This window comes from Sturnira hondurensis, unplaced genomic scaffold (genome assembly GCF_014824575.4).
Source record: "Sturnira hondurensis isolate 20B ecotype Veracruz unplaced genomic scaffold, ASM1482457v3 Scaffold0003874, whole genome shotgun sequence".
Taxonomy (NCBI): Eukaryota; Metazoa; Chordata; class Mammalia; order Chiroptera; family Phyllostomidae; genus Sturnira; species Sturnira hondurensis.
Window position 1 is genome coordinate 2,713,232 of NW_028076505.1, and position 139,139 is coordinate 2,852,370.

The 139,139-nt window shown below is 53.7% G+C and overlaps 5 protein-coding genes and 1 long non-coding RNA gene across 7 annotated transcripts; 1 reads left to right on the forward strand and 5 right to left on the reverse strand.

Moving 5' to 3' along the window:
- The first annotated feature begins 224 nt into the window (after nt 1-224).
- ABCG1 (ATP binding cassette subfamily G member 1) lies at nt 225-52,145 on the forward strand. Of its 2 annotated transcripts, none has more exons than XM_037043024.1 (15): nt 225-396; nt 6,556-6,799; nt 30,387-30,504; nt 31,512-31,644; nt 33,958-34,008; nt 37,808-37,953; nt 38,238-38,361; nt 39,115-39,229; nt 39,875-40,059; nt 40,197-40,298; nt 41,066-41,234; nt 42,043-42,143; nt 42,259-42,417; nt 43,190-43,308; nt 44,506-52,145. In XM_037043024.1, exons 1-15 carry the CDS (start codon nt 355-357, stop codon nt 44,732-44,734), a joined length of 2,037 nt encoding a protein of 678 aa, XP_036898919.1. In that variant the 5' UTR covers nt 225-354; the 3' UTR covers nt 44,735-52,145. The 2 variants fall into 2 exon arrangements, with proteins under 2 accessions (XP_036898919.1, XP_036898920.1); XM_037043025.1 differs by having other exon boundaries at nt 39,875-40,023.
- Nucleotides 52,146-58,757: 6,612 nt separating this feature from the next.
- Nucleotides 58,758-61,368, reverse strand: TFF3 (trefoil factor 3). Its single transcript, XM_037043113.1, has 3 exons — nt 61,269-61,368; nt 59,839-59,985; nt 58,758-58,950 (listed from the first exon to the last, which is right to left on the reverse strand). Exons 1-3 carry the CDS (start codon nt 61,348-61,350, stop codon nt 58,937-58,939), a joined length of 243 nt encoding a protein of 80 aa, XP_036899008.1. The 5' UTR covers nt 61,351-61,368; the 3' UTR covers nt 58,758-58,936.
- A 6,941-nt stretch (nt 61,369-68,309) lies between these two features.
- LOC118984903 (uncharacterized) lies at nt 68,310-69,953 on the reverse strand. Its single transcript, XR_005066010.1, has 3 exons — nt 69,820-69,953; nt 68,887-69,037; nt 68,310-68,735 (listed from the first exon to the last, which is right to left on the reverse strand). It is a non-coding gene; the product is annotated as an uncharacterized LOC118984903 (long non-coding RNA).
- Nucleotides 69,954-80,537: 10,584 nt separating this feature from the next.
- TFF2 (trefoil factor 2) lies at nt 80,538-83,677 on the reverse strand. Its single transcript, XM_037043114.1, has 4 exons — nt 83,439-83,677; nt 82,640-82,789; nt 81,600-81,746; nt 80,538-80,728 (listed from the first exon to the last, which is right to left on the reverse strand). Exons 1-4 carry the CDS (start codon nt 83,509-83,511, stop codon nt 80,715-80,717), a joined length of 384 nt encoding a protein of 127 aa, XP_036899009.1. The 5' UTR covers nt 83,512-83,677; the 3' UTR covers nt 80,538-80,714.
- Nucleotides 83,678-97,923: 14,246 nt separating this feature from the next.
- On the reverse strand, nt 97,924-113,276 carry TFF1 (trefoil factor 1). The gene is made up of 5 exons (XM_037043108.1): nt 113,204-113,276; nt 111,205-111,309; nt 100,662-100,871; nt 98,640-98,792; nt 97,924-98,200 (listed from the first exon to the last, which is right to left on the reverse strand). Exons 1-5 carry the CDS (start codon nt 113,274-113,276, stop codon nt 98,184-98,186), a joined length of 558 nt encoding a protein of 185 aa, XP_036899003.1. The 3' UTR covers nt 97,924-98,183.
- Nucleotides 113,277-115,691: 2,415 nt separating this feature from the next.
- TMPRSS3 (transmembrane serine protease 3) lies at nt 115,692-136,673 on the reverse strand. The gene is made up of 13 exons (XM_037043026.1): nt 136,554-136,673; nt 135,081-135,225; nt 129,605-129,715; nt 128,623-128,739; nt 128,171-128,294; nt 126,072-126,197; nt 124,884-124,927; nt 124,036-124,201; nt 123,228-123,397; nt 121,289-121,384; nt 120,125-120,267; nt 119,302-119,454; nt 115,692-116,382 (listed from the first exon to the last, which is right to left on the reverse strand). Exons 1-13 carry the CDS (start codon nt 136,572-136,574, stop codon nt 116,365-116,367), a joined length of 1,434 nt encoding a protein of 477 aa, XP_036898921.1. The 5' UTR covers nt 136,575-136,673; the 3' UTR covers nt 115,692-116,364.
- Between the last annotated feature and the right edge of the window lie 2,466 nt (nt 136,674-139,139).

The following is a 139,139-nucleotide window of genomic DNA, read 5'->3' on the forward strand; positions in this document are numbered from 1 at the left end:
TGAGAAGGGCTTACAGCGCCTGCTTGGTCAAGGGGCGCAGGCGGCTCTGGGAGTGGATTTGCCGGGGAGCTGGGTCCACTGCCCCCAGCAGGAGCAAAACAAGAGCACGCGCACCTGCCGGCCCCGCCTACCCCGCACAGTGGCCAATGGCAGGATGTGGGCGGGGCGTGGGCCGGGCTTACGCGGGCGGGGCGAGCCCGGGCACTGCCGGAGCTGGAGCCCGCGTCCGGCGCAGAGGCTCTATCTGGAGCGAGCGCAACCTCGTGCCCGCCGCCGGTCTCTTTCCTTGGTCGCTGCCGCCGCCGCCGCGGCCGCCTCGTCCCCGCCGCTGCTGACGCCCCCGCCCCCCGGGGCATGGCCTGTTTGATGGCCGCTTTCTCGGTTGGCACCGCCATGGTGAGTGAGCGCATCCTACACCCCCAGAGCTCGGTTCTGTTTTCCAGGAGAGCAAGAAACACACAAAGACCCGCACCCTCACCTTGACACCTGCCGCTAGATCCCAGTTTCCCATCGCTCAGGTCCTGGCAACCCGGCGCTGCGGGATGCTCCTTGCACCGGCGGAGGTCGCCGGGAAGGTGGAGGGGCCAGGAGTGGGCCAGGCCCCCGCAAGTGGACAGATGGCCATGACCTCGTCCGCTTCTGGCTGAGGGGCAAGGGGCCCGAGGACCTGGAGTGTGCGGTGGGGAGGGCCCCATCTCTTGCCGGCGCCGGCGCCCGCGGCCTGAGCTCCTGAAGCCGGCATTTCTCGCGCCACCCTCCGGAGCCCCGGGCGTGATCTGGGGGAACAAAAGAAGGAGCTGCTCCCTGAAGCCAGAGCCTTGCACTGCCCCTGAGCTCCCTGGGAACTGACTCTCTGGGACCTGCTTGGGAGGGGGCGGCGGAGTCTTGGGGAGACAGACAAGGGCGAGCCTGGATACCTGCAGGACACCTTTCTCCGGGGTGGAGATAGAGGCGCTCTTCTAACCTCTCAGGAGGGGCCAGCTCCGCAGGGGGACCACCCGGTGCCGGCGAATGCACTGCTAGATGCAGCAAGGGCTATTCCCAGGGGCGGTCAAAAGTCTCCTCTTGCTCATTTATTATAGCTCCATAAGCTCACAGTTGGACAAATCAAACAAATTAACCATCGGCCCACCCATGCTAGGGCCTTTTGTTTATTTCTATGCCTAGCAAGCCGGCATTGCAGTTAGGTACTTATGCACTAGATTTCAGGTCATCTAAAGTACAAATTGAGCATATTACGTATTCCAACCCATATTGCTCTCCCTATCCATCCCTCTTTCTACCTTCCGTCTATATATTTACTATCCTGCTAGTTTCTTCCCATAGGCTGTAAGCCCACAGAGCACAGCGGCACCAATTTGTCACCTCCACCCCTTGCCTTATTTCATTTTTAGCATCCTGTATTGAAGTCAGCAGGGCTCAGCAGTATTTGACCGACAGTTACCTCTTGCCTTAAGCTCAAGAGAAAAAAAAAAGTAACTGGGTTTCTGCGCATGCTCTGCTCTGCCAACTGCATCCTATGATTCCAAACAGGTTACTGTAGAACATACCGTGCCTCGCCAGCTCATTATATAATGATTTTGTGTAAACTGATAGAATGGGGCCACAGGCACGTTAAGGAGGTTGGTCGAGAAGGGGGGAGCCAGGGGACTTACAGGACAGATCTTATCTCTGGGCTGGCTCTGCCTTTATCACTTGGCTTCTTACAGATAAGAAGGCTGGAAAAAGAAAAAAAAAAAACAGGAAAGGCAATTCCCTCCTCCCCACGTTTGCTTTGATCCTGTTGGGTGTTTTAGTGACACTTGGCAATCCTACCTTTTACATTTGCCTACGTATTTGGGATTCCTAAATTATGCTGGTAATGGAAAATTAAGGAGATGATTATTGTTAGTTGTAAGTAAAGAAAGTTTCAAATCTTTAGGCTCTGGGTAATTCTTGAAGTCCTTTCCGAGCTGCAGAAGTGTCTTATACACGTTGGAAAATAATGGATCAGAATGTTTTGGGGCACAGAGGTTTTTATGTCGAGATGGTTTTCGTGTTATGTTATAGCTGACGCACAACCCCAGAACGCACGTGTGTTGTTCTCAAGGCAATGCTAGTGGCTGGGTTTTTTTTTTTCCAGGAAACTTTCTAAAAAATGTTTTTCCTCTCTGAAAACCGTGTACTTTTTTTTAATTAAAAGAATTCTACTCAAGTCATAAACAATGAGCCCTGGAGAGCACCCTAGGATCCTGAGGTTGGTCTTACCGTCTCCCCAACTCCGGGATTTGGTCCATGCTGACCGGGCCAGGTGTGAGTTTAAAGGGAGCCGTACCACCTGGGTAGTGGAGTCTCTGAGCTGGTGGACTGGGCAGGCATGGGTTGGTTCCCAATGGGATGGTGGTATCTGGGGCTGTGTGAAGCTGGGTTTTGCTTTTGGTGAAGTTGGCCTTCTGAGTGACCATCCAAGTTGCATCTGCCCTTTGCTTAGTCAAGGGAATGCGATTTGGGTTATTTTTCTGCAGGCAGTGGCCTTGAGAATTCTTGTCCGTACATTTTCCTCTAATGTGCCCAGGGTACCAGGGAAGGACTGCCTAGGTGGGAACCAAGGCTGGTGGTGATGAACCAAAAAGAGAAGTCACAGCGCGTGCCAACACCTGGTGCTTGCGAGTTCCTCTTCCTTTTCCTCCTTTCCCCATGATGCTGGTGTGTGTGTGTGCGTGCGTGCGTGCATGTGTTTCTATCTCTAACTTTGTTTCCCTGGGTCAGGAGAGTGAGCCAGCCTCACAGTGGCCTGGTGGGTGGCAGTTGCTGCCTGTTAGAGACCCTTCCAGCCAAACAGGAATCTCTCCATGTTTGCATTCAAACTGAACGCAGACCCAAAGGAAGTGCTCCCACCAAGAGCAGGCAGGATCGCTCCAAACAGCAGCTCCTGGGCATGCAACACCCACAAATGGACTTGCTGTTACTTACCATTTATCACGCAGCACACATTGTGTGTGTGTGTGGGGGGGGGTGAGGTCCAGACAACATTTTACCGGAGTCGGGGAACACACCAGGAAAGGAAACCAATGGGGAAGGAAGATGTATTTGTTTCATTATTAACCAGTTCAGGAAGCTAAGGACAGTGAGCTGTAACCTACATTGCAGGTCTCTCTCATCTAAGGATGTGTTTCCAGAGAATTGGTCTATTTTGGAGTGACAGCCACCGCCTCCCATCATACAGGCTTCCGTGATTTTATTAATTGGGCGAGGTCAGTGGACGCCCACGGAGGAAAGCGCCCATGGAGGAAAGGTGGATAACGGCGTGCATAGTTTTGGTGTTCGTTTATGTGGGGGTGGGGTTATATGGTTTCCCCAGGTTTTGTTTTGTTCTGTTTTAGGGTTTTTTTTGTGGCTTTCCCTATAATGGACAGGGCTGGAATGACCCAGAGTCTCCTACAACTTGTCTGTAAAAAGGTACACACTGTTAGGGGTGCCAACTGGGAGGACAGGGTGCAGATCTGCAAGCCACACAGAGTTGGGCCCCAGCTTGGCCACTCACCAAACGTGGGGTCTTGGGCAGGTCGGGCATCTCTCTGAGCCTTCGATCCCTCCTCTGAGATGGGTGAGGGGGAGATGACCATACCCTCTGCCAGATTTGGGGAAAGAGTCCTCTCTTCAGGCTGGAGTTTAAAGGGCACATTGTGCTGGATGAATGAATAGTTGTTGTGTACAGCCACTCACCTACTATGCAGGGTGTTATTGTTTAATTCTCTAAATAGTGAATACTGGCTCCTCTCTCTGCCTCTCTCACACCCAGCTCAGTTTAGTCACCCAGCTCTGCCTGTGCAGCATTGCATGTCCCTCCTGAGTCTCTGCGTGGTCTCATCATAGCTCTGGCCTCGCAGTATTGTAACTAATTGCCCCTATTTTTGCCTGGGGCCCAATCTTGAATGTGAGTTTCTGAGGCCATAGGCCATGTCTGCATGGCTGAGCACTCACCCCCAGGGCTGTGTTTGGTGCCCAGTTTGTTAACTGATTGAGTGAGAGAGAGAACAGATAAGCTTCGGGTCTAGAGGGAAAGTCAGGCCCTTGCAGGTCTGGCACCTACTATAGCCGGTGGTGAGTGAGTGGTTGGAATAATGGCTGTTCATCCGTGTGTTCATCAGAAAGGAAAGCTGTGGCCTATCCTGGGCCTCCTCAGGGACTGATGCCTGTGGTGGATTCTGGGGGAGAGCATGGATGGTCTGTGGCAGCCGGAACGCTGGCCACGGTGGAAGCTGAGGGGACCACCACTGCAGAGGAGTTGCTGGGTACTCCTGGCCCCCAACCAAACACATGGCGACTGGGAATTCCAGGTTGGAGCCAAGTCTGCCTGCAGGATGTGGACTCAGAATCAGATGGCCAGCCTTTTCCCGTGGGTGGGGTGGTGGGGTGAGAAGGAACCTTGGAGGCAGGCCTGGGGCTTGGTTTGCCCGTGGTTCTCTCCACAACCCCACAGCCAGGGTTTGGTGCTTCTGGGCAGTTATGGAGTCCAAGTGGGTTGTAAGCCTGGGACAGCAGCACGTGCCCCAAAGGACAAGAGAGGGGGGCAAAGGGATGGCATCCGTGCCTGCTCTGGGTGCCAGGGCTGAAGTCTCACATTTTCTCTCAATCACCCAAAGCTGGGAGTTTGTGGAGCTATGGTAGAGTCTGCTATTGCATCTCTAAGGGCGCCAACACAGAAGGCCCAGGGCCAGCAGAAGCTCAGAGGCAGAGACGGTGGGTCCTGTGACCGTCTCTTGGGAGTTAGAGAGACACCTGTCATGCCAAGGCTCTGAGGAGCCCTGATGTTGGGCTAACCCAGATCTTCTCTGACTTCCAGAATGTATGAACCTACTTATGTTTGCATTGGAAACATTTCATAGGCTCAGTGCCAATAGCAAGCCAAGCTTAAGTTTGGCAGTTTTATTTTGCACTTTAATTTTTATCCACAAGAGTGTTATAGTCAGTGAGCCGAGCTTCAATTTGGTTAAGCTTTCCAGAGGTAGGAGACGCCTGAGAGGCGCGTGTGTGCCTGTGTGCGCATAATGCCTTCTTCTTAAAGGTCAAAGCAACGTTTTCAAACATCACAAGAAGCAGAAACCCCTATGCCCACATGGGCCCATCCCTCTGTGCTGTGATGTTCAAAACCACCGCTCCCTCCAAGGTTTCTGAGCTCTTCAATACCGTGATGGAAAAAATGCCAGCTCTTCAAGGACACAGTTGGGCGCCCTCAAGAGGGCGTTCCAATGGGGAAAGGGCTTATTTTGGCCTCGTGAGTTGCTGGGTTGGTAGGAATATTTATGGATGACCCACTCACAGGTTTTGTTTTGGATTTTTGATTGGGAACAATAATGATCAAAAAGCTATCAGCTCAAAAGCAATGCCTAGCAAACCTTTGTGGAAGGACGACAGTGTGGCATTGTTGCTCTCGAGGACAAGCAGCTGGGTTCCCAGCCCTACCGCGGTCCCAGGGGTCCAAAGGACCCACGACAGCTATCCACGGCCTCTCCCAACCAGGCTGACTGCCCTCAGTGGTGTGAAGGAGCGTCGCCACGGGCCCACACTTTGGGCTCTATGGAATGTTCCCTCTTGATTCGAGAGACAGCTAGAGAAAGCACAGCATAGTATTTGTCCACCCCAGGGTTCTTCTGAGTTTTGCATATCGATTTGTTTGGGGTTGCCAAGCCATTAGAAAAAGATATTCCTTCCTTTGCATAGATACTTCCGGTTCCCTGCGCATCTGTAGCCGTGCAGTTGACTCCAACGGAAGCTGGAAAGCCACTGAGTTACAAAATGCTAGGTACTGGCCTGATGCAGCAGAAGGGGCCTGTAAGGGGGGTTTTTGTTGTTTTGTTTTTTATGACTCAGATTCTGGGATCACTTCTTCCCCTCCCTTAACTACAGAGCTTAGTGCAAGGTCAAGTTCTTTAAATTGTCTGTGCCTCAGTTACCTCATCTGCATCATAGAGAAAAAATATCAATCCTTCTAACTTTTTTCAGTGCTATTATTAAGTTATAACAAAAGAGAAGAACTGTAAGTGATTTGGAAAATTTACAAGGGAAACAAAGGCCACCTCCCACAAAGCCCAGAGGCTCACATATATCCTTGCTCTTGAGAAATGCTGATGAGGTTACATGAGACAGATGCCAGAAAAGCTCATTTTAAATAAAAACTTTCGATGGTAGATTTTTAGTAGCCTTATGTGCCTTTATTGGGATTTTTCATGAGTAGACTGTACACAGAGAATGTTTTATGGTGGCCAGTGTTTCATTCTTTGAAACAACAACTCATTTACTATGGTTTGTGATTAGATTTTTACGACTCCAAAGGAAGACTGGTTAGATGAGGTTCATATCTTACATTAAGCATTGTTTTAATAGGAGAAAAGGTGACAACTAGAGAAAACAGATTCCTCTAGGGAAGCTCTCATCTCTTGCAAAGTCATTCCATGATTTAAGAAGCGCTGTTATGAATATTCAATGGCCTTGAACCTAGTAGCCAGTCTCCTGTGCTCTTTTCCTTGATGTGGCTCATATCCTGTCCTGGGGCTTCCTCCTTGTGTTTTCTAGAATGCCAGCAGTTACACTGCAGCTATGACGGAGCCCAAGTCGGTGTGCGTCTCGGTGGACGAGGTGGTCTCTGGCAACCTGGAGACCACCGAGAAGGACCTGCTGAACGGGCACCTGAAAAAAGTGGACAACAACCTCACAGAGGCCCAGCGGTTGTCCTCCTTGCCTCGGAGGGCGGCTGTCAACATTGAATTCAAGGACCTTTCCTACTCCGTTCCAGAAGGACCCTGGTGGCGGAAAAAAGGTAGGGAGGGCAGCCGCTGTGGGTATTAGGAGGAGAGAGGGACCCGTGAAGGAAGCAACAGGTTGTTTGTGGAAAGCTGGGTCTGAAGTTGGGAGGCTGAGTTTCCCCACTCTGTCACTGCCCCCAGGGGGAATTTACGTGATTACTCCGTGCCTGAGTCTTCTCTCGCCTGTGCTAGGAACAGGCGGATAGATGATTCAAGACTCGCCGTGGCTCTTCTGATTGAGTACAAAGAATTTTACTAAGATTGGCCACATCTTTGTGGCTGGTTTCAGCAGTGCACTCATCGGTTCCTCCTTACTCACGGCTGTTTTGGTTAGTCTCTCAAGATGGGACAATTTTTTACTGTTTCAGAGCAACATGGAAGACAGGTGCTCCCTCCCAGGTCTGAAGTGGTAAAAGGTAGCTGGCAACTTAGCAAGCCCTCTCTCGAAACGAATCATTTACATTTTGAGGACTTTGAAAGGACTCGCATGGGTGGTATTGACAGGATATTAAAAAAATAAACTATTGGCCAATGAACCATAGAAATAAAAGTAGAAGAGACGGGGGATGGAAGTCGGGAGGTCTCTAGAAAGCCACAGTCCAGGAGTTTGCCGCCAGGTTTTTGCTCATGAGCTGAACTGACAACGGACGGTGTTTTGAGTTTTCTTAGCAACCTGGATGCTCCTTGGCCCGCTGTAGATTTGTGAAGTCTGTGGGGTCAGTGCCACCAGGGTGGCACTCACTCCTCACCGCCCTCTGCTTCATGCACCCATCATCCACCCGACTCTCAGGTGGGGGACACGTTAGGAGAGGACACGTTGAAACAGTGGTCCCTAGTTTCTAACGAATCACTTAAAATATCTTGAAAATCTGTGAGGAATTTGGAAGAATCTAAGAGACATGAATACCACTGAAACACTAATTTTTTTAGAACCCCTAACTTGAATCTGGATTTGACCCTTTTTAATTTTTGAAAAAGATCTACCAAGACTTACTTCTTTATTTTTTATTTTTTTCCTCCTCTCTCTTACCTCCCTTTTGTTCTCCTACTTTCTGGAAATCAAGCCATTGAGGCTGTGGGGCTGGGCACTCTGGACTTCCCCATAACCATAATTTTAGAACCTGGACTGACTGGTGCCTGGGACCTGCCAGCCACACTGGTTGTTGGAAGATTGTTGGATGATGGTTGTTGTTGTTACGTGTGTTTGCATGACCAGGGACAGATCCTAAACCTGGTTGTGTAGCGTTGTTACCTGACACATTTTCACAGCAGCCAGCCTGTTCTGTGACAGGCTCAGTGTTGGGCTCCTTCATTCGCACCTGTTGAAATGTCATCATGGGGTTTCAGCCTTTTCCTCCTGAACTTGAAAAAAAAAGATTTTACCAAAAAAAAGCACCGAGTGACCAGGAGGGCCCTGGTATGTTCGGCTTGTCTTGTCTACGTCGACAAACCCGTGAGCAGCCTAGATTGGTTTCTGTCCATCTGATACATGTGGCCTTAGGAATGTTGTCCTCATGGTTGGAAATGCTTGGATGGCTCTTGTTTAAAGTGAAGATAGCTTGCCACGCAGAAATGCAAACATTTGAAAACTGCGGCAGAATCTTGGTCTGAAATCCAGTGTAGCAGGCAGGGGCTTGGCCCATGTTTGTAAGTGAAGAATAGCATTTCCCAGTCAGGTGTGTGGCTTGTCTACCCTGTATTTTCTGAATGTTAGAATTAGTCACACTGATTGTCCAACTTGGCCAATGATGATGGCATCTTAACCAGCAAGGGAGGGGCCACCACTTGCAAGTTCAGCTCTGGTGGTTTCCAGATAGATGTTTGTCCTATAGTAACCCCTGCTGGCTCAGGATGGGAGGAGGGGGAGGGGAGGAGGAAGTGAGCCCAGAGGGACCTGCCCATGAGTCAGAGATGGTTAGGGCCAGAGGAAGCTAGGCACGATGGGGCTCTGTGTCCCGTTGGCTGGCTTGCGGACAGGCAAGGCCCAGTTTCTGGCTTCCTCCCAGGCCCCCTCCTCAGCAGCAGCTCCTGTATCTGTTTCGAGACTCCTGTCCTACCCCAGCCTTTGTTGGTGGTACCCTGCAATTCAGACTTTAGGCGGTTTTTCACTCCAGCATAAATTCCGGGTGTGACATTATTATCTACCTTCTCACTGAATAGAAAGGAACCCAAGTGGTTAAGGCTTGCCCATGCACGTGAGCTAGCCAGGCAGGCCTGGGACTGTGGGGGCTGATCCCCAATGCTCAGTCTGACTAGGTGCCTGGGCCCTGCCTGGCACGGGGCCTCAGGGTGTCAGGGCCCTGCAGTGCTCCTTCTCTAGGCTTGAGCCGGCTCTGCGGCTGCTTGCTGGACTGGTTGCCGTGGAGCTGGAGGCTGCACCAGGGAATTTTCTGAAAGAGGGGAATCAGCTGCCGAGGTTCATCTCCGTGCTCACTGAGTCCTCATCACCAGCGGGCTCTGAAGTGCTACCTCTCCAGTGAGCTAGTAACTTGGGGACCATATTTCCCCAACTGAGAGCTGCCTCCAGGATGAACAGTACAGGTCAGCATTTAGTCTGGACCTGGGCGTGGGGCTCATACCTGTGAATCCCACCTGCACATTTCCCACCGGTCCACTGCCCTCCTGTCAGCTGCCCAGCTGCTCCTCAGCTCTGGCTCCCTGCCCTCGATGTGGCCTTTCCCACTTTGTCCTTCCCATTGCTGGTGATTGTCTCCACCCCAGCAACAATGAGGGTAAGTGGAGAAGTCAGATCCCAGCTTCTCTCTCATTCCCCTTTTCTCTACGTGGCAATTGTGTATTTGGCTTCCCCTCGGTGTGACACCCACGGTGACTGGCCTTTGGGACAGGAGCTCTTTCTCTGACCTCTCTCACTGTATCAGTTTTGCCGTCTCTATCAAGTTGATTGTTTTTAATTTTTTAAATTCAGCTTTGCCTTTGGAGCTCATTGCAATGACTGCACCCGGGTTGGACGGCAGGGCATCCCACAGGGCATGGGCATCCCTGACATGACAGCTGCAGTGCCTGGTGGTGTAGCAAAGGGAGCGGACCCCAGAGCAGATGTGAATGCTCAAGGTCAGAGTCGACGCTGGGCTCTGGCTGTCTGACTCGCTGTCCAGTTTCTTCCATCACAAAGACACTGGACGGCTCCAGTAAATTCCAGGAAAGTCCTTTTCTTCCACAATATCTGCCATGAAATTAGCACCGTAGCAATGCTGCTGTGACGCCAGCTTAACTAGAGCGCTGTAGCAAAGCGTGCGTTGTGATTAGAATGTTCTTTAAAACTCCTACATAATTATCTTAAAGAAAGAAGATAGAGAATGAGAATGTCATGATCCTCAGAACAAAGGTGTGAGCGATCAGTGGCGGTACCGAGGAAGGAGAGGCCGAGTGCTGGAGCCTTCTGGAGCTCGACGATTGCCAAGTGCTGAACACGGCGTCGAACAAAACATCTTGTATTTTCAATTGTAGTTACCTTGTCACCATATGATTAATGATGTCTTATGAGGAAAAGCTTGATCATGTAATAGATTCCTAGTAGACAGCATAATTATGAAAGGAACTATTCCCAAGAGAAAAAAGTGCACCCCAAGGATGATTTCACCGGCTTCTGACACAGTAATGAGTTTCCCTCAAGGAATTCACTCCTGTAGCCTAAGCCGATAGGACAGAAGGTTCGGAACAATACGGACTTCCGTGGGGGCACGCCAGCGACCGTGTCAGGGGGCGTACCCAAACAATCAGGTTGACCGTCCTCACTGAGTTCTCAGGGTGACTTACTTTGGGAAGCAGCTTCTGCTTCCTGCAGTTGGATGCTCTGTTGGTAACATGAGGGACCCCAGGCTAAGAAGAGAGTCCACATCCAGACCCTCTGAGATGAAGATGTGGGTGGCCACGAGAACATCTGACTCTGAAATGCACCTCGTGGCTTTCAGAGCTCATCCATATGGGGGTCTCTATTTTTCTTAGGATGTGGCTGCTCATAACGCACAAGTAGAGTGCCTGGGGTCCTCTGGATAGTATGTAACCACCCCACCCCCGGCCCAGCCCCAAAGGAGAGCGTAGCACTTCCCATTTGTGAAATTAAAGCAGGTCCACTTGGCTCAGGGGCCAATCTGCCCTTCATACCCATGGAATACATGAGGTTCAGAGTCATGTCCCAGATCACAGGAGGACAGATGGTAGGACTTGAGAGCTGGCCTGTGGGATTTGAGGCTAAGACCCAACAAGGAACCCGCTATGCCATTGACCCTGAGGAGGGCCCGCCACTGGGCCACCATAGCACAGATGGGCCTCACCCCATTTCACGAAACTATCAGTGATCAGCCTGAACCATTTGGACCAATTTTAATCGACTGCGTGGATGTCAGTCACCTCTGCCATTGATAAGGAAATCCCCTTGTCCTTGGGGCAGTCTCTACCTGTTCTGTCCCGTCGCTGGGGAGGTGAGGCTAGGGCAGAAGCATGGTGTGGCATGCTTTCCCATAAACAGGCGACAAGATTCTTAAAAATTAAGTACCCAGGATTACGTTGTGATGAAGTTCAGGCTGAGAACAAAAGTAATCATATCTGGGGCTTTAGCACGTTCTTTACTGTTCCCTCAGCCAGGCTGCTGTCTCAACATGGTAACACTCCAGGGGGATGAAATAGCATCTCCCGCTTTGAAACCCTACCCTCCAGCCTCCTCCTTGCCAAATGCCAGGAAGGAGTTAAACAATCTGGGCAGCTCCAGCTTATCTGTATTGGTTTGCTTCTAAGCTATAAAAATGCATTTCAACACCCCTCTCAAATTCGTTTGCTTTCTCTTAATGTCCGTAACTATTTACCAAGGCCTGTAATGACAGGCTGGTTAAAATTAGTGCAATGTGCCTTTAATAAATTCCTTTAAGGAATTCCATGAAGGGAAGACTTGAGTCTAACCACATGTTAGGTGACTTGATCTAACTCAGGCAGGGATGGGAAGGGCAGCCAGTTATGGGGTGGGGGGGAAGGGCTGCTCAGCTTCAGCTGGGATTTCTGTCCCCCCCTCCCCCCATGAATGGGTGGATTACTCTTGTGTTTCTTGGGAGCCATCATGCCAAGGTGGGTTTTCTTTTGTGCGTAAAAGGAAAATGCTTTTAAATACTCTGCCTTTGTCTTTATTGGAGGCTATAGCCTTTTATAGTCTTTTCAGAGACTATAGTCTTTAGACTGTATAGCCAAACATAGAACATAGATTTTTATTTGGGGCAGTGTGGTGAGCCTAAACCTTGCTGCCTACAAGGGTGCCTCACTTGAGGCTCGGGTGTAATAAATGGAGACAAATGGAGAGCCCCTCCTCCCCTCTAGGGGGGAGTCCTCAGTTTCTCAGTTCTCGGTGGCTGGCAGGTAGGCAGGCAGGCAGGACACCCGCTCCCGGCCCTTTGATGATGGGTCATCCGGAACAGTTCTGATTGTTTACCTTAGAGGCTCTGAAAGAGGCTTTGAAAAACTGCTGAGGATGGGCCCACTCCGGCGGCAGACTCAGGACAGATGAGTGTAGCACACCTGTACAAAATCAAAGGGCTTGCTAGTTTATAAGGAGAACTTTTACACAAGGAGTCTAGGTGCTTCCCTACTCCAACCAACACACACTCTCCCTTTGAGTGCACTTCGTGGAAGCCAGCCATTGTCCCACTGGTCCCCGGGACCTTCAAGTGCCACTGTCAGGCTCCACGCCCCGCAGAAATGGCTCAGGCGGTTCTGCCAGCGGGGGGCCTGGAGGTCTCCTTTCCTCCTCAGCTTCAGTGTGTGGCCACCTCTGTTACCTTCGAAGTGGCAGTTCTTTATCCGGCTCACACTCTCACTTTCCCAGAGAGTGTGCCTGTTCCTGAGCCATCTGTCCTCTTTAGAGTGACTTTGCAGGCCTGTGCTCTGCACAGTGGGGGGTTGGTGTCACTGTTGTACTTTCTGAGGACATTCTTGCCACACTATTCTTCACTGGCTGGGTGGGTACCCTCCTGCCTCCTTTTAACACTTCAAATATGCTTGTCTCTTGAAAATTTAACATTCTCAAACTGCAGTCCTCTCTTACACACCAGGGCCTATTCTGCCAAGGCCAAGAAATAACCCAAGGTGACATTTTGCTAAACATGAAACCATTTCTTTTGTTTATAAATGGGCAGGGAAAAAAGTGTTTAGTAACCATACACCTGTTCCTTTTGAGTTCAGTTCCAGAATCAACAGATTTGCTTATTTAAGAAACAAAGGTACCACATGGGTCAGATTAAATTGTTTAGAAAGAAGACACCATACAAACTAGGGGTGTGTAGAAGGAGGCGATTCACTATCCAACGCATGCTGATGAAGTTCCAGAACCTTCAGAGGAAAGCTTACCTTCAAATAAAATATATCAGATACAGACTTTTTGCTGCCCATAATGTGAACGAAGGCAGCGAGAGGAGTTTGCGGAGTCAAGGGTGGAGGCTGGTGTGCCTGCGGAGTCCAGTCTGATCGCTGCCATCAGTTTCGCTTCTCCCTGTCTGCTGCAATGTTGTCAGTCAGTCACCCTTCTGCTTTGTAGGGTAAGTGGCATTCGGTGTCAAAATTAAGACATGCCAGACTGACTTCAAGATTGATTATATCCAGCTGAAACCTATATTTAGAATCCGACTCTTGGAGTGCAGAGGGGACTCGGAGCTCCCTTGGCCTGACCTCTCACGCAGGGAGTAGCCAGTCCTTCTTGCCCCATCCCCAACAGTGAGTGGGTGGCCAGCCTCCATCTGAGCACCTCTAGGAACCAGGGCCTGACACTTCCCCAAGCAGCCAGGTCCGTGTTTGCACAATCAAATTCTTAGAAAAGGCTTCTGTCTGTCGAGGTGAAATCTGAATTCAAGTAATGTTCATTAGTTGATGCAAGGTCTACTTTTGGGAACTCTGCAGAATGGACCTCGATCTTGGTCTTGAAATGAGCTCATGAGTTGAAAGGAGGAAGCCTGACCAAGGCTTGGTACAAAACAGTAACCAAGTGTGTCAAGAGCCAGAGCTACCTGGAAATGATGCTGTAAGAAGCATATGGCCCTTGGAGGAAGTGAGACCGGAGTGCGGCTCTGAGAGCAGGCATCAGCGTGGCATCTGTGGGGGAAGGGCATGGGGCAGGGACCCCTGCTGCCTTGTGTTTGTTCTCTGTAAACTGATAAGGGTGGAGCACCATAGAAGAGCAGATGTGAGCCTCGTGTTCTGTTTCATTTTCTGTTTCCTTAGTGACATTCAGGCAGCCCTGTGCGCTCAGACAAAAAAGTCCCTGGCCCCGTAGCTGGACTGCCTTGTCTTGGAAGCGAACTTTCAGCAGGAGTTTTGTGGGATTTCTCAGTTGTTATTTCTCTCTTCCCACTTTTTGGGGGGAGTGCTCATTTTTTAACTAAACATGTTTTTGGTTTTTTTTATACTAGGCAAATGCTGTTAGCTACAGCACATGGCATCATTAAGGCATCATGGGAAAGACATAAGGCATATCAGTGTGGGCATCTTACCCAGGAGGGAGTCTATGGGAGGCAGACCTCAGACTCGGGCTGTAAGCTCCAGTGCTACCTACCTGCCTCTCACCAAGCTCCATTGAGAACTCCCCCTTCGTTATGTCACAGGGTCCCTAAAATGAGCTGTGTTAGGTTTACTGTGCCCATGGCATACACAATCCCAAACCCCGGTGGCAGCAGAAATGCCATAAAAGGCCTCCCCACCTCTCCTGGGGAGGGTGTTCCCAGATGCCCTTATGGGCTGTGTAGGGGTTGGGCGGGGGCACCTGGCTTAGGCTGTGCTGAGCACCTCCGCTGGCTTCTCCCTCCTGGATGGGATTATTGGGCCACCTGTCTTGCATCCCGACTTTCCTTCCAAGGGTGTTGGGACTGCCTACCTCCAAGGGGCGAATTCAGTCTAGCCTTATTCAGGAGCAGGCCTTAGTGAAGTGGAGTCTCAGGTGACTCTTCCTTGGGCTTTAAATATGGAGTAAACCCCACCTCTTTCCCAGTATGGTGCCACGCTGACCCTCCAGGTGAAGGAAGGGGTAGGGTGACGCTTGCATTGTCCTTGCCAGGCGGCCGGACGCACCGGATGCGCGTCTGGCGGAGGCTGTCTGGAGGACTTTCATACTCCTTTGGAACCTAAAACCTAACAGCTTGGAAAAGAAGAGTACCGCCGCCCGGCGCTCTCGGCGGCACGCAGGTGCAGGCGGGCATGTGCGGGCGGGGCAGGAGCGCGGCTGCGCTTGCGCAGTAATGCCCTGCCGCTGTCGCCGCCGCCGGCGCGGAGGTTACTCTCGGTCAATGCTCGCGGGTAACCTCGGCGGCCGGGCAGGATTGGCTGGGCGCGGCGCGCTGTTGCTAAGCGGGAGCAGAAGGTTCGGAACTCCTGGAGTCCCCGTGCTGCGGCCTCGCTGGGTGTTGGTCTCTCCTTCCCCCGGACTCGGGCCACCCTGTGGACCCCGGGAGTGCACACCNCTTGCGCAGTAATGCCCTGCCGCTGTCGCCGCCGCCGGCGCGGAGGTTACTCTCGGTCAATGCTCGCGGGTAACCTCGGCGGCCGGGCAGGATTGGCTGGGCGCGGCGCGCTGTTGCTAAGCGGGAGCAGAAGGTTCGGAACTCCTGGAGTCCCCGTGCTGCGGCCTCTCTGGGTGTTGGTCTCTCATTCCCCCGGACTCGGGCCACCCTGTGGACCCCGGGAGTGCACACCCCGTGATCTACCCCAGGTCCGTGGAACACCTGGGCCTTGAAAGTGCCAGAACTTTCCCTGTAGCCTAATTTTACTCCAAAAGATGTCTCTAAAATGGTTCTGATGGACGGAGATATTTTTAGTATTATTAGTATTATTTTAAATGTGATTAGTATTATTTTGATGTCTCTCTGAGCATATTTGGGAGACTTCCCTGGAATGGAAATAACCCACAGAAACTTGGGCCATCTTAAGGACAATGGCTGGCGTCCCAGTGGTTTCTGTGTCCTTGTAGCTTTCGTCAAAATGGGGAGGCGTCACAATTTTCCAGACTTCTATGAATTTTTTAAAAACTTTTAATCACATTCATTGCAGCCACATTGGTCAATGGGACATATAGCTCGGACTTCTGTCTACAGCGGTGGGTAGCGCCATGGGGGCAGGCAGGTGCAGCCCGTTTTCTGTGAGGCAAACAGTATCTGAGTCCAGTGTTCTTGTTTTGTTCTGTTTTGGGTTCACCAGGTGGGTGAACGGACAAGAGGCAGGAGGGCCTCTTGGGTTGGGCCAAGCAGGTTGGTCAGGAAGCAGCCAGCCACTGTTCTTGGATGTCAGTGCTTAAAAATGACCAGGGTGGTTTTTGGAATCCTGGAATTCCCCTCAGGTGTCTGAATTGAGGATCCAGTCAGTGCGCTGGAATCCAGCCGAAAGGCCGCCTACTCCTTGCCAAGTCACTTCCATCCTGGGTGTGCGGGCAAGGAGAGGCCAGGTGTGTTTTCAGTGGAATAGTTTTTGGTGACTCCACAGATGTGATACCCATGGTTTCTGCCGCTTGGGCTGCATTCTAATGCCCGGAAAGCATGGGACCACCCTGGCGGTACCATGCATTGCCTCTCCCTGGGACCAGGGCCTTCTCTAGACACTTGGCTGATCTGGTTACTTTGGGTTTAATTCCTGTGAGTTACGAAAAGTTAAACACCATCATTTATATGCTTTAGGGTTCCTGAATAAATGCAAGTTGCCAGGGGCTAATAATTGTTTTCATAGCCCCAGTTTTTACTTGCTTATTTGATGGAATTGACACTTTTGTAAACCTATGTGGAGATTCTAGTTCTCAAGCGTCTGAGACTCGCTGAGCTGAAGGTGGAATGCAGGAAGTTAGAGGTGGTGGCGGTGGGAAACTTTGACATGATAAATTCCCTCTGTCTTTCCGAGGTTTTGCAGGTGAGGCCAGTGAAAACCTTTGCAGAAGGGAGGCAGTGCACAGTATGACAACTGAGGTGGTCCATTACTATAATCACCACGCGTGTTCCTATCTTAAGAACGTACTCTATACAAAAGTCTGGTTGAAAAGTGGGAGCCCTTACATTTTACTTTCATATTTTATCAGAGTTCCCATTAAGACATGTAGAGGAAGCTTGCGGGTTTCCTGTTTCTAAAACTAAAGACCTCCCTATCAGCTTGTCCAGAAAATGGTTAGGTCCTAAATGGTGGGCCCTCTAGCCATATGTGTCTAGTCCTGCCCTCCTTAAGTTGTCACAGATGTGCCGTGTGTGGTGTGTGTGTCCTGGGCCAAACGATGCAACCTTTCTTTGTCCCTCATTTTTGTCCGGCTTACTAGAGGAGGGTAGTGGTTTTTGTCTCAGCAGTTTCTTTCTTCCCAGGGATGTTCTGTGTTTCTTGATTTTTAGAATTGGATAGGTCTCTGTAATAGAAATGTCGAAGTGCTTAGCTTGGCAGAAAGGATTCAGGGAGAGCCCTTTACTGCCTGTCTCCCAGCCTCCTTTCTCTTCAGCCACTCCCCACGGGCTGGCCAGGCGGGCTGCCTGTTAAGAGGGGGGTTTGTTCAATCAGGATTTGTGTGTTCTTTGCCTGTGCCACACCCTCTGCCAGGAGCCCACCTTACCTCCCAGGTTGGGGGAAGGAGCCTGCCTTCATTCGTCCTTACGGACCTCATTACAAACCCCTATGTCGGGCCCCCCTCTTGGCTGCACCCTGTTATAGCTAGGGTCCTTCCTTGGTACCTCTTTCTGAGCTTTCGAATAGAGACTGTAACAGTTACCCCTTGTCCCTACAGCACAGCCCAGAGTGGGGAATGGCTGAGGGCCACTTACTGATACTATAGTGGGCTCAGTGCATTTTAGTGTGTAGGTCACTGAAGGGTTGGATTTTGTGTCCTTGGTTTTATGAAGGATTTTACTGAATAATAATAATAATAATAATAATGGCCTGGTAAGTGGTTCTCTGTGAGAATTTCTGTACTGATCCTTCTTTCCTTCCCTAAGGCTTCCCAGTTTCTTGGTCACGGCTGCTATGAGGGCTTAACCCCAGCATATCAGAGATGTCAATAAACGGTTCTTCTTTAAGGCTCTGCGATTTCCAGGACGAGGGAGGCAAAGGTTTCATTCTTTCTGGGAGGTCTTTCAAGACCTTCAGGTCGCCACTGGTGAGAACTGCACAGTTGAGACTATTTATGTTGACGCGCCTTCTGTACCTTTGCAGTCACTGGGTGGAAATTTCCACCCTAGGTCAGAGCTCTCTCGGCCACGGTCTACTTTAGGATTTGGCCCAGGAGGGAGGTTCAGGGAGGTTATCTCAGGAGGGTGTGGGAGGCATCAGGTGCCCTGCGTTTCAGCCTTGTGGCTGGATCTTCACAGCTGGAAAGGAAGGCTCTCACGCTGCCCGCTGTTCCCACTGGCAGCTGCCGTGGGCCCGGTGGCCTTGAGGACGTTGGTGGCAGGCCGCAGTCTGTTTGTGGCAGCAGCCTCACCGATGCGCGGATGCTGTTCTTAGAATTGCACATATTTAATGTGAAACTTGTCAGGTTGTACTTTTGTAGAAAATGCTGTTTTCCTTCTTTTGTGGGAATACTAAGTTCATATGTAACAAGAAGGAGGTTAAGATGAATTGAACTGTACATGGGGCTAAGTCACAGTTTTCTTTCTTTCCCTCTTTTAATCAGGTGATTCCAGGCCCCAGCACCTTAGAGCAGTGTGTGCTCATTGGGGAAGGGGTGGGCTGGGAGTGTAGGCTCAAGAATAAGAGTCTGCATAACCCCCTCTCCCTGCTCCTAGTGGCTAGGAAACTGGGCGATGAACTTAACTTCCCTGTAAAAAGGGCACATTCACAATGATAATACCCATATTCTTGGACTAAATAACTTGGCATCACGAAGCACCCGTGCCTGCCGCGCATGTGCTGCGTAATAAACAGCCCTTATGAGCAATGGGATGTGTGATCCAATAGCCTAGAATCAACAGGACGAATCAAAGCCTTTTAGTTATCATTCTAAGAGTAAGTTTGGAGTAAAATCTTGCACTTTTAAAATGAAAGAAGTAGAACTACTTCACATTCGTGGTAAACATCAGCCTAACTTAGCATGTCCTCAGGGCTGGGCATCATTCTAAATGCCTCGTCCCTACAGGCCCCCATGAAGGAGGAGAGGGGACATGTGTGGGACTTGCTCAGAGTCACAGGGCTGTACGCCTTGTCTTAGAGGGAAGGTCCAGCCCTGTGTGCTCATCCTGGGCTGTGAGGCACCCAGTGTGGGTAGAAGAGGAAATCTGTGGCCTGACCTGCCTCATCGGGTCCCCGACAGCCGCGTGAGGCATTGTTCCCCCATCATCAGTGAGAAGACCGCAGCTGGAAAAGGGTAAGCGACAGGTTCAGAGTTCCTCCAAGAGCCCCTAGGACCCCAGGATCAAGTGCAGATTGACTGACCTCCATGCTCCTCCTCTTTGCCCATTGTCATGTGACACAGATCTCGAGACCACCCAGGCCCAGGGCCATTTTTAGTGAACTCAAACATGAAAATGTTTACTTCCTCCAGGCTTGTGCCTTAAAACGTTTGCAGTGAGTTCGAGGCAGTGTCGTGGGAGAGAAATCTGAGGAGCTTGGAGGACCGAGCAGCGTGGAGGCCTGCAGCCAGGTCTCGTGACCCGGCCCAGGTCAAACCTGCCATCCAGCTTCAGGGACACTGAATGGCCGTGACAAATGCACACCGCACATGCTCACACGCAGCAGCTGTGCCCACTGGTGCCATCCAGGCGATTGAGGGCAGAGTGGGCGGTGAGGGGTAAATTCTGCTGCTTTGTCCTGTTGTCAGCATGGGGTTGGCGTGGGCAGAAGGAGGCAGGGCTTGGGGGCGTGGATCAGCCACGCCGGCTGTCTGCAGCCCAGCGAACAGGATGGTGATCTCTGGGAATGCTGCAATTCTGACATTCGCAGACTCATGAGAGTGCTGCCTGTGTTCAGGAGTGACTGCCTCACCCTGGCTGGTGCGCTCGGTTGGTTGGAGCATCGTCACACAGACCAAAAGTTCGCAGGTTCAATTCTTTGTCAGGGCACATGCCTAGGTCGTGGGTTTGGTTCCAGTTGGCTGCGTGTGAGAGGCAATCCATCAAATGTTTCTCTCCCCATCTCTCTCCATCCCTTACCCTCTCTCTAAAATCCATAAGCATGTCCTCTGGTGAGGATTAAAAAAAAGTGACTGCCTCTCAGGATGCTGGGTCACCAGGTTTCCTGCAAATGAGTGCAAAATGGACATTCTTCCGTCATTATGACGTCAGTGGGCTTACTGCACACGGAGACCATTTCTGAGGGGAGCCTGCAAATCCAGAGGGCATTAATAACTTCACACTGTTTCTGAAGGAGCTCCACTTTATTAAGAATGCCCTGTGCTGCTTGGTTACTTGCTTTACAAACACGCCTGTTACTGAAAGCACAGAACAATGAGCTGTGTTTCTGAGAAACGTGCGGCCAGTGTGTTAAGGTAGATCCTAGTGCCTTTTATTTTAAGCAAAATTACCAGAGCATGTGCCATTCCTACTAGTGTCTGTTGACGTTCTGAGTTTCTATCAGGGGATATTGGCTTTTTAGCAAACTTACTGTGAGAGGGGAGGAGGGTTCTGTAGCAGTTAAGGGCCTAGAGGGCTAATGTCCAGAACCAAATGGTAAATCTAAGGATGGGATAAATGCTAAGCGATGAGTCAGGTGAATTAGCTGCAGGAAGAATGCTGACCTTTTAGGGGCTGGTTCCCCTTCCCTAGCTCTAGGGAAGGGGAACCTGTTTCCCACCCCCCACCCCCAGCTCCCCTCTGAGCTGATGGAGAAAGCGGCGGTGGTTTGCTAGTTCATGCCTCCAGAAGCCTCATGACGTGAGGCAATGGCCTCAAACCCGGGTGAGCACCAGGATGACCCTGAGGGCTTGTGAAACATGGGGGCTGGGCCCACCCAAGGGTCTAATTCAGCAGGCCTGGGTCAGGCCAGAGTTAGCATGCCCNTCAACCAGCTTTTTCACACTGTTCTTTTGTGCAGCTTAATTTCAGACTCAGTTTATGGCTCCAGTCAATAAGGGGAAAGGGGAACCTGTTTCCCCCCCCCCACCCCCAGCTCCACTCTGAGCTGATGGAGAAAGCAGCGGTGGTTTGCTAGTTCATGCCTCCAGAAGCCTCATGACGTGAGGCAATGGCCTCAAACCCGGGTGAGCACCAGGATGACCCTGAGGGCTTGTGAAACACGGGGGCTGGGCCCACCCAAGGGTCTAATTCAGCAGGCCTGGGCCAGGCCAGAGTTAGCATGCCCAGAAGTGCCCTGTGCTGCTGACCTTGCTGGCTTGGGGACCCCGTTCTGAGAACTGCTGAGCTAGAACAGAGAGGAACAGATGGCCACCTGAAAGCCACACTTGGCCCTTTAAAAGCTGGAGCCAAGTGCTCCTAAGTGCCCATCAGTAAATGAGTGGATCAAAACACTGTGGTACATTTACACAATGGAATGCTATGCAGCAGAAAGAAAGAAGGAGGTCCTGCCTTTTGAGACAGCATGGATGGAACTGGAGAGCATTATGCTGAGTGAAATAAGCCAGTTGATGAAAGACAAATACCATATGATCTCACTTATAAGAGGAATCTAATGAGCAAAATAAACTAATGAGTTAAATAGAACCACAGTCATGGAAACACAGAACAGACTGACAGTGACCAGAGGAGAGGGTGTAGGGGGACAAGGGTGGAAAGAAGGGGAAAGGACTAGTGAAAGAACAGGTATGAACGACCCACGGACACAGGAAACTGTGGGGATTGCCTGTGAGAGCAGGGGGTGGGCAGGGTGGAGGGGGGAAAAGGGAGAAAATTGGGACAACTGTAATAGAATAACAATAACAATTATTTTTTAAAACCTGGAGCAAGAAGTGGCCTTGCTGGCCCCTTGGGGAGAATGAAGGGGGGCGGTCCAGGCTCAGGGGTCTCAGGATCTCAGCAGCTCCAGGGCACAGTCAGCCTCTCTGGAGCTGGGGTGGTGGGGTGGTGGGGCGAGGATGCAGGCACTGCTTTGTGGGGAATGCAGGGCCAGGCACTGGCTTCTGAGCCCCCTGTGCCCTTGGGGAGCCTGTCAGCCCTCTCCCCTCCACAGGGACCTGAGGAAAAGCTTGCTGACCCCTGGGACATNAGGAAATGGCCTTGCTGGCCCCTTGGGGAGAATGAAGGGGGGCGGTCCAGGCTCAGGGGTCTCAGGATCTCAGCAGCTCCAGGGCACAGTCAGCCTCTCTGGAGCTGGGGTGGTGGGGTGGTGGGGCGAGGATGCAGGCACTGCTTTGTGGGGAATGCAGGGCCAGGCACTGGCTTCTGAGCCCCCTGTGCCCTTGGGGAGCCTATCAGTCCTCTCCCCTCCACAGGGACCTGAGGAAAAGCTTGCTGTCCCCTGGGACATCTCTGTGGGGACAGCAGGCTTCCAGATGCTGGGTAACAGGGCAGGAATGCCTGGGTGCTGCCGTTTCTGTTCTTACTTAAGAGAGTGCAGCCTGTATTTGTATCTTACTCTGACCCGAGCACTGTGTTTGAGATAGGGGTGTGTGCGTGTGTTTATACTTGCTGGTGGCAGTATCACGCGTGTGGGGTAGAAAGATAAGGTTTCTTTCTGCTTCTTTGTAAAACCTATTCAAGCCCCAAATGCAGCTTTTTGAACTCTAGCTCCGACTTGTCCGCCGGCCAGCTCCTCTGTGAAGTCTGGTAGGAGGGCTGGTGTGAGTCCCAGGATCTAGCACCGTCCAGACCGACGGGCCGGCTGAAAACCGAGGGGTCTAATCTGCTCATTTTCTTTCCTTGTCTGCAAACCTTCCTTGTCTCTGGCTAGAATAAACATTGTTCTCTTCTGGCCAACATGTCATTGGAAGTGGCAAAGTCATTCACAGAGACTGGAGCCTGGGGTCAGCCTGGGGTGGAGAGAGCGTGGCCAGAGCAGACTTGGGGCTCACAGGTGCTCAGGATGGGCTGCTCAGACCCCGAGCCGCCCCTCTCCCCTCCGGTGCCAGGTTCCAACAGGAACCCACCTGAGCCGCTCTCTCAGTATTTAGTACTGTCCTTGACACTGAGAGAATGAGGTTGCCCTGGCCACAGTCCTCTGCACTAGCAGATAAGAAACTAGATAAGGCAGTTGACACAGATATAGCTTTGCAAATAAATCAGTATATCTAAAACACTTCAAAATTTGGCCCTGGCTAGAGTGGCTCAGTTGGTTGGAGCATCCTCCCAAAAAGCAAAATGGTTGAGGGTTCCATCCCTGGTCAGGGAGGCCAGTCTACGTGTCTGTCTGTCTGTCTCTCTTTTGCCCTCCCCTGCTTTCCTCTCCCTCTCTGAAAGAAATGAAAAAGTGTCCTTGGGTGAAAATAAAAGAAATAACTGCGCAGTTCCCACTATCTTTTTGGTAAAGAACTTCAACCGCTTCCTCCTCTCACAGCTGGCAGATTCTGAGTCTCGGGGTTCGTAGTTCATGGATTTTAAGAATGGTGCTTGGAACTCGGAGGGGTCCTAGTGGCTGGAGCGTGAACCGACCACGTGAAGACTTCTTGCCTCTGAGTTGAGGGGCAGGGCTGTTTACACGGCATCTGTTTTTCTATCACAAAATAACCAACTCTCCAAAAACACTTGGGAAGCACCTGCTGAGAGCTGACAGTGACCTTCACCTTGGGGGAAGCACTTTCACATGCAGAATAACCATAAGCAGAGAAAGCCCCCAGCTAGCTAATTAGATTTGAGGTTCAGAAGGTTGTTGACCTGGCTGGAGTCTTACCAGGAACAGCTGGCTGGCAGAAACCAGAAGTATGAACTTCACCACTTCCTGAGTCACTGGATCAGAGTGACCCCCAAGTAGGAAGACCCTGTGCATAGCGGGTCCTGGGTCCCCCATCTTTTCCCCAGCTCTGTCCCCCAGGTGGCCCCTGCAGTGTAGGCCCATGTTAGGGTCCGAGTGTCTCGAGTAGAGAGCTGCGTTTCCTGGGCCTGCGTCCCCGGGGCTGCCTCCCCCCCTCCAGGGAATTCTGGGTGAATTTGTGCCAGAGTGTGCAGGACAAGGCAAACTTGTGGGTCAGAGGGCTTTTGAAAGTCTGTACGTGAAAGAACCAGAGGGGTTTATGTAACAACATAGGCCTTTCCACTGGCTTGTGAGGAAGCTGTGGGGCTGGGGATTTTGTGGTCATGAAAGTTATAAAGGAACCAGGATGTCGTGCTCTTCTCCTGTTGATTTAAGTTCAGCGCAAATAAAGGGCTTCGCAAACGTGGGAAACGGAATATGCGGGCCCCAACTTGCTTCACGAAACTGCCTGGACAAAGCGCGTTCTTCTGGAGGGCGGGTGGGGTCCATTCCTCTGTAATCTGCAGTTTGCAGAAAATCCTGCCCTAGGCCCAGGTGACAGGAAGAGGACAGCAGATGGCACAGCAGACACATAGACTGAAGCCGGGCTCCCTTGTGTGATGGAGGCAGAGAGAGGTCCAGGAGGCTGGGTGCGAGAGCAGGAGTTTCATTACAGGCAAAGGAGAGAGAGCAGCGCGGGGCTGGTACTAGGCCAGCTGGGTGGGTACTAGGCCAGCTGTGGGAGAACCAGGCCGCCGGAGCATTTACCTGTTTGTCCCTCAGTCCCACCCTTTCTCGAGCACACCTGCACGTCTGAGTGTCTCCACGGAGCTCTGACTGTTGAGCAGACAGGGCCACACAAGACACCCTGAGGTTAGATCAGGGACAGTGGCCCTCGCTCCACAGGACATCCCAGAGAGGCCAGGGTGGGTGGGGGTGCCCACAGCTGCTCTGGGCAGGCGAGGAGGGTGGCTTAGTGACACCACGGTTGCCACTGTCAGCTTCTAGGTTTGTGAGATGGCTGAATTCACCACCCGAATAGCTCAAAGGAATAAACATGGGGATTTTTCAGAGACTGCATGTGTACATCTAAGACAATTTCTTAAGGGGAAAAAACAGTCATCGACCGATATAAAGTAGCTTTTAGAGGGCGTGGTTGCTATCAAGACGTTCCTCACTTGAGATACCGGTGAACACAAGATTAAGCCGTTCTGATAGATGACTTGTTGGTGAATATTTCTGTAAAGCGGCTTCAGCTCAGCACAAGAGAGTGAACCGAGCTGCCTGGGTGCAGAGGCCCCCTCAGCGGTCTGCCTCCCGTCTGCCCCAGCGCTTCCTCCTCGAGATAAAGGAATGAAATGTAACCCCATGAACTTCTTAGTTTCTTCTTCGTTGTCTTGCCTTGCAGAAAGCCTGCAAGGTCGTTTCGAGAACCAATGGCAAATGTAGAAGTGTGCACTTGTATGTCTACACACAAGCAAGATGATTATTTTTCTTAATTAGGGAGTGCTCTCAAAGATTCGTATAGTCCACTCATCTCATTTTGTAGATTAGGAACCAAGGCCCAGGTTGAGAGGGGTTTTGTTATTCAGGACAAACCGGATTTTGAGACCAAACCTCGTTTTCCCACGTCCAAGTTTGCATCTCATATGCACATGTTCGTTTTACCCTGAACAGGAAGGTGGTATCTGTAATTCTGCTCAACGCTAAAGTCCTATGTAACCAGATCAGGGTAATTTTTATTAAAAGGCAAAACATGACAATTACAATACAGCCACAAGACTGTAAACTTGACCGTGATTTAAAAATTGCATCAGGGAATAGCTATCATTTCTTACTGAGGTAAGAAACGTTTGAGAAATAATTTCTAACTTGGTCATAGAAAGTCAGTTGCTTCTTTCTCCATCTTAGTAATTTTCATAGTAGAAAATATCTGAACTTTCCCCCCATTTTCATTATGAGGGATAAAGGCTCATTCTGAGCTGGGATTTGGGGGAGTTTGGCACCTCTGATCACATTCTGAAGGTGGGGGCCGGTGGGGTTGTCTGGTCTGTGATTTAATGTCCCCTCTGTGAGAGGAGGGTTCCCAATGAGGACACGGACAGGCAGGATGTGAAACTCCATCTCCAGCCCCCTGGCTGACAGGTGCAGGGACCCCAGAGAGGAAAAGAGGGGAATAGGGTGGGGGGCGTGTGAAGGCCGACAGCTCCCTGACCATCTCTGCTAAGGACCAGGCCTCTCTGTGGGCACTGGGGGCCCCTCGTCTGCCACGAGACTCCCCGTGAGGCCTAGAGGAGGAGTATTTGGTGTGGCCCCGCCCCCTGGGCCAGCTCTCAGGTGAGAGAGCAAAGCCAGGGTCAGGACCCCTTCGCAGCCTCTGCCTGCACAGCTCCACTTGGTGACTCGTTTGTCTGTGACAGTGACTTCTACGGCACATTCACCATAGCGATCAGCCTGGCGTTGACACTTGGACAAGCACGCACGAGCCTGCTTCTCAGGGGGCACCCACTCCAACCGCCCCTGCCCAGTCCCCACAGCAGCCCATGAACAAAAGCCATGCCTGAGCCCAGCATTGCTTTAGAAACTGCCACCCCTTCCCATGGCAGCTCAATAAGTGACACCCGAGGGAGCGAGCCACTCGCTGCTGGAGTCGGAGGCACAAGCTGCTTATTACTTTCTGCGGGTCACCAGAACGGGGCCTCACGGTTCCCAAGGGGCCCAGTGTGCTGCGCGCTGCTCTGAAACACGTCTGCTCCAGTTCCTGTGGTTGGGCAGCCAGTGGCAGCGGGTGACAGGGGTGTTTTTATGACAAGGAGCCATGGGGAGCGGTGTGTGGGTCAGAGGGTGTGCTTTTCCTCATGACTGTAAGGGAAGGTGACGTCTTTAATATCAGGCAGAGGAGACCCGCGCAGCTCGGGGCTTGAGTCTGCCCTGGATGGCAGACGCCCGGACACTCGCTGGCAAGAATTTTTTTTTTTTTTTGACTTGAGAATGTTTCATGGAGAGAGAATGAGATTGAAGAGTGAGGGACAATTGGATGAGTTAAGAGCTCTGTGGATGCACACAGAGCCTTAGCTTTTGGGTCGCCTTGCCACACCCGCACTGGGAGCTGCTCTGGCCTCACTCAGGCAGCAGCCTTGGCCTTCGGCAACCAAGGGGATTCCATTTTGGGGGAGGGAAAGGCATGTACTTTCTGCCAATCCCCTGTTAGGTGTTTCCTGCGACAGTGGACTGAATGCATACTGCTGAGCTGAGCTGGCCACAGAGATGGATGGGAAGGAGGCTGGGTTGGGGAGGGGCTGCCCGGGCTGGCAGAGGCTCGAGGGTGGCCGGGTGCAAGGGCCACCTCTGAAGTTGAGCAGAAGTGGTTGGGATGTTGGCACCTCTGCTGAGCCACTGGGTGGCCTTGGGCAGGTTGTTAACCCTCTCTGAGCCCTTGTTTCTCATCTGCAAAGTATGGAGAAGGACCTGGTCCTCAGCTTGCTCGCTGCGAGGCATTTGGGGGCAATGTGAGCAAAGCTAACACGCCGAGTATCCCATATGAGCCCGTCCAGAGCCGGCAGGACTGTCCTTCAAGGGTACATTTCTACAAATGAGAAAAGCTGCACCCCTACCCCACCGAATCTAAGCTGCTGTGTGTCCCCAAAACCTTATGGCACTATTTCCCTTTAAGGCGCTGCTAGGTCACTCACGTGCCAATGATCAGTCGTTCCATTTCTCCTCGACTTCTTGACATACGTTCTGGACAAGAGTCAACTCATCCCGGGCAAGGGTCATAGGGCAAACAGCAGGCTCCCAGGATTATTGGGGCGCAGTTTTCCGTCTAAGGAGTGTTCTGCAGCGGGCACAGGAGTGTTGTTTTCACTTCCGAGAAAAGAAAATAACTTTTTCCCCTTTGGGAAAAACATATTCCTCTGTCTAAAAATCAACACCCCTGGGGTTATTTATACTTAAGATTCCAAAGCGATTACCCACTGATGTGCTGGGAGGGGCTTCCCAGGGCCCTTAACTCCCACTGCTGACCTGGAGGCCAGCCCCCGGGGAAAGTCAGTTTGGGGGAGTATCTAACTTTGCACCCACTTAAAATTTGTGCATTTTTCTATCTCTGTATGCTCGACTTCACTAACATTTACATCAGAAAGTAATCACTCTGAAGTATACATATTGCGCATGTTGCTTGTGATTAGGTAAGGGTTTACTGGCGACTTTTGTACATCTGCGTGGGGATACCAGCGGCCCCTCCAAAATGCACTGCACAGCAGCACTCAACCCTGTGGGCTGACCTCAGGGACCGCCTGAAGAGCTGAGCTGCCGGGGCTCCTGGGGCCTTCTTGCTGACCCAGCACACGCTGGTCTGAAGCCTGAGGGGCCTGTCGGATGGAGGCCATGGCTCAGAAAGAAGCTTCAGCCAAGTGGTGGCACCCAAGACAGTGTCTGTGACTCTAAATTCACTTATGCCGAGTTCACTTTCTGTCCGTGAATTCCATAAACTTTTTTTAAGTGACCTAGTCCTGTTGTACCCGCAGGACATGGTGATTCAGGAGACAGTTCTGGTCCCATCATTTGGAGTTGACGTCCTGGAGGCTCTAGGGGCAAAAGTAAGGAGAGCTGGGAGGAAAACGAGGTGTGCGCGTGGTGGTTAGCAGATGTCCAGGCTCGTGCCCGGCACTCAGTTCAGGGCCGGCAGGCTGGCCGTTAGGAGGAGAGGTCTCGTTGGACATCTCCTGCATTCCCTCCATCACGGAGCTATGGGAGCCTCAGGTCATTGAGATTCAGGTGGCCCTTCCCGACTGGCCCTGCAGATGTCGCACGTATGCGCTCCCCATCTTTCCATGTCACCCTGGGAACCACTGTCCCCTCTAAGGCATGAGTCATCGGCCTTGGAAGCCTTGTAGCTCACGTGACTGGACAGCAGACCTGTTTAGTGCCAGAGCTCACGGACAGACTCTCTGTCCCAGTCTGGTACTGTAGGGGAGGAGACCACAGTCTATCCCCCACTCTGCCGGCCTTTTCCATGGCGAGGGCCGGATGCTCCCCCAGCTGCCACACCCGTGGCTGTTCCTGGCTTCCCAGCTACAGGCATCATAGCCTGTGACCTTCCTGCAGGCACTATTGTTATCTGTGTCCCAGTGTGGACCCCGGCCCCAAGGGCCAACAGCAGGTGACGTCAGAGTGAGAGCAGTGACTGTGGGCTCTGCCCGGAGGGAGCAGCCTCCCAGAGTCCCGGGAGCAAGGCTGCTTTCCGGTTGTCACGACCCCTGTGCAGACTGCTCGTGGCCTCCAAGTGGCCAGTGGCCATCTCCCTAAGGCATCTGCCTCATCAGGCAGCTCCTGGTTTATGGGGGACGAGCTGGGGATCAGCCTTGAACTTTGAGAAGGAATAGCTTATAGAGAGTTTGCTCGGGAGTAACCCTGCTCGGGATCTGGACCCACGAGAGGCCGCTAATGAGCAGATGTCTGGCACGCCTGGCATTTAATGCTCCCTCAGTGATGTCAGGCGGTCCCCTGTGGCCCAGGTCCCAGAGCTCTGAGCCAACACAGCTCCATCCTGATTCAGAGCCCACTGCACTGGCAGCTTGACCTTGCAAGGGAGGGGTCTCTGCTGTCCCACAGCCCTTCTGTCTGTCTGTCCACTGAAGGGCTGATGCAGTCCTTCGGGTGTCCGTGGGCCTCTGTTAACTCTCACCGGCCGATATTTGCTGACCTCGAGTCATGGACATCCCAGCGGCAGGCGTCTGGCTCAGCGGCAGTTCTGCGCTGCTCTGCTCGACACCCTCCCTTTGTTCTCTGCCCCTCACCCACCGGGACGGCCATCTCAGCCCCCCCCAAGCGACCGTCACTCTCCGTAATGAGCCAGAACTCAGAGCAGCGAGCTTCCTGCCTGTGTTCCCGCGTCTCTCTGACTCAACAGGGCCTTGGGGACTCCGCATCTAAACCAAGGTGGCACCGGGTGACAGGCTGCGTGTTCAGGCGTCTTGTCTGGGAGACACAGGAGCTCTCCAGACCCTGGCTGGGGCTGGAACGGACAGACCGGTGTGGGGTCCTGGGGAGCACTCTGGCAGGGTGCCCGCCCCCCCTTGCGTGGCAGCCGAAGTGCGTTTGTGTGGCCCTGGTCATTTAAGGGTACGCTCTGTTTCTCGGGAACCGAGAACTGATCCTGAACTAGAAGTCTTTGCACAAACTCTGTTTCTTCTGTTTTATTCTTTATCACACATCTGAACAGTGTATTCAGAAAACCCCCCAAACCGCATGGAGCACTGCTCAGGGTGTGTAGATGACTGTGCTTCCACAGAGCTCCCAGGTGGAGACCGGGCAGGGATTCCAGAGCAATTTGATGTGGCCAAAAAACAATAAAACTTCTAATTATAAATTAATTAATACGGAGTGATGATTTATGAATAAATCCTATGCGAATAATTTATATTTGTATAAATTATAAATAAAAATTCGCAAAAGAAACAATAAATTAGTCATGAGCTCACCCATCGTGGGGGCCTGACTCAGGGTCTGCCCACGCTGGCTGTGGGGGCCGGGACGCGTCCCCCGGGGCCCCAGACATCCGCGTCCTCATTCCGAAAGGAGCATGGCAAAGCCCTCGTACCCTCCATAGTGTGTGTGAAAGTGCCTTGCACAGTCTGAGGTGTTGCACACCCACCGGTGACTGCCATTAACGTAGCCCAGGAGATGCTGTAGAGGTGAATCTGGCCCCCGCCTGGGTCCCGTGGCTGGTCACGCCATGTGCTTGTCTGTGTGGCACCGGGGACCAGACCAGCCGATCCTGTGATCTTTGAAAAGTGAATGTCATCTGCTGTTTTGCAGGATACAAGACCCTTCTGAAAGGCATTTCCGGGAAGTTCAACAGCGGGGAGCTGGTGGCCATCATGGGCCCTTCCGGGGCCGGGAAGTCCACGCTCATGAACATCCTGGCCGGGTACAGGTGAGTGCACCCCTCAGAGGAGAAGCAGGTCCTCACCTGGTGTGGCATCATGACAACAGTATGGATAGTGAAGCTGCTTCCGTCCGTCCCGCCTCTTCTTATGGTTCCACGCAGGTTCCAGTGAAGCCTGTAGGTGGGAGTAGGGCTGGTGGGGTGGGGGGTAGCCTTAAGAGGCTTTGGATCTTTGAAGGAAACAGTCCAGAGAAGAAAGGGACGTTGAAAGCATCAAAAGGCAGCTCCTGGTCACTGCACCGTGGAGTGGAAGTGGACGCTGCCCACTCAGCACTCAGGGGAGGGTGGCCATGGGACAGAACGGCGGGTCCCCGCCGCCTCCCCGGCTGAGTGGAGGCGCCCAGGAGAGCCTTGGGCAGTGGAGATGCGCATGGGTCTGGGAGATAGAGGGTGAGTGTGTGTGGCTGGCTGGACTGTGCCCCGTTTCCAAGCACACATGGGGGGCCCCACCCATCCACTATGGTCACAGAGAACAGCGTTCCTGGTGGAGAAGGACCATGCACTTGGCTGAGTGGGTCCGGGACACCGGCCGCCTCCTCTTTAAGCCATGTGAGCCCAGGGGCCCTGCTGTGTCCCCTCCCTGTCAGCATCAGAGCCAGACCCTCAGGAACTAGTTCTGGTGCTCAGCCACACGCCCTGCTGCAGAATCTTGTCTTGGGGGGCAGCCAGTGTAGCCTGGGCTACCCACAGGACTGCTTGGAAGCCCATCTTAGAAACCCCCCGAAAAGCCAGGGGTGTAGCTGTGACCTTGTGGCTACATGTAGGAGCATCCATGTGTCTCTCTGCTTGTTTACGGGCACGTGTTACAAACATGCCCTCCCCTCTCTGTGCTGGGCATTTGCTCCCCGTGGTTCCTTCCTGTGAGTGCTGGGTCTCGGGTCTCCTTCCTTCCTGCCCCCTGGGGGGGAGGGAGAAGGGAGGGGCTGCCTCTCTGTTGGGCCCGCTGAGGAGGAGGAGCACGGTCTGGGCTGACAAGTCCCCTCCTGGCCTGGCAGGGAGACCGGCATGAAGGGGGCCATCCTCATCAACGGCCTGCCCCGGGACCTGCGCTGCTTCCGGAAGGTGTCCTGCTACATCATGCAGGATGACATGCTGCTGCCGCACCTCACCGTGCAGGAAGCCATGATGGTGAGCTATCCCTGCTCCTCTGCTCTCGGGAGCAGCACCCAGTGTGGGGCGGGGGCTCTCCAGGCCCTTCCCTCCGGTGGCGTGCTGACACCCGCCGTGCTGTTTCGACAGCTTCATGAAAACAAACCTCTGGACCCTGGGTTGTCACAGACCCTGGATGGCAACATCCAGGTCAGATTACTGAGAAAGTTATTGGCCCAATTGATGTGGGTGACCCCTTCCGAGGTGACCACAGTCCTGCCCCCTCCGGCCAAGGGTCTGCCCTTCCTGTCCGCTGTCCTTCAGGCATCTGTGGCTTTGGACCCAGTCAGCCTGGTGCTGAGTCAGGGCCCGAGGGCCTCATTCTCCTCTGACTCGCCTGCCTGCCAGCTCGGGGAGGGGAACCAGCATTTGCTGCCAGGCCCTGCACATGCACAGATAGCCAACAGCCATCAAACACGCAGTCTTGCAAAAGCAGGAGGAACGGCAGCCTCCAGATCCAGCTGTTAGCCCAGGCGTCCTGGACTTTGGGGTCCAGGAGGGCTGGGCCACCATGCTCTTTGAACAGACCCCGACCCAGCCAAGTACCCTGCCCTGGGGCCACTTTAAAAAGGCCCAGCCTGCGCCAATAGGGAACACACGGACACTGCTCTAGGCAGTGGGAGCCGCTACAATGTCTCCCACTGAGAAGAGGTGGGAAGTCGCCAGGCCACCCTGTGCTCTCTCTCCATGGTGCATTTGGGGCAAGGCTGCTCGGTTTCCTGCTTTGTCCTTGTCTGCCATAAAAGACAGGGCTCCAGGCTGCTCCTGGCCCATGACGCCTTGTCTGCAGCCTGTCTGCCTTGCACCCTTGCTCAGTGGACGGGGTTCGCCTTGGTTCCCAGCCTAGAAAAGTCACACCCTGTGCTTGTCATTGGGGCTGGGCAAAGCTTCCTCCCCCGCCCCAGCATCGCAGGGTGGCAGCCACTAGCCTTGCATCCCGAGGGCAATTCCGAGGGGATCTCAGTGAAGGGAAGCAGTGTAAGGTGTCGGATATGTGATCCGCACCTTAACCTGCTTTGTGCATACACGGGAAGGAGGGCCCTGCAGGCTTGTTCCTGTCATCATCCCTGGTACTCAATGTTCTGGAGGTCAGGGGACACCTCTCTCCCAGTCTGGCCTCCCGAGAGGCACAGGCAGCCCCAATTGTTTATCTGGCCCCCAAGCAGACGTTCTGAGGAGGGCACAGGGAACTTAGAAGAGGCCCACAGACACAAAAGAAAGTTCGGGAGACGTGAGCTCCACGCACCCCTGTTGACTCCTGGCTGGCCCCTTCGTCTCCTCAGGTGGCCAGGGAGAAGCCACACTTTAATTTCTGGCTCAGTCGCTGCTGCCTTTCGCAAACAGGGTTGGTGACTCGTGTTATCATCTCTCTCCTCCCCCTAACATATCACCAGGCTCTGCTGTGAAATCCATTTGTTTTCTGAATTAAATTAAGTGAGATTTTAACGTGAGGTCTTGTCACACATGGCAGGATGATGTTGGCTACCAGCTGTGGGTTGTGCATTTTCATGAGCTGCTTCTGACCCTCACAACCACCGGGCCAACCAAGAAGTGCCACTTGGTGTCACCAGGCAAGCAGCTGGCCTGACTGAGCTGACTGCAGCCTGGCCCTCTCTGGCTGGGACTGTGGCTGCTTCCCCTGCATCTTAGTCTGTCATTGATCCCCATGGCAACGTCACCAGCTCTGTGGTGGGCAGGTTCTGACCTCGCTACGGTGGCTGTAAAGAAACCGAGGCTCCTTGGTCCCCAAAGCTGCAGAAGTCGGCAGAGCAGAACCAAGGCTGACACTGGACGTGATGGTGGCAACACAGGATTCTACCCAGCAGGGTCAGGGGCCCAGGGGTGCGCTGGCTAACAGGGTCTCAAACCAAACAAGCCAACCGGAGTCCTGATCTATAGCACTTGCCAGTTTCTGGGGTGTAAATACTCTCCAACAGGCTGTGATGAGCCGTGGAGAGTTTTAAGCTACCAGCGGTTTAACAGGCAGCTTGTGAAGTCCCTAAACATACAGCACTAGTCCTCGGGCCCTGGAGCCCACGGTCTCCTCATCTCTCTGCTGCCCACATGTCCGGCACAGCAGTGATTCGCTGGAGAGAACAGGAAGCACCACAGACATGCACGGCTCTCCGAGACCCCACCTCCGTTGAGCCAAGGGAGGTGGGAAGCCAAGACCCCCTCCGAGGGTTTTCCTCCAGCCCCTGGGGCTCCTGGCCTGTGGTGTGTCTTGTGAGGTTTGCCCACCGAGGGCCACTTGTCCTGACTATCCTGACACGGTGCCCCTCATCCTTGCAGGTGTCTGCACATCTGAAGCTCCAGGAGAAAGATGAAGGCAGAAGGGAAATGGTAAGTTGGGGCCGCAGATGGTCTAGAATGTGCATGAGCGCCACTGGTCAAACACCTGGGCAGGGACCTTTTCTGCACTGGTTTTGTTGGTTTGTCACCTTGCCTCCTGTGGGGAACCTGGGGACATCACAGTATGCTGTGCTGTAGCCTGGCAGCCAGGAGTGGCCCCTGCACTGCAAGAGCCACGGCCTTGACTCTCATGTCCTGGGACTGCCTCACAAACAGCAAGGACACAGCAGGATACCAGCCTGAGAGCTTTGGTGGCCAGAAGGCCCAGCCTCTGGGTCAGCCCAAGTGCCGTCCCTTTTTGGGTTTAGTATGCTTCATACGCAGTTGGTTTTGTAAAATACTAAATGTGAGGGTGCCTAGTCATTCAGCTAAAAATACCCAGCCTCCACCCACACACATTTGCAAGAAGAAATTTGTTTCTCACGTGTTATTAACCAGCCTTTTAAAAATAAAATGAACACGTTTCCAGACTGAGTAAGACCTTCTTCTAATCCTGTTCACGGCTCTCCTCATTTCCCAGGACTCTAGAGAGCAGGGAGGGTGGTAGGCAAGTGGACCCAGGGGGAAGCCCCAGAAAGCCCCACTGGGGGGACCAGTGAGTATTCACACACACCGAAGGAAAACTCAGCTCCCCTCCTCTCCACTGCCACCGTGGGCACCAGGAGGGTTTTCGGTATAAGAACAGAATCTGGGTGAGGCCCTCATTGGTCCGCAGCCCAGCAGTGGGAAGAGTAGGGTCGGGGGGAGAGCCCCCCGCGCAGCAGCCTAGCCCTCCAGCTGTGGGCGGAGCGGGGGCGACGATAGCAGGGCACAGACCCACGTGGAGGAAATACTGGTAACCATTCTGTTTATGCCCACCGGCTCTCCTGTCCCACGTAATTGTTACTGTTGCCTCAGTATCAATCACCTTGGTGTGAGAAGAAAGGCCGGCATCTTTAGGGTTCCGCCTCACCCTCCCTGTCCTCTTCTCTTCACCCCACTGTGCCCTCCAGGACTCCTGGGGTTCAGCCCTTGAATCGGGGGAGGGGAGGGTTAACTGCACAGTGTACGTGGAAAGGCCCCATTTCTGCGGCTGGCGAAGCTTGTCCTGTGACGATGTATCACGTGGAACTCATATTCTGAGATCGAAAGGGATGGACTTAATGGGCCCGAAGCAGAGACGTAGAAAATGTGGGGGTCACGCGTGTTTGTGTCTCCTGTCAATGGGGGTCGTTGGTGTCGACGCAGCACCGGCAGGAGCCCCCATCTTGGGCGTGGGGAAGAAGGAAACTTGATCCAGTGCAAACAGCTCAGCTGTGACACAGCACAGCAAAGGGATGTCCCCTCAGCCCTGGCTTCCCGGGACCCACTGGGTAACCTGGGGCCCCTGCTTCCGGCCGCTCTGGGCTTCGTCTCTAAAGAGGGAATGGGAGGCCGGGCGTCACCTGCCTCCAGGACAGTGTGATCCTGAATTAGACGCTGCTGTTAATGTGTCTGAGCTGCCCAGAGCAGGCGTGACCCGTTAGTAAGTGGGCCGAGGAGGACTCCCGGACGCTGAGGAAGGCAGCCTTCGCTGGCGGGCCGGGAGGACAAGTGCGTGCCGCTCAGCTGACTTTCTACATTGAGGAGCGCAGCCCCCTGCGGCCGCTCGTCTGCTCCGTTGGGACCTGCAGAGGCAGCTTCCAGCCCCATCCACGTAGCTGACCAGCATCATCTGATTGAGCCTCTGCTGCCCGGAAGGCAGGTGGCGCCTGGCCTTCCATTCCCTCCTCGCAGATGGAATCCAGAGCCCCGGAGGCCAGGGTAAGGCCACCGGCACCCACGCTGCCTGTCGGAGCAGGAGGGGCAGGCGCGAGATGGCTTTCTTGGTAGTGAAAGGAGGTGTCCCCCAAGAGGGCCTGCCCGGTGCATGTCCTCCGTGTCCTGAGACACAGACCAGAAGGGAGCCCCATGCTGTTCTCTGCTGGACTGTGTGGCTGTGTCACCCCCAGGGAGTGAGAGCCTCATCCCTCACTTCAGGTTCGTGATGTCGATAGAACAAGGCAGTGAGCCACGCCTGCGGGGCCTGCCCACACTTCTCACCAACCCGTCCTCCTGTCCACGGCCCATCTTCGACAGGAACCCATCAACAGGATTATGTGATTATTTTAAGGATAAGAAGCCCATCACATGTCCTGACTCATTCCCCACCAATTCCCTGCATGGAAACACAATAGACTGGAATGTTCTCGCCAGAATGGAATGTGTTGTCAGAGCTTTCCGTGTTTCCTAGAAAAGCAGCCTCAGGCTTCCTCAGGACCAGAGTTCCCAGGGCCAGATATTGTTCTCTCTGAGATTTGAAATCAGACCGACCTGCAGAATGTCACTGCAGGAAGATGCTCGGCTGCAAGGGGCAACCCCTCGGGGGAAACCATGGACAGGCAAAGGGCTTTGCTGTGCCCTTTTGCAATGACCCCAACACAAGCAGAGACCGGCCAGCATGACTCTTCATCCTATAACTTTGGCCTGTGCTTCTGCACAGGAGGGGAAGTGTGCCAGGAGGAGCTGTCCCCCTGCCCCACCTTGATGGCCTTTTCTGAGTGACCTTGCTGATCTCTTTTCTGGGTTAGTGTCCCTCAAAGGCATGCCATTCCAGAAGAGTCAGTGGAGTGGGGTTTGGGATCAACAAGAGAGAGGATGATCAGGATTCGAACCCAGGCCTGTGTGGCCAGCTGCTTCCCAGCCTGCGGAGCAGCAGTGTTCTGGGTCTTTCTGACACCACAGCCAAGTTTCGTACCCACTGTGCTTCAGTAATCCAAGCGCTGGAACGGAAATTTTCTTCCTTGTGAGTTCTTTCTCCTTCGGGATGACCTCATCTCCCCAGAGAAGCTGCTGAACTGGGTTCACCCAGATGGACCCAGGAGCCACCAGGGTCTGGGACAATGGCCGGGAGAGTTCTCGGAGGGCCCTAGGAGGTGAGGCTGTGTGGAGGCAGGGAGGCCGACAGCTGCCCCCTGAGAAGACGTTGGGCAGCACCCCAAACAGTGCACCCTGAACACTGCACCCGAACACTGCAGCTGAACTCCTGCCAGCCCTGAAGCCTGCTGACCCTTCTGCTCCTGGGTCAACACTGGACCAGTAATCCCGTCCCACGGGGAGGGCTCGGTGCGCAGTGCATGTCTGTGTCCCAGTGGCCAGCCTGCGTCCTGGAGGGCTTCAGGGCTGCGGATGGAGGGGCCGTCTGCCTCACGCAGGGCCTCATCGAGCCACCCCTTCAGAGACCTCGTTCTCCTATTGGCAAGCGTGCGGGGGCTTCCGTCTGCTTTCCGAGAGGGCTGGCCTGCGTGCGTGCGTGCGTGTCTGCAGGAGCGGCCTCCCAGGAATAGCATCATCAACAGCTGCCGTTGATTTAACACTCCTGTGGGCCACACACTTTCATTCGTTATCTCATGTCACTGTCCTGGTGGCCCTTCCTCTGTGCTGGTCAGAAACCCGGTCATCTCTCCACCTGTGTGTCCATCAGTCCACCCGTTCTACAGACCTGGGCCCTGGGCAAGGGTTGCAAGTGAAGGTCACAGCAGGAGGCAGGGCAGAGACTCGGCCCAGGCTGGGGGCCTGGCGTCCCCACTGCTCCTCAGCCTCTGGGACCCAAACCAGGGCCTCGGACTTGGAAACGGGCAGCCTGGGGTGGGACTGGAGTCACTAGCGTCGGGCTGTGTGTGTCCGGGAGTGAAGTGGGGGAGGCAGCAGGTTTCCACGGGGACACCAGAGGTAGTGACATGTGATGAGAGGTCCCTGATAGCCACTGTGACTCTGCCACCTTGCCCCCCAGGTCAAGGAGATCCTGACAGCTCTGGGCTTGCTGTCTTGTGCCAACACACGGACCGGAAGCCTCTCGGGCGGGCAGCGCAAGCGCCTGGCCATCGCGCTGGAGCTGGTGAACAACCCTCCCGTCATGTTCTTCGACGAGCCAACCAGGTATTATTCAGGAGCAGTAGGGAGAAGAGCCCCCAACCTCTCCACCTGCAGATTTTCGGAGGCCCCTACTGTAGCTTCAGGTGGGGGAAGCGTGAGCCCTAGATGTCCCGCTTTTCCTCCCTCTATCTCGGGGGCACAGAGCAGAGACTGGACTTGCCCGCTCTCCCTCTCTGAAATGAGGAGACACCGTGGCTTGGGGCTGGCCCACAGACCACCCGGTGCACTGTGAATGTGGGTGTAGTTTGGGGGTCCCACAAGCGTCTCATGGTGCCCTTGACTTGCAGTGGCCTGGACAGCGCCTCCTGCTTCCAGGTGGTCTCCCTGATGAAAGGCCTGGCTCAAGGGGGGAGGTCCATCATCTGCACCATCCACCAGCCCAGCGCCAAGCTCTTTGAGCTGTTCGACCAGGTATGCGGGCCCTGCCGCGACCGCCCCGGCAAACCCGGATTCCGCGCGCTCAGCTTCCCTTCAGTTCATGGGGCCGTCTTCACTGTTGAGTTTCACACGATGCAGGAGCCAGAGCAGCTGGGGAGGGGGCTGGGAAGAGCGGGCCAGTGGCCTCCCTCCGGGGCCGTTGTGTGGCCACGGGGATTTGGGCACGTCGCTGATATTGTTGTGGCTTTGTTACCTTCCCTATTACAATTGGGAATTCCTGTTTTCTGGAATCAAGTGACAGGTACTTTAATTGTATTATATTGTATTTCATAACTCTTAGGTTTTGATATTATTATGAGCCAAAAAAAAGTCCCGAGGGTCAAAATATGTATGGCTCCAACTCTTTCCTGAGTAGGTGGTTAGTTAGAGCAAATAAAGTCAATATAACAAAATAATTCAGGGCCCCATGGTATTGTCAGTTTTCTCTGACATATCATGGATTTCCCTGTGAACTTTAACAGTCTTGGGGAGGGAGGAAGGGAGGAAGCAAGGAAGAAAGATGTGAATAGATGGATGGATAGAGGAGTAAAGGGTGAGTGGGTTAGGTGGGTGGGAAGGTAGGTGGATGGATGGGTGGGTGGGTGGGTGGGTGGGTGGAGGGGTGGAGGGGTGGAAGTGTGGTTGAGTAGGTGGTGGATGGTGGGTGGGCGGGTGGGCGGCCTGAAAGCACCAACGGCTTGATGGAGGCAGACATGGCTGACGTTCACCTCTCCTTGCTTCTTCCAGCTTTATGTCCTTAGTCAAGGACAATGCGTGTACCGGGGAAAAGTCTCCAATCTTGTACCCTATTTGAGGGATTTAGGTCTGAACTGCCCCACCTACCACAACCCAGCTGATTTTGGTAAGTAGACTTTGACCAGGAAGGAAAAGAAATGGTGTTTGTTTGCCGCTCTGGGTGGGTTTCCTCTTTTACCTGAGGCCCCCAGTCAGGAATGACTATTTCTCAAACGGCTCAGGCCATCCTGTGGTGGAACTTTTAAGAATAGAGAAAAAAAGGTGGGTTTTGCTCCAGATAAAATACCTGGGAATGATAACAAGTTTCAATGCCCTCAGGATGCCGGGCACACCTCTGGGCCCTGAGCACCCCCTTTCCCATGAACTGCCACTGGCCTCATCACTCACGCCCGACCCTCCGTGCAAAATGCGCTGGACTTCCAGCTTCCGCTCCGAGGCATGGGCAGCCACTGCAGGCGTCCAGCAGACACTGGGTGGATGCCTGAGTTAGAGAACACGCTTGTTAATTTCATCTCCAGGCTCCTGACCTGAGAAGTGGCCTCGCTGGGGGTTTAGAGCCAAAAGAACATCGGTTACTAGATGATTTTATCCTATCATCATCCTCACGCAGCTCATGTACAGTCAGTTAAAAATCCTCTGCCCGATTCCTGGCTCTGTTGTTGCAAACATGAGCGAGGCCCACAGTTCGTGTCAGCGGTCTCGGGCTCTGTCCCTGGGCCTGGCTGACTCCACGCGCCTGTGTCCCCTGCAGTCATGGAGGTGGCATCTGGCGAGTACGGCGACCAGAACGGGCGCCTGGTGAGAGCCGTGAGCGAGGGCATGTGCGACTCGGACTACAGGAAAGAGCCTGGGGGGGATGCCGAGGTGAACCCCTTCCTTTGGCACCGGCCCTCTGAAGAGGTAAAGCAGGCAGAGCGATTGAAGGGGCTGAGAAAGGTAATCCCACGCCCGGCCCGGGAGCGCGCCGGCTGCGGTGCGGCCCCGCCGTGTGGCCCTGTTTCTGAGCGGAGAGGAGGGGCATCCTCCGGGCGGGCGTCTGTCTCACCGCCTCTCCCTCCTCCGCGTGTCCCCAGGACTCCACCTCCACGGAGGGCTGTCACAGCTTCTCCGCCAGCTGCCTCACCCAGTTCTGCATCCTCTTCAAGAGGACGTTCCTGAGCATCATGAGGGATTCGGTGAGTGGGTCTGCAGTCGCCTCCTCACAGAGGAGGCTGCTGGTCACACTCGGGGGGTGGGGGGGGGTCGCTCCGGTGGGCCTTCCCGACTGCTGTCCCTGCATTTTCTATCGGTCAGCTTTCACTCTGTGATGCCGCTGCAGCAAATGGCCCCAAATGCCAGTGGCTATGACAGCAAATATGTGTGGCTGAGTGTCGTGACCCTGCCCTTATCCTGGGGCTCAGAAGGGACGCCCAGCTCCTTTCTAGAATGTGGCACGGGGAAAGTGCAAAAGAGAAACCAGATTTAAAACTTCTGGTGGCAACTTGGCGCTTATGCCCACCTTCCTCTGGCCAAAGCAGGTCATCGGGCCACACGTGACGTGAGGGCCCGTCTTCCTCCCTCAGAGAAACAGCCAGGCACAGGGTCCAGGCTCGTCAGGAAGGAGGGGGTGGCAGTGGAGAACCACAGTGATGGCCGCCTTTAACGTGGACAGCCTGACAACCCGCCCACGAGGGGCTGAGTGCTCAGTGGGCCTCTGATGTACCCACCCGTTGTCCCTTTCTCCACCCTCGTCATCACTTGTCCTCTCCTTTTGAGTGGTTCTGCTTTAACGGCGACAGACTGCTCCCTGTGTGCGTGTGTGAGAGCTGGCTTCGGGTGGGGGGCTTGCTTTGCCGGAAGAGAAGGGGCAGGATGAAGCACAAGGTCTGTGATGGTCAGTGCGTCTGGAGGCCTTGGCCCCCCAAATTCCAGCCCCACAGGTAACAGCCATGTCTTCCCCCAGGTCTTGACACACCTGCGGATCACCTCTCACATTGGCATCGGCCTCCTCATCGGCCTGCTCTACCTGGGGATTGGGAACGAAGCCAAGAAGGTCCTGAGTAACTCCGGCTTCCTCTTCTTCTCCATGCTCTTCCTCATGTTCGCGGCCCTCATGCCCACCGTGCTCACGTGTGAGTGTCTGCCTGGCCACCCGCCCACCTCTCCTCGATTATCGGTCATTCCAGCCCACAAATTGGGACCGAGGTCATGGCTCAGCAAAGAGATGTTTTCTGAACATACAGTGTCTTGTTTTTTAAAATACCATTTTCTTCATAGACAGATATATAGTTGTATTTTTTGTTAGACAAGAAAATACACACCATAATTTAAGCCAAAGGAATGAGTCACTAATGGAAGACTTTTATGCATGGTGGAAGGCTAAAATGAAAGAGGGATTTCTAAACAGCGTTCTGACCTCACTCGGTCGTTGAGACAGGCCTGGTACAGCCAGGCTGGTGAGAGGGGAAGGCTGTTATAGAGGGATTTCCGTGTGAGTCCAGGTTGTTTGCAGAATAGGCTGCCCTCGGTCCCTGTGGGCTGATGGTGTGGAAACCCACTGCCTCAGCCAAACTCCAGCATAAGCACTTCCTCCCCACGACACCTCTTCCCCAAATCGCCCACAGTTTCCAAGACCAGCTTGCAAGGTCTTGGCCGCAGGAAGGAACCACATTGTTAGTTACTCAGTGAGAATCAGTTGAATAAGAAATGTTTACACTAAACACTAAAACAATGCTTAATGTTCGCATAGAGATCCCCCCTTGGTGACTCCCAGGTTGTGAAAGTGGTCGGCGGTTTTCCCAGGCTAGTAAATCGGTCCTTACCTTTTCCACCCAAACCCCAGGGACCGCAGTGCTGAAAGGCCGGGCCAGCTGCCCTGTGTCGATATCTGGCACACTGGGTATGTCTGCTTGACCCTTTTTCCATTTTCCTGCCTCCTAGTTCCCCTGGAGATGGGAGTGTTTCTTCGGGAACATCTGAATTACTGGTACAGCCTGAAGGCCTACTACCTGGCCAAGACCATGGCTGACGTCCCCTTCCAGGTACGTATGCGAAGGGCATATACTGGAAGAGGGGCAAAAGTTCTTTACTACACCCTGTAACCCGGGGTGGAAGACCCTGTTTACCACAAGAGGGTGACGGACCCTGTGTCTCCAGATCATGTTCCCAGTGGCCTACTGCAGCATCGTGTACTGGATGACATCGCAGCCATGCGACGCTGTGCGGTTTGTCCTGTTTGCCGCCCTGGGCACCATGACCTCGCTGGTGGCGCAGTCCCTGGGCCTCCTGATCGGAGCTGCCTCCACGTCCCTGCAGGTACCAGCCAAGGAAATGCCTCTTCGCCACCCTGGCGGGGCTCAGCACCACCCCCCGCTCCGCATTGTGCCCTGACTTCCTAGGTTGGCTTCCCTGGGTCAGTCTCTGGGTCAGGACTCACACTGCCCCAGCTAGTCAGGACTGGCAAAGCCACAGCTGCAGGTGCCCTTATGCAACACCTCCTGTATGCCAGGTGCTATCCTCAGTGCTCCCCACCCAATAGCTCATTTAGTCCCAAGCACACCCTGAATTAGGTGCTGTGCTGTCCCTGGCTGACAGGTGGGAACGCTGAGGCCCAGAGAGGCATGTGATTGGGTCAGGGTCCCGCAGCTAGCTCAGAGGCCAAGCTCTGGATGCCTACGTTTTGTTACTTTGGGGGGTCCAGTTGCCCATTCCTTCAAACCCCACTGCACCCCCACACTCCCACCCCATCCGAGTCTCTCCACGTGCCCCCTTTGTAGATTCCTGGTACCACCCACCCACCACCTGCCAAACCCACGTGCATTTGCAGTTTCTGCGACTGCAGCTTCAGGGAACTCAGACCAGGCCTTTCCTTAAAAGCAAAGCCAGAACCCAGGTGAATCAGGAAACCTGAGGGCAGGCTGCTCACTCCCCAAACCAGATGCTTCTCGCACCATCTTGGCCCCCGCGTGATGCATCCTGAAAGCTGGTCCTTCCCCAGCGGTCCAGGGGACTGTCGGGGAGTCGGGCCTCTGGGAGCTGCCTGTGGAGGAAGCTGGGCAGGATTGTGAGCTCTCTCCATGTCTCCCAGGTGGCGACCTTCGTGGGCCCCGTGACGGCCATCCCCGTCCTCCTCTTCTCCGGATTTTTCGTCAGCTTCGACACCATCCCAACCTACCTGCAGTGGATGTCCTATATCTCCTATGTCAGGTAGCCGTCGGGGGCGCCCTCGGCAACCTGGGAGCTTTACGGTGACGGAGGGAGGGGGACTCTTGTTTGTGGGCACTCACAGAAGCCACATCCTGGCTGTCAGCTAAACACCGGCACGATTCCCAGATCACAGATCCAAGATCTGCACCTCTTATTCTTGTCCCGGTTCTGTGTGCTGCCCCTCAGCCACCCACACACAACCAGGGTAGGATCAGGGCTTTTCCCCATCCCCTGAAGAAGCCCAGCTCGGCCTGCATTTCCAGCCCTTTGAAGAGCTGTCTTCGGGCACGTGTCTGCCTTTAAGGCACTTGATTCCTCCCTGGAAGAAATGGTGCCCATACACATTTCAGAGTATTGTGAGCCCTAATGAGCAATCCCGTGGGAAAAGAGTCATGGCTAAAGCATCCCAGCGTCCCTAGACACGAGCATCCTGGCTGTGACCACCGGACCACATGCTCCGCACTCAGGCCGACGGGTGTGTGGGTCCTCAGCGTGCTGCGTGGGTCCTGGGTGTGCCGCATGGGTCCTGGGCGTGCCATGTGGGTCCTTGGCGTGCCGTGTGGGTTCTCGGCGTGCCTCGAGTGTCTCCAGAGCGTTTCTGCCCAGCCGTAGTGGTTTCACAGGACACACAGCTCCCAGGTCAGGACAAGCTTTTCCTTTCTGTGCCGGTTCGGGCCCAGGCACATTGTTCTGGGAAACAACCCGGGAACAGGCGCCTGTGCAGCTTCAGGAAACCCAACGCCTGGTCTTTCTCCTCAGAACTAGTGTTTTTGCTCTGACGGTGCAGGGCTAGCAGGAGTGGGAGGGGGCCAGAGTGTTTAGTCAGGGTGCCCTGCGGTGCTCGGAAGGCTGTCAGACTCTCTATTATGTCCGGCTGCGAGGAAGTGTGTGCCATTGGGAGCAATCAAAGTGGCATTCAGGTCCCTCGACCACAGAGCGAATAGCTACAGCTCGTTCCATTTGGAGGGGACAGAACCGGGAAACAGAGTGAGGCTGTCACCTGTGCTTCTCTCGGGGGTGCTGGGAGGAGAAGAAGCATTTTGGTGAGGATGGGGCCGCGGGAAGGGGGCCGGCGAGGCACCACAGAAAAGTGGACGGTGTCTTCCCCTCAGCAAATGGAGGCAGAGTCAGGGATGGGGGGAAGTCATCGGGTCGCCGGGGCAGGGCTGTCCTCACACCAGGCTCTTTCCTCTGCAGGTACGGCTTTGAAGGGGTCATCTTGTCCATCTATGGCCTGGACCGAGAGGACCTGCACTGCGACATCGACGAGACCTGCCACTTCCAGAAGTCAGAGGCCATTCTGCGAGAGCTGGACGTGGAGAACGCCAAACTCTACCTGGACTTCATCGTTCTGGGCATTTTCTTCATCTCGCTGCGTCTCATTGCCTATTTTGTCCTGAGGTACAAAATCCGGGCTGAGAGGTAAAGCGCCGGAGGGCCAGAAGAGAGGAAACTTAGACACGGCCGCCAGGGGCAACTTGTAGAATCGTGGCGGCCAGTCTGTGCCCAAGGACGCAGGGATGACTGTGACCCAACACCTGGCCACCACGTCTGGTTCGTGGGTGCCAAGTGTCTGACGGCTCCGCCCAGTGGGGCCCGGCCTTCTGTCCATCACTCTTTCCAGCTTAAACTAGGAAGAAGATGTAAAAAGGGTAATTTTCACATGCAGAATGTAAAACTTCCAGAGCTGGGGCAGAACTTACACCTGCAACCAAGCCGGTGACAAGAGGCTCCCTCGGTGGCATTCTTCCTCATGACCAGGTCGCTCTGGTCCCGGATGGGGGGTGCAGGCAGCCTCTCCACTGGGCACTGCGAAGGTGCGTCCTGGGGGAGAATGGCAAAGGGGGAAGTGGTCCCGTTTTATGACTTGGTTTTCGTAGTTTCCCTCTTTCTACAGTTTCTCTTTTTGTGACAAGAAGTCATTTTCCAAGCCAAAAGTCGATGAATTGCATTCGTATTTAAGAAACTGTATCTTTTTAGTACTGGTTGAAGAGCGTTGTTCAGGGTGAGCTGGCCTCATTGGTGAACCTGGGAAAGGTGCACACACGGGTTCCAGGTTGAGAGGAGACTTGGGAGCTGTATGCACGGAGCCGTGCAGAAATTTTAAAAAGTCAAACAAAAAGAAGGCAAAATTGGCCAAGTCTTTTTAAGTATTTTATTTTCCCTTTGCTTCTTATTTTAAGCAAAATATATTGTTTCTTTCTAACTTTCTGAGCACCTTAATTTTGCTTAAGAAATTCTAGAAGATCCATCCTGTTGCGTTTTTACAACCATTTCCTCCTTCCTCACATCAACTACCTCCACGGAACCTGGGAACGCCGGGCTGAGGGGCAAGCAGGTGTGGGCGTTGAGGGTCCCAGGTGCGGCCTTGAACGGTGAGCTCACTGCACGAGCTGGAAGCTGCTGAGACCTCGTTAGGACCCAAGCCCCGAGCAGAAGCCCGGCGGACACGTGGTCTGGCCGAGGTGTCTGCGGCTCCCCACGCGGGGCTGTGGGTGAGTGCGCCTCGGCCGAACCACCTTCTCAGTGTCGGCCTTGTGCAGGCCTTGCAGATCAAAGCCCCTTCTTCCCGGGGACGTAATCACGGGAGTCAGTCTCCCTGGGGCAGGAACGTCAGCCTGAGCAGAGTGAACAGCCCTTGACTTCCTCTCGGTGCACTGCGTGCCTGTCAGCCGGCAGAGGCAGCGTGTCCACAGGCAGGAAGGGGTTCTGGCCAAAGATGCCATCGGAGGGGAAGTGGGATTGCTCTCCCTGCTAGACCATCGCTGCCCTGGGGTCAGGGTCCCCTAATGGAAGACTGTGTGTCTGTGGGCGAATTCACAAACTCTCTGACCCTCAGCTCCCTCTTCTGTAAACAGAAGCAATAGCTAGTCTCAAGGCCAGGTCCGCTCTGAGAGATTCCTCCATTCTATTCCCCAAACCCTTAATTCCTACTTCTGAGAACAAAAGGAGTTCAATTTTTACTTGCCCACAAATTCAATCTGCCGATTCCTCGAGGTCGCTTTTTGACCCTTAGACCCCTATCAGCAAACACCATCAAGGTATATTAAAATGTAATCTTAGGTTTGCTTGTTCCACACAAATATAGCATTGCCTCTCAGACTGTGTTATATGACCAGGGTCAAACTTAGCCTTTGTGGAACGTCGTCTCTTAATTTCAAGGTAGGCTTGCCTGTAAGACATCACACGTAGACAGACCCACGTAGGAACAGACTAGCACATACAGAGTTGGGGAGAGGAGAAAGTCACCCATCAGGCCTCAGCACCGCATCAGGTGAGGTCAGTGTTTAAGGACCTCCCCCTGGCCAGGCGAGCCCTTCTGGTGTTGGCTCTGTGTCCCGACTCAGAACGAGCACCCCGGGTACTGCCCTGAGTGGGATCGGCCATCTCCACTGCACGGGCAGCTGCATCCCATTCCCCAAGAGCCCTCGGTGGTGCATGTCAGCAACTTTGGGAGGAAACCGTGAGACTCCTTTAGATTTAAAATCCCAACTCCTGAGCCCTCAGAAGGGATTTTTTCCCGTAGGGGTTCATGCTCCCTGCATTTCAGTTTTTCACTGTGGGCAGAGGACATCCATCCCTTCACAGACGAGGAACTGACGGAGGTCGCCCGCTACCCAAGGGCGGATCTTTGGGGACGTGATGGCTGTCTGTCTGCTGGAAGGGAAACCCACATGCAAAGGAACCCAGGGCTCCTTTTAAAGGATGCTAAGCGGGGTGCAGCAAGTGTACTAAGTCAGCACCCCAGGATCATTTGCCTCGGAAGACCTACAGCCATGTTAAGTGAGGAAGCGTCACCCCTAGGATGCTGCCTTCACCCCAATTTAACTGTCAGCAAGTGCCCCCTGCTTGTACATGCTCATTAGAAACCCTTACCATCTTTTACCGAAATGCAGCCATTCTGTTCAGATCTCCGGGTATTTGCCCTATGCTTTTGTTTCAGGGTCGTTTGAGAAAATACCTGATTCCAGTGGCCTCAGAGAGCATCCGAGCAACCTACTGACTGATTTTTCTAGATGGCTGAGGTTAGGAGGCAGGCAGAGATGTGCAGGCCGGCTTCCCAAATCCAAGGCTTTTCAGTGGTTTCTGAATGCAGGGGTGCAAACACGCCTTTCATCACTGACTGCTTCTTGGTTTAGAGAAGGATGAGCCCCCCCTGGGTGAAGGATGAGCGGCTCCTCTGGAGGTGGGGAGAGGGGAGATGGGAGCTCAGAGAATTTTGCTTTCAAATGAAATGTGTCGGGAGAATAAGGGGCACCTGGAATTCTAAACACTGCCCTGGCCCAAGACCACGTCAGGGGAGCCCCTCGCCTCTGTCTCCACAGCCAGCATTGCTGCCCACTCTGCTACGCTCGCTGAATATCAGCTAGAGCATTAAATTCTTCCAAAGTTGCTGTGGGTGAAGCAGGAAGCTCGCCCAGAAAGGGAAGAAACCCCTCGTGAACATTTACATAGGAGATGTTAGAATCAGATTGTGCCGCCTTGGGGGAGGGGCCTTCGGGATCAGGAAATGATCTGGACTGATGAGCTTTTACGTGGAAACTCTTCTATGGAAAGGTCGGCTTCCCACCCTGAGAAAGGCATGGCCAGGCAGGCAGGGACTGGAGACGTCCTCAAGGTCAAAGTCACTTTGGTTGTGTCCTTGAGAAAAACTTGAGGCCAGTGGATTGAGCATCTTCCTTGGCCAAGTGTTCCAGGTACCGCGCTGATGCCTTACAAATTCCTCTTGTTTGCTTACTCAATCAAGGTGGACTGGCTGTCCCTGAGCTTGGTGCTTGCCCAGGCGCTGGGCTCAGGGAGGGAGCTCAAATGACATGGGCCAGCCCCCGAGGGCAGAGAGGTGGGAAGGGACCCATGACCATGTCGCTCTGTTCATTCAGGAGACACAGGACACTGGGGCTGGCAGAGGAGAAGCAAAGTCCCCAGTCCCAGGGCCAGGAAAGAGCAGATTTGCAATTCGATCCCCAGTCTGACCCCACGGTCTCATTTTTTTTTTTTTTTTGCTTTGCCACATCGCCTCCTATGCACAGTGTACAAGTGTATGTGACAGTACTTTGTATAAAATGCAATGCTAGCTTAGTGGCCATCATTCTGGAATTCTAGCTCCCAACAGGTAGCTGAGACAGGAGGGGGGACACGCCTCTCCCCTTCAGGTGCCTTGCCAAGGAGTGCCACCTGTGGAGCTTGGGCAGAGAGCTGGAGTAAGCGTGTGTGTGCATGTGTGTGTGTGTACACATGTGCACAGGTGCAGGCTTGTGCTAGGTTGTGTGTCATAGCATATTCCTTCATCTGCGAATCCTCGGCCATCCTTCACTCTGAGGAGGGAAGAACTCCCCCACTCCGTGCCTGCCTCGCAGACAGTAAGAGTACAGTCAGGCCATCAAGGCCATGCTCACCAAGGTGCTGCTCCACACCCACTGAACTGCAGTGTGGCAAAAACTAAAGCGAAACCACTCAAAGTGGGGAGGGAGGTGTTGCAGAGTGTATGCCTATAAAGTTAGATACTTTTGAGAAATGAAGACTGCTAATAAAATATTTTATATACAGCTTTTTCTTGTGGTCACTGTTAAATGCTTCCAATTCAAAATGACTTGCTCCAATGTGGCTCATGACAATGCACTCTGAGGTTCCATTTTGAATGTATTGGCTGTGCGTTTAGGGGGCGATTGGGTTTCTTGCTTGGGGTTTGGGTCCAGCACTGATTGTAAACCATGGCCTTCGTCCCCTGGGAGCGCCCATGCTTTGTGCTGAACTGTCGTAGAGTTTTGTGGCTCTCCTCCGTCCTCCCAGACTCCTTGCTCACTTTCTCCTGCTGTGTTCATGTCGGCCGTGACCTCAAGAAGTGCCAAGGCCCCCAGGGCAGGCCCACACCTTCCGGCCCCCTTCATCCTTGCAATGGTCACCAAGTAGTGTCCCACTAGGGCGTCATCCTCAGTCATGGCTCCAAGCATCTGGGACACCCACTTCTCAGGCCGTGGCCTCTGCAGGTGGCTGCTCTGGGGAGAGCGCCCCCTGCCACGGGGCTTGGCCCCCAGTCAGGCTGAGCAGGACCCAGCAGGAGTCTGGGGTCACCCACTGCGTGAGCTCCCAGGTCCCTCAGCTTCAGCCGGCTACAGCTTCTACGGCAGTGGTGCTTAGGGCCAGGCTGTCACACTGGGCTTGCCTCCCACCTGGGACACAGAGCAAAGAGCAAGGCCACACAAAGTCACAGAACCGTTGCCCTCCACCATCCTCCTAAATGACAGGGAGCCAGGGGTCGCCTGCACAATCTGAGAGCAGCCCAGATGCGGGACGAGCTCGTGATGGCAATGCCTGCCGGCCAACGGAGCTCCCTGCTCTGCAGAGCACAGGCCCTCCCTCGTTCCAGTTTATGTGAAAGTCAAGGTCGCTTTGGGTCCTTGCACTTGGCCTCTCATGTCAGGGAGATGCCCTGGGACCAGAAGCAGGGAAGGAGCGGGGCACTCCCCACCCCTAGTGCGCATTAATGTTCACACTTGCAAGCTCACTCCAGCCTGTACTTAAACCCACGCCTCCGGGGCAGGGAGGCAGCAAGTGCGAAGAGTGCTCTCGTGCCCACTCTTCTGCGGGCAGCAGCTTGACCTTTGCTCCACTTCGGATGTTCTCTCTGAGCATGCCAGCTTGGAATCTTCCTCCAGCAGGCGTGTTGGGGCCCCTCCAGGAAGCCTGCACCTGTACAAACCTGGGGCCACACGTGACTCCCGTGGGTGCGTGCCAGGCTTAGGGACTCGATGCTGCTCTGCCCTCAGCTAGTCCCCCGTGGTCAACATCAGAAAACACTCCCCACACACCAGCCACCACATTCTGGCCAGTGAGGGGACTGTCATAGGTGGGGACACCGCTCTGTGACTTCTCCACCATGTAGTGACCATTGCAAAGCTGAAGAGAAGGGAACGGAGGCACAAAAGTGCCCTGGCCATGTCCCCGACCTGGGCGGAGCCTGCGGCTGGGCCTGGGCCTTGGGAGGGCATGCGGGAGCTCGCCAGCTCTGCTCCGTCCTCCCATGGCTGGGGCACTGACTCCCACCCATGGCCCCCACCTTGCAGTCCAAGTCAAAGACACGGCCACAAGCATGTGTGAATGTCTCACGGGGCTTCGTGGTTTTAACCAGATCTTGGGAGTAGCATGCATCCCGGCCACATAAATAAAAAAGGGGGAAATTTTAAATGACTACATTCATTGGAATTTTTCTCTCAGAGGAGCACCACTGTCCTGTTTGCTGGGTCTGCACTGAGGAAATGGGACAGAGACTTGGGCTGATCCCCTGTGGGTGCCTTTGGCCTACACTTTGCCCCTGAATTTAAGTGTGGCCCCGATATTGGATACAGTTAAATGGTGTCTCCTCATGTTTGCTGATGTAGGAGACCAGATTTGGGGCCCCGTGTAAGCTGCCTGCTGTACCATTCGTGATGGGGGTGATGGGTCATGGCAGCAGGGGCCCAATGAGCTGCCACGTGATGCTGAAGCCCAGCGGGCAAATGTAGGTGGTGAGGTGTGGCGCCCCCGCTGGCCTGCTTGGTGCCTTTCTCAGGTCCCCTGGACAGGTGTCCCTTGAAGGAGACCTCAGGGAGCCCGTGCTGCCAGGACCCGGTAGGAACTATTGCCCTTCTGCTTTACCTGCCCTGAGGCCTGGTCTGCACCAGCCCTTCCTCCTGGCCCCGCCCTTGGCCCAGCACAGGGAGCTTTCAAGAAAACAGCGCCTGCCAAGCAAGGCTTCGCTGGGGCACCAGGCACATCCACGCTCTCCCTGTTGGGGGCCCGATGGGCCACCTGCTGCTGGGAGAGTTGGATCAGCCTCCTGGGGAAGGCAGGAAGCCCAGGGTTTGGGGGTTTATGGAGTAGTCCTTGCTCACCATTGGTCCCTGGAGGCCTCAGGGCGGCCTGGTCTGAACACCACACATGACTTGGTTTTGCTGAGAGCATTTCGCTGGCCATGGTGACTGTTTTGTTTTAATACCTCTCCATGTTTTACAATTCCATCGTCGAGCACCTGTGGGGTCTCCCTTCCATGACCTTTAGATGGCAGACTGCTCCAGCTTAGTCATAAATCCCCCATCTGGACGTCCTCAGCTAATTAAAAGTGAAAAGGTCATGGAAATTGCTAATAAAATCCGCCATGTGTGAGGTTTCTGTTTTTATTGCCGTGACCCCTGTGGGGGTGGGGGGGAACAGAACTGAGTTTCTCAGCAGAGGAGTGCATGTGTTTCAGAGGGAACCTCGCACCCAGCACCCTGGCCTCCCGGGCTGTCTCCCTCGGGTTGGCCCCGATCGTTGCCGACTGTTGGGAACCGTCGCCTTTCGTTTGATGCACAGCTGTTTTAACATCTTTCCTTTGTCCTTCCTTCCAAAGCAAGAGTCAATGCAAGTAACCTTTTTAACCAGCGTGCAAACACATGCGTATATCTGTATATCCAATATGTGATTATATAAGCCTTGTTTTTTATAACACTGTACAGGTAACTTTGAATGAGGTTACCTAGGAAATAATTGCTTGCACGCTATGAGAGGTTTGCACTGTTGTAGATAAACTCAGCACACGCACATACATACATATATACGTATATGTATTTAAAACTGACACAGGCTCTCGTGGGCATGCAATCCTGGTCTGCTCCTGTCCACAGGAACGCAGGCCTGGGCCGACCCCGGACTCGAGCCCTGGATCTGCCAAACACACCGTGTCCTGCTTTGTATGTTTCTGTAGCGTTGCCTTCTTAGATTTGTACACCCATTTTTTGCAGACTTGAACTTTGTTTTCTCAAATTAGATGCCATTTATGAAAATGTGACATAAACCAAATAAAATTGTTATTTTTCAGATTTTATCTCTCTCTCTCTTTCTGGCTTTCAACAATACCGGCCCTCCAGCCCACTGGGAGAATGGGCCCGGGTCTTGCTGAGCACTGGGAGAGTGGTTTTCTCCTTTTTGCATGGCCCTTGCTCTTAACCCAGCCATTTCTTCAGTAGGTGTGGTAATGGGTTCAGATGGCGTTGGGAAGGAAGCTAAGAGTGAAGGTGCCGATACGCCAGCCCCTGGTGGCCATGTGGTGGGAAGCCCAGGGTCAAGTGCTTTTTCACGACTGATCTGATACAACCACCATCCTTGGGGCCAGAGAGCCACCGCCAGGCCCATTTCTCAGATGAGGAGACTGAGACTCGGAGACATGAGACACCTTGCCTGTGGCGAGTGGTAGAGGCGGAGTTGGGATGGTGACCCTGAGGCTGGGGAGCCAGGGCTCCGGACCCCTTCTTCTCACTCCTCATCTTGGGAAGAGACATTAAGAGCAAAGGATCATTTCCTCTTGTCACGGGGAGTGGCCTGGCAGAATGTGTCCCCCTAACCAGGGGACACTCCTCCCAGATGGGTGGTCAATGGGTAAGATGATGGACAAATGTCCCCAGGAATCAGCTTTGGGCTCTTTACAGTCTAAGAGCCCAGTATGGGTCAACAGTGGATTTGGGTGGGCCTGGGCCACCCGGGTGTGGCCGTGATGGGGAAGCCTGGGCTACCTTTGTCCACATGGCGCAAGGAGTATGCACAGGGAAGGGGCAGAGAGCAAGGTGGAGCGAGGCCTGGTGACCTGGCGCTCCTGTCCCTCCTTCCTGCCCAAGCTTCTCTGTCCCAGGCATGTCCCTGTGCTTCCAAACCATCCCCACCTTCCCCATAACAGTCCTCATTCCTTCCCTGCTTCTACCAAAATGATCTTCATTGGAATTTTTAAATCACAAATATCCTGTGCACTTGCTTCCACCAATAACACAAAAGTTAATCACCGCGTCCCCACCCACCCACACACACCCTGTCGAGGGTGGACAGCCAGGTAACAAACAGTCCATTTGCGCCTGGGTCAGCACGCCAGGAAGAGAGGGATGCGTGCCTCAGCCCACACCTGCTTCCCTCCCCTGCAGACCAGAAGAAACAGCGCTCCCCACTCCCGCTGCATGGCACACCTTTGTGGAATGTTCCAGAATCCGCACAGCCATTTCCCTTTCAATAGGCGCTGTGGTCATTTCTCCAGTAACAAGCATACTTCAAAAAAATTTGAAAATTTGGAAAACATCCTTACATTGATATCCTTACAACCTGTGATTCAAACCACAGAAACCTCTCTGGATACCAGCAAAAAAAATCCAAAATGTAAAGTGGGGGCATGGAGAAGTGTTTTGACTGAAGGTGGGAACCTGCAGACCCCATGGGCTGCCCCCGCCCCGACTCTCACAGTGTCCCCGGGGGGCTGTCCAGGCCACCCCGCCCAGCTCAAACACGCCTCCGCAAGGCCTCTGGCCTCCAGTTCCACTGAAGGTGGTGATTCTTTGGGCCGCAGGCTGCTTCAGGGATGTTGCCAAAAAAGACTTGCCAAGTGAATCCCACCCACCTCACCCAAGGGTGCTGGATGTCACTGAGGACACGCCCATGGCCTTGACAGTAAAACTGAGTGCCACTTGTTGGCAGCCCCATTCTACACAAAGATGGAGCGGTAAGAAATAGAAATAAAACTCTGTGGAGAACAGACTGATTTCCCCAAGTGCCTCCCCCCTTTTGCTGGCCTGTGAGCAGCCATTGGGGGTCTGTGCCCAGTGCTGCCTCCTCACTCAGAAGACTTTGATGTGGCCTCCTGTTGGCTTGGAACCTTGAAAGGTGATTTGTTTCTCCCAATTTCCCATCTCGTTATCATATGGGAGCGCAGGCGGAAGAAGGGAAGGCGGCCTCTGCCCATCCAGAGACCAACTGAGGCTTCCCCACTGGCAGGAGCAGCGGCAGCAGAGGAAGGATACAGGACGCTGTCCGAGGGCGCCCTCTAGCGGTCCCTGGGGCTCTGCGGCATCCTGCGGAGCTGAGCAGCTGGGTGGGGAGCACGGGGAGGGAGGACAGGGGCCATCTGTGCCCCACAAACCTGGAGGGAAAGGCCGCAGCGCCCACGCCAATAAGGGCAGAGAGAGCTGCCCAGAGAGAAGGAGCTGATAGCTCCTGCCCCCACGTGGGGTCTGGGTGAGGTGGAGAGAGCCCTCAGCCTGGTGCCACCTGGAAGGGATCAAGGTCCCCTCCGAGGCCACCTGGTAGGACCAGCAGCATCGAGGACAGAATGAGCCAGTCCATGCTCTGGTCTTTGCAAAGCCTTGGAACTAAACTCTTGATTCCCAGCAGGAAGTCAGACTAAGTCAGGAAATCAGCAGAGACGGGCACACACACACACACACACACACACACACACACAAGAGAGAGAATTCACACACCACAAAAGCCACCCTGTTGAAGTGTACGATGCACTGTTGTGTGCAGCCTTTACCACTCTGAAATTCCAGAACCTTCCATCACTCCCCAAAGAGCCCCCAGACCCCATCCGCAGTCACTCCCCACCCTTTTCCCCAGCCCTGGCTACCACTAATGTACATCCCATCTCTGTGGACTTGAATGCGTCATATAAACGAACTCACACAATGTGTGGCCTTGGCGTCTGGCTTCTTTCACACAGCAGAAAGCACACTGAGACTTCAAAAGCAACATACAACCTCAGGAGCACAGGGAGGAGCCACAGCGCCGAAAGGCTGAGGACCCCAACACCAAAGCATCAGGACCAAGGTCTGCATTAGACCATCAAATGCCCTGGGACACAGCTGTTGCAATACAGTGCCTCTGTGGTCCTGAAGGACGGGGTCCAAGGGGAGACTCTCCAGCCTGCAGGAGACCCGATCCGAACGTGGTCGTGGTCGACAGCTCTGTCCACCCAGTCCTTCCTCCCCACTCCCGTTCTCGGTTGTCAGACCGGCAGAGAGGCCATGCCCGCCTTTCCTCCCTTGCAGAGCCCCCCAAGGAGACTGCCGCTCTCCTGACCCCATTCTGGCATCTGAGAAGGAAGCGAAGCCCCTTCTCTCTAGGCCATTGAAAGATGAAGAATTCTTGGGAAAGGGTCACGAATTCCAGCGAATCCCAACATATTCTGAAACAACGCACAGCCATCCAGCCAATAGGTAAGGGACCATTGCCCAGTAAGAAGTGTGGAAGCCAATGCTTTGAACAACCAACTGCACCGAAATCCAGGGGGTGGGGACAGGCATTTAAGCAGCATGGGAATTAAGAGGTTTAATGGCCACGGTACACACGTGTGTGTGTGTGTGGGGGGTGTTGTTTATCTCCCCTGTCAGCGGCAGCAAGGGGGTCTGGCTTCTCATCCGCAAACCAAAGTTCTCATTCCATAGTTTCTGGAAGGTTCTAGAAATGCATACCATGTTCAAGTCCACGAGGAAGCTATTTGATATCAAAACAATCCCTGGATCTTACAAAACCTAGTTCATCATTCCAATTCACCCTGAGCTGCTGGTGTATTTCACATGAAGAGTAACAACCTTGAACCCTGGGTTCGTAGCTGCTTCTCTGCCTGGAGCTCTCGTCCTCCCTGACGCCTCAGGGAGGCTGTTGCCCTCTCCACCCACTTGGTTTTTCTGTTGGGCGTCCACCTCACACGTGGACATCGCTGGGCCCAGCCCACCTGACAGACTGCGATCTCTTCACCAGAGCGCTGAGATTTCTTAAAACTCCCCAGATGATTCTGATGCTCATGTCCACGTCCATTGTTTGAACGCCCTGAAGCACTGACCTTGGGGGTGGGGCTGACATCGTTTGTGTCGAGGGGGCCCAGGGGTGTGGGACAGAGAGCCAGAGGCTGCCTTGCATGGTGACCCCCATGACCCCTGCAGGAACAACAAAGGGAAGGGCCAGAGAGACAGCTGAGCCCTGGAATGGGAAGATTAGGCCCCTCACCTGCCCCACCCCCTTCCTTCCACGCCCCTCCCCCACTTTCAGGTGAGAGACTCCTGGGTTAGGAAGCAGGTCGGTTCCGCCTCTGAGTCTGGCCTGGGGTCTTCCTGAGACCCTGTGGAAGCGCACCGTCAGGGCGGGGCCCTGAGCAGTGTGGATACAACGGAATAGAACCCGCCGTCTGGTGTAGGGTGCTAGGATTGTCCCCCACAGTGGTGTCAGTGGCCTTGATGGAGAACCCGATCTGGCCACTGAGTCACAGGTGGCTGGTGACAGCAGTGTCTGTGAGGGGTGATGACAGTTCCTCTGGGCTGCGGGCTCCGTCTGAGAAGGGTGGGTGCAGCAGCACCCCTGGATCCTTGTGCCCCCAGGGTGGGGTTGTCCCTTGTCACTGACCAGGCCTGGGCTCTTTCCTCACCCAGGGGGCCGTGCAGCCAACTGCAGGAAGCAAGCATGGCGCCCATGTCCTTCCTGGGCAGTGCACCCCCTCTGAGGGCCCCGGTGGCCCACAGTCCTAAAACCCAGCAGCTATGCTACCACCAGAGCACGGCCTCGGGAAGCCTGGGCCACAGGGGCAGTGACTCCTCGGCCACAGGGGCAGTGACTCCTCGGCCACAGGTTGGCACACAGGGACACCCAGGGCCATGGGACCGTGAACTGAGGTTGCCGGGGTGGGGGTGGCGCTGCCATCCTGTGCATTGTTTGTGCATCTTTGAACAAGTGAGGTGGTTAGGGGAGCCACCAAGAACAGAGGTGGACCTGGGACCCCTAGAGAGGAAGGACAGAGGACTTGTACATGGGGAGCCATGTGCCGGGCTCAGGGGGGTCTTGCTCTTCCAACCACATGTGACATGATGAACCTCCCCTGTCATACTCCCCCACTGCGTGAGAGCAAACTGAGCTGCCACACCCAGGGTGACGGGAGTACACAGTGAACCATCTTGTAGGGGTGTCCGACCTGCGGCCCGCAGGCCACGTGCAGCCCAGCATGGCTGTGAGTGCTGCCCAACACGAGATCATAAAAATTTACTTAAAACATGATGAGATTTGATTTCTTGGCGATTCTGTGTCCTAATGGGTTTAATGTGTGGCCCAAGACAACTCTTCTTCTCCCAGAGTGGCCAGAGACGCCGAAAGTTTGGGCACCCCTGAACTCTAGAACATTTTCATAAGGAAGGGACAGTCAGGGCAGGGAAATGGGGCTGGCTCTGCAGTGGGTGAGGGCCGGGCCCCTGGCTGCAGAATCTGGGGTGGAACCCGTCCCTCCCAACACAGCAGCAGACGCCAGGGGCAGGTGGGGGCATGGCTGGCGGAGGCAGAAAAGGCAGCACTCAGGGATGACAGAGGTAGCAGAGAAAAAGCCAGGGGTCCTTTGGGAGCACAGGTGGGGTGGGGGGTCGTCCTGGATGAGGCCAGGCAGCCAGGAGGCAGCAGAGTGCCACCCTGGAGAGAAGGTGCCAGGCAGGCAGCAAGGCGATGAGCAGTTGTAAAGTGGGACAGAGGGGCCACGTCCCAGCAGCAGCCGTGTGGCCTGACCTGAGGCTGATGCCCGGGTGCAAGGGGACCCTTAAACCCCTCCGGCTGAGCTCAGGCCTGGCCTTCGGGGCTGGGCAGGAAAAGGGAGACAGTGGCAGGAACTGCACGGGTAGCTGCAGAGTTCTGATTGAGGAGGCCACTCCAGGCCTGTGCTCCTTGGTCCAAGATGTCCCCAGAAAGGCTCACGCCCATGGCCTGGAAAGTGTTAGTGGGGACACACGAGGCTTAGGATTTAGAGACCTGGGTATCCCGACGATGTTCCTTTCGGCGGGGGCTGTTGGACAGGTCCCTCACCTACCAGACCAGAGTAGAACTGTCTCTAGGGTCTGGTCCCAGGCGCAGGGAGGGAAACACAAGCTGCTGTTCCGAAGGCAGCCGGTGTCTCTTTTCCAGGGGGAAGGACAGCTCAGAATGAGAAATAACACGCCCCCCCACCCTGCCTAGTGATTTCTGGCCACCGTGCAGCCTGAACAAGCGTGCAGTACAATGTCCTCCTGCCCTTAACAGGGTCCCAACACCAGAATCAGCAGAGGACACTCAGCCTGAGCAAATGGGCCTCCCACCTTGGAGGCCCTCCTGCCGTCCCAGGGACTGCGCATCCCAGACGGGCAGGGACAGCTCTTCGTGGAGGGGTGGTTAAAACTCCATGAGAACTTCGAGGTGACCCTACTTCCTTTATTCACATTCCCGGGTCCATTTTCAGAAGAAAAAAGGAGAAGGTGGCCACCCAAGGTGAAACATACGTTAAACTGGCAAATACATACCAAAAAAGTGCCAATTTGTAAGACGGTGGTTTTCTGTGGGGCTTTTTTTTTTTTTTTTTTTTTTGCTTTCTCGTCACCAAGAAAGACATGAATTTTTTTTTTAATTTGTATTTGAAATGTGTTTGCTCAACTTGGAGGAGGCAGCGGCCTCCTGGACGGTTGTCCCCTCTGCCCATCACATCTGCGCCCTGCCTGAGGTCTGCAGCAAAGCCACAGGAACGTGGCTCCTTAGGGGCTATTTTCTGCCCCTGATCCCTGGGCTGGGACAGATCCTCTGCTCAGAGATGATGTGACACCCCCTGCTGTCCCCTGTCTGTGACAGGCTGAAAAGGGAGTGAGAACGAGTTGGAAGAAATAAAACAGAACAACACACACTCTCAGGAGCGAAGTCCTGTTCTCATGCGGAGTGTGGATTTTTATTCTGGAAGTCGTGAGGCCCACGCATTAGGTTTCAGTCAAGGCCTTGCCTGGAGCAAAGAAGCAAAGATGAGCAGACAGGGCTCCGGGGGCTGGAAAATCATCTCCTGGGGTGTCTGGGGGAGGTGGGCGTGGCTTCAAAAAGTGCATTCTGGAAACAAATCACAGGATGCATTACTGGGAGGTGTCCCTCCACAGCCCGCTGCCCAACTTCTCAAAGCCAAGTTAGGCTTCAAGGTCAGCGTCTTATGCTGCATTCTCCCCACAGTGACTGGAGAAGTGCTGAGTCCCCCACCTCGCACTCCACCAGGCCCAGGGGGGAGGGGCCAGGTGATAAGTGAGAGGGGGCTCTGCAGGACCGCCCAGGCCCCCGCTCCAAATTATCCTGGGACAAAGGTCAAGAGCAACCCCTTGGGTGCTGGTTCCAGGAAGCTCTCCTTCTCCGAAGATGAGCTGGCGCTTGGGCTGCCAGATGGTTTATGGTGATGTCCACGCCCAGGATGTGGGAGGGGGGGCCGCTGGAACCAGGACAGCCACCCCCATGTGCACACCATCTGTTGCTGACATGGGGTTCCCCAGAGTGGCTGCCTTGCACCCCACCGCACCACCAAGGGAGGGAGGGAGGGAGGGGTGGGGAGGGGTGCACTTGTGGTGAGGCATGGACAGGCATCAGAGCCCACACGAGCACTGTCCCCCACCCCCACCCCTGTCTGCTGCCTGTGCTTCACAAGTGGCGGCGGTTTGTCTGATGGACGTGGCTGGCAAAACAGCCCTGCTTTCCAAGCCTCCATATTTTCCATTTTCCTCCAGGACAGTTTTTTAAACTAGTTCTCTCTACAGATTGCCTTGACTTTGACACCTTTTGGAAACGATGGCTTTCGTATTTGGCACTAACTGCTCGGAAACCGAACAGCAGGGAGCAGCCGCTGGTGGCCAGCTGCCCTGAGCAGGGAGCCGCCGACTGAGGCCCCCAGGAGTGGACGGCCACCGTACTGGATGTCCTGCCCAGGGCCCCAGGTGGGCACGCGGGCCGGCTTACCTGTGTTCTGCAGAGGCTTGAAGCACCAGGGCACCCCGGGGATGCTGGAGTCGAAGCAGCAGCCTCTGCTCTTGCACTGCTCGGAGGTGACCTCGGGGTAGCCGCAGTCCACCCGGTCGGTGGCCTGGATGGCGCACTGGCTCTCAGCTGCCCCAGACAAAGCCCAGTCAGCTGCCAGCACCCTGCTGGCTTGGGGTTGGTCGGCCGGCTTCACTCTGCGCCTTTGCACCCCCATCCTCCCCGCTCCTGAGTTCAAAGTCTGTGGCACCCTTCCCCCAACATCTCCTTGAGGAGAACCCTCTTTCCGTGTAAATATTTAAGAAGAAACATTTTGTAGGGGATCGGGCTGTGCACCTGGAAGCTTCCTGCACTTGTCAGGAACTCAGTCCGAGCCTGTATTCCCTGGGGCTGGCAGCCGCCCGGGGCATCCGGGGTCCCCTGGAATTTTGTTTCCAGGTTCACTGTTTTATCCAGAAAAACTCCCACCCCCCTTTTAAATAAAAACTATAACAGGATCTAGATACACATTCAGTACAGAAAGTCACAATGCACCCTGAGCTTTTCACTCCTTTCCTGCCGCTCCCTACCCCCCAATCTTGTTGGGCTTGTTGCTCCTTTGGTCCCCAGTGTTCACACTCTAGGCAAGCCTGTGTGTCTGAAGTTAGCAGGAGTCCACTTGGCCTCGTCCCCTAACTGGAGCTCTGCTTACCAAAGCAGAGAGCAACTGCGTCCTCTCCTACAGACGGCTGCCAGTCCGCACTGCCTTAACCCCTGGCTCTCCACACCTCAGGATCTGAGGGGAGTCTTTAAACCACACTGAGGCCCCCCCTCTAACCCGAAGACCTTCTGACACAGCCGGTGCCTCCTGGGCTTGGGGGTCTAACGGGCACCCAGTTTGGGAGCTGCTGCCTTGGACACAGCTCAGTAGGTAACGGGACAACAGCCGCACCCTAAGTTCTTTAAACGTGCGTTAATGAAACAGCTGCACCCCCCACACCCACACCTGGAGCTGCCGCGCTGCCGACGGCTCTGGAAGTCGTCCCTGTGGTTTGTGTTTTTGTTTCTAGCAAAGAAGGCGATGAGACAGTGCGCTGGGCACTGGCTACTGGCCAGGCAGACCTGGCGGCCAGCCCCGAGCCCCACGATGATGGCGGGTGAGTGGGTTACCCTAGGACCGGTACTAAGTTTCTGAGCCTCAGTTTCCTTGTCTAAGACGAGGCAGGGCTATTGAGAGACGATGTGTGTGTTCGGTCAATGGCAGTTATGAAATTAGTGGGGGGACGTGGTCACCTTTCTGACGCCCACAGAGAGCCCCCAAGCCTGGATCTTTCCTGTGCCTTCCCCTAGTCCTGGGCCCTCACTGCCCCCTCGCTGCCCCCGGCCCCAATGTCCCTGTAGAGGGAAGAGAAGTGAGGGAAGTTGGTACTCACACAGGCCCACATATTGCCCAGACGGGCTGGAGGACACCAAGGTCAGGACCGTCGCCAGCAGCCAGAGTGCTCTGCCCTCCATGGTCACAGACAGGTGCTAGGGGACATGCTGCGTCAGCCAAGAAGTCTCCTTTATACCCACCCCTGTGTTTGCACTGGCGCTCTGGAGTCTGTTTGTTTGGGGATGGCCCTTCCCTGCTCACTGGCCCCGCCCACCAGTTCCAGGACCTTGATGGTAAAGCCCCCCAGAGGCTGGGCTCCCTGAAGCGGAGAGGGTGGTGCCGACCCCACTGACCTCATCGGTAACGTGGGGGGTTAACACTCCTCTGTCAGGGACAGGGCTGTGTCCTCGCTACACCAGCCTGGCCAGGAGGAGAAAATACAGGCTCAGCATGGGGCTGGGCTTCAGTATCAACAACCCAGCCAGGGAGAGTCCCGAAGGTTCCGTAGACCGTGACTAGGGCCCCTTCATCCCAGGCCCGCCTGGTTCTTGAGAAGACCGGCAGCAAACCTGACTTGGGGACCGTGCCTGGGGCGTCGTGTCTCTCTTGCAGCTCCTGAAGGTACACATGCCTTCCCTTTCTTTTTTACTTTTTTCCCAGCAAAAATATTTTTATTATTGGCTACGTTTCAATAAATGTATTAAGTAAACTCATTCAATACATTTTAATAAACATATAATACGTGCAGCTGGTGTTTAAAATCAGTGCGAAAGACCCCTCCCGTCTAGCAATGTCCACGTTGAATACTTTCTTAGATGTGTTTCTGGAAAAGTTCTCTCTAGATCTAAGCATGTTGTTTTTTTCTAATACAAATGGGAGCTTGCTATACACCTTTACTCAGCTTGCATTTTCTTCAAATGAAGGCTATATCTGGGAAATTGTTTTATAATAACATATCTAAATGATTGGGAGTACTTATTCCCATTTTTCAGAGGAATAAACTAAGGCTCAGAAACTAAGGTGGCCGCACCACTTTACCTAACTGTTCTGCACCAACCCTGCCAGGAACCTGGGGTGGGTTTTGCATATCGTCCCCGAAGTGGGTGCATCTGGCTGGTCACACTGACCGCCTGGGTCTGGCTTCGAGGGGAACCTGGGGATGGCGTTGAGGGGAACCGATTGCTCAAGGTTTGTCCACAGAGTTGTCCTCCACCAAGTAACTAATGGGTACAACTGTGTCCCCCCCTGTGACTCCCCAGGCCCAGCCCCTTGTCCTCAGTGAGCCCCAGATGAATGGGTTTGGGGGTGACACTGCCACTGGTCTGCCACCCCCTCCAAGGCAAGCGCCAGGGGGGAGCTGGTGCCAGGCCGCTCTCAGTGCGTCCGCTTTGCTGCCTGAGGCTGCCCTGCACGAGCGGGTGGCGTGGTTTCCACGTTGTGAGGAACGTCGTCCTGGGGGAATTCCTGGCAGCCCCTTCTGGCCAGACCCCTGCCTGCCGGATCCCAGAACACGGGCCAGGCCACGCCACGGGGCCGAGCCGGTTTCAGAGAGCGCAAACGTCTCAGAAACGGGCTTCAAGGGGACAGTCATTCGAGGCTGTCTCCACCAGTGCCCTGGTCTCCTCCTGTGCTCTAAAAAAATCTTTTTAATTACAGTTTACCTTTGGTATGATTTTACATTAGTTTCAGGTATATATCATAATGATAAGATAACCCCATACTTTATATTTGTCCCCCCTCCCCCGCTATTTCTGGGCCCCATCTGGCACCGCATGTAATTATTACAATCTTATTGACTATATTCCCTGTGCGGTCCTTTCCACCCTTGTGACTAATTTGAAACCACCAAGCTATGCCTCTTAATCTCTTTATCTTTCCCTCCCATCCCCTCACCCCTCCCTTCGGGCAGCTCAAGATCTGTTCTCTATCTGTGAGTCTGTCTTTGTTTTATTTGTTCACTTATATTGTTCTTTAGATTCCATATATAAGTAACATCCTATGGCATTCGTCTTTCTCCACTGACTTATTTCACTGAGCACATTACCCTCTGGGTCCATCCACACCGTCATGAATGGTGAATCTTCATCTTTTTAAAGCCGATTACTATTCCACCGTATAGACGTACCACAGTGTTTGTACCCATTCGTCTGTCGATGGGCACTCGAGCTGCTCCCACAGCTTCCTCGCCGGAGTGCCTTCACGGTCACTGGGAGGCTGGGGCAGTGCACCCCCCGGGCCCCACCCCCAGGCAGGTAATTCAGAGCCGGGCAGCCATCGCCCGGAACTGCCACCTGGGGTCTGCTCTGGTTTAACTCAAGCAGTCTCTACTACACCCAGGACCGGGGCCCAGGAAGGAACGTTCGAGGGGACCAATCCCTGTCCTTGAAGAGTCCCCTCAGGAAGACCGGCTGTCTCGTAGGTGGGGAAACAGAGTACGCTGGTCTGGAGTCCTGGGCTCCCTGACCTTAGGGACATCACCGTACTGCTTGTGCCTCAGGCTCCTCCCCTGTCACATAGCCCCTCACCCCCAAGGCTCTCTGAGTTGGCGACACAGAGCCGAGCTGAGTGCCAGGACACACACTGGTCCCCTGTCGGGTGTGGCACAGCAGCAGCTATGGGGGCAGAGGGTCTCGCCCCCCCAGTGTGTAGAAGCGGCGGCCATGGTACGAGGCTCGGGCCCGGGCTCCCTGGAGAGCAGGGGGCTGGCCCCGCCCTGGGAGGCCTAACCCCTGGGGCCTAGAATGCCTGTGTGTCTGGACCGTCCTGGACCCCTCCCCTGCAAGACCCTTCCACCCCAGGCCTGGTATGTAGGTGTCCCAGGGAGGTGTCCCTGGACGGGTCTGAGTGCTGGGGCTGCAGCCTTCCACTTGCAGGAGGCACGGACCCTGGCACGTGCATGCAGCACGCACAGGCTAAGTGTGGATCACGGGCCAGGCCAATATGGGGCCCTAAGCACCCCAGGCGTGGTCCCTGACCTCAGAGACCGAAGCCCTGCAAGGGAGGATGAGCCTTAAAGTGTGAATTGTGATGCAGTGTGACATGAGAGCTGGCACAATGCTTCACATCACGCTTCTCTTCTGGGGTGAAATCTGAATGGAGTCTTGAGGGATGCATAGGAGTTTGCAGGTGGGTGAGGGTCAGGAGGGTGTTGCAGGCAGGCAGACAGTACTAACTCACCACCCTGCAGGAAACAGGGAGTCCATGTGTCCTGTGCAGGGTTACACATTCCCTGTCACCTCTCGGCTTCTGATGTGGCCACTCGGCCCCTAAAGCCCACAGAGAGCCAGATGGAGGAAGAAAGGACAAAGTCTTAACTGAAACCTCTGGGTGGGCCTTGACGTCACACGCCTCCCAGGAGCCTCCTGCTGACCAGATGTCACATCATCATGCAGCTGCCTTGGCTGCGAGCCCCTCTCTCTGGGTTCCACATGGTTTCCTGCTGCCTGACCTGTCCTGCAGGTGGCCACCGGTGTGACCAGTTAAGGGAGGTTCCTGTCTTTTGGTGTGGTTTCCAATGAGGACAAATGGGGGAGGGGTCCGGCCATGCAAATGTGTCACCCACCAACTGTGCAAGGGACGTGGGGAGAGGACAGGTGTCGGTGAGTCAGTCAGGACAGAGGCCATGGGCCCTGGGGTGCCCCTCACGGGCTCCAGCCTCCTGCTCCCAGTGCTGGGCCAGTGCCCATCCTTCACACATAGCGGGGGGCATAGGACGGCCCCTGGGAGTTCAAAGGAAACTGATGTCTGGCTCGAGGTCTACTTGGGGGGCTTTTGGCCACATCGGCCTCTAGAACCAGAACTCCTTAGGGTTTGGAACTATTGCATCTGCCCAGGTGTTGTTCTCGCAAAGAGGCGTCCCAGCAATGAGTGGACTTATGACCAGGATGCAAAAGTGTGGAGATAAGTCGTAGACAAACAGGGCTGGGAGCTGGGGAGCAGGTGTGTGTGGGGACACCGGGCTCCTCGCTGACAGCCCTGCCCTCGGGACCTGGCCAGGCCTCTGGAGCTGCAGATGCGGCAGCAGGAAGACAGGTCCTCGCAGCACACCGACAGGGGACCTGGATGTGCCCTCTGCTCAGGCCTGCCAGGCCCTGCACCGAGCCTGTCCCAGCAGGACAGCAGGGAGGGCAGAGACGGTCCCCAAGATCCCAGGGCAGCAGCGGGGGGACTCCAGGGAGCCGTTCCTCCCGCCAGCCCCCCAAGCCCAAGGGGATTAGCCACCATGCTCTTGGGCTTACGACTTCATCCCTGTGATTGCAGCCATTGTCACTAAGGGACTTCCAAGTGCGCTGGGCAGAATAGTGCCCTCCCCAAAAGCACGTCCTTCCAGGATGCATGGCTTTTGTTGGGTGTAATTATTTAAGTCAAGTCGAGGGCAGACGGCGGTAGGATGTGCCCTCGCTCCGATCTCACCGGTGTCCTTGTGAGAGCAGAAGAGGTACAGAGCCAGACACGCAGAGGGAAGACAATGGGGACACAGACCTTCGGGAAGACCCCCATGACTGCCACCGCCATGGTTGGAGTGACGCAACTGAGAGCCGAGGAGTGCCAGGGAGAGGCCAGGGGACCTTCCCCTGGGGCCCGTGGAGGGAGCCTAGCCCTACAGGCCCCTGGACTTAGCACATGTGTCTCCAGAACTGGGAGAGAAGATTCTGGTTGTTTTGACTGCCCGGTGTGTGGCCCTTTGTCAGGGCAGCCCCAGGAAACCAGTCCACCCAGGGAGGCCCGGCTCTGAGAGTTCGTGGGTTTTAACTTGCACTTTCTTGAGTGAGGGAGGGAGAGGCTGGGGAAAGTTCTCAACAGTCTGTCCCACGGGTACCCTCCCCTGTGCTGTCCTGACCCGGCTCCCAGGGAGGGAGAGGAACTCTGCACCCAGGACGTTGTCCGTGCTGGGACCCACACCTCTCCCCCGCCCCTCTGACCCATACAGTTGCCAGTCTCTATGACTCACTGGCTAAAGTCAATTCTTTCCATGTCCCCAGGAGTCCCCACCCAGACTTTTCTTCCTAGTTCCTGGTCTCAGCGGAGGCTAAGACAACATGCCTGGTGGGAAGCATAGGACGGTCACTTCCCGGTCAGGGCCCAGTCAGGGTCCACATCAGGAAGCCCGGGCAGGTGGCAGCCCACACCAGGGGAGGCCCAACAAGGAGGTGGCTGTAAGGAGTTGTCCAAACAGGGACACTTTTCAGAGAGTATCCGGGCACTGTTAGCGATTATGCCAGGACCCCAGCTGTGAATGGGGACGGACCCGAGCCAATGGGACTAGGCCCACCTGCCCCTCACCAGGTGGCAGTCACTTACGAGTCTGTTTGAACGCCGTGTGGCTTCAATGGTGCACATCCCCGGTTCTAAGTTCTCTCACAGCCTTTTCTCCAAAATCCTCCTCCAACCCTTTCATGGCTCCGGTACAGCGGCCCTGTTTCAGCGTCCTCCCAAGTTCTCAGCCAAAGGGATTTTAAAATGTCAAGGTCTGTCATCTTCTCTTGGAAACCTGGCACCTGCTCTGGGGGTCTCAGCCGAACCTCCACTCTGACAGCCTCCTACGTGCGGGGAGCAGTCCTGCCTGTTTCGTTGGGTTCTGTGTTCCCGTAAAACCCAATGACGGGAGGCCTAGATGTGCTTCCTGAGAGCCATGAACGGCAGGTCACAGGGACGGGACCAAAGGGAGACGAGGTTCGTTTCCTCCTCCGCGGACTGGCCACTGGGAGGGACGCAGCTCCCCCAAGGGCTTGCGGGCTTTCTTTCTGGAAGCTCCTGAAAGAAAAGTGAGCTGAGCAGGGAGGAGCCCAGCGGGGACCAGAAGACCCCCGCTGTAAAGGCAGAGACTTCCCAAAAGTAAACTATATTCAGTGCATTTTTAAGTTGAAGTCCCAAAGGGAGGTTTTTAGGAGACACCACAAAAGAATACTAAAATGTACATGGAAAGAGCCAAAAATGTCCAGTAAAGCTTTGAAGAACAAGGAATAAAAAGAGGCAGAGAAGAATCGGAAGGTGTCTGTCTACACGGATGTTAAGCCTGATTACCTGTAAGTGGAACCTAATCAACAAAACAAACCAGCAAAATATAACCAGAGACATTGAAATAAAGAACAAACTGACAGCAACCAGAGGGGGGAGGGGATAATGGGGGAGCAAGGGGAAGGGTCATCAAGGAACATGTATAAGGACACATGGACAAAGCCACAGGGGGTAAGGATGGAGGGTGGGAGGTGGGGATGGGTGCAGTGGGGAGCAGGAAAATGGAGACAAACACACTTGAACAACAGTAAAAAATGCAAAAAAAAAAAAAGGGCGTTACCAAACCATCCCGTTGCCTAGGCAAGTATTGATGCAGTGACAGAATCCCGGACAAGGAAACGGAGTGGAAAGTGAGAGGCAGGCCTTCCGCACCAACACCCCTGGGGGATGTCAGAGCACCCTGCCCATCGAGGAAACCAGGGGACCACTGAATCCATGGGGTCTCGGCAATCGCCCTTATCGGAAAGAGATAAGTTTGGGTTTCCAACCTGCCGACACTAAGCATCTTCTCACTATCCGTACAGGAAAACAGTCAACTTAGACCCACAACTTACAGCCCATTAACAAATTACCAGCTGAAATAAGGGGCAGATGTCAAAGCAGAAGTCAACCTTGAAGCGGTAGAAAGTATAGTGAACAAGCTCCTACCAGACCCAGCGCTTCCGGAGATGAGAAGGAAAACTCTGAAAACACGTGACAACAGGGACCCGTGGGCCCAGATGAGTAAAAACAGAGGAAAGAAAACCGCCCTGCGCAGTCCTGGAGGGGAGCTGGCACTTGAAAGGAAAGGGGGGAGAGGGGAGGGAAAATTCCCTCTTTCTGGATGTTTCCCTGAGGGGGGGCGGGCACAGTGAAACACCCTCCAAACCCTGCATATTAGGGTACTGTTTCCGATTCCTTCAGCAAAAACAGCAAATACTATTTTATGTGTTTACAGATACGCATGAGAATAAAATACACCGACTTCCGAACAATGGGGAACTCAGAGCAAGAGGGAAAATGAGAGTAAAGAAGGCACACTTATGGATTTATTTACTTTTTATAGAATGTGAGGGACTGAGGCAAAAAGAACCAAAAAATCCAACACCAGTAAATCTGGACAGTGCATATATAGATGACCATAATGTTATTTATTGTCTGTCTTGTGAAGAGTTTGAAACGTGCTCATTTAAAAATTTTATGAGAAAATCGTTGAGTGGTGGTGGGGGCAGGGCGAGGAGGCACTGGGTGCGGACGAGCCTGGGAGATGCCAGCCCGTGGACTGGGCCCGGGGCCCTGGGCTCCTGAAGCCCTGGTCAGCGTCCAGGAGGGTTATCGGGTCCGGGGATGGGGGAGAAGACCACTTATTAATCCCATCCACATCCAGCTTGATGATAAATGAAAGTCTCAAGTTGTTTCAAGTTGTCTTATTTAATTCTTAGTCCTTGGCCCTGCAGTGCCTTCTCAGCTGCGTGTCTCTGTTGGTAGAGTCGCCAAATCCACGGAGGGTGACGACCAGGCGGCGTCCCTGGGGAAGGGGCGGAGCCAGCATGGGTGACCCAGCATCCCAGCAGGGAAGCACCACCTGAGTGTCCATGTCTCCTACTATCCATCTCCGCCCCAGAGGCACTGCCCCCCGCGCCCTCCAGGCCGTGGACGTGGACCGTCTCATCCCTCACCTCAGGGACGACAGAGAAGTTACACCAGGGATTGTGATTCCGACTTCTGAGAAATGACCCCTGTGACCCCTGTGACCCCCCACCTGTTCGGCCACAGGTGGGTGATTGTTGGCTGCTCATGGGTGGAAAAGGTCTGTTACATTATTTTTCTCTGAAATGTGAAATAAGAGCCATTAGAACGGAAAGTGTCTTACGTGTCAGAAACTCAACCCCATCTCCTGCTTGGTTTTTTCTGCCTGTTTTTTTCTGCCGTGTCTCCAGCAGGGGTGAGCCCAGCTGCTAGGGAGTTGTTTGGGGGCAACTCTAGAAGTTGAGAGCAGATGCCACCCGGAAGAAATAGGTTGTTTGCCAAAACCAAACACAACATTCTACCAAAACTACAGAGGAGGAAGAAGGAGACGCGGAGTGCGGTCTCCACATGCTGCCTTGACCCCTAGGTTGGGCGGGCAGCTGGATGCTGGCCGGGAGGCATGGGGAGGGGGCCATCTACACAGGGGAGGGGCAGCCTCTCTGCATGGAGGAGGGTCCCTTAGAGCTGGCCACCTCTTCAGGGGGCTGCTTGAGGGATTCCGGCTGGCGTGTGCTAAAGAGGCCCTGCGGACATTTGCCAGGTTTGCAGCAAGCCCATCTCTCACGTTGAGTCTTTGCGGGCTCCCAGCCTTTCGCTGTTTCAGAGGATGCCTTTTTCCTGCTGTAAGGGACGCCCAACCCACCGGGGAACTAAAGGCAAAGGGTGAGGTTGCAAAGAATGCCAACATCCACCAGCAAGAGCCTCCTGTGGCCAGTGCCGCCCTGAGCCCTCAGTTACAAAGGCACTGCGCCGGCCCCCACCACGCTTAAGACTCATAATAGCCCTCTTTTGCATATCAAATGGCAAGAAGCTAAATACCAAGGCTCATTAATGGATTATTCACACATACGAGGCACTCATACCAGATCTTGCTTCTCCATGTCCTCAGGAGTTTCAGCAGAGCAGTATTTGTGAAGCTCCTACAGGCGGAAACATTACCGAACGAAGGACAACTGGCCAGTATTTATTAAACAGCCACTGTGTGCTCAGGCCTCCACCCAGGTGCTGTGGGGGTCACAGAGGGAGAAGGTGACATGGTCACCCTGGATCAGCAAGTTGTGGTTACGGAGGAAACACCCTAACCTCGCAGGCATCCTCAGGGTGGAATCCACCAGGCGTTCCTGTCGCTATGGCGATGGCCCTCTGGGGGATCAGCCCATTAAGGGGGAGTAGGTGGATATGCTATCTTTAAAACTAAATCCACAGGAGAGATGTGTGGGCACAGGGGCCTTAATGCTGCTCCTCCCCACAGAGGGAATCTTAAAGCAACAGGAGGCTCTGAACTGAGCCAGAGGGAAGTGGTGTCAATGGGGGGCTGTTGCTGGAGAAAACAGGGAAATGATGAACGAAGATTCAAGAACATGCCTCTCTCTGGGGCACCAGAGCAGAGCGAGACTGTTCTGAGGTACAGAACAGGATGCCCCACCCTGGGCTCCCCAGGGTCTCCTCCATCCCAGGCAGGAAGGTCCCCAGCCCCCCCCACCCCCCCACCCCCCATCCTTGGTCTCCAGGTGGAAGCTGCTCAAGAACCAAGCACTGTGGTCATGACCTGGGTCCTTCACCTTCACCTTGTAGGTTAACAGGGAATAAAAACTTTATGCTACTCTGACTTACCAGGACATAGAGTTACAATGAGATGTACTGACACACTGATAAAAAGAACTCACACAGGGACAATTTCTTTATGAGCATATGGCCGGTGCCAGCAGCCCTGGTTCCTGCTTATACAAGAAACAGCCTTGACCATGACTGCGGGTAACAAGATTGCCCAGCTGCAGGAATTCAGCTGGCACTGACCAGTTCCAGTTAAAGATCCATGTCGTCCAAACCAGTAGGGACACTGCCTGCTGGTCCACAGTCCCTCCCCCCAGTCTCTTTGTTCTGCTCCCCCTCCCCTTCCCTATAAACACCCCTGTCTGCGCTGAGATGTTAAGATGAGCTTTGAGATGAGAGTCTCCCATCTTCCAGGTTGTCAGCACCCGGATAAAACCGTGCTCCTTTACATCTTCACCTGCCTCTCGAGCACTGGCTCTCAAAGCGGCAGGTGAGCAGCCGGACCCTGGTTGCAATTACAGGAGTGCAGGAAAGTTGAGAGAAGATGGCCCTGTGGGGTCAGAGGCAGATGGAATTCGAACTTCTGTGGGAGTCACGGTTTCCTGATGGTCAACCATGAGGCCCCGCAGCGGGTGTGGGCTCCAGCAGTGAGGTACAGGGCCGCCCGGCGGGCAGAGTGCCGTCGTCATGCTACCGGCAGGTGTAGTGCCACTGATACAGGAGCTCCACACACAAGGACCGCTTCATGGCGTTCGCAGTGATCTTGAGATGCAAACTCCGAGATAGTCTCGGTCCCCCGTGACTCCACTACAGCCTGACTTGGTGCAGCGCACTGTGAGGCCTCCTGGACTGCCTCCCACAGTGGGTCGCATTCCCCGGGGGCAGCTGCCCCATCCTGGGGCCGAGCCTTGGCTTCAGCCTCCCTCCTGGTCTTCGGCCGAGCCACCTCTGCCTACTGGACGCTGCCGCCCGCTCTGCCCCCTGAGACCCCAGCCCACGGGAGGATGAAAGTCCGCACAGTGGGGCAACTGCGGGAGAGGGGCGGGTCAACAAAGAGGGTGAGGCATGTTGACCCTGGCCCAGGTCGGGAACTCCAGAACCCAATGCTGCACCCTGGGGCCAAGTTGCTTATCTGAGAGATTTCGCGGCTCTCGGCGAGCACCGAGAAGCTATTGAATCGGTGGAGACCAAGCAGCAATGGAGACTAAATACCTCCTATCGCTGCGTGTTTATAGGCCCTGGAAAAGCAAACCGTGGCAGACAGGTAGGCTCCCTGCCCTGGCTTTATGGGCCGTCGTGGGGATCATCTGGGCATGATTAAACACACTCGGGCGCCAAGGTACGCTTTGCAGAACAACGCAGCCATAAAGCAGGACAGTTTAGAGATTCTGGAGCTAATTAATAACTCTCAGAATTAATAGGAGGTTCAGGCGTGATAAGGGGTATGAAGCAGGAGGGGACAATGGTCCCCAAGCCTTCTGACTGTGAACACTTTTCACCGTAAAGAAATAGAGCCCCAACCTCTCTCAGGAGCTGCAAAAATAATTTATGGTAATTTTGCATCGTATAAGACACCGTGAACTGGTACAAAAGTATTTTATTTTGGATAAGCGTTGCAATAAAAATGCAATCGTTTACACTGTGATCCTGTTTCAAAACTTCACTTTTACTTTCCAAAGAAACACTGGTGTGATCTACAGATTTTAAAATCAAGTCCCCAGATAACTTATCCGTCGAAGGTCTGAAGAGAACTTTTCAGTATTATTATTTGTACTATTATTCCCTTCGTTAGGTTCCTGTGTTTCTTCACCAGTATTCCTTTTGCTCTCTGGTTTTAACCAATAATCATCATGATGACAATTAGTCAATACATTGCTAAAAACGTAGAACTTTAAAACACTAACCATCAAAAGTGGTTTGAGTACTAAGATGCTGTGCTGAGAGCAGGGGGTGAGATGGGACAGAACGGAGGTCAGGCCACAGCACGTGGACACGCAGAAGGACACTTCACGAACCACGGCTCACCGCAAAGGTGTAACAGAAGCCTCTCTGTGCCAAGACGGAGCTGGGCAAAGGTATCCAGCTTCCCAAACCCAGAGGGGCAAGGGGTGCAGGCAGAAACCTGTAAGGACCCAGCTGCTGTGCCCTGGGAAATGCGCCGTGTCCGCGGGGAACCCTTTTGGCTGCACGGCCATCGTACGAACAAGAAGACTGTTAAGAAAATAGAGCCTCGGCAATATAATCAATACAGCAGGTCTTATGGACATAGGGATGTTGAACATTAAGTCCTGACCAGCTCTTCTTAGGTGCTCAGGAAATATTCACAAAATCTAATCATCTGTTTGTTCCACAAAGTAGAATTGTGACCATTGCCCTGGGGTCAAATACGACACAGCCAGAAAATCACGACAGCGTGTTTGGAAGGTTCTTGCACATGGACATTTAAATATCTTTTATTAAACATGTGTGGCTAAAAGATCAACTACAAACCAAAACGAGAAACTTTCTTAAAATTCATGGTAAAACACCAGGTCTCCAAATCTATGAAGGTTTACAATAGCAGTCACAGGAAAACGTACAGCTTCCAACACTTATCAATCGTAAGTGCCCAGCTCAGAAAGCTAGGAAAAGAATAGGAACTCAAGATAGAATAACGCGGATATAAATAAAAACGAATGAAGTTTGTTAGGTCGGAGTCACTCAAGAAACCAGACAGACACAGCCAGCTAAGGAGAACAGGGCTTATTAGCAGGGAATAAGAAGGAAAGTGGGGCCGAGCAAGGGAGGCTGGGACTCGCTCAGCTGTTCTTAGGTCGAGGCTTCTAAACACAGAAGCCTGCGAAGGGTGTCAGAGTCTGATTGGCTAGAGTGGGTTGCTGGGTGCAGGCTCAAGTTAAAGCTGTGGCCTGTTATGCGGACAGGCCGACCCCAGACCCCAATCTTCACCCGTTTTTCCAGGGTGGGGTCTGCAGGCAGCTGCCCACGGTGCCACTTTCTCGCCTGCCTAGGTCTGTCATAGCTGTTAAGAGAGAAATAGTAAAATTAAGTAATAAATTAAAATCCCACTTCTTAAAATAAAATATGTGCAAACCACTAGCCAACCTAAACCAAAAAAGAAAGGGAACCCCCCCAATATACGAAACAAGAATTGGTAAAGGGGAAACACCTATTGAAACAGAGAAGACTTTATAAGTTATAAGAGGCTGCTCTGAATTCAACTCTATGCAACAAATTTTTTAAAATCTGGATAAAATAGAGAAGTTTCTAGGAAAATCCCAATGTACCAAAATTTTTCCAATAGAGGCATAAAACTCAAATAAACCATAGAAGAAATGGAGAACTTTATTGAGGAGCAAATCTGTAAAATGCCCTGATGGTCTCACAGAAATTCCAACAACGCCAAAAATACCAAACTGTCCCAAAGCTACATAACTCTTCCAGATGGAAAAAAAAAAAACAAAGAAAAATGCCCAAAATTCAGACTGAAGAATGAATTTTAAACGTGTCACAAATACAAAATATAAGAGCCAAAGCTATAAAACTCTGGAAGAAAATATTTGTGGCCTTAGATTAGGTGAAGATTTTGTTTCAGCTAGGACACAAAGTGTGAATCATAGGAAAATTGAAAAACTTAGACTTTATCAAAATTAAAAGTGTGTGCTCTTTGAAAGACGCTGTTAAGAAAATGGAAGGCAAGTCGCAGACTGGAAGAAAATATTTGTACAACACATATCCGACTAAGGACGTACGTTCAGAAGCAATGAAGAACTCTTACAACTCGATACAGCGAAGACAAAACACCTGATTAAAATGGGGTAAGATGTGTGACCACTTTACCAGAGAAGAGGTACGTGCAAGAGGCACACTCGTGAAAAGATACTCCGTATCACTTGTTATTGGGGAATGCAAATCACATGAAAAGGAGCTGCCGAGTCACAATTGCTGGCGTGGCTGGCAGCGAGGGCTGGCGCCGTTGCAGACAGGGGCTGCGATTCTCCTACTTGGCTGGTGAGAAGGCAAAATGGCACAGCCACACGGAAGAACGATTAGGTTCTTATCAAGTCCAACGCGATACTCTCCACACTACTCCGCAACCCTGCCGATATCTGCCCAGACAAAGGCATTCACCCAAGTCCACTCAAGACTCAAACACAATTTTTTTTAAGATTTTTATTTATTTATCTTTAGAGGGGAAGGGAAGGAGAGAGGGATAGAAACATCAATGTATGGTTGCCTCTTGTGAGTCCCCTGCTGAGAACTGGCCTGCAACCCAGGCATGTGCCCTGAATGGGAATCAAACCACGATCCTATGGTTCGCAGGCCCGCGCTCAACCACTGAGCTACACCAGCCAGGGCAAGACTCGAACACAATTGTTCACAGCAGCCAAGAGCTGGAAATCATCCCTACATCTCACAGGGGGTGAGCAGCCGACACAGGGGGAAACGCCCCTGACTATGGAGTACTACTCAGCGAGGAAAAGGGACGGGGGCCTGGACAAAGCTGAACAGACCACATGCTGTGAGACTGAGCGTCTGCGAAGTTGCAGAAGGGGCAGAACTTCAGTGAGGAAAGCAACGCCTAGGTCTCTTGGGGCTGGGGTGGGAGGGGCACTGATCACCACAGCAGAAGGGAACTGGGGCTGAGGATGAAGACGCTCCACACCTTCACTGCGGTAGCGCTTAGATGACTGTATACATTTTTCAAAACTCACTGAGCTGATTTATTTAAAATGGACGATTGTTATTGTCTTGAATTATACATCCATAAAGGTAATTTTTTAAAAACCCTCAAGTTATACCCATAACCAATGTGACATTTCTATTGTGAAGTGGGCTGACCAATGAAAGGGTGATTCTGGGACTGTGCTGTCCACCCCCAAATTCACGTGTGGAAGCCCTACGCTCAGCGTGACGGTGCATGGAGATGGGCCCTTAGGGACATAAGCGTCAGCAGGGTCGCAGGCATAGGGCCCTGCTCAGATAGGACCAGTGTGCTTGCAAGAGAGGCTCTCTCTCTGCTCTCTCTCCACCTGCACGGAAGTGCTCCTGTGAAGACCCAGGGAGAAGGTGGCCGACCTCAAGCCCGAGAGAGAGCTGTTTCTACCCCCACCACCCCAGGTGCAACATTAAATTCTGAATCTTTGCTTCGTGAGCCCTCCTCAGTACAATCACCCTGATCTGACTTGGTAAGTTTAGCAACTTGAAATAATTGGTGAGGTCCATCTCCTGACCTTAAGAAGCTATACACAGACACCAAATCTTTGCTGCCTGAGGTGCCCAATAGGGGGCAGGTGCGGGTTGGGGAATTCTGTTCCTTTGGTGGCCAGCAGAGGGCACTGCAGGACAGGCAGCCTCCTGAGTATCCTTGGCCCTGGCAGGTTCTTTATGGGGGAAAAACACCTTAAATTCATTAGCCACACGTCCCAAATGGGACAAATGGAAGGATCCTTCCTTCCATGAAGCCACATTTACGACTGTGAAATTAAGGTTGAGCATCTGAGTGCTGAGGTCTCTTTGGATCACGGGAAATAAACACGGAAGCTGTCACCCACAGGCCCGTATGGAAACCTGGTCGCGTGTGCCTAAGCTGCCAGGGAGGCCTGGCTGGGCTGGAACTGGGATCAGAGGCTTCCAGGATCCGTGCAATGAGGCGACACCTCTGTCCCCAATCCCTCAGGGTGGCAGGGAAGCTGTGGAAATTTCCCGGGATGCACTGGGACCTCCCACCACCGCCCCACAAACGGAGGCTAGCCTAAGGGAGGGACAGAGGCTCGGGAAGGGAAGGGCACAGAAAGCTGACCACGTCCCATTTCGTGGGAACACTGCCAGCTGGGGCGGACCCCCAGGGCTTTCCCCATGAGGTGGCAGCCTCAGCATTCCAGGCTGCAAGGGGGACCACTGCCCACTAGCACCACAGCCCATGGCCAGGGCCACAGAAGGACCCACAGGGAGGGGACTTGGCAGGGACTGGCCTTCCTGCATGAGTAGGTGGGACCCTGGAGGGGCTGACGGGTACTGAGACCAGTGAGACCGCACTGTCATCCGGACGAGCGGGCCTGGACTGTTGGGAAGTGGGTGTGTGAGTAACACCAACAACTCACCTTTCGTTTTCACTGGGCACTCACCGTGTGCCTGGAGCTGTTCACGAATTAACTCACGCAGTCCCGTCAAAGGCCTGTAAGACAAAGTGCTGTCGACACCCTGGCTTTGCATGTCAGTAAAACGAGGCACAGCACATTTCAGTAACCTGACAAAGGTGGCACAGCCAGGAAGTGCCTTTGATACAGAAATTGTTATACAGCATAAAGCAATGTGTGTATTTTGGGGATCCAACACATATCATGTTATTGCAACACCCTTATTCCACAGGGCCCTGGGAAGGTTGAGATGATTCTGTGGCCTTTCCTCCTCCTTTTTTAGGCAAAGGGGTGTCAACAGAATAGCTACGTCCCTAAACCCTGAAGCAATCAATAGCCAGAGGTATTTACATGCATGAAGGGGGACCCCCCAAAACCAGAATTACCGTATTTTTCAGACTATAAGACGCACCCCTCAATTTGGGAGAAATAATGGTTGTTAATGCTGCTGTTGAGCTCTGTTTACATTGATGTTGGTGAAATATTACGTTATTTATGTTATTAAATATTTTACATTTTTTGCTTCAAAAAATTTTTTTCTATTTTCCTGCTCTAAAACCTAGGTGAGTCTTATGGTCTGAAAAAATACACTATCTTCTTGAGGGCAGGCCCTGGTAGTACAGGCTCCCCTCACTAGGGGAGTGTTCTAGCAATCCCCCTGTATCAGCGTACCAGCTGCTGTTGTTGTGAGAGGCTGTGTTTGGCTTCAGTAACTTTTTAAAAGACGTTTTGAATGCATGTGCCCATTTCATGATGGGCGGTCTGTGAGTGCAACTGCCCGCCCTGCACTGTGTTCGGCAGTTTTTCACCAAAACCGGGATGACCCCCAGGCCCTACCCTCCCTATTCACCTGATCTCACCCTGAATGAGTTTTTTGTGTGTCCCTGGATGGAAAAAGTCCTCAAAGGGAAACATTTTGCTGATGTCGGAGAGGTGAAATAAAAAATGGCAGAAGCACTAAAAGGCATCAAAATCGACTAGTTCAAAGGCTGTTTTGTGCAGTGGGAAAAAAGTCTCAGTAGTAGTATATTGCATAAAATGGAGAGTACTTTGAAGGTGACTAAAGTTTAAACATGTAAGAATAAATACACAACTTTCTATAAATAAATCCTGGGTTCGGGGGGGTCCCTCTATGTACCACATCTCCAAAATACATATCATACTACAGATAGGTATCACGATTACCTATAATGAGAATGCAGTAGCTACCTGTTCTTCACGGACTCCCTAGTTCCAAGTTCACCACCAACCCACTGACACTCACCCCCCCAAAGTCACGGCTCCCAGGGCTGCGTCTGTGGTCGTCCGCTGATGTGCAATTGTGCAGAGAAGTGAAAACTCGAGACCCAGCCGGCGACCCTCTGCCTCCTGGTCTCCGCTCATCCACTGTAAACGCGAGTCTGTTCATGGCCTATCTAATGTCTCCTTTCTGGCATTTTTGTGCTTTTTGATGGTGGTTTTGCCCTTTAAATGGTCCCCAAGCATAGTGGCCAAGGGTTCTCTGGTGTCCTCAGGGCAGGAAGGCTGTGGCATTTCTCAGAGAGAAAGCAGGGTCGCAAGACCAGCCGGTTGCAGAGTGGGTTGCGGCACTGTTGGCTGTGAGCTCCATGTTAGTGAATGGAGAATACGTATTAAATAAGCTTTCTGTCAACAGAAACACATATCCAGCCATGTCATGTGCGGACCGGTTGACGAGATTAGTCAAGACACTGTCAGGAGCCCGGCCCTGCATTTCCCTGTCACAGTGGCTCCGTATTTGCCTACACAGTGCTGGTGGCTTTCTAGAACAAAGCGAACGAGTGAGTACATGGCCTCGGGACGCACCCACATCCTGGACGCAGCCACGCCACCCTTGCGCCAAGTGGAAGAGGCTTTTGCACAGGGTCCACAGGTGGCCCTGCATGGTGTCAGGACGAGAGGGGCAGACAGGCTCCCTGGCCCAGACTCTCCACTGGTGGCCCACTGGGCACCAGGGAGCCCACGGACATTCACTGTGATTCCCACCACACCCCGCTAGGAAGGTAAGCATTCCCCACGCTTTATAAACAGGACGGCTGAAAATCTGAGCAACAAGAGAAGCTCTCCGATGTCACAACCTGGGGTATCACCCCCACTTTCACTGTGATGTCCACTCCGCCAATGTGCTGGCCAGTCCCCTCTCCTGTGACTGCTTCTCAAGCAATTACCTGAACCAGCAATCAAGGGCCTGGATGAACCTCAGGAGCCAGGAGACCAGGGCAGTGGGAGTGAGGGGCCTTCCCCCTTCCCCAGCTCATAATGGGACCCTCTCCACCAAGCCTCGCCCACCTCCACCGTCAGCAATGTGTCTGCCAGAGCCCAGCAGTGACTGGGGATGCCTCTGAAGGGACAGGGGATGGAGGAAGGGGAAGCAGAGACAGGCAGGGGAGATGGGAAGTAACTCATCCCTGGAGGGAAAGGAGGGGAAGGAACAAGATAGGAAGACAGAGAGAAGGACAAAGAAAAGTCCGCATTTCTGCTGGGAAGGTGTTAGCATGTCACCAACCATTGCTCCCGGGGCAGCGAGGACCCTCTGGTGGCCCATCTAAAGGAGGAGGAGAGAGGGACCGTGCGATCCAAGCCACACCGGGTACAGAGCAGTGAACTGCCGTCGATGGAGGTGGAGGAACAAGGGTTACAATATCTGGAACAAGGATCCCCAAGCCCACAGCAAATGCCGCCGAAGTCACCTAACACCCCACACTCAGTCCTCAGAAAGCCAATGCAGGAACCAGCTCAGCAATTAGGGTGCTGATGCACCGCAGAGAATCCTGAGGCAGGAAGTGGGAAGGGCGTGGGGCCAGAGAAGAGAATCTTGAGACAACGCCTGCAGTGTGGGCACCCAGAGGTCCCTGCTGAGTGTCCCTCGCTCAGCCTGAGAGCAACAGGTCTGCAGACCAGAAAATGCCCAAGGGCTACACGAAAGCAGGGGCTGCCACGGAACCCAGCGGGCAAGACAGCCCTGGGCCAGTTCCAGGTGTTGGGAGGGACAATTCACGTGGCCCCTGGAGAGGGACATGGCTTTGCCCTGGGTGTGGCTGGCCTGGCTGACTCGGGAACATGCAAACCACACCATGTGAACTGTGGTGAAATGGGAGAGGCCACCAAAGTGGGCCCAGCTGCTTCTCTGAAGAAACACTTTTCAAATTCCCACTTTCCAAAGCAAAGTTGGTGCCCCTGCCACCCAGGAAGGGGAGGCCGTGGGGTTCCGAGGTGAGGGTAGGGTAAAGCGTGCTAAGCCTGTGGGCTCAGCTGGAGCATGGGTCAGGAGCAGGGAGAAGCTGCAGACAGGCAGGTGCACTGCAGCCCCACACTGACCCCTTCCCGTAGACATGAAACACCTGTCCGCTACCACCTGCCTACGGGTTGACGGGAGGAGCCTCAGTGAGAGCTGGTGCGTGCCTTCCCGCTGCTCCCAGGGACAGAACAGAAAACAAGGAAACAAATCGGTGGGGGGTGGGGGCGGGGGCGGGGGGAGGTGTTGACAGCCAACACAGCCTCAGCCCCTCCTGATTCCCTTTAGGAAAGGGGGCCTGGTGCTCAGCTCCAAAGCAGGTGGTCTGCAATGCATTTGGTCAAAGCGAAGTGATTTCGTCGTTTCAGTCTGAAATTGCAGGTTACTGCAAGAGCTGTGAGGGCTGAAGCCATCTGAGTGAGCGTGGGAGCGAGCGGGCAGGCACAGGCTTTGCAAAGAGGGGTGGATTCCGACTTTCGCTTGTATGAGATACTTGATTGCCACTGGAGTCGCTGCACCTATCCGAGAATCGCGGCTATTACGGCGATGAAAGAGCACTAAAACCACAAGCACACTGCACACACACGCACACAAGGTTGTCTCCAGCTCTGTGTCAATGAAGCCGACGTAAATTGAGCAGGTTTTAAGGGTTTCTTTATTTTTGAGACACTGAACGTTAAACCCTCGAAGGGAATAAACAGTGACTAAGAAAACCCAGGAAGTCAGGAAGCTTGACGGGGAACTGACAAGTGGGTGTGCCCTGGTTTGGTGTCCGAGCATCCAGGAGCGGCAGGTCCTCTGGAGTCACTGCTTCTTAACAATAACAGTCTAGAAATGGAAAAGGCGAGCCGGTTGGTAGGAGATAAGGGAGCCCCAGAGACCAAGCAAATGGTGCTCTGAGCCACGTGACAACAAGCCAGGTGCCAGGCTGTGCCCGTTGAAGAAGGAGCCCCCTCCTAGGACAAATGCCCAGGGCTGGGGTGTCCTCAGAAAGGGGGACGTTGTCCAGGTAGACCCCCAGGTCCCACTTGGAAACTTCTGCAAGTGGAAGCTGTGCCCTTCACGGGTCAGTGCCTTGCCCCCACTGTTTGGAAAATGCCTGCTTTTCCTTTATTTTGTCTGGAGACACATGGGATGGAGGGGCAGGGGAGGGGACTGGAAACCCCCGGCACTGGCCCTGAAGCAGGATGCTGTGGGCAGAAGCTGTCATGCTGGTCACATGGGAGAGGACAGGGAGGTCCCCAAGAGAAGGAGCCACATCTGCTTTGTTCTGGACCCCGTCCCCAGCATCCAACACAGTGGTGGCATTTAGGGGCACCCCAACATGGTGACTGAACTGCAGTGGAATGGGAGAGGCCACCAAAGTGGGCCAAGATCCAGGGGTGTGGCTGGCAATGTGATGCCTTCAAACCATTGTAACGACACATGATGCTCTGTGGCTTTGAGCGCCTCTAAAGGAAGCTGCCGTTGGTGAGCACACTCTGGAGTTGCCTTCAGAGCTGGTTCACAATTAAGGCAGGCTCACTCCATCAGTACACTTGTTTCCTGAAACAGCGACCCCAGGTTCAGAAGCCCTGATCTGTGTGGCATTCAGGCTCGAAGTCTAGCCTAGGGTCCTCCCTGTCCCGGCTCCCTCCTTCCCCAAGAAGCTCTCCGTGTGCGGTGGGCACCAGGTGGGGGCTCAGCCGCGTGACATTACCTTCCACAGGCTTCGGGAAGAAGCACCAGGGCACCTGCGGGATGGTGTCGGAAAAGCAGCACTTTCGAGAGGCGCACTCTTCGGGGCTGATGCCCGGGTAGCCACAGTCACTGCGGTCCGAGACTTCCATGATACACTCCTCTTGCTCTGGTCACCGTCACCGGGTTTGGGAGAGAAACAACACGGGGACTCCATTAAGCCCCCTACAGTTGCCTATGGACTTCTGTCCCCATCCTCCCCAGGGAGCACTGACGGATCTACAGCCGAGGCCCGACACCCGTGGACAGCAGACGTGCAGGCACCAGCGACTGGCCACCCCTTCTTCCCCACAGATGGCACAAGTCAGAAGGTCTAAAGTCCTGGGGCCTTGAGAAAGTCATTCCTCCTCTCTGGACTCGACGTTCCCCTCTGTAAAATGGGGTGGCCCACCAGGCCACAGTGAGACAAGGTGGCAAGTGACGTGTAAGATTGCAAAGCATTCGGCCCAAGTGTCTGACCCAACAGCACTTTCCCCGAAGGGAGGGCCCTGGCCGACAGCCAGCCTCAGAGCTGGGAGCCTCCTGCTCAGTCCCCGGGCCTGTGGACGGGAGGCTGTGGGCACCGAGTTTCAGACCCACCGCTGTGCTTCCCACACACCACGTTTTTCTGTGCATGCCTTGGAATGAACGACCTTCTCCCGTGGTCAGAGGCGCTCACAGAAGGCAACCCTAGACGTCTTAACCTCATCAGCCCAGAGGTCTGTGAGCTGCCAGGTTGCTGATGTCCTATGAAATGCCCCTTCAGGGGCCACGCTCTCACAGGCAGGAAGGTCCTGAGAGTTGTTTTCTCTCCCAGTACAGGAAGACGTGTTCTGTACGTACAAGGGGCCTCAGACCTGTCTGCCGAAAGGGACGGGGGGCCTGCACCTGGGCCTCCGGGGTGGACACGGGGCCGGGGGGGGCACTTTCTCTTCCCTTTGGTGGCCCTGGGCACCTGTCCTCAAGCACTGTTGGCTGGCAGCTGAGGGCACAAAGAGAGAGTGGAGCTCTCCTGCTAGTTACCTTGCTTCGGGAGGGGGTCGAAGCACCAGGGGATCCCCGGGATGGTGGTGTCGAAGCAGCACCCCAAGTCAAAGCACTGGTCGCTGGTGATGCCGGGGAAGCCGCAGTTCTTCCGGTTCTGGGGGCTGATCCGTGAGCACTGGGAGGGCCCTGGGGAGACCCCGGGGTCAGCTCTCCCCTCCCCGCAACCTCTGCCCCCAGGGGCATGCTTAGGACCTCTTCGCTGTCCACACAGGGAAATGTGAAGACTTATCTCACCCCTATTGATGGGGCTTTGCTGAAACGGTTTTATTGGTAAAATAAATAAGTAAGGAAATACCCTTCTGGAGAGAGGCAGACAGATGGACCCAGGTAGAGGTCAGATGAGAGACGATCGAGGCCAGGCCCCAAGGAGCCCCTGGTGGGGCCTCCTGCCCAATCCCTCTCCTCAAGCTGGCCCCCAAGCTCCTGTGGTCATTCTGAACTTGAACCAGAGGGAGGCCTTTCTTGGAGGTCACGTGGACCCCAGGTGTCCTCCCAGAATAGCAGGGAAGCAAGTGTGAGCATAAATCGGGGGGCTGGCTGTGTGGCCAAGGCCACTGGTCTCAGGATGCCTTTCCCACGGCTTCCTCCCTCGAGTTTGCTCATCGTCCCGCCTTTCCTCTTGAGAGACACAAATAAGAATGGACACCCACCAAAGGGAACTTCCATACCCCCACTGCGTTCGAGGTGCTGGAAGGTTCTCCAGGCTCCCTGGCCCAGAGGCTTCACCGGGCAGTTGTGAGCACTGAGCTCCAGAGGGTCCCTTAGAAATACTCACAAGGTTTTTCAGCATCCACCAGAACACACAGGCCCAGGATGAGGGCCACCACCAGGAGCCGGGTGCCTGCCATGTCCAAGTTCAGCTGCACCCAGGGGCGCCTGCGAAATGCAGGGTTCCCACTGCCAGCGGGTGTTTTATCATCTTCTCTCTGTTTGCTCAGCAAGCGGAGATAACCTTTCTCTCCCACCCGGCCCTAACACTTCCATCCTTTGTTGGAAAGGGGCTGAGACAGCTCGGCCAGCAGACAGAGGGCCACGCAGGCATGCTTCAGGCCAGGAGTCGTGCTCCCTGGGCACCCGCGAGGCCACCCCGCCTGGGCTGAGGGCAGGGTGGAGCACTGGCCACAGGCACGTCTGGAGCTGGGCGCTCACAGTGTCACACCCAGGAAGGGATAAGCCGTGTATTTCAACAGATAAAGCAGGGGACTACCACAGGATTTTAAAAAAATATTGGGCCCATGGCTATCAGGAAACATGACCGGGCCGGCTGCCGGCAGAGGAAGACCCCTGCTTCCGGAATGGGAACATCTCCAAGAAGGACAGGAGAACCTCCTCAGGGGCTGCACAGGTAGGGGCTCTCCTGGCCCCTTGCCAGCACCCCCTTTCTCCATGTTGGGGAGGCGGCTCCTCTCCATGGAGTTGCATCTGACCAGATGAAAGGAGGAGCCCAGATGAGTGTAAAAATCAGCTCATTTTCTCTCCCATGGGAACTCTTTGCAGGTCCTAAAAGATGTTGCCTGCAAACCGGCCATGCCTGGGGCAAGGTGCTCTGGGTAAGGGAGTCTGAGGACAGGACAGAAAAAGGAAGGAGAGAACCAGAGGCGAGACACCCCACCCGAACTCGAGGGATGGCCGGTGGGAAGGCTGGGAGGGGCTGTGACGTTTCCCACCACCAGAGGACGTACTAGGACTCTCCAAACTACCCTTCACTGGTTGAGCAGCCAGAAACCCAGAGGTTCAGGGATTCCAAAACTCTGGGTCCTCAGGGCCTCTGGGGGTCCAGCTAGCACATCTCCAGACGAGGTCCTTAACTACCCTCTGCTGTGGAACCAATGGGATTCCATCTCTGAAAACCATGCAAAGTCAGCTTTTCCTGCCCCACATCCCTGTCGCCCTTTGTCACGACCAAGACATAGGGCCCCGGATCACCTCTCCTCTCCTGGCTTCTCATCCCCTTTGTTTTCTCTGCTTCCTCTCCCTGCACCCGACTGCCCACTGTCCCCAGCCTGGCCCTTGCACACGTCTAGCCAAAACCCCTGATCCATGCCCAAGACACAGCTCATCAGCCTCAGCCCCCCAGGCTCACACCCTCCTCCGGCCCCAGCAGGAGTCTTCCCTGACCAGCTCGCTCCCTTGCATCCGCCACAGGCAGAGATGCTCAGCACCATCCTCCCAGGCACCAACCACCCACACACTGCTTCTGGGGCAAGTTAGAAAAAGACACATTTCTTCAAAGCAAGTTGTTCCGCCTGTGAGGAAACCATTACAGCAGATGTGGCACCTGCAGCGTGAGCCTCGCCCTACAGGGGCGTGGCGTTGTGCGCAGGCCTGGCGCTGTGCACACAGCGCATCTGCGCCTGCGTCGTCTGTCCTCGCTGCCATCATGGGGTCTCAGGAAGGCGGCTGAACATTGACCTTGAGCTCTGCTGTCTCCGTCCTCACTCAAAAACCATGCTCCTTGGAGATGCGGGCCATGAACCATCCCACTTTCCATACCTGTCAGCTGCAGAGCTTCCTCCCGTCTCCTTGCTCGCAAATCTTTAGAGTCTTAAAAATAGATTTTGGGCCCTGGCTGGCGTAGCTCAGTGGATTGAGCACAGGCCTGCGAACCAGAGGATCGCGGTTCAATTCCCAGTCAGGGCACATGCCTGGGTTGCAGGCCAGTTCCCTGCAGGCCAACTCCCAGCAGAGGACGCACGAGAGGCAACCATACATTAATGTTTCTCTCCCTCTCTCCTTCCCCTCTAAAGATAAATAAATAAATAAAATCTTTTTAAAAATAAAATAAATAAATTTAATCTGCAAGTAAATCAACTGCCTGACAGAACAAAACTTAGCATTTGTTGAGGAAGACAGCAAAATCCAGACACACAACAATGCTTAACACAAAACCGAAATTCACTCATCGTGTGAAGAAGTGTGACCCATTAGAAAAATGGGTGAGTAGGAACGGACCCAGATGTTGCACTGAAGTGTTCAAATATTCCAAGGGAGACATAAAACTATGATGAGAAAACAACATTTAAAATCTGAATTAAAACATGGAGCCTAACGTTGAACCACATGGCAATTCTAGACATGAAAAAAAATCTAAAATGAAAAATCTGCTGTATGGGCTTTCGACCAGGTGCTGTAGAAGAAGGGGCTGGGTTACGGAAGCCGGTGCAGTACTCGCCCTGGAGTGGGCAGAGGAAAGGGACCCACACAGAGGGAACCTGTCCTCAAGGGCCTGCGAGAGGCTGCCAGCCAGCCTAGCACACATATCATTGGCATACATAGCATCAGGAGAGGAGAGAAAAAGTACAGAAGAAATAATGACAAAAAATTTTTGTAAACTTGATGAAAAACATAAACTCGTACACTGTGGACACCCGGTGACTCCAAACAAGGTAAAGAAAACCACATCAAGGCACAGCATAGGCAAAGCGTTGAATAGAAGTAATTAAAAATAGTTGTACGGCCACTGGAGAAAACACACGCCGCATACAGAGGAACATAATAAGAATGACAAGTGATTTCTCGTCTGAAACAACGAAAACCAGAAGGCAACAGGTTGGCGGTTCTAAAGTGCTGAGAGGGGAGAAAAGCCTCGACAAGTCAGAATTCTATACTCAGTGAAATATCCCCCCAAAATAAAGGCAAAATGTTTTTTTTAAAAAACATATTTTACTCTTTAGAGAAGATCTGGGTTCACAGCAGAACTGAGTAGAAGGTACAAAGATCTCGGTAACTTTTTTTTGAGACAAAGCAAAGCCCAGGGAGGCCATCAGTCACAAACCTGTTCTCCAAGGAGGCTGGAAGGTAGCCCTCGAGGCTGGAGCCGTGGCGGTCCTCCCGTGCAGGGGCGAGCTCTCCTGGCTCCTGTGGCTGGTCCCCCACCCCCGGCTGGATGTGTCCCGTTACGGCACCTGCGTGGCTTCCATCAGCATCTGCATTTACACCCAGACTAGTCCTGTGACTTCTCACCTCGTTGGCCACACCCGTCTCTTAACTCGTCTCTCAGCCACAAATAATTCTGTCCCTCTCCAGACAGAAGTCAATTGCCTTAATTACCTTTATAAAATGAAAACCTCGACATGCCCCTCTTCCACCTCCCCCTTGCCTCTCACAGCCTGCGAGGTGCAAACCAGCTCTGAGTGGCCGGAGTAGGAAAAGCAGGACGCTTTGGGAGCTGGGCCCACACGCCCCGCCAGCTTCCTCTGCGGCTGGGTGCTCCCCCAGGGAGCAGGCGTATCCCACCTGCCTGCACACGCCCTGGCCTTTGAGCCTTGCTCCTGTGCCCTCATCCCTCTCAGGGCTCTGCCTCCACCCTTCGTCTTGCTAACTCCTTTCTATGCTCCTCTTGCTCTCAATCAGGAGTCCCTTCTTCCAGGAAGACTTCCTTTACTTCCCTCAGAGAGGCGACGGGTGCCCTTCACCTTGCTTGCACCCTGTGTTCACCTGATTTCTTCCAGGAAGACTTCCTTTACTTCCCTCAGAGAGGCGACGGGTGCCCTTCACCTTGCTTGCACCCTGTGTTCACCTGATTCAGAACACCAGCCACACCGACGTTTTAAGGAGATTTTTACTTTTCTGGTTTCTTTATTCATTGTACCGAAGGGACGAGCCAGCACTTACTTCAGGCTACCTTTGTGCCAGGTGATCGACTACGGATTTCACACGCTAGGTTGCGTTTAATCCTTACAGCGACGCAAAGGAAGGGCTGACGCTATTGCCCCGTCTAACAGACTCCACAGAGTAAGTGCAGGGCGAGCCCGGAGCTGTGCCTGTGCCTCGCTCATTTCGTATCCCAGAACCGGACCCAGAGTCTGCACATTCTGGGCTTCCCCAATGAGGGCGGGGCAGGGGGGGCGTGCAGGGGGCACAGAGTAGAGAAGTGGACACCCACACCCCAGGAGCTGAGAAATGGGAACTTCCCACCTTGTGTGGCCTGCTACCCCGATCACCGTTGAACTCAAAAAGTAGCGTGTAGACATAGATGGAGGACCACAACCAAGGCGAACCCCTTACGCCTCTGGGTTACAGTGCTCTCGTTTGTTAAGGGAGATGGGTGGGGGCTTATTCAGTGTGCCCTGAAGTCTCTTGTGCCTCCTAAAACCCGAGTGCACGAGATCCCATTTTTACACTAGCATCAGGCGAGAAATATTTTTATTGCCAATATGTGCAGGCCTAGTCCCCCCAGGCGTAGCAGAGGGGTGGAAGGTGAACAACACAACACACCGTCCCATTGCCCCCCTGCCTTTCCCAGGTTCTGGGGTCTGGTCGCGCTGACCCATGGGTAAATTGCATAGCGGCTGAGAGCCCAGACCGAGTTTATCTGCTTAATAAGGAACGTGGCCAAGTTAGGAGAAGACGTAAACAGGTGAACCAATGAAAACTAGTCAGCAGGGAACCAATTCCCTGCTGATGAGAATTTTGGTATGGAGTTTGGGGGGAAATGAAATTCAGAATTTCTTGGTGAGTTATATTTGGGAATAGAATTGGATGAATATAATGTGAGCACATTTGTAATGTGTCATGCAAAGCGATGCCTCCTTGGACTTCTTTGAGAGACTTTATTCGAGATTTGCATTATTATAAGATGTCTCTTTGGTATCTGAATGTCTGCTTTGGTTTGTTTTACTTGACACCATGCTGAGAAAAGCCGAAATCTGGTGGATCTTAAAACTTCAAAATATTTAAATTATTTAGGTTACCACATGTCATAGCAAAGTGATAGCAGACTATGGCCCATGGATTTGTTGCCTGCTTATTTAAATAAAGCTTTATTAAAACTCAGCCATGCCAATTTATTTACCCATTTGTTTATGGCTACTTCCACACTGTAACGGCCAAGTGGATTAGCTGTGACAGAGACTGAATGGCCCACAAACCCTAAAATATTTACTATCTGGTCCATTGAGAAACGACGAAACCTGCCTACCCCTATATTATCATTTTAAACTCTCTAAAAATAAACTTGAAAATGGTTGAAAACTGTTGAGATGATTCTGCATGCGCCCCTCACATCTGCGCAGGCCTCAGGAACTTTCCTTATGGTAGAGGACCTAAAATCAAGGTCGGCGTTGAGTGTAGCTTGGCTTTGGTGAGAGGAGAGGGCCTGCCCGGCCTCCGCACCAGGCCCCCACAGACAAGGCCCCCAACCGAACAGCCCTCTTTTGGGATTTCCTGCTGGCCCCTGAGGGGGTGGGTCTCACTTTCCGACCAGCTCACAGAATGATTCAAACAAACCACCCACATCCCTCGTGGGAACCACGGGCACCCCACCCCCGTGATACAGCAAAGCCCCCGCCCATGGACCCCGGGCTGTACACTCTGTTCCTGAGAGCACCCAGGTGGCCCTGCATGGCATGTGGCGCCCTCCTTTCCTAGGCTGTGAGCGCATGTGACTCACACGCTGGGACGATCTCGGCGGCCCCGTGTTGGCCACCCCCATAACCCTGGGCGGATATATCCGCCCCCACCACCAATGAGACGAGGCGGAGGCCAGCGGAACAGTCCTCCGCTCCAGGCTCCCTTTTCAAGCAGGTCTGTGGCAAACACGCTGAGAAGGCAGGTGTGGCGTCTGCGAGGAGCTGTGGGCAGGCGAGCTTACTGCCCCTTAAAAGATCCGCGACCCCAGGGAGGTCAGGGTTCCTCTCCCGCAAGGCAACCCGCTGCACGGGCTGGCACTCGTTGGGGCCCGCCTGTGTCGCCCCTGGAGGACTTGGGGGTGCAGACACAATGATCGCCTGCTGCTCGCTACACTGTGAGTATTCAAGTCCTTCATCTCTGAGTCCAGGCCTGCCCGTCTTCCGCCAGCGCCCAGGAAGCCATTAGCTTGCAAGTCGGGTAGACGCTGAGCTCTTCCGAGTCCTTGACAATGATGAAGTAAAACAGATTAAATACAAAAAAAATTTTTCCTTCCATGTTCCCCTTTAGCATAGATGTTCCCTACTTATCAGGTCCATTCAACCTCATTGTATCTCAGATGTTCATAGGTATGTGTAGTTCTGCCTAACTTAATCTACTTGCTGCCCCCAATGTCCAACTCAGGGCAACATTAAGAGCTGAGAACAATTAAGAACACACAATACAATGTATAGATATATTATAGAGTTGTACACCTAAAACCTATACAATTTTATTAACCAATGTCACCTCAATACACTCTATTAAAAATTTAAAACATTTAAAAAATAAAACAAAAGAAAATACCTTTAAAATACCATAGTGCTATTTATCTTTCTGCTATTAACTATAATCATCTGTCTGCTCGGACCTTTAAATGGATGGCTATTTCCCAAGAGCTACCGACATTTAGGTCAAATATCTAATTGCCACTGATGTTTCCTACCAGACTCATAATTATTGGACATTTCCACAACCCACCCCTCCCACTCTCCCGAAGAAAGATGAGGGAGTTTCCTTAAGCTAACAGTATTCTTCTCTATGACTCTACAAACATGATCTTAACCCACAGCTTGGCTTGGAGAGCTGGTTCCTGCCCTGGTCTTTGGTTCAACAGTGTCTGAACAGAACCCTATTGTGTGGGACACGATCTCGCAGCAGTGGTGACCTCCAAGGGCACTACTGGCCACAGAACAAGCACGTTCAAGGATCAGACTAGGGTATTCAAGCCAGAGTTTATTAAATCAATTGACAGCCCAGAGCGAAAAGCACAGGGCAGGTCAACACTCCCTGTGGGCACAGGTGGGTGGAATGACCACACACCTGGATCCTGGGTCACGATGAGGTATTCTGTCCTAACTCTTGGCCTTACCAGCAATACATGGTAACAAGGATCAAAATTGGGGTTTGAGCAAGGGGCCGGAACCTGGATGGTGCCTGGAGCCCCCACACACTCATGTCTTTTTTAAAATATATTTTATTGATTATGCCATTACAGTTGTCCCATTTCCCCCCTTCACTCCCCTCCACCCTGCACACCCCCTCCCACCCACATTTCCCCCCTTTAGTTCATGTCCATGGGTCGTACATATAAGTTCTTTAGCTTTTACATTTCCCACACTACTCTTGCCCTCCCCCTGTCTATTTTCAACCTACCGTCTATGCTACTTATTCTCTGTACCTTCTCCCTCTCTCTCCTCGTCCCACTCCCCTGTTGCTAACCCTGCATGTGATCTGCATTTCTGTGGTTCTGTTCCTGTCCTAGTTGTTTGCTTAGTCTGTTTTTGTTTTTGTTTTAGGTGTGGTTGTTAATAATTGTGAGTTTGCTGTCATTTTACTGTACATGTTTTTATCTTCTTTTTCTTAGATAAGTCCCTTTAGCATTCCATATAATAAGGGCTTGGTGATGATGAACTCCTTTAACTTGACCTTATCTAAGAAGCACTTTATCTGTCCTTCCATTCTAAATGAAAGCTTTGATGGATAGAGCAATCTTGGAAGTAGGTCCTTACCTTTCATAACTTGGAATACTTCTTTCCAGCCCCTTCTTGCCTGCAAGGTCTCTTTTGAGAAATCAGCTGACAGTCTTATGGGCTCTCCTTTGTAGGTGACTGTCCCCTTATCTCTTGCTGTTTCTAGGATTCTCTCCTTCATGTTAATCTTGGCTCATGTAATTATGATGTGCCTTGGTGTGTTCCTTCTTGGGTCTAACTTCTTTGGGACTCTCTGAGCTTCCTGGATTTCCTGGAAGTCTATTTCCTTTGCCAGGCTGGGGAAATTCTCCTTTATTATTTGTTCAAATAAGTTTTCCACTCGTGGCTGTTTCTTTTCCCTTTCTGGTACCTCTATAATTCGGATGTTGGAACATTTAAAGATGTCCTGGGTTCTTAAGCCTCTCCTCATTTTTTCAAATTCTTGTTTCTTCATTGTTTTCTGGTTGGATGTTTCGTTCTTCCTTCTGGTCCACTCCATTGATTTGAGTTCCAGTTTTCTTCCCATCACTATTAGTTCCCTGTGCATTTTTCTTTATTTCGCTTAGTGTAGCCTTAATTTGTTCATCTAATTTGAGACCATATTCAACCAGTTCTGTGAGCATCCTGATTACCAGTGTTTTGAACTATGCATCTCATAAGTTGGCTATCTCTTTGTCGCTTAGTTATATTTGTTCTGGAGCCTGGATCCATTCTTTCGTTTGGGCCATTTTTTTTGTCTCAGTGCACCTGTTATGTGTGAGGGATGGAGCCTTAGGTGTTCACCAGGGCAGGGCCATCCAGTGCCCAGGTTGTGACCCTGTACGTAGGGGCAATTGTTTCCAAGAGGAAACAATGGCACTTGCTCTACTCTCTGTCCAATTTCAGTCCCTTCCCCCACTTCCCACAAGCAAACTAGGCCCTCTGGTGCTGATTGCTGGTGGGTGGGTTTGTGTGCATTCTAGGACGCTGTGGGTCTCTCCAATGAACTCTCCTGTGAGGCCGGGAGTCTCTCCCAGCACCTCAACCCCCACAGGTGTTTTCAATGGGTGTTTTGAGGCTTTATTTCCCCATGCTGGGGCCCTGGGTTGCATGGTTTGTCTCGCTCCCCAATTTCACCTGGTTTATCTGCGTGCGAATGTGGGACCCCCCGTCCTCCTGCTGCCTTGTGCACTGTTCCCCTTCTACAATCTGCTGCCTCACTGTGTCTGCCCGCTGCCACCTGGCGCACCGGGTCCACCAGCCGCCACCTTGCCACACCCCCCTCCGCCCCCCACCCAACTCCACCGCAGCTCCTGGTCTGGATGAATGTGTCCACTTTAACTCCTTGGTTGTGGAACTTCCATACAGCTCAGTTTTCTGTTGGTTCTGGTTGTTTGTTTGTTTCTACATTGTTGTCTTTATTTTGGTTGTGCGGGGAGGCACAGTGTGTCTACCTACACCTCCATCTTGGCCAGAAGTCCTGCACACTCAGGTTTTATCGGGGAGACTCAGAGCTGGCACTGCTGGGCCAGCTATAACCCAGGGTGACCCACAGAGGCAGTCAGTCTGCTGCTGGTCTGTGTTTCTGGGCTGACACCTGGAGCCCAGACGGGGCCATGACGGGGGTCACTGATGAATGCCTGGACTAGAGATGACAGACGACAGAGCCGTCAGCCTAGGTGTGCACTGTCTGCTTCTGAAGGGCGGCCTCTCCCCCTCTCCCACCTGTAGTAACGCTTCTGCTTCTTTCATCCTTTCGATGAGGTACCACGCCCTACAGGTCACTGTCACCTACATCTCAGCAGCTGGTTTCCCACCATCTGTACCTGACACATTCTCAAGTTCATGTATCCCATTTGTCCTCTCGCCACGGTAGCGGGATTGACTGGTCTCAGATAACAGTGGACCATCCGACATCTGCGTGCCGGTGACTGGCGCGGACTCACACTCTCTGGCTGCAAGTAACAGGTGCACGCTCCTGGGGCTAAAATGCGTCTCCCCCAAACACATAGTGTGAGGCCATCATCCTCACTATTTCAGAAAGTGACCTTCGGTAGAGATAAGGTCTTTAAAAGGTGATTAAGTGCAAATGAGGCCTTTAGGATGGGTCTCAGTCCAACAGGACTGGTACAGTCCTGGTACAGAGATTGGGACAGAGGTCACAGAGGGAGACCGTGTGAAGACACGGGAGAAGACAGCCATCCACCAACCAGCGAGAGGCCTTGTGGGGAGCCGGCCCTCCCGACCCCTTGATCTTGGGCTACCAGCCCCCAGATCTGCAAGAGAATGACTTTCATTGTCTCAGCCACACAGTGTGGATGATGGCCACCCAAGCTAATCCACCAGCTCAAGCTGAAAAAAAAGTGGGGGTTATGATGTGGGTGTGGGGTGTCAGTGGAACCCCAGGGCAGCAGCACTGCCAGCCTTGGGGGGCAGGACACGCTCCCACCTTCCCTGGGCCCCTCTCCACACGTCTGCCTCTTCTGCTCCCGGCCCCCCAGGCCGCGTGGCCAGTGCGTTCCCTCTCAGCTCCTCCATCATGCCCTCCGAGCCCCTTCCAGGCCTTGAGCTGCCGAGACTCTCCCCACACCATTTATCTACCAGAAAATCCCCAACTTCGCCCGTGAACAGAAGCCTCTCCTTATGAGAGACTGCCCGAACTTTTGCTCGAAGCTCTTCAAGGACGCAGGAAGCTCTAGAAAGTCCCCAGTTTGGCAGTTTCCAGGCCGCTGGGCAAAGGGCAGTGTGTGGGATGCTGGGGGCAGCTTTGCTGGTGTCCAGCACTGCACAGGGCAGATCAGCATTTTAGCTTCATGTTTGCTAAAACCGAGAAAACTTTAAACTGACACATCACTCCACCGCCTTGTGCTGAAGTAAAAAGCCTGTTTCCAGAAAACAAAACTAGAAAGTATATAAAACTTTCTACTCCCAAGCCATGTATTCACGTTTGAAACTTGTAAGGGTGGTTTTCATGCCCCCCACCCCCCACAAAATCCAGTGGTTTTAGGTGCAAAAGAGCATTGGTCCCCAGGTGACCTTTCCCACAGGTGTCCTCCTGTTTTCCAAGGCCGGGTTCTTCAGGGGCTGCGTGTGCATGTGTGTGAGTGTGCATACATGTGTGTGCGTTCCCCAAACTGGGAACTGCTCCTGTGCCTTATCAGCAGGGCTGTAAGTTACCAAGGCGCGTTACCACCACACTTGACTTTTCCCCACCACACTTCTGAACCCTGCAAGGACTTGGCGGAGACCCAGGGAAGTCAGCCATTGCTTCTTTAAGACAACCGTGCTGCTCCCCACCTCCCCCCAACTTCCTTGCCCACGTGCACAATGCTGTAGGGGGCGTGGGCGGGGTTGTGGTACCAGACCCCCCCAGATGATCATTGTCCCTGGGCTTTGGGGGGTGGGGTTCAGGAGTCAGGGGGCTGCCATGGGCAGAGGCTGATCCTGGGCAGATTCTGATGTCTGCATATTCCTGGGCGTGAGGAAGAAACATTTCACTCTTCTGGGGCCTTTGTGGGTTTTCTTCCCAACCCCCTCCTCTCTTACCTCACCTCACCTGGCGGGGATCACGAGGAGGACGTGCCACGTCACCCAGTGCCCTCTATCCCCTCAGGCCCAGCTCCTGCACCCACACACGCTGCCCCACGTGTCACTGCGCCCAGAACTCAGCAGCTCCCATTGCCCCCCCAAAACTTGAGAGAGTACTGTAGGTCCCTGGACATGCGTGGGTGGCCCAAGGAAGGTCAGCATGGGGCACAGTCTCAACTTCCTCCCGAGCATCTCGGTTTTCCAGACCCTGCAGGCAAGCGGGCGAGCTTCCTCGGCATTGCTTCCAGTCAGGGGTCGTGCACTCAGAGCTCCGCCCAAACGTTTCCTGCCCCCTCCCCTCAGTTGCGTTGCACTGTTGGAATTCTCCTGGATGTTGGTGAGTTTCTGGGAGGACAGTGTGGCACAGGTCATCTTCTTTCGCACCCACCTCTGCTCCTGTGCAGGGTGCTGGGCCCACCGCAGGCCAGAAGGATGTGTGTCCCAGCCCCTCATGCTGAGGCAGGGACGCCCCTGCAGGGGTTCCGGTCCCTCTCCTCCCCGACAGAGCTGGTGTCCAGATGGTGGAGCCACACAATCACACATTCTGGAGGTGGACACCAGAGGGGGTGGACGCAGATTATGGGCCACGGATTCTGTCTGCGTAACCTGATCTGGGGAGGGGTTGGCACCGCCAGCCCTTACCCATTCAGTGCCTTCGCTGGGCCAGAGTCCAGGGAAACCAAAGAAAGGTAGGGGACCCACCAAATAAGTCTCCTTGTCACCTGGCCTCTGGGACCACAGTTGTACACATTTGCCGGGAAGAAGGTGACTGCGTGTCCCTGGCCACAGGAGGACTTAGTGTCTAGGAGCCCCTAGTCGATGCGCCATGGCTCCCTGGAAAGGGTCCCTTCACCCACCCTGCTCTCTGTGAGATGACCCCCAGGGACAGCCCTCTGCCATGTGAGCCCCTCTGGGGGCCTCATCCGGGTTTCAGAGCCACAGAAAGGAGCAACGTGGGATGTTGTCCCCATGTCTCAGACCCCTCTCTCCACTTTCTCTTGATTGTATCTTTGACATTGTTATTGGACCTTGACCCTGGGGGCCTCTCTGACTCCAGTCTGCTGAGCCCATCCGATCTGTGGGGCTGCTCACTCGGCGGGTCATTCCCCACCTGTGGGCACCTGGTCCTCCGTTACAAAATGGGGGCAGAGGTGAGGACCCAGTGTCATTTGTGATGGCTTTGGTTTTGGAAACCTCAAGTGAGGCTTTCAGATTCTCTCACACTCAGCTCCCCCTGCCCACTCCCTTCTGGTGCCAAGCCAGAGGTTTCCGCTGAGGCAGTCAGATGGCTTAGCGAGAAGTGGGGGGCCACCCAGGCATGGAGAACAGCTGCCTACATTCCTCTAACAGATCCAGGGCCCAGCCCAGAAGACTCATCCTAAGGACTTCGACCTTGGGCAAGAGTGTGCCCTGCCTGTGATAGCTGGCCATAGGGTGGTTGTTCTCTGGTACAGGGAAGATACAGACCTTGGTGGTGTGTTGCCAGGGAAACCCAGTGGGGAGTGCTTTAACCCATATGGACACTTGGGTTTATTCAGCACAAAGTCTGGAGGTGGGTGGTGATGGGTCAAATCAGCAGCCCAAGAATGTCAAGGTTCTAGTTCTCTGGCTTTCCCTCATTATCACAAAATGGCTGCCTGAAGCACCACATCACAGCCTCATACCACACAACATCCACAGGCAGGCTGCAGGTGTGACCATGGAGCCCTCCTTTTACCAAGGAGAAAAAGTCTTCTTCAGGAGCCCCCAAGTAGATGCCCTCTCCTGCCTCATGGGCCAGAATGGAGTCACAGGGCCACCTCTCACTGAAAGAGAGATGGGGAAAGTAGGCACTTCCCCCATTTCTTTATGGAGTAGAAGTCAGGTAAGAAGTAAGGGAAGAGGAGACGGGAGGGCCAGCCGGGAAACAGTCTGCCACAAGAGGTCACAGGGAAAAGTGACGTCTCTGGCACTGGGGGGCGTGCAGGGGAAGGCACAGGGAACAGGACCAGCTGGACTCCTGAGAAAGCTTGAGCCTCACTCCACAGACAGAATCCAAGGGACACCCATGGACCCAAGGACTCCCTCACCTGGCAGCCCCAGGGGGCACTGAGCCCCTCCCCACGGAGAGGATCAGGGAGCAGGTTGGCCAGGACAGACTTGAGAGGTTTATTCCCAGGGCTGCCACCTCCAGAGGCTGCCACTAGAGGGCACTGCCTCCCACAGGGGGCTGGACTGACAGCCTGTCTTTCTACCTCTACAGGGAGCAGGCAGAGGCTGTGAGGGAGGTCACAGGGCAGGGACATGGAAGAGAAGCGAAAACCTCTCTGTAAGGTTCTCCAGTGTGGAAAGCCACGGGGGTCCCACAGCACACACAACACGACACACGACTGCACACCCGTGGGCACTGCTGGGTGCGTGTGCTGAGGTTGCCGTCCTGCCGTCCCTGCCCATGCCCAGGTCTCCTGGCCCTGCAAGCCTCCCTCTGTGTGCGCTGGTCCCGGTCTGGGGAGGGACTGACCCGACTGGCAGACCGGCCAGTTTGGAACGCGCTGTTCACACAGAGCTCAGTGTCCCTTCTTCTCTGTGGGAACCAGTGGCCATGGAGGCCGGGAGTGCTCCTGGGACCCCACAGACAGTTGTCCAGGTTGTGCCCAGAACAAGGACACACGAGAGGAGGAGGGAATCTGGGGAGCAATGGACTTGTTTCTCTGAGCTCCTGGGGCAGGGGGACAGCCCAGAACCGTGGCCTCTCCTCACTCTCCCACAGCCCTGTGGGGGCCGGGCCATCTGAGGCTGCCGAGACCGCCAGGTCCCCACTGCTGGCTGGGCTGCGTTGTCCATTCAATGCTCAGGTGTGCTCAGCAGGCCCCCGTGGCTCCCTGTCCCTTCATGTTGTCTGTGTCAGCAATAAGGGAACATGTGCCCTTCTTATCCCTCTCTTTGGGGATGGTGGGGGGGGTGATTCTTGAAGATGTCACCTCATGTGGCACTATGCGGTGTTTTATTATTCACCCTTCCAGACTCTGCCGTGGGTGTTATCTCCTGAGCCCGTTGCCGCCAGGGGAAGGGAAGGAACGGGAAGGCGGTTCTCTTGCACAGCGGCCGGCCGTCCACAGTGAATTGTGCGGGAGCGTTAATAGAGTTTGGTGCCTGACTTCTACTAGGCAGGGTGCGGCGTGGATGGAGTTGGTTCTCAGACTCTGCAGTGAATGGCCTTGTGCAGGGAGCCCGGCTGCCAGCCCCCTACTGAGTCCACTGCTGCAACCCACCGCCCCTTCACCCTCCCACCGACGCCCCATCTGAGACAGCGTGAATCAGGGTGCAATCGTGACAAGAAACCTCAGGGGAAAACAGGCACTTTTTTTTGAGAGCAAGGAAAATCGTGTGTATTTTCTAAAAGAACTAAAAGTGCAAACTAGCATTCATCTGTGTTCATCGTTAGGCTAATGCTGAACGCAAAAACTCAGAGCGGTCGATCCATGCGGTGAGCGAGGGCCCATGGCAGGCGGGCGCAGGGGGCCCGGGAGAGTGGGCAGTGGGGCCAACTTGCAGCCGCCAGGTGAGGGTGGCATCCTAAGTAGGTCCGGACATGGCTCCCACCGGGACAGTGGCTAAAACTCACACTCCTCTAAAAGGGGAAGGTGGCAAGGAGAAGAGACGTGTTAGAACAAGGATGTTCCTTCCCTTTTAAATAATCCCAGAAGGTTTGACTTGAAAGTTTCAATGGGGAGATTCCTTGGAAAACACGGACCGTCTGCATATTTTTTTCCCTTTCACTCCCACCCCAAGGTAAGCCTTACAAGGATGATTCTTCACAGTTTGGTTAGAGATGTGCAGAAGAGCCGGGAAAAAGCCAGGGTTCCTCCCCAAACAGTCTTTCAGCCCTGCCTGTCATCCCCAGACCTGAAGTCAGCCCGAGGTAGGCGGGACCACTTCTCCACATGCACCTCGTGGCCACTATTCTGGGGAAAAACGCAGCTGGCCATGCGCACCAGGGGCTTGTGGTCCCGAGTGGCTTTCCTCACTAGTGCTACACCATCAGCCCCCGCAGCGTGTCCTGGACGTACCTTCCGGAACGTTGTCCACCTTCAAAGGATAGAAGCACCACGGGTGACCCCGGATGGCGTTGTCAAAACAACAGCCCCTTTCTGCACACTGGGAAGGCGTGACACCAGGAAAACCGCAGTTTACTCTTTGTTTCAGGGCCATTTTACATGTCTCTAAAAGAGCATGAGGCAAGAGGCAAAGGTCAGTCATAGGCTGATCCTGACTCGGGGTCCAAGAGGGGCACCCTGTCCTCATTTCCTGATGCGAAATCACGTCACTGCAGGGAAAACACAAGCTGCCTGGGATTTTTAAACCTTGCACCTGCCTGGACGGTTTATTCAAGCACTCATTTGTTTCAACAATTATTGAACTTACTTGCTCATTCAATATATATCTGTGAGCACTGTGCGTGTGTGCTGGAAACAGGAGCTAGCCCAGCAAAAACAGCGCAGGTCTCTCAGAAACCCAGCTCATGCCAGGCTCTCTGGCAGGTGGTGGGGACCCAGAAACCAAACATAGAGACAGACTTGTTAAGAAACCAGAAGTCAAATAGAGGAGAACGCCAAGTACGTGTACAAAACAGCACAGTGGAACCATCCCAGTGTGTCTGGGGCAAGCACAGAAGGGAGAATGGGCAACAAGCCTGAGCAAAGCAAGGAGCACTTCCTGTAGGAGGCGGTTGACCACATGAGGATGAGGCAGTGGGTGTTCCATGGTGGTGAAGGGAGAAAGCAAGCGGGTTGGAGGAGGTGTGAGCTGATTCGCAGGTACGACGCGGAGGTGGGGGTGGTCTGGGAGGAGCCAAGCTGAGGCCCAGGGTAGATGGTTTCAGCCCAAGAGCAACAGCTTTCCCTGGGGGAGGGATGGAGTGATCCAAAGCCAAGAACACGCAGGGCGAGACAGGCCAGCCGAGAGATCTCACGCAGTCTGAGTGCGAAATCTGCAGGCCCGGCAGTGGGGGCCAGGGGCGAGGGCAGACTGGGCAGGCTGAGGCGGGGGGAATGGGAGGGGCATCTGGAACGGCTTCCCTGTTTCTGTCTTGCAGCGGGGAGGGGGGTGCCGAGGAGGGTGAGAGGTCCCTTCCTATCACATGGGCTCGGAGATGCTCCTGGCTGTGTGCCATGAGCGAGAAGACAAGGAGGCCGAGGAGCGAGGCCTCAGGAGCATCGGTAGCAAAGGGGCAGAACAGACCTGGAACAGAAGCGAGAGGAGGGTCAGAGAGACGGGTGGATGGAGAGCCAGGGCAGAGGTGGCCACAGCTGGGCTTGACCTGGGGCATCGGACCCTGGGAAAGACAGTCCCTGCCAAGACGGGTGGATGTGGGACACCCTGCCTAGACTGAGAGACCAGGACGCCCACATTTACTCCTCTGAAATCCAGCAAAGCGTTCTAACAATAAAATGTTAATTCAGCACTTCGAAGCTTGCAAAGCGCTCTTCACAGACATCGTCACACGGAATTTTCTTGGCAACCCTCTAAGGCAGATAGCTGATCACACTCTCGAGACACAAGCATCAAACTAGAAGTTCAAAGGAAGCAAGAGCGCCCTCTCTCACTGGGGGTGCCTGTAGACTGACTGATATTAATCGTGCACCAATGGGACCGGTGGGTGGGGCTCCGCCGAACTCGGGACCCAGAAGAGCCCACGCACCTGCCAGAGGAGTTCTGGGGACGCCCACCCGTGGAGCAGGCGCTTGGACACCTGTGGACATTTGGAGTGGGTCTGCCCCCTGGGGTAGAGTTTGGCTGGGACTTTTAGAAGTGCTATTCTTACACCCTGCATCGAAGCTTGCCCTCTGAAGTGCGATGTTCAAGAAGAGCCTCGTACGAGTCCCAGGGTTGGCGCTGGGAGACAGCACCGACCCGGGAATCATCCCTCTCCCAGCAGTTCTCAAAGGGCTCGCCGGCCGTGTCCCCTCTGCTATCTCCACCTGCTGTTGCCTTCTACAGTCTCTCAAGGGCCTGGGGCAGCGCTGTGGAACGAAGACCCCATCGAGCTAGCTCTCTGTGGCCACCCAGAAGCAGGAAGGGTGCTGTCTTACCAGTCTCGCCCTGAGCCTGGGCGCCAAGGGCCAGCGAGAAGACCGCGAGCAGGACACAGATCACCTTGGGCTCCATGGTGGCGGCAAGCGTCTCCTCTGCTCCCCAAGGACTACAAGTCAGGGGTGAGAACCCGTCGGAGCCCTGGGTTTTAAGCCCCGGCTCTGTTTGCCTAAGGAGGGTCTCACGTCTTTCACGCCAAGTAATCTCCACTGATTAAAAGGTGTTTCCTGAACACAGGCAAGCCACACGCACGAGATTGCTGATAGAGACCTGCTTCGCGCAGTCATCCTGGTGAGGGGTGTGAGAGTCAGCCCATCGCGCTCTTGTCCGTGGGACTCTCCTGGGTCACGACCGGGTCCAGGTCCCAACCGTATCGCCTACTGTCAACATCACACCCACTGGGAAGTGATTCACAGCGGGAGATGGCCCACGAAATGCACAGTTGTGTCAACAGTGGCTCACGGGGTCTCTGCCGCACAATTCAGGGGGGAGGAGACGAGGCCCGCCTGCCTGGCCTTGTCTTTCCCCTGTGGGTACGCCGTCACTTTCAACTAGTTTGAGTCTCCAAGGCTGGGGCGGAGGCAGGGGGAACTGTGCCTGGACAAGGCGAGCAGGAGAGTGGCAGGCCTGGCCCCCTCCCCACTTCCTCTGCCTAGGACTTGAACTTCAAACATCACCTTTTTCCCCTTGGTGTTGCCTTGTCAGATGTTTCCTGCGTGGAAGGGCTCACAGGCCAGCTGGCACTGGCATCTCATTCACAGGACCGAGGGAGCACTTTCACCTATGTATCTAAATTCATTTCTTTCCTTCCCTTTCTCCTTTAAAAAACAAGGCTGTGTACACAAGAGCAGACATGGACACTGATAAAGCGGGGGCGCTCTCCCCTCTGATGGGATCCCTCTCCCCGAGTCTGCGGGGTCTGGCACATTCTCCCAGGGAGACCCCCAGGACAGAGCATCACAAAGGCCACCTCACCCCAGGTGCCCTGGGCCTCTGCCCTGCTCTGGCTCTTCCTCTTTCGGGTTCTTTTTATCTTTGGATGTGCAGAGAGATTCGCTCACATGCACGAGTATATTTATCACTTGCTGTCCCTCCCGCAACAGGGTGGAAGGGCCATGCCTCGGGCGCTTCGTCTGCTCTGTGCATTGTGGCGGCCTCAGCGCCTCCGATGGGGCCTGACTCAATACGCAGCCACAGGAGAATGAATGAATAAAAGAATCTGTTTCTTCCGTCAGAGGCGAGGCTCTGAGGCAAGTGAATCTCACCTGGGAGAGGTACTTACTTTCAGGTCAGCTGTGGCCCCTCCCGGCCCACTAATGCCACCATTCGTCCTCACTCCTGCCCCAGCTGGGGGCCCCTGCCCTCCAGGCTGCAAATCCCAAGCTGGGGCTGCCTGACATGCAGGACCAGGGTCCAGAGAGTGCTCTGCGGGGGTAGGAACTGTTTGCCAGGGACAGTGGGGCCACCACACCTGGGTGATGCTCACAATGAGCAGAACCACCCTGCTTACTTCTCACACAGACAAAGATAATCTTTGCAGCATTGTTTGCACAGCTTTTTTAAAAAAGAAATTAATAACAGAGAAAATAGGAATAAAGAGAAAGAAAAATGAAGGAAGGAAGAGAAAACAACATAACTATTCATAAGCATTCATTACCTGTAGAAAGAGAAAAAACCTAAAGTGTATGTATATATAATATATATACCCTATATATGTATAGGATACCTTGCAGAAGATGGAAAAGAATAAATAAATTAAATAATAAAAGGATAAGTATTGAAAACAAAGTTAAATTAAGGAAGTGATCATGCTTCACAAAGTACGGTATCATTTATGGTCCAATTTCCGAAATACGTCAAACACTACAACATACTGTTAGGACTGCACCCACATGAAACACCATGAGAAGAACAGAGACAGGAAGGGGACCTCTGACCTCTGCATAAGGGGCCCATGTGGGGAGGAGGGAGGCGGGGACATGGGGTCAGGGAGAGCACAAAGGGCCCTCGACTTAAGTGTGATGTTTTCTTTCGTTGAGAAAATCGGGAGGGTGTACGGTACGAAGGTTGGCGTCTGTGAAGGTCAGGGGGAGGCTCAGATTCATGGGTGTGTATTGCATCATCTATGTGTGAACGACGATCTTTCAAACCCCAGTTCCTACCTCCTGGGGGAAAAGTTGAGAGAGAACCTCCAAGGGTCCGACGCTGCCCTCCCGTGTGGGTGGTACCCCTGGAGGTGCCGCAACACCAACACAAGATCCCGTGACAACTGTACGTGCCCTATTTTAAAACATGGCGGGCCAGGGAAGAGGGCACACTGAGTTGAGTGCTGGTCTGACTTAACGAGTTGGCCACCTGTGCCAGTATTTTAATGACCAACAACAGGACCCCGCACCCAACTCAACACGTGGAAGCCTCCCCACTCAAGGTGGGCTGGCAGAATCCCACTCCCAGGAGCTTGATGGACACACTCCCTCCTAGACTTCATGGAGTCAAATCTGCATTCTGGAAAGTTCCCAGGTGCTTCACATGCATGGTCGGTGCGGGAGCCGGTGCTGCAGCTGAGGAGGGGCCCCTGGGCTCAGGGAGGCTTCAGTGTGGGGGCGGATCTATTTTGTACACCTTCTCAGCCACCCAGGAATGCCCAGAGGGTGTTCCCACCTCTCAGGCGGGGGTCCACCAGCATCCTTCACAAGTTCTGTGGCTTCTCCAGCCTTCATAGGCCAGAGGTAACATGTGACTCAGTCCCTGCGCAAGAGCAGAGGCCAAGCCCCTTTGAGGAAGGCCTTGCTGCAAGGCCACGGTGCACATAATGAGCTTTCCCAAGAATGCGCTGGACCAGTTAACAGAGCTGTGTGTTAAATTGCATCCTCCCAAATGGTGCGGAACCCCCAGGACCTGTGAATGTGACCTTATTTGGATGTAAGACCTTTGCAGATGACCAGGCTGAGATGAGGCCGTGGGGTTGAGTCCAGATCTGACCAGTGTGCTCATAAAAACGGGACATTTGGACATAGACATACACAGAGGGGAGACGATGTAAAGACACAGAACACCATCTACCAGCCAAGGAACACCTGAGGCTACGGAAACAAGGAAGGAGATACTGGACAGAAGGAACCGATCCTGATGATGCCTTGGCTTTGAACTTGGACCTCCCAGGATGGTGAGGCGGTAAGTTTCTGTTGTAACTTCGGTTTGTGGTACTTTATTTACCGCAGACCTGGGAAACTACTACGACAGGGTGACTGTGCGCTGGCGAAAGGGAAGTATCCAGACTCTCTGAAGGTCCTTAAACATCAGCTCTGAACTGACACTCATCTTCAGAGGCCCAAACCCCACGTGGTTCACCAAACAGAGAAACTGGGGATTTCATGTGTGAGACAGAATGTTGGCCCAAGTCTGTCTCATATGGGTCCCGTGAGGTCCCATGCATCCCTTGGGGACCCCCCCAGGCCCAGAATAGATGAACTTAATAGCTGCGTTGCTTCTCTGACCTTCGGAGCAAGGACTGTTAGAGTGGAGATCGTTCTCACTAAGACAGTGAGATAAAACCAGCGTCACAGTCCAAGAGGGAACTGCAGAGATCAGTGCCACAGTCAAGGGCAGGAGGTTGCCGCAGCGGCTATTCCCCACGCCCATCGACCTCACCTGTTAGGCCACGTGAATTCTGGCAAATGACTTCAGAGCAGGGTCGGCACACTTTCACAGTAAATGTCCAGATAGTCACTATCTAATCTTTGATCTATTTTTGCAACCTTTAACAAATGTACACGTCATTCTTGGTTTGTGGGTCACACTGAAACAGGAACAGTCTGGCCCACAGACTGTCATTTATCAGGCCCTGGGTGTGAAGTAGCACACATTTAATCAAGGGGTGATGACAACGGCAGCTGGGGAGCTCTGGTGTCACTCCCAGAGCAGATTCTCTGTCACCCGATATGTCACTATTGACCTGGAAAACGTCTGCTTCCCCCATTCCTTTCAGAAAAGACGATGGGATGTATTTTGCCTTCATACGGCAGGGGCAGCAAAATGCCCTTACGGTGTGGGCTTGGCTTATGTCGAGTCTGAGTACCCAGGGGAGACCTTGAACATTTTACTAAACATCCTTTTGACCCATGACATTGCAGGCGTGATGCAATATTAACTGAATTTGGAAAACTGAAAGTTAGATGTCTTCGTGGACACACGGGTGTCAGAGGTCAGAGCTGTTAACCGTCTGGAGACCTGGCCTATTTATTAGTGGACAAATCTCCTGCAAGAAGAAAGACAAAGTTCTGCGCCCGCACCACTCAGCCCGGTAAACACCCAGGGGCTCTTTGGATTTTGGAAGTCGTGTGCACTACATTTGTGTACACTGTTCTGGTTCCCTTGCCAGGTTGCCAACAAAGTTTGAAATTTTGAGTTGGAGTCGGAATATTAAACGGGTCTGCAGAAACTGCCCAGGCTCTCACGCAAGACGCTCTGCCCGTGGGCCCAGAAGTTTCTATGGCTTGTGAAGTATTTGTGACAGATATTTGTGTGACATCTTTGGGAAGTCTGATAAGAAACACATAGCACGGGTTCTGTATTAGTTCTCTGTTGCCATGTGACAAATGACCCCCAAACTTAGTGATTTAAAACAGGAAGCATTTATCATCTCACAGTGACTATGGGTCAGGTACTCGGCGACATGCCCTGGCTCACAGGACGCAGTCGAGGGGTCAGCCTGGGTGGGATTCGTATCTCCCGGGTGTGAAGCCTTCCGATTTCTTTTCCCCGCCCCCGCACACACTAGGCCAGGTGAAAATCGGGGATGGTGGCCTAGGGTCACCACTGGGAGGTTCCCCTCGTCGTAAGTGACACGACTTCGGAGTCCCCATCCTGCCAACGCAGGGGCTGGTGTATGGTCCTAGATATGGCATCATTCCCCAGAGACAGGGTCTGGCAGCCTGGTGGCAATTCGGTTCCAGAGAGTGTTCTCATTACAGAGAGGCAGGGACCCAGTCTGGGCCGGGACACACCCTCCCTCTGGGCCCGTGGCTACTGGCTGCACCGGGGCTGCATTCCCAGAATGTGTGACCCAGTGCACGGGATGCATCACAGTACATTCTAACACAAGGAAATACAGCAACGGCCAAGCAATTCACTGGCCTTTCCACAATCCCATCACCCAGGAGCAGATAGCTCGATGGAAGGGTGGACTCGTCTGCTCAGTAGCCAGTGGGTGGATCCTAATTCAGCACAAGCCCGAAACCGGAGTGATACAGGGCTCCTTCTCACCCCATGGGCGTGTGCCCAGAAAGCAAACAGCAGGACTAGGAGCGGCCTGCCTTGTGACCGAACGGAGTAACTGCTGGGAGATGCTCTGCTTCCCTCCCCACGGCCGTGGTCTTTCTTCCGTCAGAACGCTGTTGTCCAAGAGAGACCCAGGCCTATTGACCCGGCGGAGAGACTCGCCCTTTTAACCTCTACTTGCCAGTGAACCAACAGTCAGAGGGGGATGTCGGCTAGAGGGGTCGGTCCTCGGTGCCAAGGGAGACCTGTGTTACTGCCACAGAACCGGGATGAGGAAGACGATGCTTATAGCCCCGGAGTCACTGGGGCTCCTGTGGGTGCTTTCTCACCCAGGGGTTCTGGCCAATGGAAAACCGAGGCAGCCCAGTAAATACACATAGGGGCTCAGACCCCACAGATGTCAACACTCGGCCCACTATCACCACCGCAGGCCAGTAGCCATACCCAGCTGACGTGAGAGCAGGTGATAAAACGGGAAGAAACTATGAGCACCAACCTTGGCCTCTTGGCCAACAACCTAAGCAGTTGCTGTAGCAGCTGTTTTACATAAATTAAAGAAAATAGCAATAAATACTTGGCTAATTTCCGGAAGATTTGGGTATTTCTAAGCCTTGCAACAATAACAGAAGTCATTTTAAATGTATATAACACATGTAGGTAGAGAGCAAATTTAACAATGTAAAATATGTTAAATTTTGAATATAAAATCTTTAAAGATTTTTATTTATTTATTTTCAGAGAGAGAGGAAGGGAGGGAGCAAGAGAGGGAGAGAAGCATCAGTCAGTTGTCTCCTGTTGTCCCCGAAATGGGGACCCAGCCCGCAACCCAGGCACATGCCCTGACAGGGAACCGAACTTGCCTTCTTCCAGCACACAGGCCAGTCGGTGCTCAGTCCACTGAGCCACAGCAGCCGGGGCTGAATGTAAAGGATTTTTAACTGTGAAACATTCATAGTATATATGATGAACAAAGGTGTAAAAACTTGAAGATATAAAAAGCTCACTCAAGTTGAATTTTAAAACCCTAGGACTCCAGTAGACAGAGAGGCAAAGAACACGCACGTCCATTTCTTAGAAGGCAACATGCAAGTGACTGAAAGTATAGGGAAGATGAGAAAAGTTGTTAGTAGTCAAAGAAATAATTTAAAGCATTCGCAATGTGCAAGTCCATCAAATTGCCCGATTTTGTGTTTAACCAGAAGATTCGACACCAGTGAGCGTCAGGTGAGGCAGACGCACCGCATTCGGCCGTGTATAATGCGCGCCCATATTTTTAGCCCAAACTTTCGGAGGGAAAACTCTTTCATTTTCATTTTTTAAAAGAATTTATTTATTTCTTTTTAGAGAGAAGGGAAGGGAGGGAGAAAGAGGGAGAGAAATATTAATGTGTGGTTGCTTTTCATGCCTCCCCCTCCTGGAGACCTGGCCTACAACCCAGGCATATGTCCTGACTGGGAATCAAACCAGCGACGCCTTGGCTCACAGGTCCGCGCTCAATCCACTGAGCTATACCGATCAGGGCTGTTTTAATTTTTAATTCAATTATTTACATATTTATTTTTAGAAATAAAACCAATTGTCATATTCCAAGGTAACCTTTTGCATACGGATGTTGTTATTTTCTCTGAAGTTACACTTTTAATGCATAAGCATAGAAAAAGAATTTAAAACATTTATAAAGATACAGAATTAGTACTACCCATGTATAACACACATCCTTACTTTTCCCTCGAAATTTGGGCAAAAAGTGCCCGTTATCCACAGCAATATGTGGCGGGTCCGTAGTGGGACAGCTCACCTTAGAGGAGTCAGCGTGGCACTTTGTGTCGGGGCCTGAGAAAGGGCACACACTCTGACCCACTAACTCTACTTTGGGGGGCGCCCTAAAGGATTTTTCTAAACACAGAAAAATCATTTTGCAGGGAGGCGTCATCAAAATCTCATCGACTGTAAAGCGTGGCAGACAGAACCGAATCACCGACAGCGGAAAGTCGGTAACAAATGTCGGTGTGACGGACGCTGCCCGACAAGATGTTCAACCACCACTCGTGGTGGTGTCTTGTGGAGTTCATAGCAGCCTGGAGAATTCTCACGCTCCAGCATTAAGTGAAAAAGAACAGGATAGAGGTTTACAAGCAGCTCAGGAGAAAAAGGAGAAGAAAGAAGCCGGACCACTGGGTGGCGCCGAGCGGTAAAAAGGCGCCCCCCATGTTTTCCTTGGACCCCGTTTCCTAGTCACTGAAATGCTTCTGCAGTGAGCAGTCACTTTGTCATTAAAAAATACTGTATTTTCTTAAAAATTAAATGCAATGGTTCTGCTGTTGCCAAAGAGAAAGAAGGAGGAGCGTTCCCCTGTCTCCCCTAGTCGGTGAGTCATGAGTCAGTCACAGAGGAGCAGTATTTGACCTTGGAGGGGCTCCTCCCAGGCCACGCCTGCCCTACTTCCTCCTACCTTCCCTGAAGTCAAACACAGGAGTGGGGTTGGTGTGAGCTGCCTATTATCTCTTAGATTTTAGCAACCCCACAATTGAGGCTGCCCATTCCCACCCAGCAAGTCCCAGGCACCCATTCGGGGCATGCCAGTGAGATGCAGCCTTGACCATGAAGAGAGCAGGACACCCCTGGGTCCAGCAATGGTCAAAACACGAACCTCTCCCAAAGTCCCTCCACGGTCCTCCCGGACTCACCGGGCTCGAGCTTCCCTAGCCTTCTCCCCCAGCCAGGGCCCAACAGTCCTTCAAGGCTCCAAAATCATAGTTCAGTCCTAACGGCGGGTCCTGGGGATTTAAACTAGGAGTGAGAGACGGGGAAATGGAGACCTAATTCCCCACTTCCAAGCCAGCTCTGCCAACCTATAGTTACTTAAATCTCCAACGCTCAGCAGGGCACCCACCTGGCTGAACGAAGAAGGCCTGCTCCTTCCAGCAGGTGAGCCTGGGACTCATCTGCTCATTCCCCGAGTGGGTCCCGGGGAGCCTGGGGTGAGTGTGGGCACTGTACCTCCCCTCCCTAATCTGTCTGTCAGTCCCGGAGCTGAGCAGGCTCCTGGGACGCCAACCATAGTCCTCCCCATCTCCTGCTGGCCCTCGAGGAGTTTGCCTCTCTGGGCCTCGGTGCCTCACCTCTCTGGACCCTGAATGCTGGCTGCTCCAGCCCAGAGTCTCCTGTTCCCGTGTCCCGAGTGTCCCCTGCAGCTGCCTGGCCCTGATGGAGCCCTTTGAGGTGGCTCTTTGGTCAGTTTCAATCCCCATCTACCCCAGACATAGGTGTGTGGGTACATTTTTTTATTTCAGGCATGAGGGTGTTCTATCTGGCCTGGACAGATGGTGAGCAGTCCTGCTGAGAAAAGGACAAGAACTCCAGGTATGTGTAAATTACCCATAAGTGGCGCTGCCTGCGGCTGGCAGTCACCAGTCCCTGTGCTCTATAGTTGCATGTCCCGGGGACAGAGGCACGGGGAAGAAGAGGCCAGAGTACCCACTGGCTTAGTGAGCAGTCCCGACTCGATGGAAGTCCCATAGGGATAGGGACTTCCATCGAGTGAACAAAGGCTGTGAACTGGATCATCCTAAAAATCCTGACTAAACTTTCTGTTTCCTTTCTTTCATGTTTTCTCATTTTTAACTTACTTTTTCTAGTTAAAATTGCTGAGAGTGGACCCCAGAACTCAGGCACACCTGGCAGCGTGTCCGCCAGTGGGGCAGTGACGTACAAAGGGTCATGATTCTCGGGCCAGGTCCATTCTCAGCGGCTGCGCCCTTGTCCGGCCTTTGTGACCCGGATGTGCAGTCCCTTCCTGAAGACAGAGGCCCTGACAGCAGGTGTGGCCCCGGTCAGAGAGGCCGTGGAACAGGCCACCTCTCCAAGTTAACTTTGGTTGGTGTTCCGGCTTCTGTGCAAACTAACCATCTGCCGGCGACAAAGCCAAAAACGTTTACACCACGCTCATCGTCAGAGCGACTACTGGGAGTTTATTCAAACGAAATGACAGAAAGTGTCTCCCCCAGCAAGGGTCCTGCTTTCTCTCCCCCTAACAACCCAAAATTGTGCCCAACGCAGGTCCTACAGGAGGATTCTGGGGGCTGGGGTGAGGTTATAAACACCTGTGCTCTGCTCAGGGCTGGGTGGGGCCTGGACCCAGCCTCCCTCGCCACCCCCTTCATTTGCCAACATCAAAAGGATAGTGAGAGGATTGGATGAAGAATAGATGCTCATGAATTTGACAGCCTGGAGGACATGGACTGATCTCTCGAAAATCACACAGACACACACAAACAGGCACACACTCAGACATGCACACACTCACACAAACACAGAAACACACTCAAACACATACACACAGAGACACACACACACAGGATCATGATGAGACCGGTGGGTCTTTAACTTGTGGAAAATCGCCAAACTGTGATCCAAAGTGATCACAGTTTTCACAGCTTTTCTTCACTTTTGCACACCCAGCAGGAGTGTGCAAGAGTTCCACTTCTTCCACAGCCTTGCCAGTCTTTGGCAGAGTCAGACTTCTGAAGTGACCCCTTTAATAAGCCAGCGGTGGTTTTAACTGTATATCGAGGTGTTGAGTATTTTTGTAGTATGCTCAGTGGTTGTCAGTGTTTCTCCTTGGTAAGATGTCTATACATATCTTTTGCCTATTTTATTTTTTATGAATTTTGGCTATTTCCTGTCTCATTTATAAATAAATAGTTCATTTGTGTTCTTTAAAACATATGCACACACACACTCTCAGACACACAGACACGCAGACACACTCGGACGCCCTCACCCATGCACACAAGTACAGGTAGAACTGGAGTGCTCTGAGTAGGTCAGTGGACCTTATCACTGTCAGTATCCTGCTTGTGACATTAGGGAAAATGGGACAAAGTTTATGAGACCTCTCTCTGTGTCATTTCTTATGAGTGCATGTGACTGCATATAAAATTTCTCTTGACAAAGTATTAGTCCGATAAGAACATTTCCAAAATCATTCTCATGGTTCTTTTTTTCTCTGCTTGGCGAGGACTCCTGTCCTGGGGGTTGAGAATGCACCCGGAAATGGTTGAACCAGAAGTGGTTGACCCGCACCCTCAGCCCTGCTGCCCCGCCCCCAGGACATGACTGCACCCCACCCCAATTCACACAAGACCCACTGTGGAGCTGCTGCCTGAGCCTTCAGGAAGCCAGGGCTGCAGACACATTCTCACGATTCGCAGCCACCGCCAACTCTTGCCTTGGGGCCCTGATGCCTGCTGGCGGTCTCACCCATGTCCTGTGGCTGGCTGTGACTCAGGTGGGCACCCCCAGGCATGGCCTGGCAGCGATCAGCCCTCCACTCCCCCATGTTCTTCCCCACGGGGGGCTCTGGCTCTAGAAGGTGGGATAGGGATCCAGGAGGCAGCTGGCCTCCACCCCTCTGGAAAACAATCTGGAGCTTTCCAGAGACCGGGAGTGGGGAGGTGTGGCTGCCCTCCCCCAGACCCCACCTGGTGGCCAGACCAGGGAAGTTTCTAGGTTCCTTTTGAAGAAGGCTCTCGGTGTGGGCAGGATGAACCAATGGGCAGCTGGACCCAGAGACTGTCCCTGATTCTGCCCCTTGCCTTTTCCTCTGGTGTGACAAGAAAAAAAAAAACCTGAGATGCTCTAAATTAAACTACAGCGGGCCAGAGGGTGGAAGGAATAGACCAGGGAGGTTCATCAGTTCGCAGCGGCCGAGCAAAGCCAACAAAACCCTGCTCGCATCCCTGAGTGTGGACTGGGGCTCTGCATGAACTCCCAGGTGGCTGTTTCCGTGGTTACAGAAAATAGCCAGGCACCACCAGCCCCCCGAAGCCTCCACCTCTTGCTTGCGTGTCACAGAACCTTCTAGACTGTTGTGACCACTGATCCAAAGGAGCAAACATTTCTTCCTTCTGCACAAGCCCAGCTCTGCCCGCTCCCCCTCTCCCACCGGCTCCATCTACAGCCAGTGGAAATCCTTTCAAAACGAGTTATGACTTTCTCCCCCAGACCGTTTCCATCAAAGCTCCGGTCAACTCCAGGACAAGGGGCATGCTTGTCCCCTCCACCCAGTCCCTTTCTGGTCAGCATGGGGCTCAGTAAACCCTTTCTTTCAGAAAAGCCTCTGGCTGTGAAAGTGTTTTGTTCACCAGGGCTTTCAGGAAATGAGCGTGAAGTGTTACTACTGGGTTGGGAGGTACTCATATATACGAAGTCTGACACTCTAACGCACACCTCCTGCCCGAGGACACTGCCTGGAGCTGACGGCCTTTGTGGGGACAGGTGACAGAGAGAAGAGCACACCACACAGGTGCAGGCACCACGTCCCCACATCCGTTCACCTGCACTCCTGGGGAACAGAGGGGTCTGAGAGTGGCCCCCGCCCCCGAGGCTGGTGGGAAGGGCGACAGCAAACCCAGCTCTCCCTGCAGCCCCTGTGGTCCCCACCTCTCCGGGTAAGGAGGGAGGGTGGGGCTTCTAGTTGGCACCCAAGCTGAAAAGGAAAGAAAAAGAGGGGAGAGTCAAAGAACACTTTTAGAGAAAATGTGTCTTCATAGTCCCTCTCCCCAGCTCTGAAAGCGTGACACTGATTCTTAGTGGATGGATTTTTTAAGGCCCTGGCTATTGTTTTCTTTTCATTCTTAAAGATAAATCCTCCGTTTTGCACTTTCTCCCCCCGCAGGGATATTACTGGGACCACTTTGCTGTGAACAAGACTTGGAGTTGTATTTTCTCAAGTGATTTTGGCCACTCTAAGACAGACCAGAAAACAGGGTAACAACGACAATGTAGCGATTTTCACACATAACAGTCGTTTTTTGTACTTGTAAATTATAAATGTTACCTTTAGGTTGATTCCACCCCCTCCCAAACCAAGCACGTGCTGGCTTACGGAACAACAGAATTTGGACCCAAGTCCATTTAGGTGGCGTGTTTATCTTATTGTCACCATTTGTCCACCTGTGTTCACGGGCAGCTCTGGTCCCGCCCCTGCATTGGGCACTGGCATCACAGGTGACAGAGGACCAGTATGGCCCCACCTCGGGGACCTCCCAGCTCAGACAGATAGATGCAGAAATAAATGATCGCAACAGAAGGGCCACCACGTGTGTGTACACACACACACAAAGTAAGTGTGTGCACATGCACACGCACACAGACCACATCCCAAAGGAGCCTGAAGAACCACTTCTTTCTATAGGTGCACAGATTTGCAGGAAAATCCAGACTGTTTGGGTGACACGGAAGAGGAATGTTCACATACCTGCCCACACGAACCTGCCTGCAGAGGCCGCCCGGGAGCAGGCGCATGGGTGGCGGCTGGGTGGGCTGGGCATGGCCGGCCACCCTGTGGACACAGAGAACATGGTGTCCCGAGTCACCCAGACAGGAGCAGCTCAGGAGGTTTTCTTTTCGATGCTGTGGGGAAGAGGCGGCCCAACAGGTAAACATGTCCGAATGGATGGATTTGGAGCCCGTGCTGTTTAATGTCACACAGTGGGGGCTTTGCTCTCCTGGGCCCTCCCTCTATTTCCTCATCATGGCTGTGTTCCTGTGCTGTCCCTGTGCTGTCCCCTTGGCTGGAGGTCGGGTCGCCAGGGCTTTGCATCTGCCCATTTGAACAGGACACAGTTCCAACCCACGAATCTCACCCCTGGGCTGCTGTACGGGGAGTCCTTGCAGAGGACGCCAGCCTTTGGACACAGCAAGCAGGACAATGGGCCCATACCTGGCCCTCCTGGGGTCCTGGGCAGGTGGCTGTGACAGGTGACAGGTCTGTACACCCAGACCTCCAAGGACCTTCCTGCATCATTCCAGGGGAGGAGGCAGGCGTCAGCAGGTGTCCCGGATCCCAGCCAGAAGATCTCCTCTCAAAACAGGGAGGCAAGGGACAGTTTCCATGGCCAACTACAGCATTTTAGTTGCTGGCCAATTTGTAATGCTCTTTTTCCCCCAAACTTTCTATGCAATCATTAGGCCTTCTACAATTGTTTAACAATGTTTAAAGAAGGCCATATCAAACACCACGGTGAAGTGTGTGTGTGTGAGAGAGAGAGAGAGAGAGGGACAGCACCTCCCACGGTCCTGTCCTGGCTGTCCAGGGGCAGGTGGAGCCCTCTCACTCACTGACTTGGGACATGGGGTCCCCAGCGCTGCTTCCTCAGGTCCAGGCCACCAGGGCAGGCAGCCGGAGCCGCCCGCAGCATGCAGCGCCAGCTGTTTCGCAGGCTGCACACCAGGAGTGCCGCAGCCGCAGCCGTAACTCTCTCCTTGGGCTCCCACCCAGCCTGGCCGTGAGGTATGAGGTGGGGGTGGAGCGGAGTCCGTGGAAAAAGGAACAGAGCCCTGCTGTGACACTGCCACTCAGGCCAGCAGCTGTCCCCACTGAGACCAAACGTTTCTGGAGGAAGGAGAAGTGGATCACGAACGCAGATGACTAATATGTCTCAGAGGGGGTCAAACTGGTGCCACAAGTACCAGAGAGGGTAGTTTTGCAATTAGCTAATTGCTTTCATTCCCGCTGGTGTGATGTGCTTGGTGCAAGTCCTGGGTGCCCCGCTGGCCTTGGAAAAGCCACTCCGCTGTCACACCACAGTGTCCTCTCCTACAGAATGGGACTATGAGAGTTCCTGTCTCACGGGGTGCTTGTGACACCAAAACAGGTGAATAGACGAACCCTGCGAAGAGCGGTGCCCGGCGCATGGCCGGTTAGAACCGCCTGCCCTCGGCATCACCGAAGGCCCTTCGGAAGAAGACTGCAAGCCAGCAACCACCTCCTCTCGAACTGCAGCAGTGACCAAAGACAAATGACACCGAACAGACGAGAAATGCGTGTCTACGGACCCTGAGGTCAGGCGTTCTCAGCTGAAGTTGCTGTCACACAGAAGGTGTGTCTTTTTGCCCCTGGGATCGTCAGTCCATGAGCCAGCACAACGTTCAAAGAGACCCAGGCAAAACCACTTAAAATGCAAATATCTTGTCTCTTTCCGACACACACAGAGGCCTGTGTAGCCACTCTGGTAGGGTGGCATGCCTCCAATACGGTCGCAGGATGGGATCCCCCTTCCTTCCTGCATCCCCCTCTCTGCCTCAGACCCCCCAGGAGGGTCCCTGGAGCCGCTGCTGAGACACAAACCCCCTTCCCCACTGTTGCCTCGAGGCAAAGAGGCACATTCACATTCTCATGACTTCGTAGCTGAGAAAGCACCACACTGGTTACCTACCTACCAAGTAACCTCTGTGCACTGTGGGGACTACAGATGTGTGGGTCACAGGGGTCCCTGATCCTGCAGGTGCCTGCAGAGGGGTGTGGAAACCTACGGCCTTTTAGTGACACAGGACCATCTGCTGCTCCACAGGTGGCAAACACAAGGCCAGATTCGGCCCTCCACCTTGTTTTATCGGCTGACACCTTGTTTCTACCCGGCGGCAGCACCAAGCTCTTGCTTAACTGTTAAGGAGTAGTTACATTTATACAGTCCTAAAATCACATTCAGCCCTTTGAAGGCAACCTCGAGGCTGATGTGGCCCCCGGTGACAATGAGTGTGACACCCCCGGTCTACTCTGTTTGCTTGAGGACCCACTGTGGGGGGGGGGGTGGAGGTGATCCTTCTCTCACTCCTTTGTTTCTCCCTCTGCTCTGAGTCTCGTGCTGGAACAGGAGATCACTCTGATCTGCGGAGAAACCTGCTCCAACAGGAAAAGGCAAGACCCACGGTGCATGTGAAAGAGAGCAAAGTGACCGAGCCTCTGCGACCAAGCTCATGATTTCAATGTACGTGGGCAGACATTCAGACAGGCTCCGAGTGACCGAGGCATGTGTCCTGTGGAAGCAAGGGACACTAATACATCAGGCACCAAGGGCTACAAAATAGAATAGAAATACACCTTAAAACTAGTCATTTGGAGATGAAGTGCCCACGTGCAAACAGAGATCTCAGAAGCAGGACACCTGGGCTGGGTTCCGGTGCGCAGGGGTAAACGTGCAGGCACGGAGGTGTCTGCAGCGGCGGGCTCCTGCGGCTCTGGGCCGGCCCTCCCTCACTGAGCAGCTGGACTGTCCGTCAGTCTGCATGGGGGGCTTGCTGATGTCCTCACTCACGTTGGAGGGTGGCCGTAGAGAAAACCTAATCGACAATGGGAAAGGGCAGCACTTCACAGGCGTTCCTGTCTTTGTTCTTAGTGAAGGTCAGAAAGGCACTTCAAGGTCATTTTAGTCTAATGGCCCAGTGGCCTGTCCAAGGTGTTAGAAGCAAATTGTTCTAGATGCAGGGACGCTCCACCTTTCGGCTCTGCCAGTGGTGACAGAAAGCCGAGCACTGAAGGCATTCGCTCGTGTCCAAAGTTCCCAGCCGGGAATCCACGGAGGGACGGGGATGTCTCCACTGTGGCAGGAGCTCAGCGCAGTGGCTTGTCCCTTCTCTTCAAGTTTTCAGGTCCCTCTAAGAAATAAAAACATAAGCGCCTTTTTCAGCACACATTAGGAGCAAGGGCGCACCTGCACTTTACCCTGAGTGAAGCCTCTGCTGTTCTCCACGATTAGTGGGGACAGAGTCGGCCTCGGCTGCAGGGGACTGCCACCTCGGCGCAGACCCCAGACTAGCGTTCCCGGAGGAGTATGACACAGCTCTACTCCCTGCATGCACCGCCCTGCCTGCCAGCTTTCGCATGGTGTTGCCAAGTCCCGGCCTGGGTCGGAGCAATTCCGTCTGAAGCCCCAGTGAGACAGGGCAAACCCGAGGAGGAAATGAAGGTGACCTAGCAGGCAGTCCCATAAGCTAATAAGTGGGCAATTCCCCTCAAGAAGTGTGAGAAGAAGGTGTCACCCTTAGATGGATGAACGCCTGGAGAACATTAGGCTGAGTGAAATAAGCCAGGCGGTGAAAGACAAACACCATAGGATCTCAGTCCTCTGTGGAATTTAAGAAACAAACGGAACCAACTAGCACTATACAGACTCACAGATAGAGAGCAGGCTGACAGCTAAGGTCAGGGGGAAGGCTAGAGGGTGCAGGGACTGAGCAAAAAGGAAAGAGGACTCGTGGACATGAGTGTGGTGATGGGGGTGGGGGAGGGGATTATAAGGGGACTAAATGGTAACAGAAAAAGAATAAAAAATGTGTGAGCTCTCGAAGGGCCTGGCGTCCATGTTCTGAAGGAACAGCTGGTCACGCCGACACCTCGGGGGAGCTCTCACGGGCCGGGAAGCCTCTCTGAGGACACGTGGAAAGAGACCAGCAAGAGGAGGAGTCTCTCGTTGGCATTCCACGGGGCCGAGGCTGCAGCGATGCTCTTGGGTGACAAGGGGGCCACACACCTGTCACAGACAAAGCAGCTCCTCCAGTGTCCCAGGATGTGGCAGCTCCTTCTAAGCCTGAAGGGGAGCCACGTGGCCCAAAAGTATGTTCTCCAAGTGCGCCCTGAAGACCTGGTACATCCGGGTCACCAGGGCCCTCACCCTACACCCACGACCCCACCCTCTGGAGAAGGCTCCTGGGGTGGGGTTTAGTCTCCACAAACTGGGACGGTCTTTGCACCCCCCCATGAGAGAACAGCCTGTTCATCGGCGCAGCAAGTGCCGGGACTGCAGACTTAAGCAAGGGCCTTCAGTCTCTGGGGCCTTAAACAGTCCCCCCATCTGTCATAGGAGGCCAGTCCTGGGACCTGCCACCCAGGACGATGCTGGGAGGGAACGGGCTGAGGCATCACGTGGCCCCAGGGTCAGAGGGCTCCCCAGGGGGCTTGGGAAACTTGCCCTCCCCCCAGCCCCCTCCACAGCGGGAAGACTGGGGCCTGGTTGCTGCCACTGGCACCTGTTTGAAGATCACCTTTCATGATCACCTGGCCATACGGACCCCCCAGCTTCCTTGTGAAGCCCCATGGAGGGCGTGCTCACTCCTGCCTTCCTGCTTTCCACCCACCAAACCCACACCCCTGTCTGTGTCCCAGGGCCCTGCTCACAGGCCATCGAGGCCACTGCAGTGACTAGCTGCTCTTCCATCCCTTGTCTCTGATACTTTGTTAGAGGCTGAGGGGTTGTGGCTGAACTTTGTGCTCAAGAGCTTAGCGCCAGGCTGGTCTGCGCATTAGCAACACAATGAGCACCAGCAGAGGCTTCCCAAGCCCTGCCTTCCAGCACTTGCTGCCCCAGCCAGCAGCCTGCAGCTGCTCAGAGGCGGGAACTGTCTGCACCTGCAGGGGGCACCCAGCTGCAGCGGGCTGGACCGGAAACCACGCTGAGTCCCGGGCCTGGGCCTCACCTGGTGCAAAGGGAGCCATTAGAACCTCCTCATTTAAAGCAAAAATGCCCAAGAAGAGCATGGAAATGGGCTCTCCAGGCACATTAGGGGTCTGCTGTCCTTCTTGGCCCCTCGTTTATCCCATGGAAAGGAGCCTTTGAAAAGGTCTTTGATCCACACAATAAAAGCAGATTTTGGGGGGCCAGAGGCTGAGGGTGTGGCCAGAGAGGTGACGGCTTGAGGAGGTTTCATGTCAGGGTGATGGTACGTCCTAGAACCCGAGAGAGGTGGTGGCCACAGACACTGAATGTGCTAAATATCAATGGAGTGTTCACTTAAAAACGATCGCTTTTTTGCTATGTAAATTTTGTCTCAATTTAAGAAAAAAATTTTAAAATGACTTTGAAATGGGTCCAAAGCGTGATGTGGAGCTCAGAGTCTGAGATAAGTCAGCAAATATTTGCTGAGCACCCTGGAGGCGGAGGACACCTCACAGTGCTGGGCCTCCCTGCAGCCTCCCCACTGCTTCCCCAGGGCAGGTCTTACCGCCTGTCCCCTGCAGTTGTCTGCGGCGCTCCCTCCCTTTCCCTGGGTAGCCCATTCTTCCTCCCCTCCATCTCCAGGGCCCCCTGCCAGCCTCGCTGACCTCTGTCCCTGCTCCAGGTCCCCCGATCCAGGGAGGCCCTTCCAAAGCACAGAGCTGCCCACGCTTCTCCTGGTCAGAGACTCTCCATCACATTCCTGGCTCCTGGCAAGGTTCACACCACTCAGTGGGCATCAGCGGTCCTTCCCCCATCCCAGTCTGTCCCAAATCTACCCTCTATTCCACGTGTGCACATACCAGCTCTGCTTGTCCCCACCCCCAAGATCCTCTCGACTGTTTCTCTTCCTTTCCCAGATCCGTGGAGACACAGTCACCACTCGTGTCCACCCCTCCAGAGCCACACCCACACAGAACCTGGTGGTGGGCAAACCTGCTCACACCGGATACCCCAGAGACACCGAGTCCCTGCTTTATGAGTCATCACTGACCGGCCCCTCCCTGGCTTCTCTACAGCAGGACCCGGGTCGCTAGAGGGGAACTGAGAGGGACCCGGTGAGCTGGGCCAGCACTGCCCCCACCTCCAACTGCTCGTGAATCCAGTCCAGGAAGGAGGTGATTCGGGTGTAGACTCCAGGCTTGTTCACGTCCGCACAGCCGATGCCGAAGCTCGTCGCTCCCACCAACTTCCACACCCTCCTCTCCTGACACACCAGGGGTCCCCCACTGTCTCCCTAGACAGCAAGGAAAGAGACAGGCCAACAGAAGAGTCACCACCACTGCTGTCCCTTGTCCTTGTGCAAGATTCCCCTGTCACTACATCGCAAAATCCAGCGTGGGGATGGCTCTGCCTTCACCCCCACAGCCCTTCCTGAACTGACTCAGCATCATGGGCCCTTTGTCCCTCAGGATGGTAGCCCCCGCCGCCTCCCTGCCAGATTCCCCACACACTGAACCCACGTAGGTCAGGGCAGCTGTGTGCAGCGAGGGGTCTCTCCACAGGGGGGTCTGTCTACCTGCCCAGGGGCTTTAACTGAACTCTGGACCCAGGCAGAGTTGAGGTCTCACCCACTGTGGCTTTGCAGGCCCATGCTCATGGGTTCCCACCTGCTTTCTGCCTCTTCTGTCCCCTGCAAACTCTGAGAACCGGGGTCAGGAGGGAAGCATCCTCAAGACCCCCTCCTTCCACCCAGCACCCGGGCACAGTGAGAGCGCTGGGTAAACACAGGCTGGCTGGGAAAGGTTGTGATATCTTGAGCAAACTTCTTCCCCACACCCTGTAAATTTGCTTTCCAGTCAGCCACAGGGAAATGCTGACAGTGATCTGTCCCACGGGCTGGGTCACCCTAACGAGCCTCGCCTTGCCCACTGCCACGGCCCCTGGAGGTCACCACGGGTCCCTACCTGGCAGCTGTCCACACCGCCTTTCAGGTAGCCGGCGCAGACCATGGAGGGGGCGATGATGCCGCCGTACACGTCCTTGTGGTTGCAGATCTTGTTGGAGAGCAGGGGCACAGCTGCGTGGTTGAGGACCGGGGAGGCGTCACCTGTGTCAGAGGGTGAGGGGGCGTGCGGTGAGGACTTCAGAGGGCTGGGGCCACACCCCTGACACTTCCATGGCAGACACAGCCACGCCTGCGAGTGGATGGTGGGGGGTCTGCCACGAGCACCAGCCGGCCCTAGGGCTCTCTCCCTACTGATGTCCCACACAGTCCCTGCTGCTTCAGGCTGGAGGCCCCCTCGTCCCTAAGGGGACCAATGTGGGAAGCAGCGGGGGCAAATGTCACCACCATGGACCTCCCGGGGGACCACCCTGGGTCAGATGCTTGATCACACCAGACTGTTTGGCTCTCAGAGCAACCCAGGTCACAGAAGGGAAGCTGAGCCTCAGGAAGGTCACCCACAGCTCTTGGAGGAACCTCGGGGTGGTCAGAGGGAGAACTGCCCCCCAAGCACCCACATTCCAATCCCCAGTACCTATGACCGTGTCACTTTACGTGGCAAAAGGGACTTTGCAGATGTGATAAGACCTTGAGATAGGGACATGATCGTGGGCTATCCAGGTGGACCCTGAATGTGATCACGAGGACCCTTGGGACTTTCAGGGGAGAATATGTGAAGACGGAAGCAAAGGTTAGAGAGGAGAAAGATGGAAGACACTGAGCTGCTGGCTGTGAAGATGGAGAAGGGGCCACAAGCCTAGCGGACCAGGCGTCGGCGCCGCTAGAATCTGGAAAAAGCAGGGAACTGACTCCTCCCCAGAGCCTCCAGGCCCTGGCATGTTGGTGCAGGTCTCCCTGCGGAGGCCTAGAAATAGCTCTCCTTTATGCTTTATTTCTCTCCTGTGAAAATCTGCGATTCCATGATCCAGGACAAATGGAACCATGACTCATGACCCACAATGACTGACTGACTGAGTGGACTCGTAGCCCCCAACAGGGATGCGTGGGTGTCCCAAAGAACGTGACACTGGTGCAGGGGGAGGGGAACGGGTCTGTGTGGACATCCACCCCGGCCCTCTCCATTCTAGGCTCCCTGGATTCAGAATCGTGGTTCCAGACCACTGACCTCCTTCCTCCGTGGCCCCCCATCCTGACGTCCAGCACATTTTTCCATCAGGAAAGTTCTCTTCGGAGTTGGGCAGACACACGGGTTGGATCATCTCTGTGCAAAGAGGAAACAACTCTCAGATCCAGGAAGACAACCAGTCTCATGGGCGCTCACCTCTAGGGGGCGCTGGCGAACTCCCAAAGAAAGGCAGAGCCCTCCATCATGGGAAAGCTATTAGCTCAGAGTAGAGACCCCTCCCCCACCAGCGCCCTAAAACTTCAAAACCACCCTAGACTGTGGCTACCTCAGCGAGTCTAGACCAGGAGTCAGCTTATCTTCTGGAATGGGCCACATGCTAACTAGTTCAGGCTTTGCAGGCCAAGTGGTCTCTGTGGCAACCACGCAACTCTGCCAGAGGAGCATAAAAGCAGCCACAGGTAGTGGTAAACAAGCGGGGCTGGTTGTGTTCTAATAAACCTTTATTTATAAAACAGGTAAAGGGTCAAAGTTGGCCTATGGGCTGCAATTTGCCCACTCCTGGTCCAGGCTGTGGTACAGAACACACCTCCATGAACATCCCTGTCCGTCCTGACAGCCCTGGAGGCCACGAGCTTGCCTGTCCCTGTGGGCTGTCCCGTAAGCCCCCACCACAGTCAGTGTCATGGCTGCCACGAGATTCTCACGGGACTCTAACCGGACACAGTCTGGCATGTGCTACGCTTCTCTGGGTATGACAATAACGGAAGGCAGAGACCAAGGGGAGGGTGCATGTTAATTTTATCACAGTCCAAATGTTGACGCCTCATTTGGTATGACCCACATCATGCATAATAATTAGCAATGATCATCGCCACTTCAACCCCTCTTTGTTTCTCGAGAAGCCTTTGTCTCATGGTGCTGCGTGCAGAGTGCGGCGTGCAGAGTGCTGTGTGCAGAGTGCGGCGTGCAGAGTGCAATGCGCACCGTGTGGTGAGCCCGCAAAGGACCCCCCTCAGGTCAAACCTGCCCCTGGTCTTGTGCCATGACTCCACTCCAATACGTGGCCTGGACACCACACTCTGCCTGCACTCAGAGCCTCCGTAACCCTTGGGAAGGAGGGGGCGGCGACAGCTGATTTGGGAGTGGGCTTGTAATGCTTCGTCTGCAGGTGCAGAAAGTTTGATAGTTCTGTCCCATGTGGCTTTTTGTGACCGCCAGAGGTCAGGTCTTGACATCTCCCATGTCAAGAGAAACAGGGCCTGCTGAATTGGGAAAGAACGTTCCTGAGTATTCTGGGGAGCTGAAGATGCCCGGGATCCTCCAGATCTTAAAGAAACGGCTGCAGGAAGGACCCCACTGCAACCAGCTGGCTGGCCAGGGAAGCACTCACTTTATCGGCCAAGTTTGAAACGCTGGGCCAGTGAGTGGCACTGGCAGGGCACCTCACCCCAAAGCTCTTTGTGCCCACAGGCCAGAGACGCCCTTTCGCCACCTAGAGGCACACCAGGTGGCCTGCCCTGGGCACATCCCTTTTATCTCCAGGTAGCACCCCCAGGGAGAAAGTGGCACCAGTGGGAGCCCCAGAGGGACCAGACTGACCAAACTGAGCAAGTAGAGCCGCCAAGTCCCTAAAACTGAATTGTCGTCAAGATAATATGCACAGTGAGCGTGGGCGGGGCAGCCGCCTGCTGAACCTGAGGTCATACACAGGGCCAGTGCCTCTCAACACGCTCGCCCGACGTCCAGAGTACGATGGAAGGCTTCTTGTCGTATTCTGGATGAACCAGGAGAACCCCACCCCCACCCCACCCCCCGCCTCTCACCAGAAGAGAACCGGCTGAGGCCAGGACTGAAATGAGTCAGACGTTGGGTGGTCGGACACCTGGAAAGCGCTGTCGTCACAACGCTTCCACAGGCAGCGACAAATCCTCTTGAAACAAATGGAAGCAACAGAACGACCAAGAAACCCAGGTGTTACCGTTGAAGGCCAGCGGCTCCGCCAGCTTCATGAGGGCGATGTCGTTGCCCAACCTCTTCGGCTTGTACTTGCTGTGATAGATAATTTTGTCCACCACGTGGGAAGGGGCTGGGCTGTCCAGCAGGGAAACGAGGCCCACCTGGATGGTCCACGACTTGGGGAGGTACAGGCTGCAATGAGAAGACCGAGAGGTAAAGCAGGAAAGACCCAGCCTGGCCCTCAGGCGTCCCCCGTCCAGCACCAGGGAGATGGCCAGTGTGTCACGGCCCCGCTTGCCTACGTCCGAACCTACCTCAGCCCTGCTGCCCGGCAGAAGCACAAACCCACCCCACCCGTTTCCTACAGCGGCCGCCCTCTCTACAGCTCTGAAGGAGGTAAAAATGACAGGGAGTAAAAATAACTTGAGTATTTTCTTCTATGCTAACGTCCCCTGAAAGAGAGACCCCCCGGGGCAACTCTGTCCCCCCCAGCCCCGCAGAGTCTCCCACGTTCCTGGCACCACCTGGCCCACCATAGGCAGCTACAGGGTGGTGGGTCCGAGACCTCTACGTCGCTGGGTTTCCTCCTCTTCCTACCTTTTCTCTAACAGCCACTAAGATCCACACAGCCGACAGTGATGGGTGGCTCCTGGGGAGAAGGGAGGGTCCCCCCACACAAATATGACTGTGATGATGTGCTCTGTTGCCTGCTCTCTGGACCTGCTGCTGACCACCATCATCCCGACCCACCCCCCACCCCACTCACCCCGTCCCAAAGGGGCCTGGGCTGGACGGGTCTACGGGAGACGAGGACTGTCAGGAGCACTCACTCATAGACACAGTGGGCGGCGGTGACAATCCACACTGGGGTGATGACGGAGCCTCCGCACAAATGGTAGCCCTGGAACTGGAGGCTGGCCTGCCAGGGCCACTGCGCGAGCGAAGACATGTTTCCACCCACGATGCGCGAGCTGTAGCCCATCCTCAGACCACAGGCTGCCGGGGGAATGGGTTTGGGGGTCCATCCCACAGCCCTTTCCCGTCCCTGACATCCTGCCACCCACACAGAGCTCCCAGCCCGGAAAAAGAGCTGGGAGGGGGAGCACCGGGTGAGGGCTGGGGGCAGCTCAACTGAGATGTGGGACAGGGGTGTCTTGTGGGGGTTCAGTGGGAAGAGTCCATCAGGGCAAACAGCCTGATGCTGGCAGTGCCCCTCCCCCAGATGCCCACCAGCCAGGGATGATGACGGTGCCCCAGGAGTACCGGGCACCTCCCGCAGACCCTCCTTGCAGGTGCTGGTGTGTAGCTGCCTGACTCCTCCAGACCCCACCCCCCCAACACCACCCCATCCCCTGCCTGTCTGCCCCGGGGGTGGGGTCTGGGTCACTGAGCAGCCTGTCACAGCTTTCCCCTGAGGGGCAGGGGGGAGAAAAAGTCAGGCCCCCAGAGCCACTGCAGTGATAGGATGTGACACTCCACGGTCAAGTCTCCTGCTGAGAAAGCCACTCTGGGCCACCTCCCCCACCTAACAGAGCTCACCCTCCTCTGAGGGAGAGCCCACAGAGCACCCACCTGGCATCTAGGAGAATGGGACTCCAGGAAGCCAGGGGGAGGGGAGGGGCAGGACTCTGGAGTGAGCTCTTGCTCCCATTGGCCTCTGTGTTTCTAAAACTCTTACCTGTGCACTTCAGGGTGACCACGCGACCCGAGGCGCATTCTTCCCTAAAGTGGAAAAAAACTGAGTTCATGATAAATACCCAAGGCCTGTGAAGTGGACGTTGTTTAACTTAATCCTGCCTTAAGAGAAAGACGAGCTCTATTCCCTTGCTCTGGAAAAGAGATTACAGTTTTAGTCTAAGTCACAGAATGTATTTTTTTAAACCACTCGACAACGGTGCAGTCCTGTGTCAGGGACGGGCATGGAGCATTTCTTGGCTTTGCGGAGCAGATGATCAGAGACATGTAACAAGCCTGTTGCGTGCACTGGGGCATTTGTGCGTCTGTTTTACTCCATGCTCTTCACTGGCCCCAGGGACGTGGATGCCCTCTGGGCGAAGGCAGGCTCTCCTGGCACAAAGTCCTTGCAACCTGGGACACCCACCTGGGAGAGGACACCTCCCGGAGCCAAGAGGTGACTGTGCTGGAAATGACAGGCATTTCCCTGCATGAGTGGGAGCTGGGCCCCTGCGTTTCTCCTAAGCCACCCAGGTCCCTCTGTGACTTTTCCTGTCTCAGAGCCCCAGGCCTGTCACGAGACAAGCTGTCCCCGTGGAATGCATGTGTGTCCGGGGATGGCTGTCCATGACGAGATGGACAAGCTGATGAACTGTGGTCTCCTGGAGCCTGGAACACACCCCTCTTGGGGTTCGGTCAAGGTGCCAGGCAGAGTGTCGGGAACCTGGGTCCAGCACACCTGGTGTCTCCATTCACCAGGCAGGGGAGCCCTCTGAGCTCCGGGTACCCCGAGTGTCATTTGAGGACACCCGTCTTACCTCCCTCATGAGTTGTTGGAGAAAACATGAAAGGGTTTTGTGAACAAAGATAGGTATGCTTCTTTCTAAAGCTTTCTTCCTGATTTTTCCCTCCCTCCCTCCCTCCTTCGTTCCGAACACATTGCAGCGCCTGTCCTTTGAGGTGCTGCACTCGCTAATGATGCGCCCCCCACTGTCACTCCCTTAGCCCCCTCCTCCCTTCCTCTGTCACCCCATTGGCTGGCTCCGGGCCAAGCTCCCACAACCAGCCAGTGTGCCGCCCAGTCTTGACACGTGGCCACGCCCCACCTGGCTCTCCCGTGTTCTCATGGCGCTGTGCACAGCTGTACAAATGCAGCAGCGGCGGGATGGCGTGCAGACCGCCTGGCGCGTACCTCAGGTACACCGACTGGTGCAGAGCGGTCACTTTGTCGTCTGGCAAGAGGTGGTTGATGGAGACAAAGTCCTCTTGGAACTGCTCCTCCAGCAGGGTCACTCTGAGGGTGTCTGAACTTACGTAGCTGCGAGCACAGGGAAACCGGGGTGTGGTGTGAAATTCACTCTCTGTTTCAGATCAGCCTGCGCCCCAGTCACAGCTTTACAGGTGTCCTCCTGAGGGACACATCCTCATGTCCCCCAAACCACCAGTGTGCCAAGTCACACTATTACTGGTACGCTGGGGAGGCATCACTGCGCTCCCCAAACCATCAATGGTTTCCTCTTGCCAGCATGTAGAGACACTCCAAACCTGGTGGAGTCTGGAGTGGGGTCTTCAGCCCCCACCCCGTGGCTCCACCCACGGGCGCAGGCTCTGGGCCCCTGGGACCACTCCTGCTGGAGTGGGACGCAGCAGAGTGGTGGTGGTCAGGGGTGGGCTCCAGGGAAAGAGGAGGAAGAACCAAAAGAGAACATGGAAGCCGGTCCCCAAACTGAAGCAACAGGCAAGGAAGAAAGGGACAAGCTGACAGTGAAGAAACTGGGCGATGCTGAGGGAGACCTCCCTCCAGAGGGACGGTTCAGTGTAGGGAGGACTGTCCCACCAGGCGGCTGGGGCGGACAGAGACCCGAGGGCTGCCCGGGAAGAGCAAGCAGGTGGAGAAGGAAGGGGTGACTGAGTCCTTGTGCAGAGCAGAGGCCTGGGGACTGGGGGTGGGGGTAGGGTCCCAAGAGGAGGGGCGACAAGATGGAGCACGCCCTCTGGTGGGCCTGAAAAGGGGCCTCCATGGGGAATGCACACCCTGTTTGCCCTGATGGGGTGGAGTGTGTGTGAGCACACAGGTGCCTGCAGTGCACACACTGGGGTCAGCGAGTAAATGTTTGTGCATGATATGTGTGTGTGTGCACAAACGTGGTGGGTGATATGTGTATAGTGCCCACGATGTGATGTCTGTGGCATGTGAGTGGGTGTGTGTGTGGTGTACAGGTGATGTGTGTGGTGTGCCTCTGTGTGTACATGTGTATAGTGTGTGATTGTGTGTGGTGTGTGTAGCATGTGTGGCTTGTGTCTGTGTTTGTCTGTGAAGAGGAGGGTCTACAGGCACTTGAGTGGTGATGTCTGCTACTGTCGCTGAGCTGAATTGCAGCTGATTTGTGAGTCACCAGGGGAGATGGAGGCGGATCTCAGGGGTGCAGGCTGGGGGGCCTTGGGGGTTTCACTGGCTTCAGAGAAAGGAGCGAAGAACACAACGCATCGGATTTGAAGCTGGAGGCTCCTCGGGGACTCAGAACAGTGAGTCCACCCAACTCGTTTCCTTGGAAACAAACAGGAGTGGTTTTCATGTCCCCCCTTGTCACTGTGCTCACTTCCTGGAAGGCTCCTATAACTCGGGAGCCTCCCCAATCTGAACCCAGAATCAAGAGCGAAGAGGGAACGGTGACAGCCCGGGCTTTCATGGAAGATGGTGGCTGCCGTGAACCAAAGGAAGGGGCAGGAGAGAGAGGGGGCCCCACATCAAGGAGAAAGCGGGTTGTCTCCGTGCACAAAGCCCCACGGCCGAGAGGGAACAGTGCCATGCGAAGAATTCACTGCAACGGTTCTTTCCCCCATGTGTCGCTAAACTACAGTGTTCGAATGGTGTTGCCTTCACCAAGTTGCTGACTGCTTGCACCTGGTTGTCTGGGGCTCCTTGGGGGGGGTGTGCACGGATGAGGACGTGACCCCCAGGACCAAGTGGGGTGGTGTCAGTGGGGTGGTGACTACAGGTGTGGCCTGAGGCACTTGGGGGCTCGTCCTCATGAAGAATTTTCTTCTCAGGAGCTCTTTTACCTCACGCCTGCATCCAGGTCTGTCCTGGCCCTCAGACACGGCCCAAAATGCCATTTCTCTGTGACCTTAAAGTGCAGGTGATGTCCAGCCTCACGGGGTTGCCACGAGGGTGCAGTGTGTCTGGAGGTGGAGCACCCTGTGAGCACCCAACTGGATGGTGGTCTTTCTTCACCACGGTCACTAGTGACGCTTGCCCATCTCCTGCAGTGCCCCGCCTCTTCAAGTTACCTTGGAAACCCCAGCTGGGCACAGGCGACAGTAGCGTGGTGACTCTTCCAGTCGTCAGAGCACACGGTCCTCCAGGTAGCCTCCGTGAACACCTGGAGCACGCCGTTCTGACCGCTCACCCGGACTGGCCAAGGCACAGGCAGGACCACGCGTGAGTGGCCAGCAGAGCCCTGAGGCCGGGCAGAGGTTCCTCTGCAGCCAGCTCGGACCCTCCTCCACCCACCCCGACCTGCTCCTTGCCCACAGCGTCCCACCCTCGCAGGGCCCGAATTTCAGCTTCATGGAATGTCCCTCCCTTAGCACCCAGCCCAGGGTCTCCCGGGTACTGGTTGGATCCCAGTCGAAGACGTGACTTGACTCTGGCACTGACTTGGACCCATTTCCCAGATGGGAAAGGCCAGGGCCAGGTAGTGCCGACCCCTGCTGTCTGCAGTGGAGAGGCACGGCCTTACCACATCGGTACTCGTCCTCCCCGGCCTTGCAGTCTGAGACACCATCACATCGAGCCGTCAGTTCAATGCACTTGAAAGATGACCGGCACCTGTACTTCCCGGAGCAGTCGAAGTGGACTGAGAACAGGCGAGGACAGCAGCGTCAACAAAGGGTCCCTGCAGTGCACAGCACTGACAACTATCCACTGGCCCCATGGCCTTGATCCTGCCCTTTAGAAATGAGGCTGCCCTGAAACTGCACCTGTGTCAGCAGCCTGGCGTCTGTTCCAAACTCCAGGGGGTGGAGCTGCTGCCCTCACCCCCTGCCGTCTCACTAAGTGGCCTTGAGACACAACCAGAGGTGAATTTAGACCTGCAGGGCTCCAGGTCAAGAGAGAAAGTGGGTAGCTGCTGCAGACTGGCTGGCCAAGCCAGCTGAGCAGGGAGCCTCGAGTGAGGATTCGAACCCCCAATTCATCTGCCTCCTGCTGTTGCTGACTCAGAGCAACAAGTGAAGGGACTGCAGGCCGCACACCCGAGCAGGTGGAGAATTACACCGACCTGCATTCCAGTTATTTGAAAGAGAAAATGAGAAATTGTTCTCTAATAGAGACCATTCAAATGACTCACTTTCTCAAAAGCCACAGGCACCTGCTTTTAAAAATAGCAGGCGTTCTTGGCCTGGCCTGAATGGCCTCCTTGTCTTCTGCTCCCAGCCCTGCCCCGCCCCTGTCCATGGATTCTGTTTCATCAGCTGCGTTTGGAGGCTTCGAACCGGGCAGGTTCCGTAGTGACGAAACCCGGAGCATGGCCAACAGCCCCTGTTGGGCCTCAGGTCAGCTTTGCATTCACGCAGGCAATTAAAACCCAAAGCCAGCAAAACCGAATGCTGTTTGCCTCCAGTAATGAAGGCCGGGTGGCCACACAGGGGCCAGAGAGCTCATGAAAGTTTAAGGGCCTGAAGAGGTAGCCGAGCGACTGCTAAATAATGAATCACACTCACCGCCCAGACCCACGGCCAGAGCTACTATCAGAGCGATGACCCCAAGGACGATGATTGGGAAGAACTTCAAGGGCAGCAGGGACAGGATCTGTGCGGCCACAGCATCCGTATCTGAAAGCCAAAGAAGTGGGAGAAGCCAAAAGCCACAGAGCAACGCGTTTGAATGAAGAAACTTAAAGTGTAGCTATTCATTTTCCCTCTCTCTCATGAAGAGGACGTTTCCGCTCAAAGACAGCAGCTTCATGTGGTGAAAAGGGCACCAACCAGGGGCACGTTCTCTAGAAGCCCAGCCCCACACTCTCCAGCGCTGACCCAATTCTGTTCCCCCTGGGCTGAGGGATGGTGTTATAGGTCGAATTGCATGTCTCCAAAAAGATATGTTGAAGTTCTAACCCCTAGCACCCAGAATGTCATCTTACTTGGAAATAGAGTCTTTAGAGAGGTAATCAAGTTCGAATGATGTCATCAGTATGGGGGTCTAACCTGTCTGGTGTCCTTGCAAAAAGACCTTTGAACACAGAGGCTGACATGTGCGCACACACACACACACAGAGTGACAAGAAGAGACACAGTGAGAGGCCATGGGAAGGTCCAGGCAGAAAGTAGGGTGATGAGTCTCCCGGCCAGGGAACACGGAAGATTGCCAGCAAAGCACTGGGAACCAGGAAGGGGCCAGAAGGGTTCCCTGCAGCCTCCAGAGGGGGCGGGGCCTGTCAACGCCTTGGTTTCAGGTTCCTGGCCATCAGAATGGTGAGACAATATTTCTGTTGTTTTAAGCCACCCAGTTTGTGGTTCTTTGTTTCGGTGGCCCCAGGAAACCAAAACAAAGGGGAAGTAGAACGCCAGTTTTCAAGGTCATTTTCTCACAGAGGAGGGTGACGTGTAAAATCCATNCTCTAGAAGCCCAGCCCCACACTCTCCAGCGCTGACCCAATTCTGTTCCCCCTGGGTTGAGGGATGGTGTTATAGGTCAAATTGCATGTCTCCAAAAAGATATGTTGAAGTTCTAACCCCTAGCACCCAGAATGTCATCTTACTTGGAAATAGAGTCTTTAGAGAGGTAATCAAGTTCGAATGATGTCATCAGTATGGGGGTCTAACCTGTCTGGTGTCCTTGCAAAAAGACCTTTGAACACAGAGGCTGACATGTGCGCACACACACACACACACACAGAGTGACAAGAAGAGACACAGTGAGAGGCCATGGGAAGGTCCAGGCAGAAAGTAGGGTGATGAGTCTCCCAGCCAGGGAACACGGAAGATTGCCAGCAAAGCACTGGGAACCAGGAAGGGGCCAGAAGGGTTCCCTGCAGCCTCCAGAGGGGGCGGGGCCTGTCAGCACCTTGGTTTCAGGTTCCTGGCCATCAGAATGGTGAGACAATATTTCTGTTGTTTTAAGCCACCCAGTTTGTGGTTCTTTGTTTCAGTGGCCCCAGGAAACCAAAACAAAGGCGAAGTAGGACGCCAGTTTTCAAGGTCATTTTCTCACAGAGGAGGGTGATGTGTAAAATCCATACTTTAGGGAGAGGAAGAGCTGGGCCTGCCGAGAGGGTCACCAGATGACGCAGCAGGCCATTCTCTGTAGGTCTTGTGCACAGAGGCACCGATGGCCTTGGTTCCAGAACACCTTTCCAAGGCCATTGGCAAAGCGAACAGCCTTAGAAGATGGAAACAGAGACAAGTCTGTGCAGGTCGGCCCGTGGTCCCTTATAGAGGTTCAGGTTCCCTTCGCTGAGGGTTCCTCAGCGGAAATGCAGACCCACCGGGTGTGCAAGGTGCACCTGGGCTGCTCCACGTCGCCTCCATGGGGCTTGGTGGGCAAGAGCAACAACCCAAACAGGATGCATGCACCACCTGTGCGGTGAGTAATAAAGTCCTTTGTGTCTGACTCAGGAGTCTCATGCCTTCTGCCAGCATCCATGGAACCCTGATAGGCTGGCTTGTTAGCTCGCACCAGACCCTCCTCAGTTCTTGCCTAAAGTCCCAGGCAGTTTGGGGGGAAAGGAAGTGTGAGGAGCATTAAGATACCCAGAAGTACAAGTCTCTATGTGCAACCAGGAGAGGTTCCACCAGCACCCTTTACTCTCCGAAGAACAGGCCATTTCATGCAAATGATCTCATCAATCCTGAAAATACATCCATGCCCAAGTTGTCTTCCCTGAAATTGGGAAGACTGGAATGGAGGAAGGGCAGAAAGCCTTCCAAGGGTCACACCACTGCTAGGAACAGAGACTGCCTCTGCCCCTCTTCTCTTGGTCTTGGAGACACTGAGCCGAGAGGTCTCCCATTGAAGAATCAGAGATCTCGCCCTGCCTGTCTCTACATGCAGCTTCTCCTTCTGACAATAGTGTGATTATGAAATGGTCAATATCATTCCAGGCTGCCTTAAAAAGAAGAGAACTTAGATACAAATATATCGGAGGAAGAGATGGATTAGGAGGAAAAGGAGGAAAGAGTAAGCAAAAGAAAAGGGTAAGGGGGAAAAGGGAAGACACCAAGGAAAATAAGGTGCCACGTGCAACAGATAATCCTCAGTGACCGTGAGGGATACAGAGCAAGAAAGGAGGACAGACGGAGAGATGGACAGACGGACAGTGAGCTCCTCACTTTGGCCTGGATGCGCAAGGGGTTTGTTCGTGGTTGTGTTCTCAGCACCTAGAACAGCACCTGGCACCTGGTGGTTCTTGGTACATACTAGTAAATTGCATGGATGGATGGATAGATGGATGGACGGATGGATGGACAGATGACATCATGATAATGAAGGTTGTTTATCTCAGGGTTAGAGACCAATTTCTCTCAAGGTATCAAGTGCATAGCCTTGAGTTGGTGGAGCAGACGCCTCCTGTCCACCCTCCCCCACCCCCCAGAAATCTCTCCCATTGAATCTGTTCTCTCCATTTACAATTTAAGAATCGGCAGAAACCCCAAGAATGACCTCATATCATCCCAGTTATTCTCTCAGAGTTAAATTAGGAAGCAACCCGGATTGTAGACTCAAAGACTGTTGCTCGGTTAGAGCCTCGGCATCGGTCCACACTGGGTGCTTGGCCACTCCACCCTGGTGCCCTGTGGGCACTGCCCTGGCTCCACCCCCTTACTCTGTCTCTGAGGGTGTGCTTGGAATAAAAAGCAAGATGCCTAGCATCCCTCCAAAGAGGAATGCAAATGATAAACAAGCATAAAGAAAAAAGCCCTTCAGCCTCTCTGGAGATGAAAAAGAAACAACACAAGTTAGACACAGCTCCCTAGCAACTCCCCAACCCAGTACTGCAGTTGTTGCTGTTTATTGTTGTTAGGCTCACCACCACCCGAGGTGAAGGGAGATGGACCTCCACGTACAGTCAACAGGAGTGTGCATTGTGGGAACTTTTTTAAAGTATTTTTTAAAGATTTTATTTACTTTATTTATTTATTTTATTTTATTTTATTTATTTTATTTTATTTTAAAGATTTTATTTCGAGAGGAAGGGAAAGAGAGAAGGAGAGAAATATCAATGTATGGTTGCCTCTCACGAGTCCCCTGCTGGGAACTGGCCTGCAACCCAGGCATGTGCCCTGACTGGGAATTGAACTGCAGTCGTGTGGTTCACGGGCCCGCACTCCATCCACTGAGCTACACCAGCCAGGGCACATTGTGGGAACTTTTTGATGGTCAAATTTGAAACATGCACCAACAGTTTAAACCTGGATGGAATTTCTGACCTAGTGAATCCACTTCTAGGAATTTATCCTGTGATGTCACCATAGGTACACACGGATGCCTGCCTACAGGGACACTTAGGGGAGTGGCATTGAGAATATCTACGCATGGAAAACAGCCTCTACCACCAAGGGAAGAACCTGGTGGAATACGAACAGGATGGACACCGAGCGATAAAGAAGGGTGGTCACCAGGCTTTTTTCTTCAAAGGACCAGATAGTAAATATTGGAAGTTTTATGGGCCACGTGGCCTCTGTCACAACTACTCAACTCTACTGTGGCGTGAAGGCAGCCATAGACAATGTATGAATACAGTGACGTATTCCCATAAAACTGTAGTTGTAAAAACAGGCAGTGGCCCACATTTGGCCCATGGGCCATTGTTTGCCAAACCCTGAAGAATATTTAAGTATTAAATGCTGCAGAAAATTAACACAATACTGTTAAGTTTTTTAAAAAGCTTCAAAATGATACAAATAGTATATGTCACTTCCAAAGGGAAATAAAGATATTGGTGGGAAAAAGGCAAGAAATCCCACATAAAGTGCTAACAGAGTTAGCCCTGAGTAACAGTAAAACTATGGGTAATTAAAAATCTTTTTGATTAACTATATTTTCCCAAATTTCTATAATAAACAAGATATGGCTTTATTTAAAAAGAAAAGTTTTAAACACCTTTTGTTTCTTCCCCCACCAGGAATTAATCATGAAAAAATAATAAAAATTAGCATAGAGAAAAATGTATAATGCTATTCATGTTCAGATTGTATTATAAAATATTAGAAACAACTATATGTCAAATGATGATAAAATGGTTATATAAGTTACACATATACTTGATGGAATAATGCCATCTTTAAAAAGACGTTTATGAAAGCCAGGCAGCCCATGGAAGATGCCTGCCTGCCAGCACCATGGATGGATGCGTATTTACAGGCAACGACAGGAAGAAAATGAATGCAGATATAAAAACGAGGTGAAGTTTGGGGGTCAGGGGATTGCAGGGTACTTTTAAAATGCACACTTATGTTCATTTTGGAGAAGTATTTTAAAATTGTGTATCTTTCATAGAAATATCTCCTCCCATCGCCCATCCTCTCCTCTCCCCCAACCAACATCAATTGTGGTTTAAAAGGAATCGGTGGGGTTACCCCCTATCATGCTTTCTAAAACCTCAGCCAGAGCCCCCAGGCCCCCCTTCCCAGCCCCAGGGGCCAGCACTCCTGACTGCGTCCAGGAGCAGCGAGCCCCGCTCACTGTGACAAGCCCTCGTGGGCTCTTACCAGAAAGACCTCAGCGGGACAGGCATTACGGAGTCCCCTGTCTCTCCAAAGATTTGTAACCTGTGTACAGAACCAACTCTGTCGCCTGCTGTTGGATTTGAATCTGGGCATCAGATCCTTCAGGGAAGTCCAGCTTATTTTAAGTTTCCTGGAAGGGCTGGTGAGCAGCATGTTCCCAGGGCTTCCTGGGGGGCTCAGTCTGGCCGGCACCTGACCCCCAACCCCCAGGGCCAGCTGGAGCCTCCATTTCTGAACATCTTCATCCAGAGAATACAAACCCCTGCATGCACGAAGTCAGCGAGAGGCTGGACAACCCTCCCCCTCCGATGCCCCTTCCCTCCCATAGTCTATAAACCAAAGAATCACATGCGTTCAACATGTGAGGTGTGAGGATGCCTGGTGAGATATTTCCTCCGTGGGAGACTCGGCCCTCAGCTACGTTCGCCGTCTAGATGGGGGTGGGGTGCAGACAGCACCCGCTTCCACCTACCTGGTGTGACGGGACTGATTTTCAGATCGTCAAGGCCAAAAAGGGATCTGAAGGAGAAAGGGGCTTCAGCCGCCGGCGGGTCGTTCTCCCCCATGGTGACTATTTCAGGGCCTCTGAGGTTCGGCTCCACCTCCGCCTCCACCTCCTTGGCCAGGAAGAAGAGAAAGCGTTTGCCTCCCTGTTTACAGTTTCAGCATCAAATACATCTTTGTTGTGTTAAATCTTTGAAATCTGACAATCCACACAAAGGAACTCAGCACCAGTTAATCAAAACTATTTGTCCAGTGAGAGGCATTTTTCTCCCCGAGCCACAGCAGATACCAGAGAAACTTCTAGAGGTAGAGAAAAACAGTGAACTTTAATTCTGCTAAAACAAGGACTTCCCCAACATTCATTCCACCCGTCTCAAAATCAATCGAGCACACCTTTAGAGATACGCCCTTCTGCCTGTTAGAAGTCCCCAAGCCCCGATTTTACAGCAGATGGATGACTTTCAAAGCACATCCCTCCCTTTCCTGCCACTGCCGTTTGTCTCACGTCAACGGGACCCTTTGCCTGTGTGTGTGATACACCCACCCTCAATGCACAAGGTTCTGATACTCACATAATGTCTGCACCCCTCCGATGTCAACGGCACCAGAGAAGGGACACTCACCCACAGTATTTGTAGCTTTCCTGGCTCCCACAGCCGTGACCTAATTAAGGATGAAAGTATCCGGGCCCTTGGGGTGCCCGGTCCCGCCCCAGCTCACAGCAAAGGGAGGAGTGGCCGGCGGCCGCAGGCAGCACCAGAGCTACACTGGGGCTCTGTGTCCTGCAGAGTCCCTCCTGTCGCCAGGCCCCAGGGTCCGGAGCCTTTGGGAGGCATTCCGGGCAGCTCTAAGAGGGTCGGAGGGAGCCAGGGGATGGCCAAGTGTCCTGGCAGCTTCGCAGGTCACGCTCCACGGCAGCAGGCGTGACTCCACCAGGAGCCCGCTTCCTCAAAGCACTAAAATCTGGCGGTTCTAACAGGCCCAGAAACACAGACACGTGGAGCGCCCCTTTTATTTTCTTTTTGCTTCCCTGTTGTAACGTTTGAAACTGTAAAGGGAGCTACCAGGCCATTTAAGACAAACTGTCTTTGTGCTGCTTCAAGTGGTCACGGGGAAATCTAAGCAAGAGTTGGGCACTGAAGCTGTTGATTTCATTCCCATCCTAGGAGCAACTTTCCCATCCTTAGAAAGCTGCTCTGTTCATGCTCAGCGTTTTTGACTTTGATTCTTGCTGATACTGGCTGACGGACTATCAGCAAGAAGCAAATGGGACAACTCAACTTTATAACTAGAGAACGACGAAAGACAAAACGCTTCCTGAACCGTGGAAACTGGGGGAGGAAGTCCCTCCCCAAACAGGCCTTGGCCGGCCGGTTTCACACACTGAGAAATGTCGAAGAGTCATCGCTTTGTAGAACCTTCTCTCCCCACATCTACTCACCATTTCTGGAGCCGCCATCATTAAAAGCAGAGATAATTTCCTTTTTCATTATAAAAGCAAGCGGGTTGGTGAGCAGGCTGCCAACGGTTCAGTCCAATCGGGAAATATTTCCACCAAGTCACTCAGCCTTGTCGACTCGGTCATCACAGCAAATGGCAAGATCGCGGGCAACTGTGTAACCCAACCTGCCTGTGGTATCAGGTAGCCGTAGGGGGTAGGACTGAGGGGACCAGGGAGGGGAAAATGTGGCTTCCCTTTAATTAGTAAGTAAGGTGAGCAAACCTTTGCAGAAACTTCACGGAAGAGAGTCTTTGGAACACAGGCGCTGCTCTTATTTGAAAGAACAGGCCGGCCCTGCCCAGCAAGCACACCAAAAGGGCAGGGAGAACGCCCCACAGGGGGTTTCTGTCCCCACCCCCCACCATGGGACTGAGCCCAAGTGCAGACTTGCGGCTGCTTTGACAACAAAAGGCAGGGAAGCCGATTTGTCCTCACAGCCAGCACTCCACAGGGACACCGCACGCGCCGTTCTTCAGGGGCCTCGGTGTCCCAAGGATGTTTCCACATACAATGTGGCTTAAAGGTGTTTTATCGGGAGAGAAACAGCCCTGCCGCTGGAGGCCAGGGCACCGAGAAGAGCCCCTTTGGAAGGCGGGTGGGTGTGAACCAGGCAATCATTTACTCAGCGAGCTTTCCCGGGCCAGCTGCCACAAGCCGGGCACCCAGACTCAAGGCAGGTGTCAGGGGACCAAAGCATCTACCTGTGGTCTCTGGTGGTGACAAACACTAGGAAGGGATGAGGCCAGGAGAGGCTAGTGAGGAACGGGACAGGGTGGTGGAGGCAGGCCTCCAGACAGAGTGACGTTTCTTGCAAGGCCTCGGCGATGAGCTGAAGTGGGCCTAGTAAGCTAAGAGGGCAGGCTGTCCCAAGCATAGGACCATCAACACTGAAGACTGAGAAGATGGCTGGGGTGAGAAAGACACTGTGCCTAGAGAGGTCGATGGGTAAACCATGGAGGGCCCAGGCCCCTGCAAGGAAGGGGTCTGGTTGACTTCCGTGCGGTGGAAAGCCATGGAGCCGTGGAGCCGGACAAAGTCCACATCTGCGCAAGTGCAGTGAGCGCAAGAGCCTGGGGTGGGGGCCAGGGGACGTGCTCGCAGAGTCCAGAGGATGCTGCTGAGAACCCCCGCCACCCTGGCTGTGATTGGCCAGAGGTGCTAATGGTGCAGATGAAGATGAGGGCTGGATCTGGGACTGTTTCCAAGGCAGGGTAGGTGGAATTCGCCCATGGCAACAACAACCAAAAAGGCAGAGTCAGCCAATCGTGGTTTAAATTCAGTCTCATTTTCCAGCCTCCAGCATCTGCCCAGGCACCTGTCCATGTTTCTTGTGTTTAATACAGACCATCCTTCCACTCATGACCCTTCCTCACATCTTCCCTAACTACTCTCTGTTCCCTGAACGAATGGTTGCCTCAAAGACAGGGACAGGAAACTTGGAACCGTGACTTCCATTGCTTTCTCCTGCGTGGGAGGTGCTCTCCCGGTGCCTGACACCGCAAGGGGTGTCAGCCGGGGCTCCATGTCCCCCTGCTAGGGGATCCTAAACCAAGGGGGGCTAACAATACTTTGTAACATGCAGAAGGCCAAAAGCTGTCATGAGGTCGTATGACCATGTGTCAACATTTGTTAACATGTTGGATGAGTGTCAGGTGAGGTCAAGGACGAAGCTAGTTTAGCAACAGGAAGCAGGGAGGGGACCCATGAGGGTGCCACCTCCACAAAGGAGCCCCTTGAACGGCCACCTACAAATCCATTCCATCGAGCTCATCTGATTTTTCTATGATTTTCCTGGTGTCCCCATTGCGAGTCCCCATCTCAGGAGCCCTCTCAGTCTCAGGTACATGAGCACAGTTGGTCACCCTACAGGTCAGAATTCTTTTGGCCCCTCATAAAAGAGTTAGGAAGTATTTCCCAATTCTTTCCCCCCCCTCCCACCCACATTCCTCCCCTTTAGTTCATGTCCATGGGTCATACATATAAGGTCTTTGGCTTCTACATTTCCTATACTATTCTTAACCTCCCCTATCTATTTTCTACCTACTATTTAGGCTAATTCTCTGTACCTTTCCCCCCTCTCTTCCTCCCACTCTCCTACTGATAACCCTCCATGTGATCTCCATTTCTGTGGTTCTGCTCCTGATCTAGCTGTCCGCTTAGTTTGCTTTTGTTTTAGGTGTGGTTGTTAATAACTGTGAGTTGGCTGTTCTTTCACTGTTCATATTTTTTATCTTCTTTTTCTTCGATAAGTCCCTTTAACATTTCATATAATAAGGGCTTGGTGATGATGAACTCCTTTAACCTGACATTATCTGAGAAGCACTTTATCTGCCCTTTCATTCTAAATGAAAGCTTTGCTGGATAGAGTCATCTTGGATGTAGGTCCTTGCCTTTCATGACTTGGAATACTTCTTTTCAGCCTCTTCTTGCCTGCAAGGTCTCTTTTGAGAAATCAGCTGACAGTCTTATGGGCACTCCTTTGTAGGTAGCTATCTCCTTTACGTTACATTATATCTTGGGTAATGT

Excerpts from the sequence above, each read along its gene's own strand:
- TMPRSS3 (XM_037043026.1), bottom strand. The coding sequence starts at position 136,574 with ATGATGGCGGCTCCAGAAATG. Across the intron at positions 128,740-129,604 it reads TCTGGCCGTGGGTCTGGGCG|TCCACTTCGACTGCTCCGGG; the intron begins GTGAGTGTGATT and ends GCCTGTTCTCAG. Across the intron at positions 124,202-124,883 it reads GGTCACCCTGAAGTGCACAG|CCTGTGGTCTGAGGATGGGC; the intron begins GTAAGAGTTTTA and ends TTCCCCCGGCAG.
- TFF1 (XM_037043108.1), bottom strand. The coding sequence starts at position 113,276 with ATGCCCAGCCCACCCAGCCGCCACCCATGCGCCTGCTCCCGGGCGGCC. Across the intron at positions 111,310-113,203 it reads AGGCAGGTTCGTGTGGGCAG|AGCCAGAGCCCCCCGTGGGG; the intron begins GTATGTGAACAT and ends CCCACCTTCTAG. Across the intron at positions 100,872-111,204 it reads CAGCCAGCCACAGGACATGG|TGGAGATTACTTGGCGTGAA; the intron begins GTGAGACCGCCA and ends CCTTTTAATCAG.
- ABCG1 (XM_037043024.1), top strand. The coding sequence starts at position 355 with ATGGCCTGTTTGATGGCCGCTTTCTCGGTTGGCACCGCCATG. Across the intron at positions 6,800-30,386 it reads ACCCTGGTGGCGGAAAAAAG|GATACAAGACCCTTCTGAAA; the intron begins GTAGGGAGGGCA and ends GCTGTTTTGCAG. Across the intron at positions 31,645-33,957 it reads CCGTGCAGGAAGCCATGATG|GTGTCTGCACATCTGAAGCT; the intron begins GTGAGCTATCCC and ends TCATCCTTGCAG.
- TFF3 (XM_037043113.1), bottom strand. The coding sequence starts at position 61,350 with ATGGAGGGCAGAGCACTCTGGCTGCTGGCGACGGTCCTGACCTTGGTG. Across the intron at positions 59,986-61,268 it reads TGGGCAATATGTGGGCCTGT|CTGAGAGCCAGTGCGCCATC; the intron begins GTGAGTACCAAC and ends TGTCTGGGGCAG.
- TFF2 (XM_037043114.1), bottom strand. The coding sequence starts at position 83,511 with ATGGCAGGCACCCGGCTCCTGGTGGTGGCCCTCATCCTGGGCCTGTGT. Across the intron at positions 82,790-83,438 it reads GGTGGATGCTGAAAAACCTT|GGCCCTCCCAGTGCTCACGG; the intron begins GTGAGTATTTCT and ends GGGTCTCCCCAG. Across the intron at positions 81,747-82,639 it reads CGACCCCCTCCCGAAGCAAG|AGCAAGAGGAGTGTATCATG; the intron begins GTAACTAGCAGG and ends GACGGTGACCAG.